At 38.4% G+C, this 144179-nt stretch overlaps 9 protein-coding genes across 15 annotated transcripts; 6 read left to right on the top strand and 3 right to left on the bottom strand.

Annotated features, from left to right (window-relative positions):
* Positions 1 to 24118: 24118 nt before the first annotated feature.
* LOC122670456 (extensin-2) lies at positions 24119 to 25363 on the bottom strand. The gene has a single exon (XM_043867339.1). It carries the CDS (start codon positions 25282 to 25284, stop codon positions 24364 to 24366), a length of 921 nt encoding a protein of 306 aa, XP_043723274.1. The 5' UTR covers positions 25285 to 25363; the 3' UTR covers positions 24119 to 24363.
* Positions 25364 to 34069: 8706 nt separating this feature from the next.
* LOC122668346 (peroxisomal nicotinamide adenine dinucleotide carrier-like) lies at positions 34070 to 45514 on the top strand. The gene is made up of 11 exons (XM_043864932.1): positions 34070 to 34358; positions 34485 to 34562; positions 34673 to 34747; positions 36672 to 36802; positions 37572 to 37626; positions 39776 to 39886; positions 40244 to 40312; positions 40396 to 40503; positions 40606 to 40674; positions 44658 to 44712; positions 45134 to 45514. The coding sequence occupies exons 1-11, from the start codon at positions 34278 to 34280 to the stop codon at positions 45331 to 45333; spliced, it is 1032 nt and encodes a 343-aa protein (XP_043720867.1). The 5' UTR covers positions 34070 to 34277; the 3' UTR covers positions 45334 to 45514.
* A 2345-nt stretch (positions 45515 to 47859) lies between these two features.
* Positions 47860 to 50692, top strand: LOC122668355 (50S ribosomal protein L4, chloroplastic). 2 transcript variants are annotated; one of them, XM_043864945.1, is made up of 2 exons: positions 47860 to 48803; positions 50468 to 50692. In XM_043864945.1, the coding sequence occupies exons 1-2, from the start codon at positions 47921 to 47923 to the stop codon at positions 50491 to 50493; spliced, it is 909 nt and encodes a 302-aa protein (XP_043720880.1). In that variant the 5' UTR covers positions 47860 to 47920; the 3' UTR covers positions 50494 to 50692. The 2 variants fall into 2 exon arrangements, with proteins under 2 accessions (XP_043720880.1, XP_043720875.1); XM_043864940.1 differs by having other exon boundaries at positions 50465 to 50692.
* Positions 50693 to 53621: 2929 nt separating this feature from the next.
* Positions 53622 to 54031, top strand: LOC122668391 (probable signal peptidase complex subunit 2). Its single transcript, XM_043864968.1, has 2 exons — positions 53622 to 53721; positions 53822 to 54031. The coding sequence occupies exons 1-2, from the start codon at positions 53623 to 53625 to the stop codon at positions 54029 to 54031; spliced, it is 309 nt and encodes a 102-aa protein (XP_043720903.1). The 5' UTR covers position 53622.
* A 69-nt stretch (positions 54032 to 54100) lies between these two features.
* LOC122668382 (probable signal peptidase complex subunit 2) lies at positions 54101 to 56358 on the top strand. The gene is made up of 3 exons (XM_043864961.1): positions 54101 to 54176; positions 55793 to 55935; positions 56156 to 56358. The coding sequence occupies exons 1-3, from the start codon at positions 54117 to 54119 to the stop codon at positions 56259 to 56261; spliced, it is 309 nt and encodes a 102-aa protein (XP_043720896.1). The 5' UTR covers positions 54101 to 54116; the 3' UTR covers positions 56262 to 56358.
* Positions 56359 to 59118: 2760 nt separating this feature from the next.
* LOC122668298 (phosphomethylpyrimidine synthase, chloroplastic) lies at positions 59119 to 91804 on the bottom strand. 5 transcript variants are annotated; one of them, XM_043864907.1, is made up of 14 exons: positions 90872 to 91804; positions 89196 to 89261; positions 88968 to 89102; positions 88776 to 88841; positions 88393 to 88578; positions 88200 to 88286; positions 87989 to 88102; positions 87746 to 87870; positions 87554 to 87662; positions 65522 to 65826; positions 65263 to 65390; positions 62489 to 63315; positions 60604 to 61289; positions 59119 to 59611 (listed from the first exon to the last, which is right to left on the bottom strand). In XM_043864907.1, the coding sequence occupies exons 1-13, from the start codon at positions 91763 to 91765 to the stop codon at positions 60606 to 60608; spliced, it is 3726 nt and encodes a 1241-aa protein (XP_043720842.1). In that variant the 5' UTR covers positions 91766 to 91804; the 3' UTR covers positions 59119 to 59611; positions 60604 to 60605. The 5 variants fall into 5 exon arrangements, 3 of the variants coding, with proteins under 3 accessions (XP_043720842.1, XP_043720830.1, XP_043720822.1); XM_043864887.1 differs by lacking the exons at positions 59119 to 59611; positions 60604 to 61289; positions 62489 to 63315; positions 65263 to 65390; positions 65522 to 65826 and adding exons at positions 73215 to 73500; positions 78299 to 78422; positions 78505 to 78828; positions 81203 to 81328; XR_006333909.1 differs by lacking the exons at positions 87554 to 87662; positions 87746 to 87870; positions 87989 to 88102; ... (4 more) ...; positions 89196 to 89261; positions 90872 to 91804 and having other exon boundaries at positions 59119 to 59332; positions 59518 to 59604; positions 60596 to 61289; positions 65522 to 65883.
* A 7240-nt stretch (positions 91805 to 99044) lies between these two features.
* On the top strand, positions 99045 to 105994 carry LOC122668328. Of its 2 annotated transcripts, XM_043864923.1 has the most exons (5): positions 99045 to 99564; positions 99677 to 99792; positions 104254 to 104494; positions 104596 to 104818; positions 104882 to 105994. In XM_043864923.1, exons 1-5 carry the CDS (start codon positions 99169 to 99171, stop codon positions 105958 to 105960), a joined length of 2055 nt encoding a protein of 684 aa, XP_043720858.1. In that variant the 5' UTR covers positions 99045 to 99168; the 3' UTR covers positions 105961 to 105994. The 2 variants fall into 2 exon arrangements, with proteins under 2 accessions (XP_043720858.1, XP_043720851.1); XM_043864916.1 differs by having other exon boundaries at positions 104596 to 105994.
* Positions 105995 to 107267: 1273 nt separating this feature from the next.
* On the bottom strand, positions 107268 to 111629 carry LOC122668372 (60S ribosomal protein L19-3-like). The gene is made up of 5 exons (XM_043864953.1): positions 111457 to 111629; positions 108822 to 108944; positions 108114 to 108427; positions 107711 to 107757; positions 107268 to 107601 (listed from the first exon to the last, which is right to left on the bottom strand). The coding sequence occupies exons 1-5, from the start codon at positions 111566 to 111568 to the stop codon at positions 107577 to 107579; spliced, it is 621 nt and encodes a 206-aa protein (XP_043720888.1). The 5' UTR covers positions 111569 to 111629; the 3' UTR covers positions 107268 to 107576.
* A 10747-nt stretch (positions 111630 to 122376) lies between these two features.
* LOC122666660 (coronatine-insensitive protein 1-like) lies at positions 122377 to 139874 on the top strand. Its single transcript, XM_043862702.1, has 3 exons — positions 122377 to 122957; positions 138193 to 138664; positions 138762 to 139874. Exons 1-3 carry the CDS (start codon positions 122473 to 122475, stop codon positions 139578 to 139580), a joined length of 1776 nt encoding a protein of 591 aa, XP_043718637.1. The 5' UTR covers positions 122377 to 122472; the 3' UTR covers positions 139581 to 139874.
* Positions 139875 to 144179: the final 4305 nt, after the last annotated feature.

Genomic DNA, 144179 nt, shown 5'->3' with positions numbered 1-144179 from the left:
ACATCCAGGGATACACGCATCCAAACACGTACTAATGCATCCTGAAGGATCTAAATTCCTCTTCTATTTAAGTGTACGATTGAATGCCTAACTTTTTTTTTTTTATTATTATTTATAAGATTTGCTACTTTCTAGATATTAAATGGAAAAAATATCTCCGCAATGTATAGTTTTTTTTTTTTTTTTGGTAAACCGCAATGTACAGTTGATGTACGCTTTTTCATAGGGGTTTTTATTTATTTTCTCTCTCCTCCGTGATCATTATGCATGGCCCCCTATTGACAATCCCATCGTACTCGCTGCCGTTGATGTAGTAGGAGAGATTCCTTCTACATTGGCTGAATGGACAACCCTCTCAATATTTAATATGGGAAATAGTTTTTTGTCTGAGAGTGTGGCCTACGTCAGCACTCGATCCCATGTGTCTCTCTCTCCTCCTCCTCAAAACAAAGGGGCAAAGGTGTCTTTTTATATGGAAAGGAGAGAAATTATCCTGTCACATGGCACAATTACATGGTTGATCAAATAAGCTTATCTAGGTTGGTCATGAAATGGCAATTTTACCTAGTGATAACTGTGTGAACTTCAATGGAATCTTCTACATTTTCTTTTCTTTTCTTTTCTTTTTTTTATGGAAAGAAAACTCAAATACTAAAAAAATAAAAGAGTTTCAACATCTGGTTTTTATAGAAGACAAGAGCTTATCAACTTTCGCTTTAACTATCCATTTATGGGCAATAGAGATTTCTTCCCTAGATCTCTTAACAAAACATATAGAATTAAAACATTACATCAATTGACACACATCTTATTACAAGTTAAATAGTTCCCAAGGTCAGCCTTTCATATTTTCATGCATTAGTCAATCTACCACTTTTTGACAATCCGTCCAAACTCCAAACTACAAACTACTACATGCACCGATGCACCCACCCTTGTTCTATTGCTCCTTGCCACCTTTGGTATACTTGTCGTATCACTGATTCTTGAGAATTCCCTACAAAACTATCCTTCATATAGGCGGCAATAAAGTGAGAGTGAAACAACAACATGGAAGCCCATCTAGGAAGGAGAGAGATAGACTCATAGGATTTCTGGCATAGGCCACACTGTCATGGGCTCGACTCTCTTGATCAAATTTGTGCCATTAAAAGGCTTTCTTCCCTTCCCCTCCCTTCTTGGTAGTTGTATTAGCCTTCTCTATGTAGCTCTAGTTGGCCTATGGGCCCTTAGATTAGAATAGACCAAAAAATAAAAAAAGACAGAATTTAAACGATGGGAATCCCTAAAATACAAAAATCCAATCCTCAATCGAAACAAAATAAGAAAAAATAGTAAAATATAGTTTCAAATTTAAAAGAAGGAAGAAAGTTCTCTGTACTGTACGGGAGTGTGGCCTATGCCAGCACTCCCATGAGTCTATCTCTCTCTTCCCCATATGAAAAAACACCTTTGCCCCTTGTTTTGAGGAGGAAAGAGATAGACACCATGGGAGTGCTGGTGTAGCCCACACTCCCGTACAGAAACACAATGACAATAAAAGCAAACGTGAGTGCAATGATCAAATAAGCATATCCGTGTGATGGCATGAAGGAAAAAGCACAGAAACCACAAAAGGTTCTATCTAGAAAAGATCGCAATAGAAGAGGGTACTAAACAACAGTACTACTAATTAAAGGTTCTCTCTCCCTTCCCATCTAATAATATCCATCAATCCTTATCTCAACACTATTTTATGTCTCGACGTTTAGTATCAAATGAAGTGTATTTGTCCGATTTGAAAAGGGAGCTCTAAAACAGAGAAACTTCGTAGAGATTTAACCAACGTGGCTCATTTTCATAGAGCTCAATTAATTTCCTTGTTTAAGAATTTTCAAAACTTATTCCAACCTCAGCTTTGCTCATCAAGGATTCCATCTCATCTCAATTTTCCTGTCCCAACAGTTTGTTTTGTCCAAATCTTCTCTATCTTCTCTGCTCTTCTTCTTCTTCTTCTTCTTTTTCTTCTTCTTCATTACCTATCTAAACACACCCTCATATCATATAATTGATCATTTTTCGTTTGATGATAGTATATATCATTCCTATTTCTGTACATCTTGCCTTAAAAACTATTCATTAACGAAGATCAAATTAAGATTGTGAACCTTTTTTATCAATCAGACACTGATCCCAGACCCATGAACCAGCCGCCACTGCTAGTGTGCAACCTCGCTTCGTTCGTTTGTAGCAGTGACCATAATGGAATCCTGGAACAAACTACTGGTAGATCATTATCTGAATAGTAAAAATCATCAGATTTCGAAAGAGTGAATTATCCCCAGAAAGAGAAATTAATGCTTGCTGCCAAGATCTGCTGCAGTGGATAGAGAGCTAAGGACACCACGAAAATCACTGCCAGTTGCTATTGTATTGTGTGCTGCTTTTGCAGAGAAGGGGAGAATGTGAACAACAGAAGAAGAAGAAATGATTGTGAAAATCACACTAGTATAAAAGTTTTTTTTTTTTTTTTTTAAATATTATTTGGTCTTGCTCAAACAGGTAGAAAATGAACAAGAGAGTAGAGAGGTTAGGTTGAGGAGATAAGAAGGAAGGTGAAATAACTATGTTACTCTTCCTTTAGTTTCTCTATAACATTTTATTGGAGGGTAAACATGTCTTGTACTCTTGTGTGAATTTATGGAAATCACTTATGATTTAACAAGAAGACTTCACCATTTAGTTGCAAGGGAGAATAAGGGAAGAGAAGTTAAATTTTTTGAACCTAAAAATGTAATCATTATTCAACATGATTCTATAACTACTAAAACTTTTTATCATCATTTAATAATGATTACTTTTTAGATGTAATTTTTATTTGGATTTGATTGCACAATTAAATTGATATTTAATAATCAAATATGAAATTGATTTGGTGTTAAATAACATAATCTTGTATAGTAATGATTACAAAATTTCTTTATTAGGTTTGAAAATTTTCACTTCCCTTCGGTTTATTTTTCCTTACAACCACACTGAGCATAAGTTGTCTCAAAATTTTCATAGTCCATCAACTTATAAATCTAATATAATTCTTCATGTCAAAAACTTTTACCTTACATTTTCAAGGGTCAAAACAAAGTTACCCACAAAATACCAAAGACTAGTAGTCTACTGACTTCCATAGTCTCATATCTCCAGGTGCAATAATGGACTGGATTGAATGTTTCCAAACTAAACAATGTTACCATGGTTTGGTTTGGATAGGAAACATTAGCTCTCTTGTTACTTAATTCAGCAGATTAAGTGACCATCCTAAAGCCTTGCGCAATAATACAATATGGAATTCTTTCTTACTAATTGTACCATATGGAAGGGTGATGGGACAATTCCATTCCACCTCATATGCCCTAGATTGGCCCTACATCAAATTTCAGACTCAAATTCAACTACATCCCCTCCATGTACAGTCATGCACCCTCTTGTTAGTATTGGATTTACCTAATGTTTTATTTTGCCACATGCCTACCTCTGTTCAGGATAAAACTTGACATGTAAGCAAGGGGACATTAAAACTACTCCATAAAATTTTAGCCTCATCCAAACAACCACATGCCAGAACCAAGTGCCCCCTGTTCATAGATTCGATAGTGAACTCAGTAACCACGGACTTCCACAAAAATTTACCAACCCCCCCCCCTCCTCTTTATAACCAACTCAATAAACATAAATCTCTTGAAAAAATCAGGAAGGGAAAAATAATTTACTATAACAGAATACTTATATGAACAAATCCAATTTAGTTCCTCGAAACGTTATCATTAACCATAATTTCATTGGTGGAAATGTTGACTTTTAGGTCAATCAAAAACCACAAAATGAAGTGGCCAAACAATGGTTGTGGACTGGAAGCAAGTGGGCATACAAGTGGGGAGGCTGTCATGCGAAAAATATAGGATCACAAATTAAAGTTTGTAAAGACCAAAACCATCCAAATACTATGCTTTCAAAATATTCAAGGAATGTACAGACAAGTTGGATAAAATAATTCAAATAATTTTAGTTCAAGTGCCAGCTAGAACAGCTGGTAAAGTCATGGCCTGTTGTGGTTATATTCTGGGACTGAATGGAATGATAGCTACACTCACACCCTAAGGGGTTTGGTTGGGGCAAAAGTTATAAGCACAAAAAGGAAACAGTTCCCATCAGCACAGTTCAATTTGGAACCGATCACATCACCATACACTTCATTTCAAAGCTTCCATCAGATGGCTGATGTATTAGATTTAGTTTGGTCACAAGATTCAGATCCCTAAATACATCCAATTTTGACTCGGTTGATGGTCATACAGAACCCCACTTTTTAGAAACTTGAAATAGAAGGAATAGGGTGAATTTGGATTTGGGTGCTGGAAACTAACCTCTTTCAAAAACAAGCCTACGAACTTTAAAAGCTAATATCTTATGGATGCTTAGGAAAATGCTTACTCTTTATCACCACAATGTGCACCAACCAGATCTGAGTCTGCCCTGACTGAGATCTACATTAGAAGGCAGCAATTACCAGACAAATGTTTCAAGCATCACCCAACTCAAACTGGTGCATTTGAATCAAGTGGCAACAATGGAACATGGTGGGCATGAACCATCAACTCACCATTTTATCAAATCCAAAGTTGTATAAACTAAAGAAATATGTGGGACATGGAGAGAAGAGGGGGGAAAAGGGATCAAATGGGGATTAAGTTCAATCTGAACCTTGTTCAGAACCCAAAAACCTGTTACTTATAAAGTTTTCAGTTCTGAGCTAATCCATGAATAATAATGTTTCAAAATTCTATTCATCCCTTCCTTGCGGAAAACTGCAATGGAAAATGATATAGCTCATATTAACTCCACAACAACCGAGTCCATAGCACTACGGCTGCACTAACGATCAATAAACTGCCGTAAGCAAGAGGCTCAAACAGAAAAATCTAGGCCCACAGTATTAGCATCCAATGTGATTCATAGACTGAATTTTATTTTTTAGCGGCCAAAACTGAAATCTTTGTAGTCTATAAAAATGTTTATTGTTACCCATACAACCCCCTCTATATATCTCCACCATCCATCCACAGCATTAATGCCTCATCTCTAAGCAAGATTTCCTCCCATTCTGCTCAACTTTTGCTCCCAATACCACACCACCAAACTCTGGCTCACTAAACAAAGTACAGTTTGTAATGCATATAACCCTCCCCCTCCCCCCACAATTAAGAAGATGAGACTGGAAAAAATACTTGTCTCACATGACACGGTGATTAATGTAAAACACGTAAGATACACCTCGTGTTTTCCACTGGACTGACAACATGACTACTTAGCAAACATCTTAGCTATTGCATGAAGAATGACGATGTCACCAAGATTGATATATGCTGCAATCCCAAGCTATTTCCATGAAATAAAATGAGGCAGACCTTTAGGATTTATTTGTTGGAAATAGTTGACACATGCCCTGTCTACAATTTGACTAGACTTCCTCAATCACAGTAAAACCCAGAGCAAACAAGCATCTCAGACATGGCACACTATGCAACTCATTTTTATTTTTATAATACATTAAAAATATTTTCCAAAAAATAAAGGGTAATAGCACACATAATACATCCTACTACTGATCTTTTGATAAGGATACAGATGAGATTTAAACATAAAACAAAAAGATTCTGCACTACTAACAGGCTCCATTTGCTTTTTTACATCAAAATACTGAAGATATTCAGAGTAAAATTAATTGCAAATGATAGGTGTCACACTTATCAAATATCTAAATATGCATTTGGTTGATAATCATGACTTTTTCTGTTAAATGGCTAAACTAGCTATAGAGCCTCTAAGTGTACTTTTACACAAATCTAAATATGAGAATGGGATGGACAATGTTCATAAAGAAGTGTAAGACAATCGCCACCCCACCCCCACCCCGAAAAAAATAATAATAAAACGGGGGGAAATTGTGATGCTGCTGCATTTTCCCAAAACCCAGACCACATCCACACCCCAAGCCTACAACTCCTCCTGTCCCTACCACAAGTTTTCCACTGATTACCCAGTTCAGTCACCCACTCCAATCCCAATTCTGCACAGCCTCTTGCTTCAAAGTTGGAACTCAGTCTAAGTGAATTTATTATGTATATGGCGTGTTATGGCTGAACAATCATTGTGGAGTGATTTCTTTAAAGCAAAATTTTTTAGAAATATGCATGTGGCCTTGGCAGAACAGAGTAGGCGGGGATCAAAGTCGTGGAGAGTGCCCTGGCATATAAGGACTTTATGTTGGCCAGATCCAGGTGGCTTGTCGGATCAGGCAATATTTGTTTTTGGCTTGACAATTGGCTAGGGGTTGGCCCTCTTATAAACTATGTGGATAATGAGCTTCGGGTAGACCTATCTTTGAGTGTTAGATGTTGTAGATGAAAGAGGTCTGTGGAATCAGGAGGTATTAGACCATATTGACTCGACAGAGGTGAGGAACAGCATTATCAATACTAACTATACTTTCTCCAATTTGAATCATAAATTGATCTGGACTCCTTCCAATGATGGTCGTTTCTCCACCAAATCTGCCTGGAATGAGGTGAGACAACAGTCGACTGTTGTTCCCTATGCAAAGTGGATTTGGAACCGCTTCCTACCCACAAAGATAGCTTTCTTCACCTGGCAAGTGCTCAATGGAAAGATTGCCATGGATGAATCCTTAATGTCCATTGGTATACCTCTGGCATCCAAATGTCTATTTTGCGGGAATCCAAGAAGAGACACGACAAACCACTGTCTGATAGCAGGAGGAACGGCGTCCAAGGTATGCATTTATTTTTCCAAGTTATTTGATGTGATGTTGATTCCCTCACAAGAGGTGAGAGCCCGAATTCTAGTTTGGCAAAATTTTGCAAGCTTTAAAAGCTTGGGCGGCTTTATAGCTGGTGTTCTACCGTCCCTCATTGTTTGGTAGCTTTGCCGGGAGAAAAACAATAGGAGACACGGAGAGGCTTATCGTACTACGGGTACAATTATTTTTAAAATAAAAGGGTGGATTAGAGGCATTCCACATCCTGCCAAATTTAAGTTTTCGGCCACTTCAAGAGAAGCTTTGATTCTAGACTGCTTTGGCTTACAAACTCCCTTGCTGAAGCGAAAACCCCCCCATTCCAGTGTATTGGTACCCCCCTTTTGGCACGGTCTAACAAAATGTTGATGGTGCTTGCAAAGATAACCCAGGATTACGTGGTGAAGGAGTTGCTAGAAACCAGGAGTGGGTCGTGTTGTTTGCTTTTTCTAACTTCTATGGGGAATGCACAAATTCTATAGCTGAATTAAGGGCCTTGTGGGATGGGCTGAAATTATGTGTTGAATTCAGCTTGAAGGATTTGGTGGTTAACTCTGATTCGACTATGACGGTTAGAATGATCAATCAGGGAAAGTGTAATCTCTGGAAGGGGTGGTATTGGTTTCAGGAAATCATGAAGTTGTGTCATTCTTCTCGGCCCTCCGTCACGTTTACGTACAGGGAAGGAAACCGAGCGGCAGATTGGCTGGCAAAGTTAGCTTGCGAAACAAACTCAAATAAAGTTTTTCATTCTAGTGAAGAGCCTCCAGGGGAGCTTCGACGGATTCTTTGGGAAGACAAACCCAGCCTTCCGGTCCTCAGAAAGTAGGTTTTCTTGCTGTTTCTTTTTTGTTTCCAAATTCCTTTTGTTATGGTTGGGGTGTATGAGTGTTTAACAGAGTTTGCTCCTTTGGGTTGGGGTAAGGTGGCTATGTGCCCCCCTGTAATTATTTCTATTTTCCACTTTCATTAATAAAAGTTTAGGGGCTTCCCAAGGTCCCAGATAATATTCGGGTTTAAAAAAAAAATCTACTAGAATATTGACATGAAGCACATACCAAGCCTAAGGCCTCATCTATCTCAGATCCATGAGGAAGCAAACATGCAATTCAAGTTTGTTGCAGGTACTGAAGCAGTCCAAGCCCAAGCAAATGAGAATCAAATTGAAAGGGAAATAGAGTTAAGTTAGTAGGAGATACCAATCCCTACAGACATCCCTTTCAGCTGAGTTAAGATTACAACATTAGATCAATCAGTGGAAATTAAAAACCAGGATCAACCCACATGGATTCCCATCCACCCAGACAATAAGATCAAGAGACAAGGGGGTTTAGATCTGGCAAAATTTTGGAAAATACCTTCCAATTTAAATTTTTTTTATGTTATTTAGGGGGAAATTGTTGCTTGTTCAATCATGCATGGCCACCAACGGAAGACACCACCCCCCATCATATGCCTAGACTCTTTCCCTCAATCTCCAACATACGCTTCATAGTCATGCACAATATTTAAAATAAAAAAAAAAAAAGACTAATGGAAAAATACAGTACAAATTTTTTAACTGAAGTTGCTTTCCAGGGAAAAATGCTGTTGAAACAAAGGCCACACATCTTATGACGACAAAGAACTCTATAGACAAACGTTTGTTGACCTTAGGATCCAACAGAATTAAAAAACAAATAGGATCACAAGGTCATTCACTTCAAATATTCAATAGGACGGTAGATGAGATAAAACACAAGGTTCCATCAAAATCCCAAAACTAACCATATCAAGATAAATGAAATGAGATCCTCAGTCCCTTTAGCAGACCTATGTTCAAGCTTTTACAGCCTTTATTTCATACATGGGCCCAAGGATATATGGACCAACCCATCTATCTCTGAATAATTAATGCAACATAGAGTTCCAAAACCCTGATGTAGGATGTATTGGACCCACCAAAGTGATAAAAATCCAAATATAAAAGAGCAGTTGCAATTCTGTAAAATCTGAGAACAGTTTAGGACCCTATTGGAAGGAACAAAGGACTTGGGACAGCGGTAAATAAATTTAAGTGAAAAGGACTTTTCAGTAATTGCAAAGTAGAGTGGGGATAACTTAGAAACAAATTAAGAAAGAATGGACTTTTGTGTAGTACTGTAATTAACAGGAATCTGGCCTTTTTTGCAATTAGGAAGAATCAGTCTTCTTCAACCTTCGACAAATGACAACATTGTAGAGAGGCTGCTCTTGCAAATGATACAGCTCCTCACCCAAGCCTCTATATCAGTTAAGGATTTAGGATTAAGATCTCAACCCCCAAACCTCTTGAATGCACAACCAATAACGGATCCAATAATCAACAAAAAAGAATTAAAAAACTCTCTGAGACTGTTCTGGGCGGAATGAACGTAGCAGCCTTGAGATGGGTTCAAATCTCACAAACCCCAACTTCGTTCAACCCCAAACTTGAGGCTGAGTCGCCCTAGGTAGGAAAAGCATTCCCAAAGTTTCAAGCCCAAAGGATTAGAAACCAGGGAGTTCTAACTGATTCTTCCAAATCCTAAGGTACCGCTAAAAGCAGGAAGGAAATAGCAGTAATAAATTGAGAAGTAATAATAGATAAATGAGAGAACAAGATAACAAAAATTTAAAGAATAATTTATATTTGGAAAAGAAGAACCTGAGAAGAAGGAATAAGAATAAGCAATAAAAGACAGTAGAGGAGAGGAGAGTTGGAAGAGGACACCTGGAAAGAAGGGAGTCGAACATCAGTTGAGCTGGGATTAAATGGAGGGAGAGAACCACTACACGACCAGCAACCAGGAATTAAAAAAAAAAAAATTCTATTCATTTCAATCTCTATAATCGATGGATAAAAGCATATGAATAGACTCAAAGCAATTCCTACATGAAATCTGAAACAGAGTTTAACCAGACTCAACTTCCTATTCCTACGATAGCCAACAACAGCTATTAAATAATAATAAGATGAAATCACAAAAGTAACCCCAATAATTAAATATTAAAAAAGACCCTAAATATTGCTAGTGGACCAAAAGCCAAGTTTGGAACTGGTTGTTCTCGATCTTCATCTCCTAACTGTGTCACACCGCTACAGCCATAGAAGTGCAACTTCATCAATAATCCACCAATTCCTAGGCATTAATTGCTAAATTAAACAATCGCCAATATTAAACTTCATCGAAACCAAGAGTCTCAGCAACTATCATATGCAGTTACTACAACCCACCAAGTGAATCAACTGAGATGCTTCTAAGACTATTTAACTTTCAATCAGGCCAACCTCAAAATCCAACCTAACCTTGACTTTATCAATAATACACTTAATGAAGTGGAATGCATCCCTAAGTTTGCTCCTCGATTTCCTCTAAATCCATCATAAGATGGCTTATAAAAAAACACCCCCATAGAACAAAGAACAAACTCATTAAATGGCTCCACTTCACAGGTCCCCCATCTACATGAAGAGAGCGCCAACGTTGATGGAAAAAATTGGCACGCATCAAAATTCTTCAACAGTAACCCACCTGAAAGCTCAAATTGTAGAATAGCTTTGGGATCATCGAACTTGTGTAGAAAGGAACATTATTAATAGATTCAGGAAATACTAAATACCTTGGTATTACATCCGGTACTTGAACGGTAACTAAAAAATTAGAGTAAATGCAGGATAGGTTAAGGCTCAATACGTGGGAAATCTAGTATAAAGCTTCACAAATCTTATTCTTAAGCATGAAAAAATGAAGCAATATCGTGTGTCTTAACAATTATGGATCACAGCAACTAATTGGTGCCTTGTGGACAAGTACACCCTCCATCCCCTCTTTTTGGTTGTGTAAAGAATCCCCGAACCTGTAACCAGTGCCTGGCAAAGAGAAGAGAGAAGATAGAAAGAAACAAAGGGAGAAGAAGAGAGAACATGGGAGAAAGGGTTGTGCGATAGAATATTGATGAGCACATTTATGTGTGAAATCTTAGGGCATAAAGCATACATTTTACCACATTGGGCAAAGTTACTTGGTGCTTTCATATGCGTTTCAGGTTTTTGGGCTATTTATTGCTATTCTGGACTATCAGAGGCCACATCTCCAAATTTACACGTAAAGCTACCCAATATTTTTGCATGGCTATAAAGGACTAAATTTGGAGCAAGTTGGACATGACGGAACGCAAGTACGCATTCGTTTAGGCCTCAATGCAGTGAATTATTCTTTTCAGCCCAAGAAATGATAATGGGCCAGAAATGAGCCGAAACGCAAGCCCGGGCCAGTTTGAATTTTTTGAAGATTTATATTTGGCATCGAGGAAGGCGATTATGATCAAGGGTTGAGATCCTCTCAAGCATTTACCTCTTTTTGCATTGTTTGTACAATTGGAGGAGAGAGAAAAGCCAAATGGGACCCACACCTGTTCACATGTGACCAAGGGTAAGATGGGAATAATTCTCACTAAAGCTACCAAGGACAAAGGAGGAATTTCATATCTAAATTAGAAGTTTAGAGGGCTGCAAGCAAGGATCGGCCAAGATGAGAGAAATAGTAGGAGAGATAGGAGGAAAAAGAGATTAAAGAAAAAAAAAAAAAGAGGAGATAATCTCTCTCTCTTTCCTAACTTCTTCTTCTCTATCTCCCACTCACGACTCTTTCCCCTCTTTCCTGACTTCTTCTTCTCTCTCTCCCCTATTTTATCTCTCTTTCACTTTTATTTATATTTTATTTGTTTTTTTTCTATTATCTTTTTCTCTCTTATCCCATCACAAGCCCACGATTCCCATCTCTCTCTCCCACTTCCTCTTAAACTCTCTCTCCCTATCTCCTCTTACCCATCTCCCACTCACGACTCTCACTCCCCCTTTCCTAACTTATTATTTTCTCTCTCTCCCCCCTTCTCTAATTAGATTTTTACATTCTCTCTATCTCTTTTCTCTTATCTTCTATTTTATTTTTTATTTTTTGTTCCCACCTTATCTCCTCTCCACGATTTTTAGAGGGAGAGAAGCCCCAAATTCGTTGGAAGCCTCCCTCCCCCTCTTCTCCCCTTTCCCCTATAAATACCCCCTCTTTTCTTGTAAAATAATTCATTCAATTAGTGAAATTTTCTTTTCGTTTCCTATTTTTGGCTTTAGTTCTTAGTTTTGATTTCATAAATTAGTTCTTTCAAGTTCTTAGTTTGCCTTTATAAGATTAGTTTAATGGTTGTAATTTTTTATTTCATAAATTAGTTCCTTTAAGTTCTTAGTTTTGCTTTCATAAGAGTAGTTTAATGGTTGTAGTAGGTTTAGTTTATGCTTCAATGTCTTCAATATAATTGTAATAGTTTTAGTTTTAAGCTTCCTAATCTAAGCTCCTATGTTGATGACAAGACTTGGAGATTTAGAGGAGGAAGTCATGGTACGTTCATGCAAGTATTCATTCAAGGTTCTTCAATTAATCCGGTTCAAGCATATCTAGGTTTGCATTCTCTAAACTCTCAATCTCATTCTCTCCTTCTCCCTATATTTCTTTTATTTCTCTTATGGGTTACTTTGTTCGTGTGGTTATTTTGTTTATGTGGATGTGGATATGTGGCTGCATTTCTATTACTTCCAACTTGCGTTAGTATAGGATTTTATTTTTAATTACTCTCAATTTGCGTTAGTTTGATATGCTAGATGTTCATGTGTTAGGACGCCAACTTAATCCCGTAGATGCGTAATTTGTTAGATCCGTTAATTTAATTACCCTTAATTTAGTAATTTAATTAATTTGATTCACTTCGCATTATTTTTAAGATTAGTTAAATAGAGTGGCGTATATCTCCTCGTGTTCAACCCGTAGCTACGATTGACCCGTACGTTTGCGGTTTTATTTTAACTCAAACAAATATCACATCCACCATACCAGTCAACATATATTTATATTAAAGCCAAAACAGAATTACAAAAGGAATATAACTCTTACCTAATTAAGCCTAAAGCCTAAAACAAGAAACTTACTTAGACTAGGAAACTAACAATTAAAGGCATAACATAATAAAGGAAACCACGATAGGGGACTCCCCCTATTGTGTTACATATCTCTTAACACTCCCCCTCAAGCTGGAGTATACACATATCAAAAGAAAGCTCCAGCTTGGGCCAACAAGAACAAATATGAAAGGTAGCACCAGTCTTAAACACAAGTAGTCATAGACACTAGCGAGCTCAAAGCAGTACTCCAATCAATAAATCCATCAACAATAGCAGCCCAAACAAACCCAATCAGCAACACGTCAACACCATAAGCTCTTCTCAAGGAAGTCAACAAAATGCAGCACACAACGGCTACATCAAACGTCCTTCCCAATGAAGGCAACAAAATTTAAGTAATAACCTGCTCAAACAAAGACAGATAAAGTGCAACTCCAATGGCTACACAAAATTCCATAAAAGTGCAACTCCAATGGCTACACAAAATCTCATAAAAGTGCAACTCTAGTGGCTACACAAAAGTCCATAAGTGCAGCTCCAGCAGCTACACAAAAATCCATAAAAGTGCAGCCCTAGTGGCCATACAAAAGTCCATAAAAGTGCAGCTCCAATGGCTACACAAAAGTCCATCTCGAGGAAGGCACTCTAACAAACAATCAAACTCACTCCTGATCTCCAAATCTCAGATAAAATTGCTTACAATAGACATCTTCAATCTCCCCCTCAAGTGTAGCATTACACGTGAACAAATAACGATCAATAATCAGCATCTCAAAGGACGGACATCTCAACAGATCTTATAAGCAAGAGCACCAGCAAATAAGATCCCAATAAATAAATCTTCAATCACCCCCATACGGTAACAAATAAAATCCCAGTAATAATTTCCCACCTCCCCATCCTGGTAAAATGCTAGGCAAACACAATCATCTCTCCATACAAAAACACAAGCCCAATGGCAATTCTGTAATTAATCCAGCAATCTTTGGTTGAGTCCAAGAAAATATACCAAAAATGTAATCCAGGGTTCCAAAACCTGGTTCGGATCATTTTTGGATCCACCCAATCAACAAAACGGGAGGTATTAAAAGGTAATGGCAGTTTCGTAAATAATCAGAATTTTTTAAGGGGTCTTTGGTAAATAAGAAAGTAATGGGTTATGGAGGGAATTAAATTTATAGATGGGGGACATACTTGGAAGGAGCAAACTCTTAATGGCAAGATGTAAATAACATGAGAAGGATGGGTAATAATTAAAGGTAGGGTAATAGCATTAAATACCAACAACAAAGAAGGCCTCGTAGAAGGATACTTCAGTAAAACAAATAGAGAGGGTGGGGGCAAACTTGGAAAATAGCCACTAAAACACGATGGAACCTAAAAAATAGGGTTTAACCGAGAAGTAGACTACCGTCTTCGTCCTCAAACCCCAAATAGGGGTGGTAATAAGGGATCGATAAAACCTGAAGAAAAGAGGAATTGCGAGATGGCAGCCATCTTTCTTCCTCAGCAGGAAACTCAGCCGTGAAACCAGGGAAAGGAGAAGGCGGAACAGAAGATGAGTCTTCAACTTCTCTTCAACGCTGCAATTTTAAAGCACTAACCAGCAAAAAATCGATCGACCAGAAATCACTAGCCGACAGCAGAGAACAAGAGCCCATCCAACAACTAAGCCAACCAACACTCAGCAACACAAAAACCAGAAAATTAGAGATCTTCCTCATGACAAGCCAAGACAAACCGAGCAAAAATAGGGCAGATCCTGAACTCCAGCCCCTCAATCACTGTCAAATCGAGAAAAAGAGATTGCACCTTCAACGAAAGCGGCTTCTTCAGAAGCAACTACAGCCCAGAACCAAGTTCTTCATTAATCGATCAACAAATCAGTATTTAGTTTGCAACTCATCTCAGCGGAAGAACAGAAAATCTGATGTAGAGTTTTCAGAATCGAATAAATCTTCAACAGAGATATTCAAACATAAACGATGGAACCAGCAATAGCCAACCAGAGTAAAAACTTTAGCAGATAATTGCTGAGAATCCCAAATAAACAATAGCAGAAAAATAATTCAGCACCAGCAGTATACGAAACTCATAAAAATTCAGTACATGAAACCCTAGTTCTTCTTCTTCTCTGAACTAGGGTTTTCTTCTTCAAAACAGAAAAACCAAACCGACTCTCAAAACGGCAATCATGAAGAGGAACAAGTACTGATTACAACAGCTCTGATACCATGCAAAGAATCCCAGAACCTGTAACCAGTGCATGGCAAAGAGAACAAAGAAGATAGAAAGAGACTAAGGGAGAAGAAGTGAGAACATGGGAGAAAAGGGTTGTGTGATAGAATATCACATCTACCGTACCAGCCAACATATATTTATATTCAGCCAAAACAGAATTACAAAAGGAATATAACTCTTACCTAATTAAGCCTAAAGCCTAAAACAAGAAACTTACTTAGACTAAGAAACTAACAATTTAAGACATAAAATAATAAAGGAAACCACGATAGGGGGACTCCCCCTATTGTGTTACATATCTCTTAACAGGTTGTTAACAACTAATTGAGCTTTGTTGATAAGAAAAGGAAGTAAATCACTAGAAAACAACAAAAGCTTCTGGTAGTAGAACACAATTTTAGTTAGTTCCCTTGCTGCATTCTAAAATTTTTCCACACTAACCTTCTGCAAAATCCATTAGTCTTCCCCTAGAATCCCCGAATTAGTCTCAAGCCGGACCACCTAAAACACAATCACAATTAACGGCACTGTTAATGGTTCTCTGCACCGGTTCTGCTACTCTCAATAACCAATCACTCATCCACAATATCTCCCATTACTTATAACCCTAGCTTTAACCTAATTTCCATATTCCAGACCCCACAAAAACTAAATTTTCAGGGCCTCCAATGAATTCCGTTCTTCTAAAGCTTCTTTATCATTTATTGAACATATTACTTTGATCCCAAATTAAACCCTAGTCTTCCCATACCTTTTCTTATTGAACCCTTTTTTCATTATAGTAAAACCTAGATGAATTTTGAACAAATACTGAATTCTCCATTGTTGGCCTGATGTAAGAAAATTCATATGCACAAGCTTACCAAGCGGATTTCTATATTGGTTCCCCCACAAAAAAAATTTGTCCCACATCTGATAAGCAATGGAACAAAGAAGAAACAAGACTCTCTAATGTGACATGGGGTTCTGAAAAAACCGGTTTAGATCGCATATTGGCCCACTAAAACAATTAAAATCCAAATACAAGGAAGTGGTGGCAATTCTGTAAATAATATGACGTCTTCAAAGGAGGGTGTCACTTTTGTAAATAAGCAGAATCTTAAATTTTAGGTAGATAAAAGAGAAAGAATAAGAAAGGAATTATAATTAAAGTTAAGGACAAGCTAGACATTAAGAGAAAGTAAGGGCATAATGTAAATAAAGTAAGAAGGAAAGGGGTAATTTGGGAAATCAAAAATAAAGGTTATAAAACAACCACGATTTGAGGACCTGAGATGGTCTTCAACCTCACGATGGAGGAGACGGAGAAACAGACTTGGTTCAGGCAGGTGATCCCTTCCATTCGGACACCACCTTGAGATTTCAGGTAATGTTTCACAACTTGTAATCCTCTTGACTGCTTCGAGGGTTCACCCGAAACAACAGGTGAAGGGAGGGTTTAATTTCTGAAATCAGAACCTTGCGGTAAGTTATGAATCACCCTGGTTTGCTGGTTGGTTCTGAAGATTGAAGGGAATTCCGGGGTCATTCTTTGGGGTTTGGGATCACACATGAAGGGGCAGAGCTTAAACCCAGAATATCAGATCAAACCAACCCATGAATGGTGTATTGTAATCAATTTTGTTCAACCCAACAATGCCACGAGTTGCATGAAAAATAAAGAGAACAGCAGCAAAGAAATATAAGTAATAAGGATGATATCAGAAAAGCTTTAAGAAAGATCAAACCTGGAGAAATAAGATAGGGCAAGAGAATCGATGCGAAAGAGTGACAGAGGGAAGACTCGAAAGAGCTCTCAGTAGCTTACAAAAACCAACAATTTCATTCCAATCTCAAAACTGTCTCATCGTTTGGTATATGCATGTATATAAAGACAATAAGGTCTCCCAATTGGAGTTTAAAACTGAAAACAAGTTTGAATGCAACGAAAACTCTATCTCCTACTTGTTATTAATGACTCTAACAAGATACAGATAAAAGAAAAATAAATTACATAATTATCTCTAATTAACCTTACGCCTAACTGCATCACTCTCCTTTTACCTTATATATAAGAAGACAGCATCAACATTTTAAGATTTCCTTTTAAGCTGAAAATATCACAGGCATAGATCTTATATCATACCTGTCAGGCTCCCATGCAATTATCCAATTTTAGGATATCTTTGGGATTACATAAACGATCTCATGAAAAAATGGACATGCAAGCCAAATGCACCAAGGCAAACCTTGTGGTGCAGATAAACCACAGAAGTGCGCTTATCTTAGTGAAAATAAGCCTTGGATTGGGTTACATATGTGTTGGGCCTTCAGTCAAATGGGTAATCTTTGTAATAAGCCACTATAATGAGCCTAAATCATGCGTAGGAGGTAGTAATACAGGATTTACTCTTTAATTTCCAGATCCAGTCCCCTTCCCCTTCTTCCTTTTCCTTGTTTGTTCCTTTCGTTGTTCTTCCTCTGTTCCTAGTCTATTCTTCATCGAGTCACATTATTCCCACTAAACTGTCACAACAGTAGAAAGAATCGATCTCTCTCAGTTGTTGTCCTTTCAGCTTCAAATCTGGGAGGTTAATACAGTACCTAGGGCGACCAAAGCCTTAGGTGCTTGTGCCAAAAACTACTTCTTGTTGCAAGAAATCCTATAGCAACAAGATCAATTTTGTTGCTACTGTCTTCCCTAGTTTCAGCAAGACTATTGACCTAGGATTTACTAAATTTTGGGGATTATCATGGGTTGAACAAAAGAGGTAGACGGTTGCGAATTTTGTCCAATAATTTCATGGAATTTGGATTTGGAACCGAAGTAGAAGAGCTCAATTGAATTCTTGATTGGATTCTGTGCGTATTGTGGAGACTCTTTAAGGTTGAAGATGATATCTTCTATTATTTACAACTAGGACCCTTAATTGATGATATAACCAAAAGTGCCCTTCTCTAATAAATTGACTTGTTACTACCAGCTACTTTACACAAATATTGAGAAACAGAAGAACATCTTAAATGTGTTCAAGTGTTTCAGAAACACAACTGTAAGTTGATAAAAACACACACACACACAACTACTGTTGTCCCAATCTCTATTCTCTCTCATCTCTCCCATGACCCCAGCCCCGTCATGCAACTCCCCATCCACCACACCCTTGTCCCCACCCCTGACCCAAGGTCCACCCCTGCAACTCCCCACCCACTGCATCTCGTCCCGTTCAAGAGCCTGTGGTGTGTAGGCAGTTCAATAGCTTTTGAAGCGAGCCAACATGCAAGCAGAGAGAAGGGAAATTGATGATTTTGCCTACTTTGAGTACAGCTAGCAGGTAGCTTCTAAAAAAATAAGAATTTGTTTGAAAATAAGAAGACAAGAAGCCAAGAAATACTAAACCTCACCCCAAGAACCAGAAGCACTTCTCGCCAACAACTAGCTAAAGGGGGACAGAAGGACAGACAAATTAGACTCGAGAAGATACGTCGAAGGCATATTAGAGACTGACTGAACCTATGTTGAGTAAGCGGGAGTGACTTCGTTCCTACTGAACTAGGTTATGTTGGTTACTTCAACACGTAGTTCAACCTAAAGTCAAATCCTTCACATCACTGTCAGTTGTGCTACCGGAGGCTCTGGGGAAGTCAGAATAGGAGAGCACACATCATGGGATGGGCGTATTACTTAGATGCTTTCAGCAGTTATCCGCTCCGCGCTTGGCTACCCAGTGTTTACCGTGGGCAAGATCACTGGTACACCAAAGGTGCATCCTTCCTGGTCCTCTTGTAGTAGGGAAAGGTACTCCGGATCATAGAAAAGTCTCTCATGCCTCAACTGTCCCTCTATTTGTTCTAAAATCATTATAGTCTTTTTATGGAGATTATTGGGAATGGGAATGGTCCTAGAGTCCCTCTTCACAATAACACTAGTCCTCCAATTGTCTACCTTCTACAAACCCCACCCTCTCGTCTGCAACTGCCGCCCCACCTCCCTTTTGCAACCTATGCCCCCCACTGGTGTAGGCCTAAAAGGACTACAAGCCAAGATCGATTCTGGTTTTCAGGTTAAAGAAAGAGGGCTAATGATGAGGGTTTTCTGCACAGAAAAGGGGCTGTAAATGAAAGGGAGGATGCACGGCAGATTAGGGATAGCTTGAATGACTTACTTGAAGATGGTCTGCTGTAATGGCTGATGGAGGCTTGAGGCTGAAGATGATAAATAAGAAAAGATAAATTAGACAACTAAAAGATATCTTTGGCAGCCTAGAGTCCCACTAGTTGCCCAACAGTCGGAGTCCCACCGTGGTCATGATCAAAGGAGTCCCACCTTGATGTCACTTGAGTCTCACAAGCAAAAATTTTCATAAGAGAGTAGACCAAGTCTTTTTTGAATAATTCTGGAATGCCAAAACAGCCTTCCATGATTTGAATTTATTGGGGAGGAAGAAGTTCCAAAAACCCCTTAGATAAGATACATGTAAGTAATTAATGGATTGCTGGTATTCCCAACCCATTACATAGAAAACATCCCCCCATGCATCTAGGACCAATAAACAAAAACCTAGGAATTAGAAACAAGAAAAATAATAAATCTGCTTAGGAATATGAAAAAACACTTAACTACCTAGATATATGAAAATAAGCTATTACTAAGCCTAATCCCGTATGACTTCCTTGTACCCACATTTTAGGCCCATTAAACTGGCCCATCACAAAAAAAACACATAAAATCAAAGGCCCAATGTATACATAACCCCACCCAAGGCTTATTTCTAATAAAATAATTCATTATGTGACTTATCTGCATCACCCACCGCCTCCTCTTCCTATATCCCACCTTACTACTCCCTTCCTGCATCAATCCTTTGTCGTGATGCATAACATATTTCGACCACATCCTCCTAGTTCTTCTCTTCATCTTTGATGCATTTCTCCCAAGAGATGAAACCATCTCTGGATCCACCTCCCGTCATTAACAAACAAAACCCACATTCCCCCCTCTTCCTCATCTTCTCCACCTTCCCCATGGTTTTAGTGCACAGTATTGGATCGGGTATCAGTCACCCGCAAAACCGATACGAGATACGGTATCAGCACGGATGTATCAGGCGATACGATATCAATACCTCAAACCATGACCTTCCCCTTCTCCTTCGCTTCCACAGACATTCAACTGATCTGAAACTCCTGAATCTTGGCCTTCATCACCGACAAAAGAGTCAAAAACTTCTCTAAGTGATTGGATTTCAAGGGTTTGGGTTTCAGAGGGAGGAGGATAAAGGCCATGATTCAAGAGTATAGTAAAGCCCCTTCTGCGAGAGATTTAATCTGAAGTAAGTGAGAACATTGATTTTACAATTTTAATTAATTTAGGGTTCCCCCACTATCTTCCTTCTTCAATCTTTTCCTTTGTATAATAATCAAGCATTAGAAATGACTCAATAAGTATGGTACTGAGCCAGACATTGAGCATGTGGCAGTGTAGTAGACATGCTTGGATGTGTAGGACTATTGAATGAATCTTTTTATATATTGTGTTTGAACCACATCGATTTTGTGCCATCGTTTGAAGGACTCTGCTTATGGTCTATGAGAGGGGATCAGAGTGTGAAGTCTGTGGAGGACTAGTTTCTATGACGTGGTTGGCTTCAATGAGATGGTGGAGAAGGTGAAGGAATAGATGGAGTATGTGTTCGTTTCAAATGTCTATATTCAGACTGGTTTGATAGATTTACATGCAAAAACTGTTGATTTGCATTCTGCCAAGCAAGTTTTTGATGAAATTGTGGTAAGGGATCCAGTTTCTTACAACTATCTAGAGAGGTGCAATAGGGGGAGATGAGTTGAGGACTGGCTCCGCTCATCGCATACTAAATAGGGCTTTGGGAATAAGAGAATACTAGCCCAAGGGTTGCCTATCTAAAATCTAAATCTGGGGAGGTTTTAGCTACACAGAAATTGTTCGATGAAATGACTAGGAGAACAATTACATGAAAAATGTTCATTAACTAGGAGAAAATTTGTTTCATGGAATTCCATAGTTTCTTCCTATGCACATAATGGTTATCTTCATGAAGCGGTGTATATTCGAAATGATGCAAGCTGAGAAATTTCCGCCAAATAAGACACCTCTGGTGACTTCTATCTATATGTGACAAGCTGGGGGACTTGAAGAAGGGTTTGAGAGTTAAAAAATTAATTGATCAAAACAAGATGTGCATTAATATTATTGTTCGTTACCAACCACGTTTATGTTTAGTTTATGATATAGAAAAAAAATTCTCAGCGGTGTTTCTTTTCTACAACAACTCAGCCTTATCCCAACTAAATGGGGTCGGCTACATAGATCCTTGCCCTCTAATCAGCTCTGTTAGAGATCATACTTGATACAAGGCCTAAGCTATGCATGTCTTTCCTCACCACTTCTCCTAGAGACATTTTAGGTATGCCCCTGGCTATTTCAGCTCCTTCAATCTGAATCAAATCACTCCTCCATATGGGAGCATCCAAACGTCTCTATTGAACAAGGCCATGCCACCTCAAACGACTATCTCATATCTTATCATGAATCAGATTCCCAAATCAGCTCTAATATGATCATTCCTCTACTTTATCCTTCCTAATTTTGCCGCACGTCCATCTCAACATCCTCATTCCAGCTACACTGAGTTTATCTATATGATGTTTCTTGAGTCTTAATTGCCCAACATTCCACACTATAAATTATAGCCGGTCGTATAACTGTCTTATAAAATTTACCTTTTTAAGTATTAAATGAATATGTCGATCACACAACACTCCGGACGCACCTCTCCACTTCACCCATGTTATTTTAATTTTTTATAAAACATCATCCTCTTTATCACCTTTATTTATGATTGATCTCAAATACTTAAAATTATCACTTTGTGGAATCTCTCTCTCTCACTCATCAATTTTCACCACCTCATTATCTGTCCTAGTGTAACTAAATTTCCACACCATATACTCAGTCTTCGTTATACTTATCTTAAAACCTTTTGATTCCAAGGATGATCTCCATAGCTCCAACTTTGCATTAATCCCTGCTTTTGTCTCATCCACCAAAATAATATCATCAACAAAAAGCATACACCAAGGAACCTCATCTTGAATGTCCATGGTTAAACCATCCATAGTAAGCGCAAACAAATAGGGGCTTAAAGTTGATCCTTGATGTAATCCAATTGAAATTGGGACTTCACTACCTCGATCCCCCACAGTTCTTACAATAGTCACCATATCGTTATACCTATCTTTAATTATGTCCACATATTTAGTTGAAACACTTCTCTTCTCTAGTACTTGCCGGATTAACTCTCTATGGACTTTGTCATAAGCTTTTTCTAGGTCAATAAAGACCATATGGGGATCCTTCTTCCTATCTCTAAATCTTTCTATTAGTTTCCCATGTAAATAGCTTTTGTCGTGGATCTTCCTGACACAAAACCAAACTGGTTTTCCGTAATAGTAGTTTCTAGTCATAGGCGAGTTTCAATAACTCTCTCCTATAATTTCATAGTATGACTTATTAGTTTTATACCTCAATAGTTATTTTCTTTTCTTCAGAACCAAAAAAAAAAAATTTAAATACTTCTGCCTCAAAAATAGTTTTTTAGAATAGAAACATTGCCAAACAGACCTAGACTTCATGACAACAACTTACCCAAACCTTTACCCATTGCTCCAAGAATTGGTTTCTAGCTTTCTCTTCTGTTGTTCTGATCTTCCTTTCATAATTCTGTTGTTCTCTTCTTTTCTCCATTAATTACACCTTCTGCAAGTTCTGCTTTGGGATTTTCTCCTTCAATATCCCCTGGGCCCATTACCCACAGGCTTAACTTGGGTATTTTCATCCCTTGCCTGCATCACTTGGCTAGTAAAGAATAGCTTTCCTCATCTACATGCACCAATTACCTGACCAAAAAACCTGTTTCTTTTGTTACTATTCTTATTCTTGTAATGCCTGATCCATCCATGTCATCCTACACAAATTAACAGGTTTTACAGAATTTTGAAAAGCAAGGCCAACTTGAGACTCCTAGCACGTTGTCATCTAACAACATGATGGAGGGCCACCCAGCTGGCTGACAATTTTTCCAACTTATATATCAAATTGTCTTCAACTAAAAAATCGTTCAACAATTGAGTCATCTTTGAATTGTTCCACTTAAAGGATTGGGGTAAAAAAAAAACAATGAAACTGGACTCCAACAATCCCCAGACAATGAACTAATCAAGTACTGAGGCCAAATATCAATTGGGTGAGCACATGCAAAGACACCCTTCGAGCAATTGATGACAGAGTGACTGAGATGCCCATGTCCCACAAAATAAATAATAAGCTATAATGGATTAAACCAATGAACCCAAAAATTTAACTTGAGTTTTTGTATTCACGGGTTAACATAAGAAAGCATGTGTAGTTATGCTAACCCAATCCATGCAAGAAGATGCATGCTTAGACCTATGGTCTGTAAACAAACACCACATATTTTTACTACCAGATCTCCCCTAGGCAAGGAATTCTGTATCACTTGTCCCAGGCCATGAAACACTACAATCCACTTTCTTATTTGAAGTCTCCCTTTAGAATCCTTCCAACTCGTGCACATCCTTTTTAGTTAGAATCCAATTAAGTTGCTAAAGGAATGTCTTTTATCATCAAGTCCCTGTCGGGTTAGAAGTGAAGTGAAGTGAAGTGAAGCAAAATTAGAACAAAGAAAATGGCAATCTCTGCTGACAGTAATAGTGTCATTCACTCAATAGCATGCTAAATATGGTAAAAAAATCCATCCACCCAACTTATGGTTTCTATATCCACTCCATACCGCTTTAAAACACATCTGTACACCTATACTCTTTCACTATGTTTGTGCTGATTCCTGCATGTGATCTTCAACTACTACTACTATCAGATCTACATCAACACTGTATTCAAAATTCAAATGCATAAAAGGATTTCAAGTAGAAAATTACAATGCAAAAGGAACTCAAAAGACATACAATGTAAGAAAGCACAAAATGAACGTGACACTGTGAAATAAAACAGTAGTAGATGCCTCGCATTTCCTCACAAAGCAAGAAATTTAACATTTTCCCGAACGGGAGGGTACTCGTCCAATAGATATTATAACTAACCTGTCCAAGCAACAATTAGAAACAGCAAAGATAAAACCACAAAAGCAACACCAACCATATATACATTTATATATAAAACTGTGCAACATACCCCAATATCGACTTTGGCAGTCGACTTTGCCATCTCAGAAGAGGCCAAACCCTAAAAACAGAGAGGAGGAACCCAAAATGATTAAATAAATCAGTAATCACCGCGATAATCACTGTAATCGTCTCTGGCAGCCAAGTTGCTCTCGACCCTCTCTGCAATCCTGTCCTCCTCGTACTTCAACCCTTCTTCCAAAGCAAGCCCTCCCAAGGCACCCGCAACAGCTCCGACGGCCAAACCCGTACCCACTCCCATCTTGCTCCCTTTGGGCTTCTGATCGTACGATGGCGCTGAGGGCCCACTTGGCCCACCATAACTAGAGACTGAAACGCGATCGAAGAACGGCCGAGGAGGAGGCGGCGGCGGGGGCTGAGAATAGTATCCCGAGTAATAACCAGAATACGGATCGGAGTAACTACCATAGGAGTACTGAGGCGGCGGAGACGGAGCAGGAGGCGGAAGAGGCGAACAGTAGGGAGAGGGAGAGTATCCCCTGTAATCGCGCGAAGAAGGAGGAGGAGGGGCACTGGAGTAATAATAGCTCGGAGGAGGTGTAGTATGGAAATCGGGCAACGGCGGAGACGGAGGCGGAGCAGGGCGGTCACGGATGGCGAGCTTCAGCCGGATCTTGCCTTGAGGACGACCGGAAGGACGACGGAGTTCAAGGGTTCTGATACGATTGGGATCCTCAGACTCGGAGATGTCCTTGAGAGGGAAACGGAGGGTTCCAACGAGGGGCTTGGGGGTTTCAGAGGGTTTGGAGTGGAAGATTTCGAGGATGAGGAGAGAGTCTTGGAGGGGAAGGTTAATGGGGAGGGTGAAGCGTTCGTTCCAGACGGGACGAGTTGATCCCGACTCATCAGGTTTGGTGGCGACTCGACGTTCGGGGTCGACCCAGAAGATAGCGTAGGGTTTGAGGTCGCCATGGCACCAATTGACATTCTTGAGATGTTTTGCAGAAACAATAGTGATGTCGAGGTCCAGCAGCTTCGATGGAGGGCGAGTGTTCGCCATTTTAACTGTTTCAGGAGCGACGGGACACGAAGAGGGGCAAAGCGAGAGCAGTGAGGGAAGGTATGAGGAAAAACGAAGCAGGAATTTATTCCAGGTGTCGATCAGGTGGTACAAAGGTCCATGTAGGTATGAAATAGAAAGAAAGATTATAATTCCCGCACATTGGATCTCCACTGCTGGTGAATCAGGTGACTGTCCAAATAGAACAAAACGTGATTGACATGTATACCGATAAAAAAAATTTATTCTAATCCGAAGGTTGGTAAACCTCCCACATCGTTTTTAAGTTCTCATTCCTGCCCTTTTAAACGTGATGAGCGAATGGATCAACTTTCACCGTTTCCCCCACCCCCGCGTGACGTACGCGGTACGCTACTTGTGTTGCAAATTGCAAGACAAATTGATTGATAACGGAGGTATTTCCGTAATTTGATTTTCTTTCTATAAAATAAGAAAATTCATAATGGTGAAAAGAAAACTCGAGGGACGTTTATAGTGTGTTTGGTTGCCTTTTTTTAGCGAGGAAGAAAATATACAAAGTATTCCTCTATCAACTGACTCTACGCATTTACCTCGGAACTTAAAAGTTTTAACTGGTGTAACAATAGACTCTGTTATAGTAATGTGTTGAACATTGTTCGGTCAACCCTCAATAATATATACACCAAACCCTATCTTAATCATAATGTAAATTTTTCTATCTAGTAATATAATATTTTCTTTTCTCAAAAAATATATATATATATATATATATACAAAATACAAAAAAGATAAAATAAAGACCTAATTTCCCTTCATCGACCCCTTTATTGACACGCATGTGTATGTGCTTAATTTTAGATATGTCTACAGTTTTTTTCTAGAGAAGTGATTGTGACCTCTAGTCCTGGATGACCCAATCAATTGCATATGAGACCATGTTATTTTCCACTCCTTGGTTTTGGATACCGTATATCCATATCTTATGTTTATCATGCACTTTATCTGCTTTATGCATCTTGATTTCCTTTGTTTGGCGTTGGGCATGCATAAATGAATAGCCTTCTTTCTACAAAAAAAAAAAAAAAAGAGATGAAGTGAGAATTTCTTCAACTATGGGATTTTATCCTTTGATTAGAATGAAAAATATATTTTCAATATAATACGATAGAGTTGAGAAATAGCAATGACATTCATTTTTTCATGACTTCAATCACTTCACAAAGTCAAATAATCTTAACCCCTTTACCCTTATTTATGAACTAAGTTAGGGATTCACCCATTTATGGGTTTACCAACCCTCATGGAAGACCTAGAGGGGGGGGGTTTTTTGGTGTTTTTTTTTGGGTTTTTGGGGGTTTTTAAAAAAAAATTATTAACCCCTTTTCAAAACCCCAAAACCCAAACCCATGAGTTCTTTCCATATGTATTTTAATGGAGAAAAGACCCATGTTGGGGTGTGTTAAGGGGGGTTGTAGGTGGGTTTTTTCCTCACAAGAGACCCCAAAAACCCCTAAGAACCCCATTTTAGCCCAAGACTTGGGGTGCAAAACCATTTCAATGGCAGAACAAAGAAGTCGCACGTGGGGAAGATTGCGCCAAAGTCCGGGAGGGGGGGGGGGGGGGGGGGGGGGGGGGCCACGTCTCTAGAACCTAGTTGCTGGGGGAAAGTCCGAGGGGGGGGGGGGGGGGGGGGGGGGGGGGGGGGGGGGGGGGGGGGGGGGGGAAAAGTCATAGGAGAAACTGACAAAAGGCACATGATATAGCCTTCCTTGCATGTGCCGGTCCCCTATTTTAGCCTTGTTTGATAACTTATGGGGCCCAACTCTTCTAGCCCTAAGGCACTAATCTCTCCCCACGTTGTACACTCTCTTTAGGTTGACCGACCTCGGCTCAGGGCGTATTAGTATGTGGGACAAGCAGTACTTGGCATCGAACGCCGATTTGAAGAGCTCCGTGCTGCGATTGACCGAGAATCAAGGTGAGTGAGTTAAGCAAACGCCTTAATTTATGGAATGTTTGTGTGTCGTGTCTTGCGAATGTCATTCATGCATGTGTGCTATAATATATAATTATTAGTAAGATATAGGACGATATAAATGTTTAGATGTTGATAGGACTTTACATTCTTGTCTTGCGATATTATTTATTTTTTGCACTATGGTGCGAATGGTGTTGGTTTAGTTATGGGACTCGGTGCGGTTGCAGGCCGGACCCGAGGATTCCATAATATGGACTCACTCATGGCATGTAGATCTAGGGCTTGGACGGGATCCAAGTGCCGGTGGGCTGGGCTTGAGATTGCCGTATTTGAAATTGCATTAGAGTTGTCCATTGCATTAGGTGGAAACGGGATGGTGACCGACCGACCGCCTTCGGTATTCACATCTCGTACTTGTATACGTACGTATGGGCTAGAGGGGCGAGAGGATAGCGGCCGATTTTCGGTATCTATGGACTCGGCCTCGGCCTATGCACATGCGTACCTCACTCATACAATAGGTGAATGCTCGGCTAGGATAAATGTTTACCCAAGATACTATGACCCTTACCGGCATGGGGTTAGGTGTCGGTCAAACCGTGGGTTCCGACCAGCTATTCGGTATACCCACCCGGAAATTCAGGAGCCAACCGTATTTTGGGCCGAACACCGACGGATTTGACTCGGGTTGATATCTCTTGGTGGAGATCGCACACTCCGACTGTTTGTCATCCTGTATACCATCCGTTATGGTACCGATGTCGGGATGCTACCTATGTTGCTATAGTATTCTTAGTTGTGTGTTAGGTGGATAACAATAAAACTATCATCATCATTCATTCATGTAGCATGATTGTAATTGTATGTGATGAACGGTCTACCTTGGTGGTATGGGACACCTTGTATCCGTCCATCATGTATGGTTTGCATCCAACCCCATTCATTATTATTATTATGCTTGTGTGGCTTAGCCACTCATTGTCTCGTTAGCTCACTCCTCGAGAAACATATTTTTAGTTGATGGTAATTCGGGCATGCGCATGGAGTTAAGACTCTGATGAAGGTCATGAAGAGTGGTGGACTTGAGTATGAGGATCATGGACCGAGTGCTATCGGAGATGTGTTCCACCTTGGTGTGGCCATCTTTTGTTACACTTTGATAAACTATTTTCGATTAGGTGTATTCTTTTATTCCTTTGATAAGTGTATTTATTATAAGATAATACATAGATCCGATTGAACCCATTGATATGAAGGTAAATTTGAATAGACAATATTTTATATGCTATCACCTAGCTTCGCTAACTCCGATGTTATTAATATTAATCCTTTCCTTTTACCTATTATTTGTCGTTGTGAATGAGTTAGTCTGAATCGTGATTCGTGGTTAGAGAGCGATTGGTACGCTCCATTGCATTCCGTGGTTGGATGGGGTGTGACATATACATGGGAGGCGAAAATGAATGGCACACTCCCATAAATGATGGAAGTTTTGCCCCTAATGGGCAGACGGCTTCATTGGGCAGCGGGTGTGACCCTATATCCCACGCAGGAACACTCCTTTGAATTAATGATAACAATCATTTTTCACGAGTACAATCATATCACAAAGTCAAATCACTAGCAATGAAAAGTTAATTTTTCGAAACAAATTAATCCTAAAAATATTTATATTGATATAATCAAAATCAAATATAAATTCATTCTTTTTATTTGGTTGCCTAATTATTCTTCAATTTGTGAGAGGAAGATGGAAAAAATGATATATATGATTAGCTTTCTATTAATTTTTCATTTCTTATGTTTTCTCACTAAACAACTGGCATAAGATTATTTTATTAATAAGCAAATATTTTCTTCTTACATTCCCCTTTATTGGTTGTCTAGAGGGTGGATACTTTCTTTTTTTATAATTATAACCAAGTATTCATGTCTAGTGATTTTAGTTTTCATAATGTTCATACATGACATGTATGAAACCTTTCACTTTTTGTTTCCTTTTTGTATTTTCTTATCACAATGAAACATCAATATTTCATTGTCCCACGGTGAGACAAAATCTCCTCACAATAACAGCGTATTTCAATCCAATGTTTAAATTTGGTCGTGTACGAAATCTTTCATCGTTTTTTCTTTCTTTTCTCCTTAGTATTATATTATTACAACAAATATCACTATCAAATCAAGTTCATTGACTTGTTGCTTCAAAGAAATTTTCCTCTTCTTTTGCTTATAATTTGTTTAGTCAATAGCCCCTAAAGTTCATTGGTGTGTTGGTTTGGTTTAGCGACTATTTTACCATTTGGAGAGCTATGACTAAATCTCGTCCTACTTGATAGTTCCTTTTAAAGAGGAATTTAACTATCCCAAACTGTTGTTTCTGGCGGAACTCCATTAAAAGTGTAGATTATTTATTCTTCACATGTCGTTTTTCCAACTCTATTCAGAAAGTTATCCTTAATAAGTGTTGGTCATATCCTAAAGTTATCCTTCATTTTTGACAAAAAAACGAGGGTGGATCTTAAAAGAGTCAATGGCAAATCCACTTGTGACACTCTTGGTATGTTGCCTTTTAGTATCGTGATTCACATGTATACTGTGAAAGAAATAAGAGGAGATGGTCCTCCTTGATGTGTTCTATTGAGTAGATTTGTGAAGTCGGCCATTACCTTTGAGATTAGGAGCAAGCTTTTGCCCATTTGTATAGCGAGCATAAACACTTTAAGGAACATGTACCTTGCCTCTTCTTGGGATATTCCTCTTATTCCCCCTGGCTTTTGATGTATCATCCCTTGTTTTATGTATCTTCTCCCCTCCTCCCCCCCCCTATGAGTTTTGATATATCCTCATTTTGTTTAGACGTTTTTTTTCTATGGTCTTCTCTGCATCTCCCTATTGGTTGTTTTCGTCCTTTCTAACTTTTGATGGTTGTTTTGTTCATTTTTTAAAGGGGGGTGCGCCCCTTGATTAGTCTGTTTGGCTTTGTATATATTTTTTTCCTCTTAGTATATTTCCATTCACCAAAAATAAATATTAGACTGGATTTTCTTTCACCCATTGAGAAAAGAGACCCTCTTCAACTACAAGGTCTAACCCTTTTTTTCAACCAATAAAATGTATTTCGGACCTTTGTCAATGAGAAGAAGCATGATTTGGAGTATTGCGCACCTTTAGCGACGGACGAAGCCTATCGAAATGAAAGGAAAATATCCTGATTGTTTCAAGGGAATTTCACTTTATTTTGTGGGTGGGAAGTTAATGAACTCACTGTTTTTTTTTTTTTTTTCTTTTTTTTTGGGTAAAGAACTCGCTGTTTCAAGAGTCCAATCATAATATCAAATCAGTTGGATGCAAAGATTCTCTCTTCATCATATGTGACAAAAAAAATTGTCGAAGAAAATATACCATTTTAATCTCTATGTAACCAAGTCTAATTACATTTAGTTGTCACCATCTTATGTGGACCGCAAATGACAAGGTAAAATTATGAAAGTGGCAGCATTTCATCATTTTTATGGTACATCAACATTTTTCGTTACCAATTATACCCACTACAAAACAAACAATGGGTGACCTTTGTTGGACGAAGGAGGGCAATTCTGACATGGGTCCAATATGATTATAGGCTAAGTGTAACCAACCATGGTTACATTGTACAACATCATTTTCTTTGATTTTGAACAAATATGGTGATGAACTCACCAGTAAAGAATCTGATTAGGTAGTGGGCATCTGTATTTGGTCTATTTTATAGTTAAATTATTAATATTTTGGAGCAAATTGTCTAAGCAAGTGAAATATGGGAGCACACCAATTTGGAGGAACTTCAACGCTTCATGTATAGGGAGGAGAGAGGATGGAGAGGAACTATGTACTTCGTGATAGGACTAGTCTCTTTATTGTTAGTATGTAATTTAAAAGTGTAATTATATTTAGAGAAAAAGATCTCTGTCCGGGAGTGTGGCCAATGCCAGCATTCCCATGAGTCTATCTCTCTCCTCCCCATGTGAAAAGACACCTCTGCCCCCTTGTTTTAAGCAGAAGAGGGATAGGCACATGAGAGTGCTGGCATAGGCCACACTCTTAGACAGAAAACTGCTTCCCTTATATTAAGGATATTGGTGCATTTTGTTGTCACCAAATAGGTGAACTAAAATTCCAAGAAGTTGTAATTTTACCTTTTTGCACATTGTCTTATTTGCAAGAGTTATTTGATATAGGGATAATTTTGTCGTTTCATATGGGCAATGACAACTTTTGCAAATGACATAATAATAAGTCACTTTCAACTTATTTTGAAAACCCTTATTTATCCATGACTAAAATAATTTTTGCGCGTAAAACACGGAGCAAAAAAATAAAGTTACAATCTTGTTGTAATCTATCTTAATTACAACAAAATATCCCCTAAAGATATTATGCATGAAACGATGGAAAGTAATGTTTCCAAAATTCACAAGACAAAACGAATCATCCATATTCACATTTTATTAATCTAAGCAACTATTCATACTTAGAGTTAGGAGAATGTACAGTAACATCTAAGCTATTGGTACATATGCATGGGCATACAAAGGACGTGTACCAATAAAAACAGATATTTGACTAAATGAAACTCTAAAACTTGATATGTGGTTAATCTAGATCATGTTCTCTCTATCCAATGGTTGGAATTGACATAACATATATTCATGTGACAAAACAGATACCTTATGAAATTAAGAAAATACAAACTTGTGCAACAATAATAATTCGCCTTATATGAATTACTTATAACTTGATTTTATAATATTTATCCTAGAGGTTGACATATCAATGTATTTCAAGTCGCTGAATTTTAAATCTTTAGATTTGAAAAACCAATTGAAATTCAAATCCCACAATCCAAATGCATCATGATTTTGATAATTTGATTTAATTTGGAAAGCGAATGAAATATAACAAACATCCACGAGTTGGATTGGTTTGGGATGAGTGGGTAATTGAAACCACCAATCTCATAACGTCGAATGCAAATGTAGCCAATTAGATTATAGTTATAAGACTTCTACTAAAGAAAAGGATTGTAGTTAGCAGACATATATTATACATTGAGATGACTGCTTTGCCACGTGGATAACTCAATATTACGGGTGCAATAGGGCCATGTTGTGTCAAGCTTTTGAAAACCCAGGCACAATTAGGGTCTCCAAGGCTCAACACAAGCCCGACCCTATTAGACCCAAAATGGACCATGCTTGGCCCCAAGGAGAGAGGAACCCATGACCTCTTAATTGTAAAGTGTTGGTCCTTGCCAACAAAGCTATACCCTCGTGGTTAATAACCAAGTTTGAAAATATCTATCATCTCTTCCTCTTATTTATATATTTTTAATCTCTTCTTACAATTTATTTTTTCCAAAGAGAAATAATAGTGTCATTTCACATGTAGATTCGAAAATGTGTATGCCAATGACATCTTTTGATAATGACAATAATGATATATCACTTTCAATTATTTTTTGAAAATCTTTTTCATTCATCTATCTTAAACTACTTTTGGGAATAAGAAAATGACAATCAAATGAAAGGATCAAGTTCTAAATACACGTATAAAGATGTCATTTAACTATTTTTTTTTTCCTTTTAAATATTGCTATGTGGTGAAAATGCCATTATAATTTAAGAGAAAGTAGTAGACTGCTTACTTGTTTGCCCTTCTAGTATAAAACTTCTTTTGATAAACGTAAAACCCTTTAATTTAACATGTATACTTTAAAGAAATCGTGCAAGGTATTGATAGCTTTTGTGAAAAAACATGTACAATGATATATCACTATCAAATTATTTTGAAAATCCATCTTAATTTAAAGAATTTCTAGGAATAATACAAGAGGTAATCAAAATAAAATTACAACAAGATGCACCCTTCATTAAAATGATTTCCAAATGCGCTTTGAAGAGTTTTTATTTGTTCCCCTGCATATGCTTGATTCAAAATATTAGAGTTGCTTCATGAGTCATGACTCTTTCACTTAGGTAAATCTAGGGTTCAAAGGAGATTCTTTCCCTAAATGTGATGTAGGATTTGTTTTTTGCCTTCAAAATGAAATTACAACTTTTACCCTAAACTCTAAAGAAAAAACAAAACCTCCGATAGAGCATGCTTTGTGGTTTTTGCCATTGTTTTTCTCTGCATTGGGGAGTCAAAACCTAGATCGAACTAGTGAAAACAGACTGAATCAAGCTAAACATATCGGATCAAATTTGCATTGGGGTATTGTGAAACCAAACCCAAATGGGACTGCACCGAATATGAAAAACCAAACCGAAACGAAATCAATATAAATCCTATACCAAAGCAGAAATCATAAAAATTCTATTGTTCTTATAAATATGTGTATATTTACATGGTTAACCAAAACCAAATCGAATTGAACTAGATATCAAACCAATAAGTGAAACTGAAATCAAATCAAAACCGAACCGAAACAAATCAAATCGACCCATCGACATCACTACCTCTATCAGAAAAAGGGAAGAATATGATTTACGATTCCAAAAAAAAAAAGAATATGATTTACGATGTCATTTTCTACCAGAAATCCGAAATGGTGGTTTTTTATTGGACCACGGATCTTTGACCGTGGACCCAGGTATCATACCAGATGGTTGACGGGGATATTCCATCGTGAGTCATGAGGACAGAATAATTTCGGTAATTTTTGTCTTCACAAAGGGTAATTTGGTCCGGTACGGGTCACTACAATCAATGATACAATAGTGTACAAGCAACAACGTCGTTTAATTTGTTTAATTGTTTCTCGAAGGGAAGACCAAAATCAAAACTACTCATCTCCGATAGAGAACGACATGAAATTAGATCACTACAGCCAAACTCTGAGATATTCATGCACGTTTTTTGATCCAGCCCGTCTCTTTCCCTCTCTCCATGTCTCTCTTTTTTCCTGTTCTTGTTATTCATCTTCCTCTTTCTCAATCGATCGATTAGCCCGAGCTTCTACTTCGTTTTTCCTTTATTTTTCTTAGGAAAGATGTCAGATGCTTTAATCAATGGATTGGCTGGAGCTGGAGGGGGAATCATCGCTCAGCTCCTCACATATCCCTTACAAACTGTATTTTCTGCTCCTTTTTTAGTATATTTTGTTTGGGTTCTTCTTTCTTCTGATTTACTAATTGTCGCATTTTTTCTGGTTTTATTTTTGACAAAAAAAATACTTTTTTTGGTTGCTCCAACCTAGGTTAATACTCGTCAACAGACCGAACGAGATCCAAAGAAGTCGAACGGGAAACTCGGAACAATTGAACAAATATGTCAGGTTCTGTTATATTTTCAACTATTACCTTTACTGAATAAATTTTTTTTTTTGGTGGTAAATATCTATATTGATATGCATATTTCTTTTGGATTTAATTTAATGGGTTGCAGGTTGCTAAACAAGAGGGATGGGGGCGTTTATATGGAGGCCTGACGCCATCGTTGGTTGGAACTGCTGCATCACAAGTAAGCATTATACTCCTTTTCCCATTGCAATTTTATGAGTGCAATTTGTTAACTTGAAGCCGACTGTTTTATGAGTTGTCACTCTCAGTGTACTTGGGTTCATATGGAATGGGTTTTGATGTTGGGGTCATGCTCTTTCAAACCCAGTCGTTAAAATATGAGAAATGAACGAAAATGCAGAATTTTTAATATATAAATCAACATTGAGGACTCATTACTGTAAATTTAATTACTAATTCTTCCATGCATTGTAGTATTTAAATGGGGCTACCTCACAGTCTCATACACCTGATGGATTTCAATTAGTTATGAATAGTTATTTTGATATGAGAAGGACACTTTATTGAAAATTAGAACTGTTAGCAAAAGATTCTTGACTAAAAACAGACTCTGGTAGACTCGAGCAATGCTTGTTCTAACCAGAAAGGACACTGACTCTCGTTTATGAATAAACATTGAAATGGCCAACCGACTTTGTGGTAGACTCGAGCAATGTTTGTTCTAACCAGAAAAGACAGACTCAAAATGGTCTTTCAGGAAACCGCAGAATTGTATGGGTGGTTGGTATATGCTAACGCTTAAGTAGTTTTGTGGGGTACCACTAACCAGTTTGGGGGGCGCGGGGGGGGGGGGTGGGGTTGAAAATGTAAATAACTTTTGTGTACCATCAGAGTCTATACTTAGACATAGAGAACTCAGAGAAGGGAAGAAGGCTTTTAGTCCTTGGGCAAAATAACTTATGAAAAGAAATCTTATGATCACAAAAAAAGATGTTTCTTTTCCATGGCTTTGATTTGCATGTTCTTTGAACATTAATGCACTACACATCATATACATGGACCATGGAGTTTTGTACTCCATTTTTATTAGTGAAACTTTTCTGTATGCTAACATTGGATTATATTATTATCGTACATTCGTACATTTTATATCAGTATCTAGCTTATTAAGTTATACTTTTCTTTCTTCTTTAATTTGAACGAACAGCTCTTAGGAAGTCCCTTAAGATTTTATTGACTTGAATGTAAAAGGTTCACCTTATTATGGTCTAAGAACCGCATGAAAAATATTGAACCTTTTAAACTATTGTGAAAATATAAATCCTAAGTGTGTTTGTATGGCACTCTTTTTCTTTTGAAAAAATTAAAGGGGATTTTCTTATTGACACCCTTAAGGTGTAAAATATTTTGTAACCTTATTTTTTTTTGCCCTTCTAGTTTAATTCACTTTTTTCTTTGAGTGAGAATAAAACTTGCCATTTCACATGTGTACTTGAAAAGCATGTAGGATGATGACAACTCTTGAAAATGACATAATGGTAATTCACTTTTTAAATAATTTTGAAAACTCTCTTCTACTCAACCTAAAAAACTTTTCGGAATAAGACAAGGTGCAATCAGAAGAAGGTTACATGTTCTAAATACTCCTATAGAGGTGTCATTCAGACAATATATTCTAGTTGCAAGGTAGACATTGAGGAGAGCAGGCGGGCAACTCTTCACCCAAACAATGCAGGTCCCCCGTATTTCCTCGTCTCTCTGTTCTTTTCACTGATTTTCTGAGTGACCTGATATTCTTTGATCTTAAATTCAATGTCAAATCTGGTCGTTCTCAATACTATCTTTGGCAGGAACTAAATGCATACTTATTCTCATGGCTATTCCTTCTCCCTTTCAACTCTTACGACTTACAGTGTTAAGTAATTTTTTAATATTTATTATATTCTGCTTGGTCTGTACCCTGTTCCTGACATTGCAGTACGACCCAATACTAATTTTCTAACAATAAAACTCGATTTGAATACTTCATCTACAACAAAGTGGCTTTACGATAGGGAACTAGTGCTGAATGAGCATAATTTTGTAGACTTTGTTCATTCAGAGTTTAATTTTTTGGCTCATTTCATCACTTTATATTGGTACAGGGTGTTTACTACTATTTCTATCAAATATTCAGGAACAAGGCAGAAGCTTCTGCACTTGATCGCTTTAAGAAAGGGACCGGTGATGGATCAGTTGGAATATTGTCGTCGCTTGTGGTGGCTGCGTTATCTGGGTGATTTTCCAATACACAATCTTCATAGAAATTATTTGTCTTGGAATCCTTCATTTGTTCTCATGTCATTAGATGTTTTCATGTTTTCAAATCTCCAGTACCAAACCTATTCCTTCCTATTAACCTTTGGATTTATTTATTCTCTGGTTCAAATTTATTTTGCTACACTTTAGTTATCATGGAATTCCTGTGCACACTGCAAACCTGCAGAGTCGACACTATCTTATTGCTCTCACTTGGCACCTCAACTTCTCATAAATTAATTAGTTCAAAACTAATGCAACTGGTGGCTATACTATCAAACATATAGGCACCTTCAACCAGCTGCTCAAAGTAATGATGTAGAATGGAGATTATAGTTGTACATTGAGAGCTTTTCTACTGTTGTAGAAGACACATGTGCCTATTCTCCTTGATATTGGTCTAACATGATTGGGACTATAGATATTATTAACTTTAAAGAAACCTTTGAGAGAGAGAGAGAGAGAGAGAGAGAGAGAGCGTCCCAGTGCACGAGGCTCCTGCTACTGAATAGGTGTAAATAGATTCCCCTTAACCAGGGCATTCTGCTATTTGTTTGTTGGTTAAAGTACTGCCTGTTGTAGCGTTTCTTTTTTTTTCACTAAATGCTAATTATTTTCTTGCTCAGTGACTTCTTGAACCAGAGATATTTAGTAAATACTTAATTTAAAGCTTTGAGCTTCGATTCCTCTTCATCTCATCATGTGGGTTCCTTCTTACAGTATTGCTTGATATCATCTTTTTGCAGGTGCATGAATGTGCTGTTGACCAACCCAATATGGGTAGTTGTTACTCGAATGCAGGTAAAAAACTAGTTGATTTGTAACCCATTCTCCTTTATAGCTTTAATCTTCAGGTTTGATTAGAACTGTTTTTTTTTTCCCATTTTGAAGCTCATTGCTACCTTGCTTATTTTTTAAACATTGTCATATAAGTTATTGGATTCATTTGTATAAGTTATTAGATTCACTTGGTATACTTAAAAATCAATTTTAATGATTAACATTGCCAATGATTTAGTACCAGATTATTGGTTTGGTTACAACATGAAGTCGCCTTCTGTTTCATGGTCGAACCATGTCTACAGCAAGGTTCTCCAAGCTTATTTACTCAACTGGGAATAGGTTAAGTTTTTTCAAGGGGTGTTTTAGAATACTATGAATAGGTTCAGTTACAACAAAGCAACTTTTCCACCCTCCAGGTAAACCATTCAACCTAAGGCAATTTTTGGTTGGATTTCTACTTAAATTTCAATTTCAAATTGATTTCTTAATATAAGTCAACAAGTAGTTTTTTGGTCAAGAAATTGAAATTGTTTGGTTGCATTAATTGAAAATATTTCAAGAATAAGAAATTCATTTGGTAGTTCCAATTTCAAGAATAGATTCTTTCTATTTATGGTCTTCTTCTTCTTCCTTCACTCCTGCATCTCCCTCCCCCTCCCCCACCCCCGCCCCCCCCTTTATCCAGAACCCACCAACACGAACAACCAAACTTGTATGTTGGGTCCTAAAATGGTTGGCGTGAAGAGGGAGTAGTCACGGCAAGAAGCTGTTGCACTTCGGCCAATCAGTAGGCCTCTTCTGCCATTGCACAAACATCGTGCCTAGCAACAGCATGGTCATGATTTCCATGCCAGGCCAACTGCTGTGACTATCTTAAGCTTGCTATTGGTGGATGAGGACCCCAAATACGACCCATCGATGGAGAACAAGCCATCCAAGCTGCCAACCTCATTGCTCACCTTCATGACCTCAAGACCATTGGGGATGGCATTGGGCATCCCTGATTGAATGTTAGAAATTGGACCTGCTTGCCCCATTATGGCACCATTGATGACGGTGGAGATATGAGTACAAAACCCTGGTAATAAGCGGTGTCGAGGCTCTCAGTGATGGTTGAGAGGTCGAGACTGGTCATGCCCATCATCCCATTGATGTAGATGCTGAAGTAGAGAATATTGATGGTTGTGCTCACAATGTCGGAGAAGTGGAGTCTGATCAAGTATTGTTATTCAACATTTGGGTTTAGGGTTTGCAGGGGCAGCAGAGAGGGCGGGGGGTGCGAGGGCCACTATGGCAGGGGGCGACAGGAGCAGGGGTTACCAGGGGTTGCTCAAAGCGGGTGGGTGGGGGGTTTTGCAGAGGAGGGTGGGGGTTGCGTAGAGGGGGTGGGGTGGGGGTGCAGGGGGCTGCGAGAGGAGGCATCGCTTAGGGGGAGTAGTGGCATGGTTATGGAAGGGTGGGGTGGTGGTGGCTTACAGAGCTGTCTTCTCCGTTTGTAACCAAAACAAGATAGATAGAAAGAGAGTAGAGATTAGGTTTGCATGAAATAGATTGAGATTAAGTTGAATAAAAATTGTGAAATAACTCCCTCGCTATTTCAAGATTTCTGTTCAACTTGATTTCAATTTCTCTGAAATTGGGTGCAAGAATCATACCAAACAGCCTGAGATCGAAATAGCTCCCTAAAATTGAAATAGAAATCCAACCAAAGAAAGCCTTAAGCTGTTAGAGAAATTATGTGAATATAAATGAAGCCGAGTTTCTGTTTTGAAATGACTGACACATGGCAGTTAAAAAATTTGTCCTCATATACTCAGATAATCCTTGTCGCAGTTAGCAAGTTGGAGCCTATAAGCCCATACCATTTGGCAAAAGGAGCCATTTTTTCCAAGAGTTGATTATTTGTAATGAAACAATAAATATGCAAGTACTGTATTTGTAGAGTAGATGGGCAATGGCTCTGTAAGGGAACAGTATGTATGGCTAATCAAGAGGTTACCAATTTTTTGCATGATCTGGATCCACATATGAGACGTTCATGTGGCTCAAAACATCCTGTCTCTGTATACTTCAAAGCCAATGATGTGATAACAAGAATATTTCTTTATTACTAATTATAATCATCCTGATTTGATTTATTAGCTTTATTTGTGCTTTTGCTTTGCAGACTCACACAAAATCCTCAACAGAACAAAAGCCTTCTGAGAGTTCTTCAGTTATGCCAGATGAAGCAATTCTTGCTGCAGTGGAGCCTCCTCCCTATGGGACTAGCCATGCTGTACGTAAAATATAAGCTCAGTGACAATTCCATTATAAAATTGGTGGTTGCATATGAAAATCATTGCTTCTTGCATGCCACAAAAATTATGTTTGTGAATAATATTCAATCTATTACTTTTAAAGATATTTTATATTCTTATTATTATCCAAAAGACCATTATTGGTAGTCAGAAACTCAGTTTTTTCCCTTGAATGCTGAAGTTTTGTGGCAATCTACAGTGATAAAGAGAGATGACTATCATGAAATTTAGTTTCTGATTATATCTGTGGCTTACAACAAAACCTGGAAAATGAGAAAAAATAACTGAATATCTGACACATAGGTTTAGGACTAAATGGTTTCTATTTTGTACAGGTGCAAGAGCTCTACAATGAAGCTGGTGTTTTGGGTTTCTGGAAGGGCGTTTTTCCAACACTCATGATGGTAAGAACTAAGAAGTAGCCCTTCTTAGCACTAATATATGATGGGCACTGAAAGGTGCCAAATGTGTCTGGTGGTGTTTTCAGGTTAGCAATCCCTCGATACAGTTCATGTTGTATGAGACCTTATTAAAGAAGCTAAAGGCCAGGCGTGCCTCAAGGAACAAGGGAAATAATGGGATAACTGCTTTAGAGGTGGGTTGTTCACTCGAAGTCTCAGAAGTGAGAACCACCTCCTTTTCCAGCTATATGGTTGACGGACTGTTTAATCTTCCTTTTGTTCAATGACTTTACCAGATTTTTCTTCTTGGAGCTATTGCTAAACTTGGAGCAACTGTGGTGACTTATCCAGTCCTTGTGGTGAAGGTAATTGACATCCAGCTTGTAGAAATGTGGTTAAGAAGCCTGCAAAGCAACCAAAACATGACCTTTGACTAGGAGTTGCTAATCAGCTCACCCTGGATCTAGATTTGGGTCGATGCATGCTGACTGAGAATTGGTTATTCATTAAGTCAAGCCACCCAACTAAATGGAGTTGGCTACATGGATCCTGGCCCTCCATTCAGCTCTATTCGAGTTCATACTTGATACAAGGCCTAAGTTATGCTTGTCTTTCTTCACAATTTCTCCTAGGGCCATTTTAGGTTTGCCTCTGGCTCTTTTAGTTCCTTCAATCTGAATCAAATCACTCCTCCATATTGGATCATCCAAAGGTCTCTGTTGAACATGGCCATGCCACCTCAAACGACTTTCTCGTAGCTTATCATGTATTGGAGCTACTCCCAAATCAGCTCTAATATGATCATTCCTTGCTTTATCCTTCCTAGTTTTGCCACTCATCCATCTCAATGTCCTCATCTCCGCTACACTGAGTTTATTTATATGATGCATCTTAACTGTCCAACATTCCACACCATATATCATAGCTGGTCATATGACTCTCCTATAAACTTTTCCTTGTAAGTTATGAAGGAATACGTCAATCACACAACACTCCGGACGCACCTCTCCACTTCATCCATCCTATTTTAATTCTCTGTGAAACATCATCTTCTATATCACTTTCTTTATTTATGATTGATCCAAGATACCTAAAATAATCACTTTGTGAAATCTCCCTCTCATCAATTTTCAGCACTTCATTATCCGTCTTTGTGTAACTAAATTTACACGCCATATGCTCCGACTTCGTTCTACTTATCTTAAATCCTTCTATGAAGATGATTGATATCTGCTGACTTGACTATGTTTACCATAAAAAAAGTGAGGAAATAACCTAAGATGTTTTATTATTGTGAGGGCAACTATTCATTGTTCAAATTAGAAAAAACATACTTATTCGAACCACTTCTTTGAAAAAAATACTGTACTTTTATCTCTTCTCTCCATAATCTTATATAATGGGATTTTTTTGAACAGTGACCAAAGTACTAATTGCAGTGATTCTGTGGGTATTTGATCCTTTCTCTGTGTTACCTTCACCCTCCTCTCTGGGGGCCTTTGCACTCTTTCTTTCTTAATCTGTGTTTCTGTGGCTGGGGTCTGGTTGAGCTGATCTCATGGTTGAGGTCGGTTTGGGACTCTGGAGTCTGGACAATTGGACTACCAACCATAAGGGGTGGATTTGTCTGGTCTTGTACTCTGATCATTTCAGAGCCAATAACAATGATGCAACCAAGGGTTCAATAACCCTGATGTAGGTCGCTTTGGGCCCAGCAACGTGAATAAATTCCAAATATGAAGAAACAGTGGCAGTCTTGTAATTTTCTGGACAATTAGGACATTTTTGGGCAAGAAACAAGGTCAAAGATGCAAAAGTAATAAAAAAATTTGAAGGGAAGGGCTAATGTAGAAGTTCAGAATGGGGAATAATAGAAAAAATACTAAGAATGTGAGGGCTTAAGTATAAAGAAACAGAAAAGAGTCGTTCGTAAATAAGAACAGTATTTTTCTTCATGATGAAAGCTGAAACCAGCGGTGAACTCAATCGATTTCAGGTGAGAGTTCTCCCATTTGTGAACTCCAATCAAAACGAAATTTCAGGCTTATGATCCTAAGCCATTGACCTCTAAATCCCAACCAAGCATAACCCAAATCAACAACCAGGAATGAATTAAAAATTTACTGACGTTAGAACTGGTGGAATCTACGGGACCAGGTTTGAGTGCAGGTCAATATCTCACATTAGGGAGGTTTGACGGGGATGGGACTCTAGGGTTTGGATCATTCTAGGACAACAATCTAACCCAAAGTTTAGACCAATTCGATTAAAGATGGAGGGTCAGTATTCAGTAATCAATTTTGTTCAAGCTAACAGTACCACAAGTTGTAGAAAAATAATGGAAGGCGGTAACGAGAAATAACAAAATCACAGGGAATGTATGAAAGAAAAAAGGAAGTATAAAAGAAGAAGAATCTAAGAGAAGAGAAGACCAGCTTTTCCATTGCCTCAGTGGTTTAGTGATTATATTCTTTATCATGAGGTCAAAGGATCAAGGCTTGGTAGTGGGATGTTACAATGAGAAGCGAAGATCATCGCGTGAGGGAAGGTTTCAGAACTGAATCGAACTAAGGAAAGGAGAAGATAGCACCAGTCGAACCAAACTGTTCAGCTCTCACAGCAGCATATGACTTAGATAAATTCCATTCCAATCTGTTAATCTCAATGGAACACATATCTATGTACTATATATAAGGAAAATTAAAAAAGACTCCTAATTGGATTAAAACTGAAACTGAAAAAGATCTTCCCTATGTTTATCTAACTCCAGCAAGATAAAATAAAAAAAATGCAAATTACATAAATAACCCAAATGATGAGGGACATCACAGCAGGATTTAGGACATATCAGAGGAGACGCCGACGTACATAACATATCACTTCATTATGGCTAGATGACCAACCTTATGTGTAGTTCGTATTATTTTGTTGTATTTTTATTTGGGGCCAGAATTGTTATGTACTAATGTTTTTTTTAAGGGAGTTATTGCTGGAAAGGTAGTTATTAGGGAGTAGTTATTACTGGAAAAGTACTTATTAGGAAGTTATTTCCTTCTTTTTTCATTTTGGGTTTAAATAGATTGTATTTGGAGATGGAGGAAAAGAAGGAAGAAATGAAAGCATGAGTGGTTCTATGCAATTCTTGGAGTGAATCCAAGATGCTGTGAAGCCAAGATGAACTTTTTTCTTCTTCTTCTATCCACTCCTCTCTCACTCTATATCTACAGCAAATCATCCCTGTTTGATCTCCCAAATCCTTTGTTGTTTATTCCATCATATTTCTCCCAGCCTGCATTTTCATCTCCGAAGAGCATTCCACTTGTTCTTTCAACTACAGCAGCCCGTAAACCCCAATAACTCATGTTTGTGTCTAGAATAAGACTGGTTTGTGCTTTGATGTGGTTTTCCAAACCTGTCTTACATCACCTAATTAACCTTGCAAATAACTTCATCAGCTTCTTCTTATTTAAGGACTCCTTTCTGTTTATTTATACTAAAGCCCTCACATTCTTGTTATGTTTTTGATATTATCCCCATTCTTTCTGAATTTCCAAATTAACCCTTTCCTTCAAAACTTTTATTACTTTTGCATCCTTGGACCTTGTTTCTTGCCTAGGGAGGTCCTAAACCTGTCCAGAAAATTGCGAGATTGCTACTGTTTCTTCATATTTGGAATATATTCACGTTAGTGGGCCCAAAGCGGCCTACATCAGGGTTTTTGGACCCTAGGTTGCATCAGTTGGTATCATTGTTCTACAGTGGATGTCTGGTCCTCTACTCTGATAATTTTGGAGTCAATATGATTGATGGCCGATGGAGCATCTTGTTCTAAGGTGACCATTAGAGACTCTCAGGACCGGAGAACTTCAGATCTCATTGTATGAAATTAATGTGCTACGATGAGCTAGAGGGACACCTGTTAAATGAGACACATTTAATGACTAATATAGCATTTCACTAAGGCATAAAGTGTCGCTGATTAGGTCACTTGGACCACCAACTGAATTAGATGGTCCAGCGATCCAGCCACTCTTTCCTATAATCATTGGTAATTTGTCTATTGGACATTAAATCTCCCTTTGAAAGTTGGCTGATGCAAGCTCATGCATCTATTTGTGATTGGATGGTGTCATTGTTAAGTTCACTCTTAGACTGCCGCTAGCCACAGCTCCATTTGTAAAAAGCATTGGTTGATGTACAATACATCAATCAGGAGATAAACTGTTAAAAAGTTTGCTGATCCAAAGTTAGTTTATTTGCAATTGGATGTTTCTGAATTTTGTGGCTATTATTTAAAATTTTTGCTGTGATATGTCTTCGTTCTCCAATCATTCTATTGCTTTTGCAGGCAAGGCTTCAGGCTAAACAAGTTTCTGGAGTAGACAAAAGACATCATTATAAAGGTCAGAAACAATAGTATGGTTATCTTCTTGTATGTGAAGAAATTATGAGAATATAGGCTTTACCTGGGTGACCTTCAAAGAGGTCCTGAAATCGAACGTCATCTCCTATTTTGTGGTGTACATGATGGGTGCTGTTTGTTAAAAAAGGAGGTATCTTCCTGCAAAATTTTCCTGCTTGGATGATCATAGCCATCCAACATGTAGAAGTCTCCATTCACAATTATTTATTCTAGAAGAGAAATTAATCCTTAACACATATAAATGAAGATTGATAAAAGACAATTTAGATTTGCATAGAGTTACTGAGATGGTGAAATGATCTGTGCCAACATCCGGCGAAAAACCATCATTTAAATCTTCTTGAACTCATAGTGATACAACTTCTTGTCCTTCCCCCCCTACAACTTGTTGACAATTGCAGGCACACTTGATGCAATCACGAAGATGATCCAATATGAAGGCTTGTCCGGGTTTTATAAGGGGATGAGCACAAAAATTATACAGAGTGTGGTTGCTGCTGCATTCCTGTTCACGGTTAAGGAAGAACTTGTGAAGGGGGTCCGTCTGCTGGTGAAAAAGGATGCGAAACTGATTAATGTAGTGAGATCTGTGCCCCCATGATATTTGTTGTTCACTTTGTTCTTTTCTTTCTTTGTATTAGTTTGTCATTTATTTGACATTCTTAGTGCCCATTGCTGGGCAGAAACTGTAAATTGGAGATGAAATGCCAATGTTGGCATTCTTGTACCTTACAATAAATGGAAATTAAAAAAAAAAATCTTCAAAAAGGTGGAAACTGTTACAAAGAAACATTCGCAGTTTATAATGGGAACAAAAAAGCAATTTTGTTTGAGGAACGGTTTCCTGGATGGTCCATGTAGGAAGCATTCTTGTATTGCAATGACATTTGCGACGTGGCAGGTTGGAGGTACCATTGAGGCCCATGTAGGAAGCATTCAATCTTTTTTCTTTTTTTTTTTGTCTATGTTAACCAAACAAAGATAATTAGCTATAATCCTATGCATCCTCGCCCTATGAGCTAACCTCCTAGCTATTGAGATTACATATGAATCCTTTTAACATTAGAGATACATCCATATTAAAGTAAAGGGAGAATGTTCTTTGTGCCGCAGCGTAGGCTGCACCCAGGCACATGGGCAACCTGTGCAGGGGGCAGGGTGGTCATTGCACCCACCCCCATGTGCCTTGGCCCAGCCTGCATTGTGGTACAGAGAACAACGCCTCAATTAAACAAGGAAATGGTTAACAAATTATGAAATAAATCCAAAGTCCAACCAGTTTGATTACCTTGCATAATCCACCTGACAAGATCAACAGTATCTACCCGTACTTCTATTCTACAAACCCTTTTGCCACTGCTTGCTGCAGACCTTGCTGCAGGATGCCTTTGGCTTTTGGTGCCAATTGGTCTCCTGCATAACCACAATTCATGTAGACAACAACAAAATGTAATTCAAATAAACAAACAGCTGCCCAATTCACAATACTAGTTATTAAGTCATAGCATCCATCGCACATAAACGTGATTCATATATGGCAAGGCAAGATAATCTGAAAGAGGCATATAGCAAGGAACAATCTGAATGAGTTGCAGGATCAATAGAGCATGAAAGGTAGGGATGTAAATGGATATTCGTAAATCCGTATTCGATCAACATTCCTATCCGTTTAGGAGAATCCGAATCCGTCCGAAACTAATCGGATACGAATATGATAATCCCCCTATCCGATCGATTATTATCCGATTCGTTTAGCAGTCCGATGGTAATAAAATATCTAAAATATAACTCTGTGTTTGTCTATCCTTTTAGGTTACCTTATTGGATTTTGTTATCTTATTTTTATAAATTTATAAGATAAGATAATGTGATTCTTTTTCTAGATTTGCAATTGGTTTATATATATTGCTTTATGCAATGTGATACATAGAATTACATATCTATTAAAAAATCAAAAGTAAAAAACGTAAGAGAATAAACGACTAAGAAGAGTAGAAAAAAGGGTAGTTACTAAACTCTCAAGTCTCAACCCAAACCCTCATCATAAAAACGGTAAATATGTCAATGGATAGTCAAAAAATCGTATTCGATCTGTATTCATATCCATTTAGGAGAACCTGTATTAAAAAAATCACTATCCGAAAATTATCCGAATCCGTCCGAATATAATCGGATACGAATATGATAATGCTACTATCCGACCGAATTCGATCCGTTTACATCCCTAATGAAAGGTTAGCCACCCATTTATTGATAAACTGAATAACAATTAAGGTTGCTTACCCAAAAAATAAAAGAAAAAAAGAAAAAAAGAATAGTAATTAAGGGAGAAGGGATGACATTCTGAAATACACATTCGTTTCAACAAATCCAAATAAAATACATAGTAATGACAAAATACAAAAAGCCCTAGTCTTATCGGCTTTGAAGAGGGAAGGGGAGCAAACCAAAGACTCAAAAAGATCAAAAGCAATGAAGCCTGGAAGTATTCCATGTGCATTCTCACAGACCTAGTCGCCCAAATATGTATAGAAAAATTGCGTGACAAAAAAATTTGCCACAAAGATTTTTCCACTTTACACGGGGGGCAAATAGGATCAACATTATCAACAAAAGTAATTGTATCCTGAGGTTTTTTTTTGCTTATTGGATTCAGTAAAACGTGATCCCTGAAAATTTATATTGTTTAATCCAAAAGAATCAACCAACCCCAAGAGAGAGGACGAGACATGACCATTGAGATTTGGCATTCCCTCGAATTGAGCTCCTCTCCAGGGTACCCAACATGCGTAGGGGCATCCAGCGGTTGGACTGTGCTGCACATATCCTTAAGCGTGCGCCAATGGAGAAGTATAAACACCAAATAGAGCCATTATGTAGATCAACCAGAATAATAGCTATGATTCGACTATAAGTAACAGCAGAAATAACATTAACACTTCATCTAACTAAGCACCATGAATTTGTAATGCAACAATGGAGTGGACGATCCGGATCCGAGTCCAAAGTCCAACCTTACGAGATCCGGATTCACCCCGTGCTTCGCATAAGTAGCGGTCACTGATCCCAGAGGTCCAAAGCGAATCCACCGAGTTACTCCCACACTCACTCACTCCTGAGGTGAGTACCTCTCGCGCCTCCCCAACGGATAGTGGATAACGCTTGCAGATATCAACACTCACCAAGCAATGGCGACCTCTTCGACAACCCACTTGGTATCTTTCTTCTCTTCCTCTATCTTTCTCACTTCTCCCAACCAAAACCCTAAATTCCTCTCTATCTCAGACCCCAATTCTCTGAAAGCCGTAAGGCCACTATCTCACTCCAGACCCTCAATCACAGAGTTTGCTAAGACCCTAGTAATTCGTTCCGAAGTTGCGACCCTTCCGGTAATCTCATTTGATGGCGAGAAGATCGGAGAAACGTATCTCGACCTCAAATCGGCTCCACTGGAGACCGCCCGTGCCGTTGTCCATAGAGGGATCATCACTGATCTACAGAACAAGCGAAGAGGAACTGCTTCGACTCTAACGAGAGGAGAAGTCCGTGGAGGTGGAAAGAAACCATACCCGCAGAAGAAGACTGGCCGCGCAAGGCGAGGATCCCAGCGAACTCCACTCCGGCCAGGTGGAGGTGTTATTTTTGGTCCCAAGCCGAGAGATTGGAGCGTCAAAATTAATCGGAAGGAGAAGAGATTGGCGATATCCACTGCTTTGTCAAGCGCAGCGGTGAATATGATAGTTGTAGAGGATTTCTCCGATAAATTTGACAAGCCCAAAACCAAGGAATTTATTGCAGCAATGAAGAGATGGGGGGTCGATCCCAAGGAGAAGTCGATGTTCTTGTTTATGGAAGTGTCGGACAATGTGAAGTTGTCGAGTCGAAATATTGGGACATTGAGATTGCTGACGCCTAGGACCCTGAACCTGTTTGATATCTTGAACTCTGATAAGCTAGTGCTTACAAAGCCGGCCATTGAGTATCTGAACAGAATGTATGGGATTGATTACGAGGGAGGTGAAGCCGAGGATGAGGACGAAGAAGAACAGGAGGAAGACGAAGAAATTGAAGGTTAGTTCAGTTACTCTATGTAGGGTTTGATTTTTTTTGGAAGTTCAGTAATTAACTAATTACTAACTGCTACCAATTTTCTTTAGCTTCCTAATTTTATTAAGTTAAAGTAAATTGGTTCCCTAAGATGTGATACGGTTAGAAGTTCAGATCTTTGAGTATTACTTTGACCTAAAAAAGAATTCCTTGGGCATAATTAGGTGCATACATGCACTCACATTGTTACATATGGAAAGGATTATGGTATTTGGATACTGTGTTCTGTGTGGAACTGCGTCTAGAGACACATGCACATTTATGTAGAATGCAACTGTAAGTGGTAATGGTGGAAAAGCTCAGGCATGCAATGAAAGATTTTTAATGGCTAAACAACTGTTATACTTTTGTCTTCTGCGTATATGATCTCTCTATCTTTGTCTCTGTATGACTGTCTTTTGGTTTTGGGAATGGACACTTCTGTCAGGAACACATTATCAACTTTGAAAAGAATAGAAGGGAAAGATCTGGAGTATGATGATTGTTTAGCCATTAACATTCTTTCTTTGCATGCCTGAGCTTTTCCACCATTACCAAATACAGTTGCATTCTACAGAAATTTACATGTATCTCAATGCAGTTCCACACAGAACATTTATCATGATGAGATGGTTTACAACATGTATACATTGTCCGATTTTTCCTGATCCCAGGTGCCAAATCAATTGAAAATATGAAATATACAGTCATACACACTCAGCTGTAGACCATTTGGCTGCTAGAAGATTAAGGTATTGTCTTACTGAAAAATTCAAGGATATAGAAGGGGGCTCCCAATTAGAGTCCTGCTGAAACTTAAGGAGAGAAGGTTTTGTGAAATGTCAAGATGCAGACTCTCCCACTAGAATGACTACTCCCTCTCTTCTGAGTTTGCAAGCATGCTAGTGGGTTGGTATATTTTATTTTATTGTGTCGTACGTAGGCAAGCAGGTTGGAAGTTACATGTTGATTGGTTAAGATGGGCCATGAACTCAGTTCTGTCATATGTTCATATATAGAAACCATAGATATGGACCTAGAGAGAGTAGAATTGGTGAACAGAATTCTCATTACACCCTCAAGTAGTTGGAATGGGACATAGAGTTTGGTTCGAGGTATGACCTCTACAAACCTCACCAACATAAGAAGCTGTCATAACTCAAACTCTGTTGTTGTTTTGATCAAGTAAGTCGTTCCCTTTTTAATGACAGGCTTAGCAACTGGGGACATTCATCCTTGTCCCACACATGATATCTTCCATTTGGATAAATTATGGTGCATGTGGATTTCAAACGCAGGTCTCTGCCTGCAATGTACATAGACTCTCACTCTGCTAGTTCTGTAGATCTGTTAATCCCTGTTCAACACTTGCTATTGACCATGGCAACGAAATAACTTAAGCTTTACTTAAGCTGTCTCGTCCGGAATATAAATCATAAACATGAAAAAGAATGTACAATCTACTTGCAAAATTTCCTTATTTCGTGTGGCTCTGTGTAATACCTCAGAATATCCTCATAAGCAATAAATTAATAGTTATGCTTCATGACAGAAGCCTGTGAGTGTGTGTGTGTGTATTGACATACCTTTTCTTTTGCTTCTACTTTTTTTTTTTTTTTCTGAATTTGAATTGCGGATGAATGAGGCAGATGAAAGTTCCAAGGTGGCAGAGTGACGATGTACATTTCCCTGATGACCTTCTTCCTTAAAGTCTTCTACTACATCCATCTGATTCAGTGATTGATAGAGGGATTTCCGGCTGTATCATGATCAGCAGCCATTTTTATGTTTCAGGCTGTAACGATTCTACATTACAAGTTGATTTTGTTGTTGTCTTTGTTCATTTCCTTTGTAATTTTAGCTCATTACTCCTACATTGTGTGTTTATCTGTACCATCTAACATGTTATATCTTACGAGTACCTAGTCGGGCAATCACATTTTCCAACTTTTGTCCAAGTAAATGCTAGTAGGTTGGTATATTTTATTTTACATCCTACAAACAAATATCTAATTTTTTTGTTTTCAAACATGTAACCATGTAAAGTATTCCAAAATGAAAACAAATGGAGTCCATTTTCATTTCCCACTCATTGAATTCCGTTTCATAGTTCCATGGTGGGACTTGGGAAAACAGAAGACCCATTTAGCTTTTCCTACTATAATGATCTTTGAAGGTCTCCAATATTGTTGTTAATCTTTTATGGAAGGTCCTGAATTCATGACATGCAAGCGGATTCCTTGGGCTTTTGGGTAAAATGGAAGAATGAGGAACTATGTTTTTCTGTTTTCCCCTGAAAAGGAAATAGAAAAGATGTAAATCATATATGGGGATGGTTATATCCCATTCAATCATTGACTACTAAAACATGGACATCTAAGAAAAATTTCTCTAATCAAGAATAAGCTTTGCTAGAGGAAAAGTGCCACTGTGCTACGTTATCTTGATGGCCAACATAATTATGCATTTATGCCATGTGACTAGATGATGTGGTGATTCATAACCTTTGATATAAAGCAAGGTTTGAGGAATCAGATCTGGATTGGATGAAATGTCTAAATTTGAATCGGAAGCTCTTGATCCCAATTTGAGCTGATTTTTTTATGCCTTTTATTGAATCAATGGTTAATCATGTTTGATCTTCATTTTTTTGGTCATAGTTTTCCACTTTTAATCTGTGTATTAATATATTAGTATATATTTTTTTGGTAAAGAATATATTAATATTAATAGAAGGCCAAATGTTCTCTGCCCTGGGGGTGTATGCTGCGCCCAGACACATGGGGTGGGTGAAATGACCACCCTGCCCCCATGAATTGCCAGCCCATGTGTCTGGGGCCAGGCTGTTGCACAGAGAATATCAGCCCGTAATAGAAAATCAATAAAATTGTGTAAGCTGTGTATGTGAGAGGGTGGGAGTTTCGAGGCATTAAATATGGATGGGGGTGTACGACTTTTCCAACTCTTTGTGAGAGGGGACATGACCGTGCATGCTTGTACGGCCGTGTATGAAATCTTTGTTAGGAATTCTTTAGTTCTTTTTTCTGAAAATTAAAAGATTCTAGGAATTATGATTCTGATCGAAAATGTCTAATTCGAGTTGATGAGTGAAATCTTTGACCACATAAAAATCTATAAATTTTAGGAATTCTTTGCTTCTTTTTTCTCACCTCCCATTAGGACACTTACCTTAACAAGAGTCTTTGACCATAAAAGTGAAGCCTTCTATAAATTTTAGAAAATTAAAAGATTCTAGGAATTATGATTCTGATCGAAAATGTCTAATTCTACTGATCTGACTTCCGATTTTTAAGGTGGCAGGAACGATCTCAATATCTCACACCAGATTCTACTCTTGAACCTTGTTTTAAAGAGCAACATATGGCTTGGACGTGGGTAACTCATTCCATCAAATCCCCCACCCCCATGCTGTATTGGAATTTCAAAGGTTTTTTATCTTGCCATTTAGCCAACTTCATTTATGCTGAAACTCGACATTTGGGGTACGGTACATTAGTACCTTTGTGTTTCTCTCTCTCTTTGCCTTACATGAAATGCCCTTGTTGCCTTCCAAAGTTGATGCCATCTAGCATACATCATATGCGTTTTTTCTATGCCGTCTCCTGCTTAGAGAACTCTCTCCTAAAAAATAAAATAAACGCAAATATGAATCTAACTACTTCCCCTAGAGCAGAGTTTTAATAAGTGGGAATTGGATTGGTGAATCGGCCATAACCAATCCCAATTTACACCAATCCGACATGACTGACTCACACCCAAAAACCTTAAAAATTCCTTGTTTTTAGATGTAAGGACTAGAGATGGAAATGATTCGAATTCGGTCGGATAGTGGCATTATCATATTCGTATTCGTTTATATTCGGACGGATTCGGATAATATCCTAGCGGTTTTCTGACGGATTCAATAATTTTTGAATGGTGATTTTTTGAATATGGAATCTCCTAAATGGATTTGAACGCGAATCGAATATGAATTTTCGACTATCCGTTAACATCTTTACCATTTTTATGATGAAGGTTAGGGTTGAGACTTGAGAGTTCAACAACTACCCTTTTTTACTCTTCTTAGTCTTTGATTTTCTTATATGGATATGTGATTCCATGTATCACATTGCATAAAACAATATATATCAACCAATAAAAATATAGAAAAAGAATTACATTATCTTAACTTATAAAATTGTAAAAACAAGATAACAAAATCCCGTAAGGTAACTTAAAAAGGATAGATGGACACAGAGATATATTTCAGATATTTTATTACCGTTGATTGCTAAACAAATCGGATAATAATCGGTCGAATAGGAGATTATCATATTCATATCCGATTAGTTTCGAACGGATTCGATTCTCCTAAACAGACATTAACCAGATCGGATACAGATTTTCAATATCCGCTTACATCTCTAGTAAGGACCGATTCTAATGTTCTTGAACACCGATTTAGGTGGAATCAGAATCGCCAATGACCGATTCCATGTTTTAAAACCTGCCTTAGCCTCAAGATGATTTAGGTCCGAATCGGCTCTCCAGGTAGTAGTTGTCAGTTAGCAGTTTACCACAATCCCACGCTGGCCTCATGGAAAGAATTTGGCGCCGATGAGAAAACGGAGTTATAAATTTTGTAACGGTAGAGCTCAACTCATACATTCATATTTAACTGCAGAGGCAGAGGCAGAGTGCTCTCAATCTCATCATTCTCATCTCTCCTGTCTTTACATATTTTCAGGTTCGGTCCTTTCGGACAATTGCGGTAGTGTGCAGGAAATTAAAGAAGGGAGAGATGGCAGGCGTCGGCAGCTGTCCCAGCAAAAATACTAAAAAGGCAAATCTGATGAATCCTCCTTCGATCAAACACATTCTCGACGAATCCGTCTCTGAGGTGACAACTACCGACTAATAAATGTCTCACTCTGTTCTCCTCTATCGATCGAATTTTTCTTTCCTTGATTAATTAATGGCGTTTCGAATTATTCCTGCAGATTGTCACCAGTCATGGATATGTGGAAGACATGAGCAGGAGGACTATAAGATTGTTTATAGGAGCCATCATCATAATCATCGCTCTCGCCGCTCAGTTCTACCCGAAGAAATTCCCTGAAAACAGAGATTTTCTGATCGGATGCATCGTTTTATATCCTTTCTTCCTTGTTTTCCTTATTTCCGTCTGCTTCCCCAGTCGTGTTCCATAGAAAAGGCCACGCTGTTCTCTAGATGTCGACTCCCAGATGATGTTTGATCTTTGACTCTGGTAAGTATATTTTCTTCATTGGAATAATGCAGCTGATCATATACATGAACGGACAGGACGCCATCCTATTCACTTATCCCCTCGCTGTAAGTTATCCTAATTACATTTGCGATTGAATCATTCATTCATTGTTGCTTAGAAGCCTCATATTGTTGATTTTATTGAAGATTATAAATTGAAATTTGTTCTTGTTATGTTTGGTTGTTCTATTAGACGAGGTTTATCCTGAGTGGCTGAGATACAATTGGAAGCAGTAGAGTCTTTGTAGTTGTTTCATAACAGATATGCTTTTTTTTTTTTTCTTCTGAAAATTGTAAGTTAGGAGTGATGTTATGTGAGATGAAGACTTTTAATGGAAAGGAAAGGGAAGGCAAATGGTGCTTGGATCAAGGTAGTGAGGATAGTCTCGATGACTTGTGATTTAGAAAAAGGGTGGTCCTGAAAACTGCAGAATAAAGAAACAAGATTAATTTAGCCAAACTCTCATTCGGTTGAGACAATGCTTCTATGAGTCTCAGTTAGTTCGGTATAGTATCGGTGGATGGTTGAGTTTTTCTACTCGTACTCCTCTGATGTTCACATTTTATGAGAGGTGATAAGAGGAACTAGTTCAGAGTGTAGCTGTAATCAGTTTGCAGCTTAGGTTTTGGTATATAACACAAGGGAGAGGGAAATGAACGTAGTCCAATTACCTTAGCATCATATGTACATCATAGAGAAAGAAAGAGAACCGACAAAAGTGCACATCATTAGTAAAATAGTAGGAGGGAAAAACTGTGCGGGCATGCACCCACCCTTTTCCCATACTAAAAACTTGACAGGAATTTTTGTGTTGTCAAGGATCTTTCTTGCATACCCCATTGAATGAATTGAACCTGGTACCATAACCGTTTCCTGTGATAGTTTTCCTAGAACGGCATTCTTGTATTGGTTGAATATCAATGGTGGATAGGTTATGAAGAATCTCCTTTTTTTTTGTGTGGTAAATGTATAAGAGGAATCTGGGCTCTTAGCAGCTTTTTAAGTGAATAAGTAAAGGGAGGAGATTGAGGGTTCTGTGAGCAAGCGGCAAAGAGGAACACAACAATGAGTTGCAGCAAAACAGTATCCGACATTGGAGGGCAGCGATGCCATTTTATATGAAGAGGAGAGAGATAGACACAAAGGTGCTAGGGTAATCTACACCAAATGTTCAAAGAACCTTTACCCATAAATAATACATTACACCCTCCATAAAAAAACTGTATTAATATATGTTAGGAGAAAAGTTCTTTGTGGGGGAGTGTACTGCCTGCACCCATACATAGTGGGGGGTGAAATGACCGCCCCGCCCCTCCATGATGCTTCTGCGTGCGATCTCATTGGCCCCCGTGCTCACGCAGGGGCCATGCTCCCCCTATATGTTATTTGATAACAAACTGTTTTACGATTAAAAATTATTGCACTTGGTTCCAAATATAGCTTTTAGTAATTGGAGAGGTTTCTGTTTGTTAGGACTCAGTAGAACTCATCCTTAAAAGCTAAACTTTGGAGAGGGTGCTGGAGTCCTTATAAGTTTTAGGGAGATGGTTCCCATCACTGCCTAAGTGCAGTTTTGGATGAATAAATGAACCCTCTTTGCATGGTGCAGTATATTCTTGATGTATATGGTACCGGAGTTCATTTTGAAACTTTGGATTTTCACCTTGTTTATTTTCTACAGGATTCCTTCAACAGCACTGGGCTGGTTGTTTCTTCTAAAATGCTAAGATTCTCCGAGATGTACATGCTGTCAGTAGCGAGTGCAGACCAGAAATCCATCTCCGCTAAGAAACCAGTTCAGCTCACCAAGAGCATCACTCAGTGGTATCATTCTCTCCTCTCTTTCTCTCTCTCTCATTCATTGACACTCAATAAAAAAATGTGATTTGCATCGGCAGATTTATACCATTGTACGGTTCATGTATTGGTGTCAGTAAGATTCAATGGCCAAGATTTCAAATGCTTATACATGAGATTGCCCCACTTTTGGTTTCCATCTTAAATTGTAGTCGGTAAATGTGTAGTTTTGTATATAACATTGCAGGTTCACCAAGGATGGAATTTTTGTGGAAGGTCTGTTCTGGAAAGATGTGGATGGACTAATCACTGATTATACAAGAGTACAAGCCCAAGGAAAAACTATGCTGTAGACAGGGTAGGTGAAAAGGCAACTTGGACAAGATCTTAGCAGCAAAGCAACTGCTGAGAGTTGTAGAACTTTACCATTTTGAGAAATGAATTGATACATGATCTTGAGTTGAATTGAATCAAAACTGATGGCACTTTATTCATAAAAAATAAATCCCTAAATAAGTAAATATGCATCTTAAACGGGAACTGCTGTTCCGGTTGGTTACTTATTGGTCTTTTGTTTATGGAATTATTAGGAACCTGTCCGATAATCATCCTGCCTGTCTCATTTAACAATTGGTTAAAAAATCAGCTCTATGAGATGTCCCATGTAGTAATGGGATTGGTTGGTTCTAGGTTTTAGTGGGTCCTTAATTGACACCCTTAGACAAATATGGCTAATCTAAACCATGTAACTAGTATCTATCCAATGGACAGAAATACCACGTCATCATAAATGACACAATGAGGATGGCACCTTGTCAAGCTATCAAAGTAAGCCGCTCAAAAGATGAGCAAGCACAATGTTGATCTCCTAGCAGCAAGTAGAAGACTGGGAATTTCTTACCATCACCAACAGGAGGTTGGTAAAATCTGTACAATCAAATGGCAAGGACACATTCACACAAATGCAAAAGAAAGGACCCATTCTCGTCACTGCAGTATCACCGGTTCCATACTCAAACCAAGGTAAAGGATCAAGTTATCAGCCAATATGTGAGATATAAGCCATTTTAATTGGATCTTTTGGAATTAAAGGGACAAGCAAAGCCTAGTGAATTCTTACATGGGAGCTGACCGGTCATGCCATCCTTTGAACAAGCTAAGTAGCCAATAAAAGTCCAGAGAGAGGCATTGGTCTGAATGCAGCTTTCAATTTCGCTGGGGCTGAACAGTCTTTTCGTGCCCAAAGACATTAGTTTGTGTTTACGTACACGAACCATACGTGGTTGGTTAGTTTTCTTTTTCCCTTAGGAAAGATAAAAAGTTTTTTTAAGCCTGTTCCACTGGAAATTTCTATCACGTGAAAGGATGACTTGGCAATTTTGATTGTCGGATATGTAGGGAGTGGTTTGGATTAACAAGGTGTCAAGTTTCAAACTCAAATTCCCCCAATGTATGTCCATGCAGTCCTCTATTCATCAACCGCTTATGTTATGTTTTCTCTCCAAACGGGGCTGTCTAGTAATTCTGGCTCCATTAAAAAAAAAAATTCATCATTCAAGAATCTTTTGTTTTTTTTTTTTTTGATAGGTAAGGGGGGATTAGGATGTGAACCAAGAGACTTGAGCTCAAGACCTCCCGGTAGCAATGGGCCTTTACGCACCACTAGCTACCAAGTGCACTAGGCACTTTACCACAAGAATCATTTTATACTTGCTCTGAAATGTTTGGTTCTAATAGATTGGACTGCAACTCAATTTATCCATTGGCTGTTGCAATTTTTAAAAAGTATGGCAATGAATGACACAAGCAAGGATGAGATTTTCATCCTCGGCTGAGCAACCTCAAAATTCTGCAAATAGGTTGTTTGGTTTGCAAAACACACATGTTTCCATTAAATAATGGAAAGGGTGAAGCTTCATCCTCTGAGCAGTCAAAATGCCATCTTCCAACGTTTGAAACACAACCAAGAAAACTTGATAACTGAAAGTTGAAACCTTGGAAGACTGAACACAACAGAAGTCCTAGGATCAAAAAGCAATATTGCATAAGGTTGCCGGTTCATAACATCCATTGCAGAAATTTACACATCAGTAAGACGAAAACATTGAACTTATACGAGTGACGTCTCAAAAGTCCTACAGTTTCAGTTGTAAGTTTACAAACTTGAAAAGCTTAAAACCTAATGGGTGAGGGTTCCCCGCAACACCAGTGCAGGGAGAAATTTACACATCACACCAAAGGCAATGCAGTATGCAGAGAATGGTATCATCCACATGGAGCAGAACAGGAGAGTGTATGTGTAAGAGTGGACCTCATACTTCATTATGTGAGAGGGTGCGCGGTGGAGTCTGTCTGCACTCCAACATCATATGATTCTTTTTCCCAATGTTAATATAGTAAATAATATTTGCTCATTTCGACAAAAAAAAAAATATTGTTCAAGTTTTTCCAAGTACATGTTAACATATGGAAGAAAGTTTTCTGGTCTGCCGACCAGGTAACAGACGCCTCCAGACCACGGATTCAGAATATTTCTCTCCCCCACTCCTCCCCCCCTGTTTTTTCTCTATCTTTTTTCCCCTAAAATTGGATAGAGCGCTGACCACCAAACCCCTACCCTTTTACATATATTGTGAATCCAATTAAAGTTTCCCATGTAAGACTATGCATCTCAAAAGGTATAGCCTATCTTCTTGAAATAAACCTACAAGATTGTGGGTAAGAAATGAAATTCTCCGTACCAAAAAAATTTTAAAAAAATGAAATGAAATTCTCAAAAACTAAAGGAATCTTAATGAACATAAAAGAAAAGAAAGATAGAAAATCGAATAATTAGCATATGTAGATGCTAGTCGGATTCTTTACTTTGTTAATTTTCAAGGCTTATGGAGTTTCTATTGTTTGAGACCCATAAATACTGTCATACTTTAGAATAAGAATAATAACCTGCCTACACCGCATGGTTCCCTATTGTAACAGATAAAAGACAAAAGAAAATGCTTCAACAAAAAATAGCCGTAAGAAGTTTCAGAGACAGAGAGGGGTTAAAAGAAAGAGTGAATATTCAGAGTTTGAAAGACGAAAAAAATGGAACTAGGAAATTACTAGTTTTGAGAAGGTTGAGGATAAATCTGGGAAGAACTTATAGAAAAAAAGCCAACACGACATTCATGTGTTCGTAATTACTGTAAATTAATCATAGGGGGGATTACTTCCCAGCTCTGAGGAAGATAACCTGATCATGATGCCAAACCTGCCCCGCATGGATCAGCTGGCCAGAACCATGGATGGCAGACCCCTCCCTGAGTAAGCACAGAAAACAATGGCAACAAAAAATGCACTCCCTACGCAGGAATTATCCTGTTCAGGTTCGAAGGGACTTTCTCAGCCAGCCCTGCCCACATCCAGGCCAAAAAAGCCAGGACTGAAGCAGATACAGGCACCCCCGGTGCATTTATTATGTCAACGGAAGAACTTAAAAGAAGAACAGAAAATTGATAACACACACCGAGCGTTTTATTACTGAAACATTCTAAGACAAATAGGACAAAAGGAAGATATTGTCTGATTTGTCTCCATTTATTTAACAAGCTAAAGCTATTTGCTCACCTAGAGCCCAAAATGAACTGTAATCACCAGGGCTAGCAAGCTGATCATCTGCCAAGGCTCCAGCTATAACCCAAGTTGCCTTTTGAAAATTTTCCTGTGAGAATGTTCAAGTATTTAGAAAAAAAGAAAGTGAATATGTCGATCCCTGCAATATTTGAGAGACTAAAATGTCTGTGGTTGTGTGACAATGTCGAAAGATGAATCCACTATTTGACTTGAAGTTCAGGTGTTGGATACAGAAAATTTTGTATAGAACTATAAATAAATCTAACTATAACAGAACTGTGCATGAAGTCATAGTTTACTTCCTTTTCTTAGTGAAAGTGCAATTGTGTGAAATATGCATAGGGTGTGAGTGAATCAACATAAAAATTACGATAGATAGAAGAGAGAATCAACAAAAGACACTTGATTGGATGTAGAAAAATCACGACAACGAGAGAGCAGTTGAGAAAAGATAAAAGTTAAAATTGTCTGATTAGGAGTCCCACGTGCACTTGCAAGCATCTGTGTCCTTAGAGAAGACAAAAACTTCAAGACATTAGAGCTTAACTACCAGAAGTTTCTATCAAAAAGAACTTCTGATAAGCTTCAGCCATATATTAGAGAAATTAAAAAGAAGTATAGAAATCCCATAGGCAAGGGCACAGTTGTTGAGAGAGAAACGAAACAAGAGATAGGAACTGTGGTTCAATAAATACATTTATTCATCAATAAAAATGATAACAATGGCATTAGAGAGTATAATAAGAATCACATATAGAATAACAAAAATAATGTGCCAAGAAATGTCTTCAAATTTGATGCAAGGGAAACCCTAAAAAGCATTGCATATCTTGTCTTTTTCCAAAAAAAATCAGGGTGCAAAGGTGCTCAAAAAAATGGGCATCAAACAATTCAGCAGTTTGGTTTCTAATATCAAACACCAGATTAATAAGTATACTGTATTGTAATCAACTAGCTACTGCATTTGACTGAAATGTAACTGCAATAAGATTTTTCTCCAATAATAGAATATTTAACTATCATTTGTCATAAAGGAAAATGTAGATGTCATTCATGTAATGAAAAATTACTAGCTCTGACCTTCATCTCTCCAACGATCCAGCAACATAACTTGCAGGTAAGTAGATCTCTCCACCAACTTCACCATGTTGCTCTCCACTTACGGTTTTTCTAGCAGCCAAAAACTCAGCACTCATTGCATCCATTCCACTTTTCACAGCCTCCTCAGCACTTCCATAACCATGCTCTTCAGCATACTTACGTACATCTTCAGTTATCTTCATTGAACAGAACTTCGGTCCACACATAGAGCAGAAATGAGCAACTTTGGCACCTTCTGCTGGCAAGGTCTCATCATGAAAAGCCATGGCTGTCATGGGATCCAGTGACAATGCAAACTGGTCCATCCATCTAAACTCAAATCTTGCCTTACTCAGTGCATCATCCCAGGCCTGTGCATGTGGGTGACCTTTAGCTAAATCAGCTGCATGTGCAGCTATCTTATAAGCTATAACACCAGCCTTCACATCATCCCGATTTGGCAACCCAAGGTGTTCCTTTGGTGTTACATAACAGAGAAGTGCAGTCCCAAGGGCCCCAATGTTAGCAGCACCGATGGCTGAAGTGATATGATCATATCCAGGTGCAATATCAGTGGTTAATGGGCCTAGTGTGTAGAAAGGAGCCTCATTGCACCACTCCAGCTGTTTTTCCATGTTTTCAGGAATTTTGTGCATTGGAATGTGTCCTGGTCCTTCATTCATTACCTAATACAGCCACACAAAAAAAAAAGATTTTTTCTAAGATTCACAAGAAACTGAAATGAAATGTATCAAATTTACTGAAACTTCACTAAGAATATCGGTTTTGGCAAAGTTGTGAAATGGGGGCTAAATCCGAAATTTCGAACCTTGCTTTGAAATCTAAATTACTACAGAAACTGCTACATAGATTCCCCACAAAGATATGTAAGTTCAATCAAACCATATGCACATTAAATGATTATGTGTTCCTCATCACTAAGAGAGTAACTGAAGTAATATTGCGAAGGAAGGGTGGTCCAAGTAGTGAGGTAAGAGCCATATACACATCATTTATTTCTCAGTTTCTCTCTTGCATTTAAGAAATTAATCAAAATCACTCTCTCTTTCGTTTTTCTTTACTGTCTCAGCAGTCATACAACCTATAGGTGGCTGTGTTCCTGAACTCTCTGGCCAGCTGCACATAACTTTTGGGTAAATTCAAACCTACGGAAAGCCACTGTTGATAATCTGCTGAAACAATAAATTAAATTTCACTCATTTATCTGTACCAATTACAGTAGCAGAGTGAACTAGGTAGTTTCTGATTTGACCGAGTATAATCATTATCATGGGAAGACAATTCAAAACCGTATTCATGCACTTGAAAGTCAAGAAATACTAGAAGAGCATGTCAGCATAATTTGTTGTTCCTAGGAGAATTAAGAGGCTAGGAGTTACAAGTTGAGTTTTGTAAACTACTAGTTCAATGGATTTAGGGGGCAATAGGTTGGATTCAGGATTTCAAATAAATATGAAAATAATGCGAATATTCTTTTGAGTGGGGAACTTGTTTGTTTCATCAAGATGACCTCAGCTCACCACACTTCTTACAGGGTTTAATATCTCCTTTCAGGGATATAATTTGCTGTCACACTGGACTTTGGCAAGCTATATCCTTAATTCAGTGAAGATAACTGCTATAGAGAATTCTTAACATTAATTCATGAAGCCCCCTTTTCCCCTAAAATACAAATAATTGAAGTTTCTGATATGGTCTATGTCAAAAAGGCAATTAAATTTAACTTACAGAAAACTTTTATTGGAAACCTTCAAGAATGCAGGATATGAGCAGGAGCAGGATTATATTGCACAGACCTCTCAAAGAAAAACAATCTGTGGTGCATGTGTGTGTGTGTGTTAAGCACAAAGAATCATGTAATTACCTGAACATCCTTTTCCCATGCTCTACGTGTCAGTTCCCCTTGAGTCAAAAGCTCAGCAAACTGTGCAGAGTCATTGGCATCATAAATTGAACCAGGCCTCAGGCCATCACCAATCGATAGTGCCACATCATATTGATTACAAATGTCAAGGATGTCATCCCAATGCTCATATGCAAAGTTCTCCTTGTGATAAGTCAGGCACCACTTTGCATGAATTGATCCCCCGCGAGATACAATTCCAGTCATGCGCTTTGCCGTCAATGGGATGTAGCGAAGGAGAACTCCTGCATGAATGGTAAAGTAATCCACACCCTGCTCAGCTTGTTCAATCAAGATTTCTCTAAATATTTCCCAGCTGAGATTCTCTGCGATTCCATTCACTTTCTCAAGTGCTTGGTAGATGGGTACAGTCCCTACTGGTACTGCAGAATTACGTAAGATCCATTCACGGGTCTCATGGATATGACGGCCTGTAGAGAGATCCATGATAGTGTCAGCACCCCACATCGTTGCCCATTGAAGTTTGTTAACCTCATCCTCAATGGAGCTCACAACAGCTGAATTTCCAATATTTGCATTAACTTTCACTAAGAAATTTCTTCCAACTACCATAGGCTCCAACTCCAAGTGCTTCTTGTTGGAAGGAATGATTGCTCGCCCACGTGCAACCTCTGATCTCACAAATTCTGGGTCGAGTTTCTCACGAGTAGCACAGTACAACATCTCTTCTGTTATAATTCCCTGCTTAGCATAGAACATCTGAGTGTATCTTGGTCCACCTAACTTTTCCCGCCTGTCAACCCAGTCTACGCGTATTTTTGGAAGGCCTGTTTAAAAGCACCAACAGTATGAACTAATTTAACTATACAGTAAGAACTAATTACAAAGGTAATCAAAAGGTCTAAACTCAAGGAACAAGCAGATCAAGATGCACAAGGAGGAAAGAGGGTCATATAATTTAAATAATCTCGATGAAACAAAAGCAGTGCAGATACTAAATAGAGCTTACTTTTCTGACAGGATCAACCTCAATGTAATAAAATTACTGTATAAAAAACAATAAACCAACATAGGCATTTATATTAAAAAAGAAAAATAAAAGGCGAAAATAGAACAGAAAAATGAAACATAAACAATTAGTCATAAGATAACAAATACAAAGAAATCAAAGTGTTTCCAAAGTCAAGAAAGCTGTTTCCTCTGGTAAGGACTTGTGTCAGAGTCTATGCCAGGCTTGCCAGCATTGGATAAGAAAAAGGCGCAGGCATTGCACAGCTATACATCCTCCAGAAACAAAGTCTTCTAACATATATTAGAAAAAGAGGAAAAGAGTGGTTTATTAATATGGGCTTCGCATTTCACCTCTTCTCTATATTGAAAACAATAATTACAACACACACACTCTATGTGTTTGTGTGCGTGAATTCAGCCAAATATGTTGAATTCCTTTGAGCTCCATCTGTTTAAATGTAAAATGTAGATAAATAAAGTAAAATTTGAACAAAAATGAAATGAAAACTAACTCAAAAAATTGCCAAATATACTAACCAGAATTTTCAACCAATTCCTTAGATTCATGTAGAAAATGGGAAACAGAATATTTTATTTACTTCTCAACTGCTTCTAAAACGTAACGATTTTCTGTTAAATTATTTTCCTTTTCTTCTTAAATTATTTTATTTTATTTTTACAACTGTTTACATCAAACCAAATGGTTAGTCTTCGGCTTTTAAGGGAAAAAGAACTTTTCTTTTTATGTCTATTAAGGGATTATTATTTCATTGTTCATCGATAAATTATGCCCATTAACATTTTCTTAGAATAATTTTTTACTATCTAAGAGAGTTTAATCTAAAAGATTGGATGTATTGTAAACCAAAAATACCAGGATGCAGCCTGGAAGCTTTTGAATTCTTCTTGGAACTTCAAATTAGCACTAGACCTAGTGACATTTAATAAGTACATAGGTGACATTCATGTGATAAAGGATCTTGCTCACCTCCTACTGGTCAAGTTCCAGGCTAAAACAAGTAGGGGAAGTGCCTTAAAAGTGCATTCAGAGTTTCATAAAATTTCAAGAATGCGATCCATTTCATCATAATGAGATTTAATAGCAGTTTTGTAATTTTTTTTGTGACTTTAAACTCCCTTCTAACTTTTCAGGCACTTCCTCCTAGCTCTTTTGGGCTGGAATTTGACCACTGGGACATGTGGACCCACTCATACAACCACATGACAACAGTAAGGTTGCTCCATTGCGGCCTAGTGGTCGCAGGTTCGAATTGGGAAACAGCCTCTCCGCAAAGTGGGGGTAAGGCTGTGCACATTATGACCCTCACCGAGACCCAGTGGCGGGAGGCTCGTAAATTGGGTACAACCTTTTTTTTTTATACAGCCACATGGCAGGTTGTGAAGCATAATGTCATTTTAAACATCACTGATGTTTATCTTTTCTCTTCTTTGAAAAGGCTTTCAGTCCACATTCCATAATAAGATGAGACAAAATTTGAAAATCTGAAACATTTCCATGAGAAAAATGCTTCATCTTCCATACAAGTGAAATCAATGCTTAATAACCAAAGATCAAATTATTGAACTTACAAATAGAGAAAGCACACAAGATCAAATAGTGTAAAGCAAAATTTCAAAAATGAAAATGAAGATTATGTGCAACAATCGATATAAAAAATTACATAAAAGATAAGAAAGAACATTGAGTAATTAACTGTAAAGATCAAAGTCAGTGCAAATGCTAAGAAGCTTAATATGCATACCAACACGTGGATCGACATTTTGGGGGCCACTTGTGTCATATGTATCGAAGTATTGTTCCTCTCCAGCCAGGTGTACCCGTCGAAATGGAACCTTAAGCGCATACCCAGATTGCTCATGAACAACTTCCCTAAAAAGCAAATAGAGAACATCAAAATATCGTAAATACTTGCCTAAATATATGTAAGCAGTAAATCAATACACTAAAAAGGATTCAGCAAACATAATAGATAAAGGAGGCAGGAGGTGTCCAGAACATACCTGCATTCTTTTGAACTCTTTGGAAAGCATTGATCAAAGGATGGCAGCGGAAGAAAATCAGGGGCAGCAGGATTAATTGTGTGTTTCCTCTGTTTGGTCTTTTCAGCGTCGGTGGTTGGGGGATCAAAAGTTAATGTGGCTCTAGGAATAGACCTCATGGAAGTGGGACAGACCTCCTTTTCCCACGCATTTGAAACAGATCCAGCAATGTCAAATCCAGGGATGAAAGCAGTATTCAGCAACTTTGGAGAAGGGTTGCCTTTCTTGCAGACAACAGATGCCAAGGAAATATGTATGGATGCCATCTCTGGAAAAATAACCATACAAGTATAAGAAAGTTGTGTTAGAAAACATATCAGCAACAATGAATCATATTCTCTGTTCTTCCATTGATAATGGGAAAATGTAAATGCAGTAATTCTTAAGGGAAGGTAACAAGAACAAAAAAATTGTGCATGCGAACAAACCCATCAGGCAACAGCAAAGTGTGAATGCTTGGACTTCAAGCATAGGTAGCAAGTTGCTACTAGATTTTATTTAATCAGTAGAGAAGCAACCCATATTATCATAAAGCATTCTACAGGCACATAAAAAATTCCATGTAAAAAATTAAACAAACAATTCATTCAATGCTATTCAATGATCATCTTTCGAATTTCCACCTTTCAGTTACTCGTTTGTTTCAAAAGATTGTAGATGATTCCGCTTCTATTTTGACGAGATTTTAGGATTTTCCGTAGCTAGCAGAACTGAAAATGCAGTTTTTGATGAACCTTGAGAAAGTATTAATCAAATTCCACTGCCTAACAAATAAAAATCAGACATTCTATTCAGTCCTCTATTTGTGCATGCAACAAAATGGCAGAACAAAGCAGGGAATGCATGGCTTAGTCCCACTGAATCTCCTTTAAAAAAAATGAGTTTTCTGACCATTTTACCCTTGTCCATACCGTGCCAACGTTACGATATCGATATCGGTATCAGTGACTAGCAAAACCGGTATGTATTGCCCGTATCGAGTGATACGATACCGATACTTAGAACCATAATCTGTTCGAAGAAGAACGATAAGAATAAAATGTTGAATAAAAAATTAATTAAATAGAAAAATTGAAAAAAAACAAATGGAGTAAAAAACGGGAGAGAAGAGAAGCGGGAGGGTGTTTTTATTTTTTACTATTTTAATGACTAAAATAATAAAAAATAGATGAATAATGGTGAGTTAAATAGATTGACAGGTTACTGGGTGAAAAAGAAGGGTAATCTGGGTATTAAAAAACATGAGGGTAGAAGGAGATGTAAAAGTGTAAAAGCAGGATAGTAGTATCGTAAAAGAAGTTTAAGATAGGGTGGGTAGTGGTAGTAATTGCCCCAAAAAATTTTGACCGGAATTTGATCACCGTATTCCATACCAAAAAAACAAAAAAAGAAGAAGAAGAGAGATTATCTTTTGATGAACAAAGGTTACAGTGTCCGAGCCCATCGAAATGTTTTATAAACTGATCAGATTTCAGATCTAAGAAATCTCCTACACGCGCATCATTGCAAACAAGTTCGGGACTTAAAAACGCATATGGACCAGGTGCTGCGACAAACTGTCCATTGTGACGGGTATTAAAGAAAAGTCAAGAAAACTGATCAAATCAAAAGCCACACTTCATCTCATGCACACTTGTTGATCAAGAAATTCAATTCCAACAACAACAACAACAACATGACAGTTTGATAAATCACCTTAAACAGTACTCTGTTGCAGAGTTTTGGAGTATCGAAGCAAAACAGAAGCCGAAGAAAGGATGAAGCACTAAAAACAATTTCCCGATAACCACAACAAACAGACAGATCGAGAGAGAGAGAGAGAGAGTCTACGAACCTGAGAACTACTACTAGTCCTTTCTTACCGTTTCGTCCGAGGCTCCGAGCTCTCCGTCACGGCCGCAGAAGTAGCAGAAGTGACTAGTCAGTTACAGATTACGTGGATATTTATAGATGGACTAAGGAAACAACGCCTCGGACACCAAAAAAAGTAAAGTTATCTAGGAGATATTTGTTTTTTTTTGGGTTTTTTACAAATGCCCCCCTAAAAATCTCAATTTGTTCAAATGCCTTTTTATAACTTTTCAAATTGCAAATTCCCCTTACTTTCAAAACAGCGGAGCACTTTGTTCCAGTCTCCATTTGTTCAAATGCCTTTTTATAACTTTTCAAATAGCAAATTCCCCTTACTTTCAAAACAGTGGAGCACTTTGTTCCAGTCTGTTAATTTAGGACGTTAGACGTTAGTTTCAAGGAATCTAATGATCAAAATGCCCTTCTGATAAAAAGTAAAAACCCACCAAAATTAAAGAATAAATGACCAAATTGCCCTCATCTTCTTCCCCCAAATAGTTTAGGATTTGAAACTGAAAACTTGTTTAGGGTTTGAAACAGGAAAAATGAGAGTTTTTTTTGTTATTTGTTTCATTTTTGTTTTTTTTTGTGTTTTCCTTTAATCTGCTTTGATCATGGAGGTTTTAGAGGTTTAAAGAGAAGAGATTCCATTTCAGGTTTCCTAGTTTCTAGATACTGGGTAATAAAAAGCTTAAAATTGAATCCCCATTTTTTTCTGTATGTTGAGCAGTGCTGGAAGTCAGTTTTGTCAATCTTAACTTCTCTGTTACATGGCGGTTTCATGGGTTCAATGGTTTTTGTAGGCTCCCAAATATTGCAGATGACTTTGAATTCGAAATCATACTCTCTCTCTCTCTCTCTCTCTCGTTTCTCTTTGTTTTCCATTTTTTGTTACTGAGGGGAACAATAAGTTTTCAAGAATCTGACAGACGAAGCAATGCTTAGAAAGAGATCTAGATCGATGACCAGTAAGCAAGCTCTCATTGTGATTCTAACCATTGATTGATAAGGGGCATGTGAATTGGACATTTATCAATTTTTAAAGTGACTCATCAAGCGGTTTATTTTTATTATTATTATTATTTTTTTGTAATTGTTCAAATATTGACCAAAATGACTTGTTGACAACATGGTTTCTCCTGCTAGGGATGTCAATTTGGATGCAATTTTCTATTTCGTTGGGGATTGAATGGTCTTTTCGCACAAAAATGAATTAGTTTGTGTCTAAGAGCAGGAACCACGCAACCGTTTAGGATTCTTTTTCCCTAATAATAACTAATTTGTAATTAATCATTTTTCTTTGGTAGAAAAGTTGTAACGATCATAACTACTATATGTTTCAACCAAAAAAATATCATAACTATTATATGCTATGATCAATTACAATTTACAACTCAATTATTATTGATAACTAACAAGAAACAACAAAAAATTAACTGACCAATAAACAATCGCTTTCGATATAGGCTTTGAGGGCCAATAGAGTTATCGGTCGGTTTCACTCTAACCTAATAATTACCTAAGGCCTAGGTCAGCCCGATAAAAATAGATCAGACCAACCAATTAAAAAGCCTAGTTTCTCCACCTTGATAAAAAGAAATTCCTTCTATTATCAATTTAAAAGAAAAATAAAAAAAAAGAGATGACAGAGAAAAATCCTTCACCATCAATGATACCGATAGGACACGTAACAAGAAGACAGTGTACGTGAAGAGTTATTACTCTAAATATAGGAGGCCTTACGAGAACCATTTGCGTATGCCTGCAGTTATCTGCATGGAATTCAAAAATAGAGTGGATTCCATGTGGATGGTTTGTAGGCGTACGAGAACCTGAGCCAGAGTTTTATGTATTGGGAGAAGATCTAGATTCATTTGAGATGCAATCACTTAATAAATTGTGGCGATAAACAGAATCTAGCCATTGAGGTGTTATAATTCCTCTTGGCCATTTGTTATATTAAGTTTCAAATGCCCTTGACTATTTTAAGAGTTCAGTCCAACTACCATGACCCATGGATTAAGAAATTCTCTTCTTATTCCTTGTCTTTTGCATTGTCCTTTTCTTCAACCCTTCCCCACCCCTTCTACGGACGGCTATACTGACGAGGCTGCAAAGCAACAAGTGTGCAAGCTTTCAACTCCAATAATTGGAGATTCCAATCCAAATATTATTATGCACCTAAAGTACGGTCCACCAATTGAAGTGGATATTTTGTTTCTATTCGAAAATATCAAACGGGGCATATAGTGACCACTCTTTGTTTAGATTTACAAGGACAAGAGAGTATTAGTGGCGAACAAGGGTAAATTACAATCACCTCCTGATTTTCAATCAAAACTCAGATCATCTTTTAATTTTTTGCAAAAATTCAAATTAGTCCCTTACAGTAACAGTGTTAGTCTGCTGTTAGTTATTGATATGAAAGGACTACTTTACCCTTGTACTAAAACATTAAAATCAAATTTACATTACTATCCTTCACCCTTGAACCCAGATTTCCAAATGCAAAAACACCTGCAATATTCTAAGGAAAACGATCTCTCTTCATGAAGAGACTTCGACCAAAGGAATCTTCTCCTCCAACTACTCGCTGCAAATTGCACTCGACAATCGCAGGGGACACCAGTGCTGTTTGATACCTACACTATCTAGAAGTTTCCAGCCAGTTGAGGAGAATGCACACCACACCTTCCTATGTCGCGCTCGAATGGGGGGTTTTAGGAAAGGGGTTTCAGAAGTGAGTGGAGCAACGGGGGGTTTTGAGAAAAATAGGAGAGAGCGAGAAAAAGCAGGATAGAAAAATGTTGGGGGTTTTAATTTGTGCTGGAATTCGTTTTTAATCTATTGTACCATGTGAATCACTCCAAACTCCAATAAGCACCGATACCATCATCGATTCAATTTACCAAAAACAGAAAGAAAAAAAAAAACAGCAAAGGCAACTTCATCACCTCCTCCACTACCGTTCTTGGAACAATCTCTACCTGGGTATTTTTAATTTCTCCTGCACAACCGTTCTTGGAACAATCTCTCTGGGTATTTTTAATTTCTCCTTTGCTTGATTATTGCTCTTTTAAATGATAAAATCTGATTCTCAAGTTGAAGATGCAAGTCTCGAACTCCTGTTTAGGCATCAATGGAGTCCCGCGTCCAGAAGTGACGTGCCTGCTCTGGTTCGCCATTATCGTCTACCCAAACCAGATGGGTAGTTGCAGGTGTGAGGAAGAGGATGAATTTGGGTTTTTAGTTACAAGTGTAAAATCATAAATCAACACTGATCAAGGGTAGTTTAGGGAATATCACCCAAAAAAAAAAAAAAAAGGAAGGTGTCCCAAGGGGTCAGCTTGGTTGGCAAAAGTCCAATTCCTAAAATAAAAGGTCATGAGTTCAAACCACCGTGGAGCCTATCTTGGTAATATAATATATAAGGTCCTGATAAAAAATAATAATAAAATAAAAAATAGTTTAGAGATTTAAATTTATTTAAACATCATCACTTAACTGGATAAAACTGACATTAGGGACTAATTTGTCATATTGGGGTTTAAATCAGGGGGTGATCTGAGTTTCAATTGAAAATCAAGGGGTGATCTGTAATTTATCCGTTAAAATAATTATCACCTCCAATTCGCAGGCATCTCCAATTCCTTCAATTCCTCTAATAGGGGGAGTGGACCCCACCTTGGGCAGTGTTTTCGGACAAATGGTAAGGTGGTCATCTCCACCCCCATGGCGCCATGTGAGGAATTGGAGAATTGAAGAGGGCAGCGAATTGGAAAGAATAACGATTCTATGAGTGCCACTCACATTAAGTTTTGGTTCATATGTCAAATGAAGCCAAGTATATTTGGAAACTTTATTCCTTAACATCATTATCTAATCAAATGGCCAAATCAAAGAAGTCAAAACCATTTCTACAAAGCTTCATATAGTCAAGTGGTAGTTTACCACCCAACAAAAAAATTAAGAATTAAAAATTGCCAAATGGGAACCTGTATCCTTTTTGCCTTATGTAAATTTAAAAATAAATAAATGTAGAGACAAAGAACTCTTCTGCCTGGCATAGAGGGAGGTGAAACAACTGCCCCACCCTGTGTTTGCAAAAAATCCAGCTCTTGTTTACACTCCCCTGCATGGTGCTATTGGTTCCCACACTGACGCAAGGGCCACGCTGCCAAACAAAGAACCCTCTTCCATAAAGAAATAGACAGCACAAATAGTTTTAGATTAAAATAAATTCTTAATTAGGTCAACCATGATTCCTTCTTAATTGGCACACATATTTGTGCCAATGTGGAAGGATGACATGGCAAATCTGCCTACTGAATGCTTAGGAAATGACATGGATTTGCCGTGTGTCAAAATTTCTGACCCAATTTCAATCATTTATCCTCTCATATATGTAAAAATCCCCTTAGTAATCCGTGCTCCCTTTCGATAGTCCAAAAAATTTTAATGCTTCATTGTGACATTTGGCAAGCACCTTTTGGGCTTAGAGTTGATATATAAGATTCAACCCATTCAGTAACAACTTGAAATTCTTCTTTGATCTACTTTTTCTTCTTTCCCCCCCCCCCCCCCAATCTCACCTAATACAGAAAAGCTTTCTTGGATCTCAAATAACTGCTGCAATTGGAATGGAATACCTTAATCTGAGTTTATCCCAGCCCTGAGAGTTTCAAAGGTTGCGTCAACTCAAAGCTCTTTCCAACCTCCAACTCAAAATCTACAGCCATTAATGGTACAATTACTCCTCTCTTCAAACTCAAGTTTCTTCATTACCTCGATTTGACATTCAACAATTTCCAGTTCTCCATCCCATTCCTCCTGTTTTGGGACCGTACAGATTCAAACAAACCCCCCCCCCCCCCCAAAAAAAATTTCCTCCCCTTGAATTATATAACATGTCATCTCTTAAAACAATCTCTGATTCCTAAATTTCTTGGAGACCTTGGAACGACCGATCACAGATTCAATCTGTGAAATTTCAACCTTCCAATACTTTCATTTGAGAAGCAACAGAATCAGTGAAAGTTTGCCCGATTGCATCAGTCAGCTTTCTGATCTTGAGGTCTTCTATATTGGCTACAACTCTATCCAAGGGAGTGTCTCTTCACTAATTTCTTGGTTCCAGAACTCCAGCCCAGTTGCAATAGTTCTAAGCTCGAGTGGACTAAGTATTTCATTAAAAAAAAATTGTGAAAAGTAGACAAATACCCATTTCTTCTTCTAGTTGGCAAGTAAAAAAAAGATGAGCAAAAGCAAATTGCACCACAACCCCAAGGGGGCAGCAGCTCAGTTGCTAAGGACCAAAACCTCTCAATTAAGAGGCCATTAGTTCAACTCTCCTACCAAACCCCCCCTCCCCTCAAAAAAAAAAAGAAAAGAAAAGAAAAGTGCATCACACAAGTTCTTACGTTTCGTTTATTACATCACATGTTTGCCTAATCATAGTTTGTATTAAAAATCGAATATACATTTCATAAAAAAAATCCACTCAGTAAAACAACAGCCAAATATACTACAGATTTCAGCAGCCAACTTGCGTGTATAAACATATATGCAGTCATTCTTTCAAATTGAAGACAGTGAATCCCCTTTGATGGCTCCTGGGGTACTAGCACTTCAGCTTGGATCCACAGCTGCATACAGCTCTGGCATCTAGCCTCGAGCCAATGAATTAGGCGATGTCCTGAACAACATTGAAGTAAAATTGGCCAATAGGAAAAAGGAACATATAGAGAGACCAATGTGTGCACCATCAAACAGTGCCTGAAGCACATGATCTAGATTTAGAGAGTTGTAAGTTGGAGTTCACTGATCAATAAGAGGCTTGTGGTGATAGTGATGATGTGAAAGGGCACCAAATCAAGCTATAGCTTAATGGCTGACAAGGATTACTTCAACATGTCAGATGTTTTGTATGTCGCTGAAAAGGGGTAGAAGATGCCGCACTTGCTATCCAGAGGTCACCTGCAGCGGGATACAAGACTCTTGTTTGCCTCTAATAAAAATAGTCAACTCTGCAGGCGCAACCACAAGCTTCAACCACTCTTGTAACTCTTCACCTTCCACTTTCTCTTTCTCTTCACATGGGGTAATCATCAGAATAACAGAAAGATCAGAACAGACTCAGAAACTGAACAAGGTTTTCAAAACCACCCAGGAGCAGCAAACTCCCCTTGAATATGGGAACTTCTCCAGGGGCTTAGCCAAAGCTGTATTTGTATTTCTATGTAATAAAGCACAACATGGTTATATAATATTGAGTATGATACAATAAGCATAAAGAACAAATAAAAAATTGGGAGAGGGTTCTCTGAGCAAGCAAGGTACTCTACACCCTCTTTTCATATTGATTATTTAAATCATTATTTCTCTTTCTTAAAAAGAAAACAATATAGTAATCCATGTGAGGAGGCACGGTGTATACCTTAGGCTTAGAGAGCCTTTTCCCTAAAAAATTGATATCATATAGTTCAAGAGTTCTCTGTGGGGGGAGTGTGGGGGCCAATGGAAGTGTATGTGGCGGCATCCACAGGGCAGTCATTACTGCCTTTCATGGGGGGGCGGGGCGGCCATTTTGCCCCCCTCTGTGTCTGGGTGCAAAGCACACACTGCCCCACAGAGAACTTTCTCTGAAAAGAAATTGCTGTCATTGGCATGGCCATAAGCCTAAGTAACACCTAACACAGGAAACAACACTGTTATAAATAAATCTACATTAACTTGGAACCAGGGCTATTGCATCACAGTTCCTAACTGAGAACATAACACATACCAGGTGAAACATTGGGTAGTCCTGCTCCTGCCACTACCAAAAGTATGGGAACAAAACTCTATGTTAAAACCAAAAAGCAAAATCTTTTCTATCTGAACCACCCAACCCATGCAAACTGGAAAACCTCCAACACCATATAACTCTTAGACCTCCTATAAAGAGACAACCTTCTCCATTTGAATGTTTTGCTTGTTTGCCAGACGGTCCAAAAAAGATCAATAAGTCAGTCAAGGGCATTAGAGTATGCTAGTTATTGGCTCAGCAATCCTTTCTGTGGACCCACATGTGAGACACTTAGGATGATTAATAATCCATACCAATTGGAATAGACCAGCAAAATTAACTACAGTTGTTCAGAACCCCACCCCCCAAAAAAAATCGTTATTGCAAGTCCAAATATTTATGACAGTCATAATCATGGACCAGACTCTTACCAAAAAACAAAAAATATCATGGACCAGACCAAGCTAAGCATGCACTCCCTCCCCTCTCTCCCCCCCCCCCCCCACCCAACACACACACACACACAAAAAAAAGAGGAAAAAAAGCTTAAGAAAGAAGAGTCGTGACCTGCTTTATGGACCACAAGACTTATCCTTTTTATTTCTGCCTTTTTCAATTCTACTGCAGTTCTTTTACAATTGAATTCTTAAAAGAGGACCACCAACCTTACCCTTCTCCTCTTGACTTCTGTCTTATATGGCTTTACAAAGGAATGTTAGGAGTTAATGGGAATTTTTAAGGCTGCATTTGTTTTGCTGTAAAATATTTTACAGGATTATGTTGAAAACCAATACAAATTTGTATAAAGGATTAGAAAAGGGAAATGCTTTATACAACCCCAAAAAAAAAAGGAAAGCAACATCCATTTCAAAATTAAGGATGTCGTTTTCCCAAAAATAGTTATGGTATCTTGATTATTAGTACTCTTGCCACCCATGGAGGACTCCACCCCCATCATATGGCTAGATTCTCTCACTCAATCATTTCATATGTTTACCAGTCATATCAACAACAAAAAAAGGCCAAATAGCGGAAAAATATACAACAAAATCTATAAATGTGAGAAAACCAAAGATCTATAACCAGTACCTGCAAGTAGAAAGAGAAGAGAAAGGATGGTGACCGAGAGGAAGGTAAAGCTGTGCTATAGATTCAAAATAGTCTCCCGCCAGTAATTAACTTTATTTATATTAACTAAGATTACAAAGTAGAAATAAAATAAACTACTTAGACTTCTTAGCTAGCTGTTATCTAATCCTAACCACACTCGGAATCTGAAAATACTAGGAAACCAACACTAATTACAATAGGAAAACCACTCATAACACTAACACACACATTAACAGACACACATACGCTAACAATAAATAATAATTATTTCCCCATAAATTATGACGAAACAAACACAGCATAAAACACGGGGTAAGCTCCTTATAGAGGGGCAAGATTAATAAAACAAAGGGCCATACTATGACATGGCCAGCTTATGTGATACAGTCGAAGGCCAACTTAGCTTGGCAGTGGCAACTTGCTAATGGTTTTGATCCATCCCAAGTTCCCAACACTCATTTCACTACTAGGAGTCTAGGACTATAGGATGAGCATAGGGGTGACTCATTGCTTGTATTGTACTATTGTTGACTCTTACATGTCATTCTTTGTAACAAACAATGTTTGATATGTGATTTATGAAATGGTTTAAGAGTTGATGTTATTTCATTCCTAATGCTTATTTAAGTTGCTTTACTTGAATTCTGTGTTCTAGTACTAAAGATTGTGTAGAATAGACCACATTAGACTATTAGAGAATGCATACACCGAAGACTAGCAACTTAAGGTCTGAAGTCAAACTACCATTTTGGACGTAATTTTTTAAAACCCAAGGGTTCCACTATGATTAGAGGGCCTAGAATAGGGTGTCCTACAAGTTTCCTTACCTAATTTGGCCCCCGAAACCCAACATCAAAATTCCGAGAAATAAATACCAAGTTTCGGCCGCACAACATGTATGGGGCTTTACCCATTGTTTTTTCAATAGCCCCAAACAAAAATTTACTTTATTAAATGATTTTTAGAGCACAACACATGAAGAAGCCAGACTTATCTGAAACCAACCCATGCTAAGGTGATTCCACGAAAGTCCGAAGACTACCATGTCATAAACACTGCTCAGCTTGAGGTCATCCTGGTTGCACATTAGCCGGATCCCTACTCCTATGTCCAATAAACTTGAATTTAGTGTCTTTTTTGACATCCAAACCATTAGACCTGGCAGTTGACTAGTCGGTCGATCCAGTGACCCGCCACCATAGGGATGAAACTTGGGTTGGGCCAGCCCGTGGCCTGATCAGCCTGAAAAACCTGGCCCGACATAGGCCCAAAATATTTAGGGCCAAGCCCAGCCCTAGCCAATATAAGTTAGGGTCAGGCTGGGTGACATCAACCCAGCCCAATGCCCAGCCCGGCCTGAGCCAAACTATATATAGCCTAGGCCCGATATAACATGAAAATAAATTGCTATCTTAAGCCTTCCAATCATTTTTCTTCCTTTATTCCTCTCTACTCCATAGATCACATTGAATTGTTGCATGACTAGTCAAAGTTGGGCCTCTTTCTCGATACCCATATCCATCTACTAGTTATTTATATTAGAGATATGTATCTAGGGCAAAAAGGCTTTTAAGTGGCCCCCTAGGGAAGGGTTTCCTACAGTGCCCTAGTATCATTATGCCACATGGATAGATGATGTGGCAAATCTGATCGTTGGATAGAGAAGACGTGGTCTAGATTAGCCACATGTCAAAATTTCATACTCATACAATCAAATACCCTCCATGTATCCGTATGCATCCCCATGTATATCTGTGCACGCCTACGATACTCCGGCCAATATTGTGCACTCTCCCACAATCCTAAATCTTTCAAAACAAAATTTTGCCACTTGGAAAACTCCATTTGGCCGAAATTTGATCTGTGAGCGGGGGTCTTGGATTCTACCTGCCTACAAAATTGGGCCACATCTGACCTGCCATGTTGCAAATATTTGGGCCATGCAGGAAGCTCTTCCTCGGTGGACTGTTCAGGAACCAAGAGCTCATATCCAACATTAAAGTAACAATTTTTTTTTTATTGATTATATTTTACTAGTTAAATGATTTTCGGAAGAGCAAAGATGGGTAGGCTATTAAGTTCTTCCATTAATCCAAAGTGTCATGATTTCAAATCTTATATAACTTATAATTACTTAATTTAATAAGAAAAATACAACATGCATGTAAATATTGTCGGGAAAGGCCAGCCCGAGCCCAGCCCAGCCCTAGGCCGAAAATGTTATAGTGTGCTGGGCTAGAGTCAGGTTTTTTCTTTGCCCCAGCCCGACCCACTTACATTCCTATGCCATCAGCACTCAAAACCGCATAAAGGCCAGGTTTCAAAATATTTGAACTATTACAGTTCAGTGGAAGTGTTTGCGGTAAAAGTTACTCCATTTGTGGTGGATGACAGCACTTATTATATATCCAAGTATAAGGAAGGATAAAGGCATGAGCTTTGAGAAAGTTCTCTTTGTGCAATGTAGTGCTTAACTAGATAGAAACACTCCCCCTCTCCCCCTCTTTCTCTCCATGAGCCATGAGTTTTGTACATTGGGTCCAATCAATGGAGTTTTTCTATTTCTAGTACAATGCCCGACCTTAAAAAGTGATAATTCAGTCCTTGGGATCTAGTTTTTTCAGGTAAGTCTGTATTAGTGAAAACTTGTCTATCCCAAAAAGGAGTAGACTTTTAGCCCATTGATGCTCTATCAATTTTCCTTTTTTCGAAAGTTAGGCTCTGTATTTGTTTAGATATTTCAGTGTTCAATATTTTACTCTATTGCTCACCTCTTGGTGCTTCCAGTTGAAATGTCTAGATAAATAAGATGGTGAGACAAAGGTTTTGGATGGAGGGGGTTTGAATATCACACTGCTGGTTACTTGATTCCATCAGTCTAGCACTATAGGTAGTACATGTAACATAAAATATGATAAAAGTGTGATCAGAACTTTAGCATTAAAAATTTCTTAGGAATAAAATATCAAAGTGATCCATTTACCACTTACCTTCCAAATGGGCACCGAGACCCTCTAATACAGTAGGATTTGAACGCACAATAGAAAGTGCTATGTCAAGTGCAGATTGCAATAGTGCTTTCACCTCTCTGTGAACTAGATCAACAAGGTGACCCTGGAATATTAAGTCTTGAATCAGTCTTCCGTAGATTAAGCAGGAGGAATGTAAACACTGAAACAAGTAAAAAAAAAAGGACCTGATCCCTTCCCCAAGGTAAAGATCCCCCAGATTCATCAAGCCCACCACCAGATAGTGTAGCCAATGATACAGGGCCTATGGTCTGATTAAGACCATACTCAGCTACTGCTTTATATGCCATGTCTGTTGCACGCCTTATATCATCAAGTGCACCAGTTGATACACAACCTGAATAAACAACTTCTTCTGCTGCACGACCTCCAAGAAGTGTGACTAGGCGACCACGTAGCTCATCAATGAAGAGCAAATATCTGTCTTCGTTGGTGGGTGGAATATATGTGAAGCCCAGTGCTCCTCCTGATCTTGGCAATATACTTAATTTCTAATGACATGAGAAACAAGTAATCCATAATAGCATCAAATTCCCCACTCAAACAGGCTACGCAATTAGTTTTATGTCATGTCTTTGATCCACATAGAGGATATTGCCACCAGGATTACACATTACAAAAACCCAATTTAGTTCAGGATTTCTTTCCAGCAAACATCGAATGAATCTTTAAACAATAAAAAAGAATACAATGGATTTGACTGATTATAACTGATTATCAGCTAAATTTTAAGTGATCCCCGAAGATGGATAAATCTAATTGAGAGGTCCCAAAATCAAAGAAAGCATACAAAAGCATGAAATTCTGCTCAATAGCAATATCTTTCTGCAGGTGTGCTGGAGTATGGCTGAGGACACGAGGAGAGATTTTTTCCTCCCCACTCCCTGTCAGGATTTGTCTCTTAAACCTGTAGTTGACAGCATTCAGGGGCGGCAAAAGTCCACTTGACCCACAAAAGATTCACTACCAGGTAGCATTTGGGTTTATTTTCTGCATCTACTATAGTTGGATTAGATTCAGCATGACTGTGCAAGCCTACCGGGTTGCTAATGACCTTAGATAGCTTTGATGCTTTTTTTTTATTAAAATAAATCCAAGTTATAAAACCAATTTACATTAATATAAGGGATACAACTTGCAGTGGGTTTTGGTAAACCCTTAGCCTAAAACAGGGGGACATACGTGAAAATTTTTTAGATCAATCCTGGCCCAACCTAAATTTTGAGATAAATTTTGTAGTGAGATTAGTTCAGGTTGTCCCAAAGTCCAAAGGCTGTAAAAGCACCTATAAAAAATGTCTACGAGAATTGAACTAAAGATCTCTGAGGTAACCTAGGGTTCCAAAACCCTGATGTAGAGGTCGCTTTGGGTCCACCAAAGTGAATAAACTCCAAATATGAAGGAACAGTGGCTTGTAAGTCTGAAAACAGTTCAGCACCGTATAGGTAAAATAACATGTGGAAGGACAAAACTGAATTTAAAACTTTGAAGTGGACTTTTCTGGAAATTAAAATAAGGATGGTGATGAAATAGAACACATTTAGAAAAGGGACTTTACTGTAAAATCTTTCTAGCAGAGGCTTATCTGCAATTACAAACAGTGCCTTCTTCTACCTTAGATGGAAGCAAACCAGTGATAGGTAGGTTCTGTGAATGATCCAACCTCTCAAGCAAGGATCCAACAAACCATGAGAAAAATTAGGAAAAAAATCATAATCGAAAGCTCTATCAGAATTAACAAAGGTATAATGGAGGGATTCAGACTGGAAGAAGATAAATATCAGAATTAAAAAAGGTTTAATGGATGGATTCAGACCTGAAAAATGAAGGATTAGAAGAAGAAAACCCAGCTTGGGAGGGAGGACATAACACCAGTTGACCTGGTCTCATGCTCTAAGCCTGTCACAGCAACCACTTAATCCAACTCAAAATTTCATTCATTCAAGCCCAACCCAATCCCATCATGGGTTACAATCTTATAAAATAAAGAAGCAAAAACTCCTAAACAAACTCTAAAACTGAAAATAGAGTTCAAATTTAATTTGTACTCTCACTCTACATAGCTAACACAGAGATAAAGTAAAAAATGGAAATTGACAAAAATAACCCTACCTAACCCTACGTGTGTAACTGCGTCAATCTCTGTCAATCCATGCAACACATTTACCACCAAATAAAGTTCTCTTTCAGTTTTTGTTTGTTATTCAGCTAGAAATACACAGAAAACATGAGACAAGTGTCAATGTTATGGTTGACTCAGTGATTCTAGTTAATCTTTATGGGATGAAATATAGCAGCCCAGCTTGATCTATTGCTATTGGACTTGGTTTGTTCGGAGAGATCTGCATATGGTCAAAGGCAACCAATATATGATAAGTGCCAATAAAAGATAAAGGGAACAACTGCCTAGATCTAGTGGGGATTTAGAGTGGTGGATATTGGTTAGGATTAGCACTCTTTCCTTTTCCCTTTCTTTTTCTTTTTCCTTCTTTGGTACAAGAGAGTTTCACTTTTTATTTTAAACTTTAGAACAGCTTTTCTGATGGGCTGGGTGAGGGTTGACCTTCTCAACCTGTTTGATAGTTGGATTGGGATTGGATCAGGTGCACTGTCATTTCCCCTGCACTAAAACCAACCCATGCCACTTATAATTTCATTTACAACATCAGACTCAGATTTTTAAGATTCTCAGTTTTGGAAAGCTTGCAGATGCAGTACAAGGCCATCTATTAGGACCTTCCTTTGACCCTAGTTTCAGCCACATTGGTTTAATGGTTTGTGAGATATCTCTCTCACCATATTCTGCCATATTTTCTCAGTTATGGTTTACTAACAGTCTCCAGTTACCATAACATTATAGTTTACCTCCACACGTGGCTGTCCAGGGAGAAGATTTGCTACAGCAGTTCCAACAACTGCATGACCAGCTTCATGTCGAGCAACTACAGCCTTCTCATTTCCTTGCAACTTTGTGTGTTTCTTTTCAATACCCTAAAAGAGAAATGTTCCCCTTCAGTTCTTTTAAATCATTCATGTAGCTAGGATAAATTGACATTAAAAATGGTGTTAAGACAACCGAATATATCTCAACATGAGAAAAAAAAAAAAGATTCAAGACAATCCATAATGTAATCAATAAATACAATATATAGTCAAAATTCTTCTTGTCCCTTCACAACCAACACATTAACAGGAGATAATTTAGTCCAAGGGGAAAAATAGAAATTCGTATGAATCACACCAGATGTACTTATTACCAAAGCTTACAACATCAAGATGAAACCCCACATCCTCATATGGAGGCAGAGTGGTCTGAAAAGTAGTGATCTAAAACAACCAGAACCTATTCCCATACAATCCTTCTAAAACTCTGCCTCAGTCACTGGTAAGTCCAATACCAATAACCAAACCTCTTTCTCCAAATTGACCTGTAATCTAGGAATTGCTTAAAATCTTCTCAAGAACACCCCCACGTGAGCTGCTTGGTGACCATGTCAGAAGATGCTTAATTTGCCATCTGCATATTCATTTTTCCTAAATCCCTCTACAGATTTGTTCATGGATCCTGACACTATTATGCTTTTCTATGTTTATGTATCATATATATTACAGCATGACCCCCCTTCAATAAACACTTTTCCTAAGCTCTCTGCATCTCCATCGGTAACTTGCAGCGCCTGCAAAATATTCAGGCAGGAACCAGCCAACCGATGTCAGCAGTCATATAAATCCGGTAAGTAATCAGAAACATAGATTTCTTCGCTAGCTGAGGATTTGAATTAGATTCATATTTTTTCACAACTATGCAGCAACTCAAGCTTCATCCGATTGCAACCATCAGACTAAAACCGCTATAAGAATTGGCAAGGAGTCCAAAGAGTGAAATCAATCCAAGCCTTCACTTACCATTTAAATTTTAGAACCATGAACAAAGGTTTCACCACTAAATAATTCTCTTCATTTAAAATAGAAGATATAAGACTATCATCATCATGACTGAAGTTTAATTATTTAATCACATTTGATGCCTTATCTAGTCTACTTCATGCAGGAGCATTGCAATGAGTGGTTTGGATATACTCCTCGGAGAATTGGATTGGGGCGTTAGAATCATGAGCGATTCTCCTTCCTTATTGTTGTTTTCTGGAGGTAACAACTACCTGGTGACTTTGGGGTTGGTTTTCTAGCTTTCTACATTATTCTGTTCCATTATTACTGATACTTTTTTATTTTCTCCATTAAAATCATCTTGTTTAAGTTCTGGTTTGGGATTATGTTCGTTAACTTTCTGATGTAGTACAAGACCTCAGTTTAACTCCAAGGCAGGCCCATATTTGGGCACATATGATGAGTATAATTAAGCCCACTGGTCCAGCTATTTTCTGCCCCAAAATATCTATCGAACAGCAGTGTTTAGGAGGAGATTCTGGCAGATTTTTGTGGGCCACATAGGGCCCTGCATGGAGAATAATGTAGAAAACCTAAGACCTGTAACCAGTAACTTGAGAGAGAAGAGAAGAGAATGAGAGAATAATAACTTGTTGTATTCATTGATAGGTAAGCCCCTCTATTTATAATAGAGGAGAAATTACAAAGTGACTAAACTAGGCGATGTGGGACTAAAACCCACATAGCCGACATAAACTTAATAATATAAGAAGAATAAAATTATCCCAAAAAGACTAGAATACCCCCATGGTATTCTGGATTACATATTCCAACACTCCCCCTCAAGCTGGATTATACAAATAAGTAAAGAAAGAAGAACCAGCTTGAACTAAATAAAAAAAGAACTCCATAATAATGCTAACACTCCCCCTCAAGTTGGCGCATACAAGGTACTAATGCCCAACTTGAACAAAATGGTAAAAAACTAAGGTGCAGCAGAATCCAACTTGACATATGAATGCAGCTCCCAAATAAACCTTCAAGAACTTGGAAAAATATATCTTCAAAACTTGGACAGACTTGATCAGTAAACCGGGACTGGAATGTCTTCCAAAAAAGGCAGCTTTCAACGATCTTCAATAGCTATCCAGTGATGAATCTCAGATTGTCATAGTGACATAGAATCTTGAAGTGAAATAACTAGAGCAACAAGCAGCGAAAACAAACTGAATCAGGCAGCAAAAAAAAAACTGTATCAACCCAACTAAAAGTCCTCAAATAGGCAACAACCAAATATCTTCAATACTCTTCAATACTTCAATCTCCCCCTTACGGCAAACTCAACCCAATAACAAAGGATACCCAATAGCAATGGTGGAAAACACTGATCTTCTATGTTTTGCCACAAATGTTCCTGCAAGTTCTGCTTCTGCAATGTCTGCAAGTGTACTGTACATAATCTCCCGCTCACGTGTAGTAATACACGTGGACAAATAATGGAGATGATGTAAGGTTTAATGGCAAAAATGTAACTTTTCAGAATTTTCCAAAGGTGCAATAGGTAATTAAAAAGGAAGGAATGGCAAAATTGTAATTTACCAAAAGTTTCCAAAGGTGTTACGGGTAAATACCAAAGGTATGGGATATAAAGGGAATTAGAATTATTGAAAGGGAACGGTGTTGGAAAAAAAAGGATGGCATGGCTGTAATTTGGTGGAAATCCACTTTTAAATACAATCCAAGCCAAAGGGCAAACTGGTAATAAACCAGAATTTTCAAGGTTCAATTGGGTAGTCAAATAGGGGAATGTATTAAAAAGTAATGGCAGTTCCGTAAATAACCAAAATTTTGCAAGGGGTTATTTGGTAGATAAAAAGGCAATGGGACATGATGGGAAAAATTATTGTAAGGGGACAAACTAGGAAGGGCTGTAAAATATAGGCTAAGTGGAATAAAAAGAGAAAGGAGGGGGTAATATAGTAAATAAACAAGAGCTGTCCTTCTTAGCAAATAAGAATAATAGTCTTCTTCAACCTTCGATAGTTTGCTGGAACAAGGAGGGCGGTAGAGCCAAATCTGCTTTCAGCCATGAGAACTCAGCAATAGGAGTTTCGATGGGAGCTGTTACTTTGGGAAGAGGTCGAAAACTTGAATACCTTCAGGAAAGAGATTGAACTCCAGCCACATACGAGATAAACAAGAGATTGCCAAACAGAGGCAAAGAAACCCATCGAAACCAGCAATGTTTGCAGTAGAAACAAAATCCACGCAACTCCAAATAGAAGGTCGAAGATTAAATAAAAATCCTGCAACTCCAATCTGGCGGAAGGACTCAGAACCAGATATGATTTCCAACTGGTTTCTCACAACTAAAGAGGATTACACTTTAAAAGGGGACGCAGCGGTAGATATTTTTTCAGTTGAAGGATGGTGGAAGAACAGCTTCAATCAAACCAGCAGCAACCAATCGAACCAGTACGTTGATAACAACAAACCAACCAGTAAGCCAATAGCATCAAACTAGCAAAAAATAACAAATCAGGATCTGAAAAATCGACTTCAAACGATAGCCCCAACTAGCAATCGACAACAGCAAATCAGAAACAGAAAACGTAAATTCAGATTGGGTTTTCCTGAGGGTTTTGAATCTTTGCCAGCAACCAGCAAAGACAGTGGAAACCTAAAATGGGATGCACGCCTTCAAACGGGAGCACTCTCACCAGATATAAGAGCAGCGGCAGTAGGGGATGCGCACCATCAAAACACAGTTGTGAAAAATCTTCATCGAAACCATACGAAACCCTAGTTCTCCTTCTTTTATGAACTAGGGTTTCTCCATAAATCGGAGAAACTTGGAACGACTCTCAAATCGGCAATCTTGGAGAGAATCAGTTACTGGTTGCCTAGCTCTGATACCATGTAGAAAACCTAAGACCTGTAACCAGTAACTTGAGAGAGAAGAGAAGAGAATGAGAGAATAATAACTTGTTGTATTCATTGATAGGTAAGCCCCTCTATTTATAATAGAGGAGAAATTACAAAGTGACTAAACTAGGCGATGTGGGATTAAAACCCACATAGCCAACATAAACTTAATAATATAAGAAGAATAAAATTATCCCAAAAAGACTAGAATACCCCCATGGTATTCTGGATTACATATTCCAACACTCCCCCTCAAGCTGGATTATACAAATAAGTAAAGAAAGAAGAACCAGCTTGAACTAAATAAAAAAAAAACTCCATAATAATGCTAACAAATAATCAGTGGGAGATTTTCCAGATCTGGTGGGGCCCTTTCTGGCCATTTCGTGGGGTCATTCTGAAATAAGGATACTGCCTTGCATGGAAGAGAGATATTTAGAAGATCTTTGTGGCTCTTTTACAGCTATCGCATGGGCCTCACTTGGACAGCTGGCATGGAGGAGTGGCTGCTGAGATTTTTCAACTCACTTAGTTTCTATTCTGTTATTTTCTATTTCTTTTTAATTACTAGTTAGTTAGTAGTTGCTATTTTCAGTTTTCAATTTTAGAAAGAAGATTTCTATCATTGTAATAGCATTTTAGGAGTCACTATTATTGTCCAGCACTCTCCCAAGCATGGACAAGTTCAGTTTTGTAATCTGATTTCTAACTTATTATAAATTATTATAGAAGAAAAGGGAGACACCCCCATCAGTATTAGTGATTGAAAAAAAAAATTGATCTTTGTGAGTAGTGCTCCTATGGTGAAGTAGTAGCAGCCCTGTTGTTGACTTGCGGTGAAGCCCTCTTCCTAAAAACCAATAGTTAGACCAGATATTTTGAGCACTAGTACAGCAGGTCACACTCTGACCATCTTTTAAGCCCCAACCAACTGCTGGATTTTGAGTTTTATTAAGCACTCATAATCCTGCCCTATTGTATTATATCTGAGATTACTATTGATTCTGTCCTATCACAGCAATCCTATCCTGTGGGCTGCATCTGAACCTACTCTTTGGTAAATCAGATTGCATCCATTTCCTTTGGGCTCATTACCCACAGGCATAATAGGAGATTTTCATTCCCTTGCCTGCAACTCTACTCTTAGCCAGAAGCACAAATATATGGTCTCAAGAACCTGTTTACATGGCTTCTATGGAACTTCGTCATACCATCAGCAGGTTTTTCATTCCAGGAAATGGACTGATTAGCATATACTTGTACCCAGAGAAGTGCCCAGGCACATACCAAAACATGTTCAAAAACAAGAACATGTTCCAAGCACAGTTGGAATGATAGGAACATGTTCTGCCGCATAGAGCCTTGTCTTCTTCATGGCATTCTACCAACGATTTCTCACTAACTCAGTCGATATCGTTTTTGGCCTTCCACTCATCCAAATCATTCAATTTCCACCACTTCATCAATGGTCATGTGGCGCCTTAATCAACTCTATTTGGTTTCCTTACTGTTTGATAAGGCCGAAGTTCTTCTTATAGTTACTAATAAGATGCAACCCCTTCCTGATTTTGACTTATTGGTTTTTCCACGCATCCATCTCAAGTTTGTAACAAGGTCATGGAATTTGTGCTTATCCTTTTCAAGTTCTTTTTGGTTGCCACATGCTACTCCATAAAGAAATCACTCCTTCAAGTATGTGACATGGCATTTCAGAAGAACATCTCTACTTTAGACACTAATCTTTTATTCCATGTGCATCATCCTCCCACTTGGTGCTCTTTTATGGAGAACTGAACCAAGATAACAGAAGTGGTAGCTTAGAGTTCTAGATATCAGTCCTATCGAACAAAAACAACAACAACAAACTCAGCCTTATCCCAAGTTAATGGGGTCGGCTACATGGATCCAATCAAACAAAGTAGGTAAAAACTGCGAAGTGAAAGAGAAGAATGCGAAAATGATATGAGAATTGAAAAGTGAAAAATGACAAATGAAAAAGGAAAATACAAGAAAAGTGAAAGAGGAAAGAGGCACAGCAAGTCAGGAGAATCTCAGCTAAATAGGATCAGTCCTATCGAATACCCCATCTAAATGCACCTCCCTGCACTCCATATACTTCCAAGTGGATCCAACTTATTCATAACCTCAAAAATCATGTTCAACTCATGTAAATACAAAACTGAATGTGGATGAAGGCATCTGCCTGTGCATGTGTGAAACTTCTGATAGCAAGATCACCACTGATAACTATTTTGGAGTAAGGAAAGATCCACACACCATGTACATCACACATGATAAATAGGTGTCAGCTAAACAAGGTCTAAATGAAACATTCAATAAGGATAGAATCAGAACATAGGGATGCAATCACAGGCATGAAAGAGGGAAGAAAGAGATGGTTACAGCTATAGAACGCTCCACTGCTTGTATAAAATCAATTTTCTCCACAACAACTTTGTTTGATCTTCCAGCCAACAGAGCAGCTTCATTCACCAAATTTGCAAGGTCTGCCCTGTGCAATGTCCAAAATCAACAAATCAATCACATGAGGAAAATAATAACCCTGAACAAGGCCAGAGAAATAGAGTCCCATACCCTGTGACACCAGTTGTCATAGAAGCAATTTCACTAAGGTCCACATCTTCCCCTAAAGGAAGCTCCTTCTTGGAAACATGAACTCTTAAAATGGCTTCCCTTCCACGCCTATCAGGGGTTTCCACCTAAAAGAGAGAAAATTAGTGCGATTATTCTCCAAGATAACCATTACACTATTGGAATATTAAGTCATATTAGATTGTAAGAGTCAACCCAAACATCCAGCAGAAGCAGAAAACAAACCATGACAACACGATCAAATCTCCCAGGACGACAAAGTGCAGGGTCCAAGACATCTGATCGATTAGTTGCCCCAAGAACAATCACTGCAGAGCTGCTGTCAAACCCATCCATCTCCTGCAGCACAATTTGAATACCACAATTATGATGTCTGTATATTGCAAAGAGCCCAAGAAAATTCAGAAATAAAACATTGGGTTCCCTGGTATCATACAGTAAGCAACTGATTCAGGGTCTGCTCTCGCTCATCATTGCTGACCATGCGGAATCGGCCATCACGACTTTTTGCAACTGCATCAATCTGCAAAGAATAAAAAATGTTGCAAAGAAAATGTACAAACATCAAGGAGAGGAAAATATGAATTCCCAACACAAAGAACTTGTTGAATACTTGCACTGTCACAAACCTCATCAATGAATATTATTGAGGGTGCCTCCTTCTTTGCCCTTGCAAAGAGATCCCTGACACGGGATGCTCCCATCCCAACATACAGTTCCACAAACTCACTTGCAGAACAACTAATGAAGGGGACCTCCGCTTCCCCAGCTACAGCCTTTGCCAAAAGAGTCTTACCTGTCCCAGGAAGACCCACCTGTAATATATCATCAAGTATCACATTCCAAAACTTTGAATACGAAATTTGAGGTTCTCCATGGAGACCATGAGGATGTAGACCAAGTACCAACAATTGAAGGTACACATGGTGAACTAATATGCTGAACTGGGCCACCTAATAGTCTACCAAATGTATAAGTCAGATTTCTCATGCAGGAGGCAGTGAGAACTCACCAGGAGAACCCCTCGAGGAGGGCGAGCACCAAGTCGTAAATACCTGTCTGGATTCCTAAGAAATTCCTGACCAGCAAATATCAGCATATAAACACCATTTCCTGTATTGGAGTAACAAATACTTCGGTCCTCCCTGAACAATAAATCAAAAGTAGTACAAGAATCAGAATCTACAAATGAAGTCAAGCATACCACAATTTCTTCTAGCTCCTCCTTAGCCTCATCAACCCCTGCAACATCAGCAAAGGTAACAATTTCCCCTTGTTCAGACACTTTTACTCCACCTGAACCCCCTGACTTGCGGCTCCTCAGCTGACCAGCCATATGCTGTAAACATAACATTAAAACACACTCAGCATTATAATGCAGCATTAATTTCAGATTCTCAGGATATGAGAAAAAGAAGGGTTCCCATCAAACCTGAGAAAATCTTACAGGGAACCGATTGAGAAGCCCTGCAAGTACAGCAACATAGAAAATAGCAATCTGTAAAAAGGATGAGCCAAGTTAGCTATAGACATAAACTATAGAAACCTGAACACAACAGCTTGCTCAATTGGTTGGTGCCTCGCCAGTAGAGTGCAGGCTCCCAAGAGGTCATGAGTTCGACTCTCCTGTCTTCACCTTGTGCCATAAGGCACACCCTTCCCCCCCCCCCCCCCTCCTCTCATGTAGTAGTTAGAGTCCCATTGGGCAGTTAGCTAGAATAGAACCCCAAACACCACCCCCCAAATATATATATAGATAGATAGATATAGGAACCTCCATTAATATTCACAATAGGTTTCCAATCAAAAAAATAGAAGAGCTTCTGTCACACCTGAAAAGTCAGTGGTGAGCACTTATTAAGTTGTTCACTAGTTCATTCTTTAATTAGTGTTTTGTCTATAGCTGTGGAGAAGATGAAGCAGTGTACTACAGATTTTGAGTTTATGAGCTCATCGACCAAGTTAATTAAAAAAGAATCTCAACACAGCTCTACTAAGCCTTATCCCAATTACTTGGGATCGGCTAGTCATCTCACGTCATTCCACTCTATTGAAGCTGTGGGACTATGCTTCCTAAATCCTGCACAGTGGATTCCAACCAAAGGCCTGTCGTAAGATTGAAGAACAACAATACAAATTCAGCTAAGAGGCCTAGTTCCTCTCAGCATATTCCTTGTCCTTGATACCTTCCAATTCTATTGTGATTACCATCAATAAATTACCACTGAAACCTCAAATTTCCTTAAGTTTCTCCTTTGAAATTTTAGGGTTGCCATGTCAGACACCATGTACCCATGTTGAACACCAAAAACATGTCCATGTCAACATGATTAAAAATGGGCATTGGTGATAGAAACAGGAAACACATTTGAGAAGCATACTGTTCGGACTTCCAATGTTAACACTTACCATAAGCTATTTAAGATATGGCAGAGTCACTCATTGTATTCGCTAGGAGCATGTGTTAACAGGAATTTGTAGAGCACCTCCATGTTGTAATTCTGGCTCCACAATCCTGGTGAAAAATTCTTAATGTGGATCTAATTTTAGGTACTTAGGTTCAATCATAAATTAAAGAAAGAGAAATAAAGAATGATGTTGAACAAAAAATTAGAGCAGGGTGGGATGGTGGATGAAGTGCAGAGGTGGTCCGGAGTGTTCTGCAATCGACGTATTCCTTAAAAACTCAAAAGCAAATTTTATAGGAAAGTTATACAACCAGTTGAAAGAACTACTCATAAACCAGATGTAGAAGTTTAAAAAGTGGTAAGGAGCCCACTGCTCTTTCCTGTGGGTTTGGAAACCCCTCATTATGAAATCAAGGCAATCTGATAAAAACTCAAGGGTTGCCATGGTTTATATAATTGGGCGGAGCATGGATGGTCCATGAGCAGTGAGTCTCCATCACAAACATATTTTTAATCTTTACAAAATATTCCAAGTTGATCTGTGTAACATGAATATAAAGGTAACCAAGCTCCTAATATATCAGAGCAAGCAAGAAGAAGTTAAGATTGCCCCTTCACTCTAGGCTTCTTTCAATCTAACTTCCTTATTTAGAAAATTCCTTGCCTTGCAAAACCTGTCAATGATAACACGCCATCTTACCAAGGCAGGGTTGAAGAATCCACCCGAGCGCTTATCTGGAGACCCAAACTCTACGTCGTTCTCAAGCATTTTCTCGTACGGAGTCTTTATATCTTTCGGCCGAGTGGTTGTGTAGACAATCCGCTTAGCGGGGGCTACACTTCGTATCAAAGCCTCTGTTTCCTGTAATTTACTGATGACACCCACTTCACTCTCCGCACTTCCAGGTTCGGACTTCAATCTAAACATGATATGAACTCCATCAACTTCCACTTTCTGGACCTGGTTAATATTGATTTTGCTCAAGAAGTCGCTATAAGGTACGCTCACAAAAGTCGTCGTGTTCCTCGGTTCCGACCACGTCAAAGGAATCCCTGGTCGTAGCAATCTCATCACAAACATAGCAATCCCCAGTTGCAGAAGCAATATCCCTATCTTCTGCGCCGGAATAATCGGTTGCCACTGCCACTTCCCCACCTTCCACCATCCGCTCTTCCCAGGCTTCTTCTCACGACGAGGCGGCGGTGTAGAAGATGAAGCAGGGGCTGGCTTACTACCTCCTTTGTTTTCACTCGGCTTCCCTACGCTCTTCTCACTCGAACTTTTCTTCGAATCGCTATCCTGTTCACAAGAGCTATTCACCCGAATTCTTCTCTTTCTCCATCTCCGGCTGTTCAAGAAGCTCCCCCAAGCATCCAATCTTCCAATATATCTGGAAGCCCTAGGTTGCCTGTAGGCACTATTAACAGAGAATGAACTCGGTTTCCCTTTCCCATCAAAACAAGGCTGTTTCAGAAGAAGAACCCTTGATCCACCACACCAGAAGTTCAATCGCGCAGTTTCTTTTACATAAAAATTCGAACTCGTCGAGATTTTCCGAAGGGCTATGGGTTTCAACGATTCAATGGCCGGCATTTCGTATACCCGGCTGTGCTACAATGAAGAGAGAATCTGTATGCCCAAACAATTTATATCTCTGTTTTTTAACGGGAAATTACCAGCGCCACCTCTTGACATTTGCCAATATTTTAAAGCACACCCACTAACTACCATAATATCAATCGTTATCCATTATTGGACGGTGTTAACTTCTGAAATCCTTTTGACCAAAATATCCTTTACACTTAAACACAACCAGAATACCTAATGCCTCTTCTCCGCCTCGTTCTTCTTCTTCTTCCTCCTCTACAATCCTCAACATTACCACACATCCTCTCTGCTCTCTGCATCTATCCCCGTCACCTTCTAGTTGCTAACTTGCTATTCGCCACTACCGTCACGGTGTCACCTACTGCCCCGCTTTATAGATCCCTCTCCAGGTCAAGAACATCCACAAGGTCTTTGATGAGATATGTTGAATATGTTGTTCCACCCAGATCCAAAATCAAATCCAATTCAAACCCTCGTTGATACAACAATCTATGGAGGAAAAAAACAAGAAGACATTATTAAGTCAACAAGTTAATGGTTTTTCGGGGAAACCATATAAAAATTCAAGTGATAGATCAGGATAATTTGGGAAAAGACACAAGAAACTGTTAAAGATACCTTTCGTTTTCTTCATTAGAAAAAATCAAATCAAAAAAGAAAGATCAGTATAGAAAGATTGTGTAAGAAATTGAAAGTGAGATCTGTTAGGGGGATGAGAAATTAAAAGACAAGAAAATATTGGGTGGTGGTAGAACCCAAGATGCAGTTTATAAATTTTTTTAAATTTCTGACCCCAGAGAAGCAATTGCAATTGAAGCCCAATATTCAGCGCAAGAACAACTGCGAGAGGAACAAAGAGATATATGGCTTTGATTTGCACAGGTGGGGTTGCGGTTGGGGGGGTTGGGGAAGGAATAGACGTAGAGGGAGACGGGAGGGTGGTGCGGTTGGGTTGCAGTGGGGTTGCAGAAGAGGAAGAAGAAGGAGGGGAAGATGGGACAGTGATAGAAATATAGAATGGTTCCCATTAAGTTTTTTTTAAGGAAGAAGAAGTGTTTGTGGGTAGTTTAATTGAAATGGTGAGTTAGGTACTTCACCTACTAAGAAGGGCAGAATTATCTTTTAAAAAATATTATGTAACTGACAATCTTGACATTACCATTTGACAATTCCTAACTAACGGTAAGGGGTTTGTGTGAAATTAATTTGATAAAATAAAGGGTGAAGTTGATATTATAGTAATTAATGGGTGTGCTTTAGAACATGGGCAAACATCATGGGACGGTGTTAATAATTTCCCTTTTCTAATCGGTCGTTGCCCAACGATTCTCAATGGCCGGCATTTCGTATACACGGTAAAACAGAGAACGATAGGAGGGTACAAGAATTCTGTGAATTCTCAGTGCTGATAGTTATAAATTATAACTGGTAACTTCGACCGTTTGATCAGCCTCTGTTTATTTGATCATTTGTCAGAATCAAATCAGATGGTTAGATAATTAGATTAGATGTCTCACTACCAAAAATAATTAGATTAGAACCAACAATTGTCTAGCTCAGTTGGTGAGCCGTGATGCCCTTCATGCCCATGCTCACAAGGAGATCTCGAGTTTGAGTCTCCTGGCTGGTACCTTATCCCCTCCCTGGTTCAATCCCCCCGGCCCCCTCCTCCTCTATACAAAACATATATAAAACTCCCTATTCCCCCCCCCCCAAAAAAAAAATATAGATTAGATGTCTTGTGACTGGTGCAATGATTTTTGGAGACGATGATTCGCATGGGAAGTGATCGTGTGAGTTTCGATCCCGACAACGAAGATCGATGCCACTAATTTAGAATCTTATTAGTGAGAAACGGAGAACCAGAGGATAACACTTGCTCTGCACTAGGATCAATAAATCTCCACGTGTGGATCGTGTCACCTTTGCAGCATGGCCCTTGCATTGCACATCAGTGTGGCGTAAATGAAGGGCGTACCCAGTGCACGAGGCTCTCGTCACTGCGGGGTTTAGGGAGAGTCATAATGTACACAGTCTTACCCCTGCTTTCGCAGAAAGGCTGTTTCCAGACTCAAACCCATGATCACTTGGTCACGCCTGCCCTCAATGCTGCGTAAATCACAACGCATATAGGAGGCATCAATATGGATAAGGTTTTGTATTTTATGAGGGGCATAACAGTTATTTCTACCTAGGCTGTGTCAAGTTACAGGTGTGGAAACCATGCTACCGGCAGTGTTCTTTTTCCATAAATTATAGGCAGAGTTTTCTTATCAAAGAATCATTTCGATTCGAATTGGAACCGATTTGTTCCTATTCATACAATCTATTTTGGAATCAATCATAAAATATTTTTAAATCTTTATTTTTTTTTCCCTCTTTTAATTAATAAATAGTAAAAATAACAATCAATAAAATTACCGCTTGTAGCAAGATCTATATAAGTCTTTTAAATTAAGAAAAAGAAAAAACCAAGTCTTTTAAATTAAGAAAAAAGAAAAAAAAGAATTGAATTTTTTGCTTCTTCTTTTCTATTCCATTTTTAGATTCAAATTGAATGATAATCGACCAAGGCCAATTTCATGCTTAATTTTGGATTTTTATACTTTGAATTGAAGAATAAAAAAAATAAATTATTAATCTCAGAATAAAGATAGATCCAAGTTTTCCTCCACCCACGGTGAATGGGATCCCATTCACTGTGGAGCGAGAAAAGACGGAAAAAGATATCAGGAGGGTATTTTGGAACATATAAAATCTTTAGGAGAGGTTTATGGTAAAGATGGAGGGAAACTTAGTCCATAAGATATGCCAATAAAACCCATGATCCCATTTTTATTCTTTTAAAACAAACCAAAGGTCCAGATCCACATTAACACAGAAGAATGGCCTCAAACACCTCATCTTGAGCTTGTGTCTTGGACCATTGGATTTGTTTTCTGACAGAGTTCTATGCCTTGTCTGTTAAATACGTGTAAAATTAAAAAGGCCAAATATTCTCTCTGTCGGGGGCGTAGGCTGCGCCAAGATACATGAAGGTGGGCAAAATGACCACTCTGCCTCCCTAAATCCATGTGTCTGGGCGCAGGTGCGCTGCAGCACAGAGAACATCAACCCAATTTAAAATATATATAAATGTAAATATAAGAAAAAATCTTCACATGTGGTCTAGGTATAGTCATGGGTGGTTGTCTACTTCTGGAGACAAGTCATCAATCATAAAACATATACTGAAAAAGCAAAAGGTTTTTGTGACAAAAAAGTAAGATAAAGTTTTCTTCTACCCACGGAGAAGAGATTCCATTGGTGATGTGACCTTGTTATTGATTGAGCCCCTGTGTCATTATCAGTTCTGATGTCGTTTTTAATTCTAACTCCTTATCTACGTCCTTTACCTGTGGAGAAGAGAGAATCTCCTCCGCATTTCAATATTAACTCTCACTTCTATGTATAAATGCTCTTTTCCACGCTAATCAAAGGGTATAGATCTCCATGTTGATGCGATTCGTTCTTCAACAAAATTAGATCCTAAAGACTTGTGGAAGACCACTACTAACAAATAAAAAATGGATGAAAATGAAGGCATTTCGGAGCTAGAGAACTAAGGATGTAAACGGATCGAATTCGGTTGAATAGTGGTATTATCATATTTATATTCGATTATATTCGGATTGATTTGGATAATATTCTATTAGTTTTTGGATGGCTTCGGATAATATCCTATCCTTTGACATTTTTACCATTTTGTTGATGAGGGTTAGGATTGAGACTTGCGAGTTCAGCAACTACCCTCTCTTCTACTTTTCTTAGTCTTTGATTTTTTTATATTTTCTACTTTTGATTTTATCTTGTATTTATTTTAATATATATGTGATTTCATGTATCACAATGCATAAAACAATATATATAAACCAATAAAAAATCTAGAAAAAAATCATATTATTTTAACTTATAAAATAAAAAAAAATAAAAATAAAAATTAATCGAATAGATAAACACAACGATATATTTTATACATTTTATTACCGTTAGATTACTAAACGAATCGTATAATAATCGATCGAAAATGGGGATTATCTTATTCGTATCCGATTATTTTTCAAATGGGTTTGGATTCTCCTAAACGGATACGAACGCAGATTGAATACGGATTTTTGAATATCCTTTGACATCCTTATAGACAGCATATATCCCTACAAGATTCCGTTAGAGTTCAATTCACAAATTATGTCCTCGACTTCAACTGCTTCACTCTTTGTCATGATGCATAGAAGGACCCAATGTTAAACCTTTTAGTCACGTGAATTTTTTTTCCTTGTCTATTGACAATTTTATTATTTTCATCCATCATTTTAAAAATAAAGTGAGTATGGTCGCGACATGCCCTCACTCGACAGTAAAATAATATGTGAGGTCTTGGCTGCACCTAGAATTATGGAAAGCCCGGTATCATTACTAACCACAAACTAAGTGGCAAAATAGGAACCCTACTTCAATTAATTTTAGTATATATAGATAAAATATTAATTTTAATACGATATTAATTTTTCACTACATTTGATATTTTTTAATTAGTTTTTTTAAAGAGTATATGATTTAGTCCATGTTTATTGCATTACTCATATGTTAAGGCGTTCTAGATTGTCCAAATATCTGTCACGTGTCAGTTTAATTAGAATTCAAATTTTATGGACAGATAGACCCTATGGTCTCCTATCACATATTAAAGTCAGAAAACAGAGTTTGCCAAATGACAAAATAGAGCTTTGATAAATCAAAACTATGATAGAGTGCATAATAGTGGTTGGAGTATACTACACATACCTGGACACACATGGGGATAGATAGGAAGATATTTGATTGAATTATACTGGTATTTGACATGTAAGTAATCCCTACTAAGTCCTCTCTATCCAATAGTCGGAATAGCCATATCATTTACCCACACAATGAGGTGCATCACATGGGAAGGCATTCCTAGATGGATTGCTCAAAGATCATTTTACCTACATATATACATAATGTTAATCAGTTTGTTTTTTTTAAAGCAACTAGACAAGAAAGAAGAGTTACGAAAGTATTCCCCTTCAAAAACTCAAACTTCTTTCACCTTCAGCCTTAATTTCGTAGCCTGGTGTAACCCAGTTATCAAACCAAAAACTTCAGGTTCCAAAAAGTGTCTTGGACGCATAGACCCAACAGCAATAAAAATAAATTTGCCCTGTAAATTTCTTACTTTTACAAAGGTGCTCCCAACGTAACTAGAACACCCTTTATTTTCCCCATCCTTCCACTAAAAGCGAAGAATTTTTTACCTACAGCTGAAAGCAAGTTGTCTCAAGAAAGTTTTGCACAGACTTTCTCCACTAAGCCTGAAAAAGATTCATAACTTGGATGGATCTTTATCCTCTCAATTACACTGCCCGTACTTGACTCAAGTACATCTAACAGAGGAGGCAGAAATGACTATCCTACCCCCTGCCCGAACACACTGCCTGAGGTAAGGTCCACCTCCCTCTATTAGATGTACTTGATGGTCAAGTATGGGCAGTGTAATTGAGAGGATAAAAATTCTAACTTGGACTTCCAAACAAGGTTGGGAGACTAAGGTACTTCCCATGGGCTTGGACCTCTTTAAATCCCATCAATCCCAAGAATTATGATTTAAGAGAAGACTTAGTATTTGGACTAAAACCAATGTTCGACTTGTTGTAATTAACTTGTTGACTTGAAACACTAGAGTAGTCATGTAAAAAATTAAGCATAGGTCTACTTTCTAACAAATCAGCCTTAACACAATCATGTGCAAAAACCATATGAGAGATCTTTAGAGTACCTCTATTAATGGAGATCCACGGGAGGATTAAGGTTTTCAGGTTGAAGCACATAACATGAGCATGCAACACCCAAGCGGCATGCCTATCCCTCTCCCTTTAAACAATACCAGTTGTGGATTTTTATAGTTCGCATAAGAAAAAGTTAGAGGCATTGTTCTTTGTGCCGCAGCATAGGCTGCACCTAGGCACATGGGGGTGGGCACAATGATCACCCTGCCCCCTGCATAGACTGCCCATGTGCCTGGGCGCCGCCTGCACTGTGGCACAGGGAACACTCTCCCAAAAAGTTATTACGAACTGCTAGAGAGGCATCTCCCTTGAAAAAGAGAGAAAGAATGCATGGATGTGAATGCCTGCATGCGCACATATTTTCACTAGGACCAAACAACCCTTAAGTTACTTACATTTTTCTTAAGCCACTTTACATGGGTGAACTTGTTATTGTTAGGATCCATGACGAGCTGTTAAATCTGAAATTCTTCTGAGTTATATTATATGATATAGAATCCTCCCTGTGAGTTAAGTCTTCAAAATATTGATGTTAATGAGAGCACACACATTGGCATCATAGGGATGGGATTTTTGCTTTTCATGGGAGCTCGACGGTCATTTTACTCCCTATATGTTTGGGCATGGGCTCTTCCATAGAGAACTTATCTCCTTATGAATAATTATAAATATTCAATAAAAAAGAGAGGGGGATTGCTGTCAAGTCACATGTCCCTTGCGTCCATAAACAGGGAGGGTAAAACGACCACCTCACCTCATGAGGATGCCTATGTGTATGTGTGTGTGCATACATGCGGGTGTCTGCTCCCATTGGCAACCACGCCACGCGACCAGGCAGCCTACTTTTACCTAAAAACCAAAGTTAAGAATCGTATACAAGAGGAATTAGGAATTCTGTAGTGCTACGGGTGCTAAGATAATACGGTAGAGCAAGTCTCAAAAAATGGTTCTGTCAATATCAGGTATCGTTACATCCGTTGACATGCTAATTTTATTGCTCCAATCTGGGTTATCCACTCAGATCCAACGGCCAAGGGTTCTCGATTAAACGATTTCGTGTACGTCAGCGCTGGCGTGGGAACTATTGCAATGACGTGGTAACCATGTTGGAAGTCGGTTGCCACAGGGGAGAGCGACGTGGGACAAATGCAACTACAGCCGGATCTAAAATGCTCTATAGGCGAATTTTATAGCTCCTTTTAAGTCCGGAGAACGTCTCTACCCACAAATAATATCTCGTCCGAACTCAATTTTATTTCATTTGCAGCGACGATTTATTAATTGGAGGCAGCTTTCGTTCCCCTCCGACCTCACCTTGTGCTTTGAGGAATCGAAAAGATTTTCGATTCCTGTGGTTCTATTGATTGATTTTCCTTTGGGTTTGTCCCAATTGAGGCTTTTAGCACTCCTGATCTCCTCTCTGGTTCGATATTAGGAAGTTTTAGAAGGTTTTTGTAGAACGGATCTGTTGTTGACGAGCAAGAAGATTAAGGTCTTCAGAGTTGAGATTGATTGGATTGGATTTAATTATCGTCGTTTGCAATGGTAAACTCGAAGAAAGAAGGTTTAATTGACGAGAACCAAATCGAGGGATCGGATTCTACAGACAATGTTTCTGAGGAATCTGCTGTTGGTGTTTCGTCGATGGAAACCGAATCCTCTTGTGTTGGTTCTACTGGCTCTTCGTTGGAGAGTAGGAGAAGCTCAGGAAATGAACGGGAGCTTACGGAGATGCTTAGAGGTATCTTCGGAGATGAAGGTGATGAAGATCTGTTGCTACAGAGTACCGGTCGAGAAAACGGCATTATACAGTGGCTTCAGGCCTTGGATGCACAGGTTATGGGAGGCTGCCGTGCCGATGAAAGGTTGAAGCCGTTGATGAAGCGAAACGTTTCGAGTGGTGTTACGGATGATAGCTTGCTGGCCCATATCAGTCAGGTTTGTTACTGTGTTCTTGCTTAACCATCGCGTTTTCAATAGTAGTAAGAGATTTGTGCGTAATTATCTTTTTTGCTCCCTTATTGATTTGATGATTCTTAATTTATGACAGCATTTTGAGGCATCAGAAGTTGGTATGCTGGCGAGGTGTTTGTGCATTCCTCTCGTTACCATTCGTGTAGGGAAGGTTGTCAAGCAAGGAACACTTCTGTGTCCAACTACCATAAGGTGATTGCAGCCATTTTTAACTCGGTTACCACCGCAATTCAGATATGCTCCTCAATATATTCATGTTCGATTTGTTCTGAGGACACTGGATGGCGATTTTATTTTTAGAAAAATTATTGTCCCTGCGTGTTTGTTATGTATTTTATGTTATTGAAGTTGAAAATGTAAATGTTAAGTTATGTGCTTTCTTCAGTACGTCCTTTCTTTCTGTCTTTCTCTGCTTTTGTTCTTTGATAATTTTTTATTCTACTCATACGTTTTACTTAAAATACTTAGCAAATCATAATGTACATATTTCTACTGTATTTTCATATATTGAGCTGCTTTGGTGTCAATAAACATATTTACGTCTAACAATACACATTATGCTTTATGCTAGTGTAGTTATTTTTAATTTGTGAGTGGTCTCCTATGGTTTTTATTATTCAAGGATTTTTATGTGATGTCTGGGCATGAATTTGATACTGTCATAAAAAGTTAATTTTTTTCAATTACTTTTTGATCTTTATACAATATTCTTTTTTTTTTTGGGGGGGGGGGGGAGGAGTTTGTTGAATCGTGTGTGTTCTATTTTTAGGATCAAAAGATATTTGTGGCTGTTACTTCAACATTTCAAGATAAAACATTCTGAATTTATTTATAATATAGGCAAGGAGTACTTTTGCAGTATCACTTTTTGTGTTATCCAGTCATTTATGATGGATAATTGGTCAAGTATTCTCTCCATCAAGGTCAGTTAGCCATATGCCCCAATTGCTAGTGAATTCATACTTTCCTCCAACTTGTTGATTAGCAAGTTAATCTGCATTATTCTATGTATAGAGTAAGTTGCTAATGCTAGCTTTTTCGCTTCTTTGCAAGTCTGATTGATTAATTCTATAAATGTTATATTGCACCATGGTACCATATAATCGCTGGGATGTGAAGCCTAAGATATGCAATGTGCTTACACATTTATATTATGTGTTACATTGCATCTAATAGCATTCAAGTTTTTTACTGATCTGATGGTTACCTTATTTAGTCATGCTTACCTAGTTTGTGCGTCCTCCTTAGGTTTTTCATGACATTAGCTCATGCATCATTGGTCTATTATTTACCCATTTATTTTTCCACTTTCTACAATGGCTATTAGACGATGGGGGAAAGAGTGGTGTATGTAAGTGTCTGTGTGTTCAGGTGACCTTTTGGAGTGGTGGGGGGGGGAGGCGGGGGAGGAGGGGGAAATGAATGATCAACGTGTGAAAGGATTTCCATGGAGTTCATCTTTTCATAGTACATGAATACTATGTGATAGTTGAAATGGCTAGCATAAACTGTTTAATTAGCTCGAAGGAGCTGGCCACCTTACAAGTTCCATAACATTGTCCTGAATATTGGGTATAAATATCTGATGTTTCTTATAGTGGGTACTGTAGTTATTTTGTTATTGTACTTAGTTGCTCCCTTTATCAAAGGTATTGGCCATTTCTTTATTCCAGTACTTCCTTTGAGGGGCTTCCGTTATACTGCCCTTTACATTATTTTCATGATTTTGTACAGCTTGACATTCTCTTGACGTGTTTTGCGTGCTGGGTTCTATCTGGCCTGTTCTAAAACCACTCCATCTTTAAATGAGAATATGATTTGGCTAAGAGGTGCATAATGAACATGAGGTAGCACCATTAAGGTTGGTCTTATAATTAAGTATCACTTGATTTAGTTCTCAATCAAACAGTGCAGCAACCATTTTTCTTGATCTTGGAATTTTTTAGATGTGGAAAAACAAGTATTCATTCATAACTGGAAGCCTCAGATGCTTATGGTGCCGCTTCATATATTTACTTCTTTAGCATTGTGATTTTTGTTTTTCATCTAATGTTTAATTCAGTCTGATGCACATTTTCTGTTCAGTTGAACATTCCATTTGATATCTTGCTTGAAGAAATATTATATTTTTTTATTGATGAAACCGACTTATTTGATTAAAGCATTGTCAACCAGTTTTCTTGAGTTCGCTATTGGATATAAACTGGCTGGAAAATATGTCCTGTATTTGTTGGTTATTACAGAAGTTGCAGGGTTTTATGTTTCAGCTTATTAATGGTGGCAGTGTTCATCCTTCCAAATAAATATATCTTTTTATTTGTAGGTAAAGTGGGCGTTTGTGATGTTCTATTATGATCTCTGAATTAAGAGGAAGTGAAGGTAGTTTCATGTCCCTATATTGTATAGTTCCCTTATCATCTCCGGATGGTGTTTCTTATGTGAGAGATCGAGTTGAACTGATTGTATTTTGGGACTGGATTTTGTACTCATATACAAGCTTTAGAACCTTGAACTATGCTTTAGTTGTTCCTCTCTTTGTTATTGACAACAGCTTTGTCTTTGATTAACTTTCTTTATTGAATGTAAATGTGGTTTTGAGGTTTTGTTATTGGTGCTATCTTCTTGTTGTCTCCATCATTGCTATGTTATTATTATTTCTAGATCTAAATTGGTGTTTTCATATTTGCAGGGAATTCATTCTGTAGAAGTCTTATTTGGTTTGTTTGAATTTATTTATTTCTATATGACTTGATTAAGAAATGTGTAGATATGCTAACTGGGGTAGGGTGATGGTTTAGGAATGGTACTTTAATATGTGTCAATGTCTTCTGTGACATACGCCAAAAAAATTAGAGAAGAAAGCTATTTAAGACCCTACTCTGTCAAAAGATCATGAAGAAAATAATCTTCACAAACATGTGCTGAAGTGTGTTGCCAATCAACTCATAGTTGAAATACTTAAATGGCGTTGATATCCTGTTTTCCACGACTCCAACCAAGTGGGGTGAGCAAATAACACTCCTGCGAATTCTTCACCCGACATATATAGAGAATTGGAATTGAACCTGCCAACCTGGTTATAAAGAACTAAGATTGTATTTATTGATTCAGTTAATCTTGTTTGAAACAAATCACATTGTGCTTCATGTATTAATTCATGACTGCTATTTACATGCCCAAATTACCAAAATCATGCTATAGCTATACGACTATTTTGTTGTTAATAAGAAAAATTCATGGGGAAGGCACTTAAATATGGTTGAATCACATTATGCTAGAAGTTCTGTGTTACAATCCAGTCATGGAGCTCCATTGGTAGTATTAGTTAAACAGGCATTGGGATTTTCCCTCACCTTCTTGTTTAGTAATAGCATTAGGATTCTATAGTTGTTATGTAGATAGTATCTTTTAGGTTTTAATTTATTGTAATAGTATTCCCGAATTAGTTATCCTAGCTTGCCTTGTTAAAATGACTAACAAAGATATTCTTTCATCAATATAATTGGGTCATGTTTGACTATGTCATAGGCTCCATCTATTAAACAAAATTTCAATTGTTTTTTTTGCTCCTGTATAAATCCCGAGTATTTATGTTATCTAGGTATATTATGTGTCGTCGTAGTCATACATAATGTGACATTTCTGATTTCTCTCCTGCAATATGCATTTGATTGCTTACCTTGTTATACAATTTATATTAGTGTTATAGATCAATAGACATGCCAATTCTACATGGTACTGGTTGAGTGTGAGCATTAGTTTTGGTGCTTGACAGCATATTTGAGATTGGGCCTAATTGTAGCTCCTATTCAGGCCTAAAATGTGACATCCCAGGAGGGGTCCTTTCTCCTCCCTCCTCCCCCCCGCGGCTTTGGGGGAGGTGGGCGTTGAAGGAGTGGTGAGGCAGTGAAAATTTTCTCCTATCATTTTCCGCGGGGGGTGGTAAGGCAGTGAAAACTTCAGCTGCTTATCTTGAACCACATGATTTACTTAATGAGGAATTACACACAATACGAAAAACGTTGTTCTGGCCTGCTACATATTTCAATGATAGACTGCAGGAAACTCATCCCAGACCCAGACACCAGTTCCATTGTTGTTTGTGCAACTGTTACTGCCACCTTTTAGAGCTGCTAATAAGTTGAATTGGTTGTGACAAATAACATTATAAAATTGAGTGATTACGATGCCTGTGCGCATTTAGCAGTGTTGAGAGGTATATGAGTATAACAACTTAATCGAATGGCCTAACAGTTTCATTAATCTCTAATAATGTTGAAACCTATTTTCATGCCTGATTCAATAATCACTAATGTTGTTGAAACCTGTAATGTCAAACTGAAGTAATGACCCTAGATACTTACCAGACAATACCGTATTTGGCCTTATCCATCTATCAGGACGTTATTTTACCAAAAAACAAATCTATCAGGATGTTAACATGTGTGACACATTGTTTGTTTTGTTCAACTTAAAAGTACTGAACATCTACATGCATTTGTTTGTTGACAGAATAAAATCTCCCTTGTTACTCGTTTAGTGTTATACATACAATTATTATTATTTCTTTTTGTTGTATTCGCTGTTATATGATGCTTCATTCAGTCATTATTTAATGTTTTTAAACTGTGTTCCTTTTCTACCTTCACACAGGGGAAATCTCTATCTCACCCTTTTGCCGACATCTGATTTGCGCATTTCATTTGCTGGGGATGATGGCTTCACAGAGAAAGTTGCTACATTGAGTAGCAATTCTGAAAGCTCAGTGGCAATAGAAGAAATCTCAGCGGACAATTCTGGTCGTTCTTTCCTAATAAAGCTACCGGATGGGAAAGTCTCATACTTCTGGTATTCAGAGAAATCAAAGCTCCTTGGCATGGAACTGCTAGAAAAGGTATGATCAGCACTTTAATGGTCAAGTCCAGGATGTGTATTTGTAGAATTTTGATACAGTGGGACTACAGTAGGACCTGATTTTCCTTTTCTATGCAATAGATGAAGGATATTGTTAGGAGGAAGCCTTCTCTTGCTCAGCTAACTGGAATCAGTGAATCACGACTTGACTGCTTTGCAACTCATCTCCGTGCTTATCTGATTGGATCAACTGTGAGCAATACTCAAGCAAATACAGATGTCTCTTCATCTTCGGTGGTTACTGTGTCCAACCCTCCGGAGTTGGACCAGAGCATCCAACTTTTACCTGCATCTACGATGCCATACTGTGCACGATTCATCAGTAGTCAAGCAGAAACGACTCATGCCCTCTATCAAAGCAGCTTCAGCCCAAGATCTAATTCTTTCCAGGATGGGTTGCCAAGGAGCTTGTCCCTTGCTAAAAGCATGTCTAGGGAAAATATTGTACGGCAAGGAGATGGTCATCTTTCAATTGAGAACCTATCTGTTGCTTCCACATTTGCTGCGCAAGCATGTACTACGATCCACACCGAAAGGGATAATATTCTGGAGGTCAGCAAATCCCAACCCCTCTTGCCATTAGGCTTCTTGCGATCTCTTGGGAGATCTGATTCTTTACCCTCAGTAGGTCCATTTTCATCGCAAATTCCTGCCATTGGTGCTCCAAATTATTCCCCCTACTACTGCTGGTGCCCAACCGGCACATCAACCCTGCAATGCTCTTCAACACTTCCACAGCTGCCAAAACCATTAAGTGATTCTTTGTCTCTGCCGACTTTGTCTTTTTTATCATCTGATACGAGTTCCCCCATCCCCCTGTTCCCACCAGAGAGTTCTATTGATGTCCTAGATGTTAAATCATTGGATTTCCCTGTTCTCCTGCCCGACCCAATGTTTCAGTTTCCTCTTCCAGTTTCTTCGATCATCTCTGCAGTGAGCTCGCAACAGATTCCAACTTTCACCCCCTTAATGTGTGACTCTATTGTGCACATTCCGATGATCGATGTTTGCTCATCAGGTCAAGGCTACTTGGTCAGTGCAGGGCCTGCTATTTCAACAACTATACCATCTTTGCACCCAAATTTTATGAGCCCCTTAATCCCAGAAACAGAGTCGGTGGTGGAGAAGGGTGCGAGGGAAACTCTGCGGCTGCTCATAAGTTCATCTCAGACAAATTCACAGCTCATGGGTGTGCTGCCTGTTGTTTTAAACAGCACGGAAGAAAAACATGGTAACCTTGGGGCAGGAAGCAGGGGTTTTTATAGTGGAATGATTGATGTTGGTGCTATCAAAAGCAGCGTTGGGGCTGTGGGATTACCGTCCTGGCAAAAGATACAGTTCAGGGATGATGATTTGGGGAATCTATTATCACAGGGTGCAGAAGGCCCTGATAAGTCTTGCTGTTCAGATGAAACAGGAGGGGCCAACGAGTCATTGGAAAGTTAGGAAGTGTTAAATTTTGCATCTTTTTTTTTTTTTTTGGTGTTGTCTGTTCTTTTGATGTAGGTGGTGCCCCCAAGGGCATTGTACCCAAGGAGAAGTGTAGATATGTAATGTCGATGTAATTCAGACATTCTGAAGTAAATTTCATTGAAAATCTTGTCATTCATGCTAGTTTAGTGATTGGAGAATCCACTTCACAAATTTTCTGAAACAGAGTCCTCTCTGGCCAAATCGACCTGTAGGTGGATATGCAATGGTGACAATTTTGTTCACCTATATGAGTTCCTGAGGATTTGATTTGATCAAGCGGGTTAGGAAAGATGGTTGGACAACTTTGTTATATCGATTGATTGAAACCCCAACCCCCACCAAAATAAAAGAAGCAAAAAATCCCTTCTCTCTCTTAATAAGTGTATGAATTAAGAGAGAATTTTCAAATCATTAGTAAGAACTTACAATGGGCATGGTTCTCACCTTTCACCTAGTCGTCTTTGATGATGAGATCCACGGTGTTGTAAAGAAAATGAATAAAGGAACCGAGTCTAGATGGCCTTTCTGCTGGGCTCTTGTCAACATTTTTGGTGGATAGCAGGATCAGATGTCATTCAAGTTGTGCAGAACTACTTCTGGAAGGAGATATGCCTAACTTTGATTAATAAAACTGTAATTGGCTTAAAGTCCACCAACCGCGTAAATGAGTTTTTTATTTTTTGGGTAGAAACAGTGTAAATGAGTTTCATTTAATTAGTGCAATGTAATGTATAAAGTTATCCAAAATCCTGGCAGAAAGATTATAACTTACTCCATTTACTTATTCTAGGCTATATTTGCAACAGGTCGGCTGATGGAAGACAAAAAAGCCCTAGTCCAGGATGTAGTGAGTTTGCTCAAAAGAAGGGAGAGACGGTTTAGAAACCTCGAGGGTAATCCCCATTTAACTTTACATCCTTTCATTTCATATCCGACCAAACGAAACTCCATCGTTCCAGTGCAGAATTCTTGAGTCGATGTTTGTTTCCTTTGAAATGAAAACTATCTTGAGATAACTAGTAGCCTAGTAGGCTTGCCGGCCCTATGATTTTAATTCATGGTAATTATCCTCTCCAATTCCTTAAAAGTGTAACAGACAGTACTAAGTGGAAATGTCGACACCTGGCAGCTACTGCATCCAACGATGGACATGGCTACTGACCTACTGTAGTCTTAAGGGCATATTTGGCCAAGTTTCTCCATCTGCTGCCTAACCTAAGGAGCAAGCATACTCTTTTAATGCTTGCAATCGAAGGTTATATAGTATGCACAGTTTACCATGGCTTGCAATATCACATTTATGAAATTCCAAAACAAAAGTAATTGTGGTCTTGAAAATTTGTTGATACTAAAATTACTTAGCCACATATTTAACATATTAATTCATTACTTTCACTGCTAAAGCAGTAAATCATCTGTCAAAATCAAAACCAAACAGAAAACTAAGATCAGTATCACAATCTGGATGACTTTTTTTCTCTGTATGCCAGGGGAAGAAAGAAAAAGAACCTACAACCATAAGGCCCAATCCGCAAGCTAAAGGCTATTTCTTCATAATTGTTGATAAATACTCTCCCTGAACATTCATCTCATTTTTTGGCCTTCTTAGTTCCCCTATAAAAAAGAGAACATGTAAATCACATTAGCCTTTATTCCTTAATCTCACCTACTTCAAGCAAAACAATAGAAAGACAGATTTAAAGAAACTTAAAATGTTTCTTACTCTGATGGTTGAGGAACTGATGCTGCCGGTGCTCGCTCTACTGGGCCCTGTTAGACATGGGTCAACATTACAAGCTTAGAGTTTAATACAAATTCAGATTCAATAGAATGTTAATGTTAGCTACGATATGGTATAGGGTTTGAACAATGATCCACGATAAGCTCAGCATGTTATTGACCGAGTTATGCAGGTAGCTCTTTAGTCATGACAAATCATATACAACATGCATATAGCATTTGATTTGCCAAGCATTAGTGGGCAATTGGATTAACCGGACACATTCCTCCTCCTTTTGGAAACACTTGGAAATCAATCCCTTTCAACATGATTTTCTTGAAAGGAAACGTCTCCATAGCTTTCAGTTCGTTTTCCTGTTTGTTAGAAGGCTGTTCATGGTGCTCACCTGGGCAAATCGCTCCTCCCTCCTGGCAAGCTTTCTTTCCCTGCTAGCCTTGTTCTTAGCCCTCTTTGCCTCAAACTGGTCAGACAGAGTCTTCTCTCTTGCTCTTTCAGCTTTGGACTTGTGAATACTTTCCATCAGCACCCTTTTGTTCTTAAAGACATTACCTTTAACTTTCATATACATGTCGTGGTACATGTGCTTGTCAATTTTCTTTGATTCTCTATATTTGCGCAACAAGCGCCTCAAGACCCGCATCCTCCTCATCCAGAGAATCTTGGTAGGAAGCCTTGCTTCTCTGGTACCCTTACGTTTACCTGCAAACATTTAAAGTGCAGTTTTAAGATCCATGTCACCAATGGACTCAAACAGTTCCTGGATAGTTAGGCCTGTTAACTTCATACAAATCCAGCTTTTAAGGCATATTTCAAAATGTCATACAACTTGGCAAGGCCCAGATTAGTCTGTTACTTGCGAGTTGCAATTCACCCAAGTTAAAAGTAACTAGGCAATACAAAGGAACAAACTGACCAATAGTACTCTACATTCTTAAAAATTGAACAGTTTTGGCTTATTGCTTCTTGAAAAATGAATGGTTTGATGACTTTGGTCAAACAAACAACCACTGTTGCACAATTTACATAGATGGAAGAGAAAAAAATCCTCCAAAAATGATTTCATCAAAGAGAATCCAACTGAAAGCAAGCATACCATATCCAGAGTGGCGTCCCTTCCTTTTAGCCTCCTTCATTCTTCGTGCACGAGATCGAGAGTGGATCTTTGTTGGCTTCCTTATTATGAACCCATCCTTGACCAACTTTCTAATGTTTTGCCCTGCAACCAGGTCATACAACCAGAAATGTCATGAACACAATTGCAAGTTCAAGAGATGGATGCAATGTTCTTTACTGAGACAGAGACCTTGTTAACTGAGACAACTGAAATAGAAATGCAAAATAGCAGGGACAGTCAGTACCAGAAACAATGAGCAATCACCAACTGCATAAGTCATAAAAAGGAAAAAATGCATAGCCTGATGAAAAGTCACAAACGAGACACATTTCTAAGGATTACAATGCAAAACAATTGGATGAGCAGGTGAAGGAAATGTTAGTAAGGTTGCAAGTTTTACAGGTTTGAGTACTGGAATACAGTTGGGTTTGACAACTAAAGCACACTGGTTCTAGTGTTTCAACCAAAGCAAAACCCATGCTGAATTTTAAATTTCAACAGGCCTTCGCATTCCAACTAATCCAGAAGAGAGCGGGAATCAGTGATTCCTGACTCTCCTGTGAACTTCCCCTTCCATGTAACAAAATAGACCACTTTGTCCAAAATCCATTTTAATTTTTCATTATCCACAGTGATGCGTGCACAGATATGGGTGGAGAGAAAATAGGGGGGGAAAAAAGAGAGAAAATAGTGGGGTTTTTGGGCTTTACAGATGAAGTCAGACGTCTTGGCTTGGGTGAGGAAGCCTACCTCATCTCTTTTAGAAAGAACTTTCGAATTTCAGGACTCCTTCCATTCATCACACGTAAACTATTTAAGGAATACAATTCAGTTGAGATAAAAAATAAAAAAAAGGGGGGGGGGGGCATACCCAGTGCACGAGGCTCCTACCACTGTAGGGTCATAATGTACGTAGCCTTACCCCTGCTTTTGCAGAGAGGCCGTTTCCAGCCTCACCACTTGGTCACAATGGAGCAACCTTACCGTTGCACCAAGGCCCACCCTCAAATTACACACTTCCCACTCCTACAACTCTCTCTACAACTCATCCCACTACTAATAACTCAATATAACTAACAACAACTAACCACAATTCCATGATACAATGTACACAAGCCACACATACGCACTGTCAAGGATGTACTCCTCACCCATGAAAGCCGATGCCCATATCAATCCATCCCCCTAAAATCGGTCTTGTCCTCAAGACCATTCGTTGGAAATTGAATCGACATGACATCTAGATCCTTCCATGTTGCTTCACCCAATGGTCTTCTCTTGGCTTAATTGAGGAAGCCATGACCTCGTTTCTCAAAAGAGAAAATGTAGGGAATCCGTCAATGGTGTCATGCCTGAGCTCTGATACCAGATGATTTGTACATCGATATGGGTGGAGAGAAAATAGGAGGGGGGAAAAAGAGAAAATAAGGCTAGAGATAGAAGAGATATGAGAGAAAATAGGGGGTTTTGGGCTTTACAGAAAAAACCGGACGTTTTGGCTAGGGTGAGGAAGCCTACCTCAACTCTTTTAGAGATAATTTTCAAATTTCAGGACTCCTTCCATTCATCATACGTAAACTATTTAAGGAATACAATTCAGTTGAGATACCTACTACTAATTACCCACTTCCCACTCCTACAACTTCTCAATGATACATGTGTGCATGGGAATGTTGGGTGTTGCATGGGTTATTATGTTGTTAGTATGTATGGATTGTTCATCATGGGAGGTGCTGAGTCCGCATGTGAGTTGATTGTTCTTTTTAAGTAGCTGGGTTGGGAGTTATTAATGTAGAGTAGTGGCTAGAAGTCATTTGTGAATGCCTACGAGTTACTATAAAAGTGGGATAATTAGTGGGTAGTTATTCTTGGATGTATGCTTATTTAAATGCAGCTTATGTAACAAAGAGAAGTCTTTTGAATCCTATCCAATTACTCAATCGGATAAAGAGGTCATGGTCTCCTCCATTATACCAATAACTTCTTGTTATTCTCTTCCTGGCGAAAAAATAGGTACTTCCAAGGGAAGCAATCCCTTATACTTATCACACTTTTAAATTTCTCCCGGAAACATCATATCAAGCACCTCCGCTTTTTTCCCCCCAAACCTTATCTACCTTGATTTTGATAAGCTTGAACAACTGAATCGTCGACATGTTTCATCCAAAAAGACTAACTGGATCATCTAAACAACTTTGAAATTCAGGCCCTGTTTGTAAACCGTGAACCCAAAAAAAAATTCCCAAGATCCAAATCCTACTCTTTTTTTGAAAGGGATAAAAAATCAAAAGCAATCCAAACCCTCCTCTTTCTTCCTTCAAAGGAAGCAATAAACAAACTGAAAAACACCAGACCAGATCGAAATATATTAACTTGTGTTCTACAGAGTAAGAACATTATCAAATTTCCGTCTAATGTAAGTTACTTGGGTCAAAACTTCTCCAAGGGCTAAATGCAACTATAATTCAGGAAAAAAAAAAAAAAAACGATCTAACGAAATCTACTGCACCTAAGAAGCATAGCTTCCGTAACCGCAATCACTACGACAAAAAAAAGGAAATTTATGAGAAATCGATCCAAGCAAGAAAATGATAGAAGAGAGAGAAAGTCGTACTGGAGTTGGCCATGGAGATCTCGTTGCCTTCATTGGGGTCGAGCCAAACCTTCCCTCTCCCGCACTTGAGGACGCTCGCAGCAAGCCGTTTCTGCAGCTTCAGTGACACCATTTTCCCTCACTCCCTTTCTCTTCCTGTTGCTCGTGCCGCTGCTATATCCCAAACGAGAAGGAAAACATATAACAGAGATCAATTTATATTAGGGGAATATAGATACGGTGTTACAGTGATAAGTACCACTTTATCCTTGGAGCTCACTTTCTTCACCGTCCGATCATTGAAACGTGTATCGATTTCGGACTTCAGATTCTCTCTTCTCTTTTTAGGTTAAGTCAGCCTTTTATATAGGCAATGTTTGGTTTGCATTCTCAAACAAAGAGGGAGAAGGGCAGAAGGGATGGTCTAGAACATTTTCTTGTTTGGTTGCTTCACCAAAAAATTCTTGTTTAGCGGGGGTACCATTATTATGTTCAGGGAGAAATAAGGTTCCTTGGTCATGTGCGGTACGCTGTCTCTGCGTCCAGATATAAGGGGTAAAATGATTCTCACACCCTTATGTAAAGATAGAATTTTCAGGGGTCACAATAGTCATTTTGCCCATTCTATGTCTCTGTGCACGGGCAGCCTATTGCACCCGCTCAAGAAGCATTCTTTTTATTTAAATCAAATGTGATCGGTTTCAAAAATTAAAGTTTGGAAATCCCTAAGAATTAAATTTAAATTGAAAAAGATGAGAGATAAATACATTAACTAATCATTGATTTCATCAAAGTTTATGTCTTATTATGTTTTTTTTTTCCAAAATATTTTTCCTAATCTTTTTTGAGAAAATTACATGATTAGCTACTTTTGGGTTTTCATTTACAAAACTGTCCACTCTATGATTGAGTTAACAAAAATAAACAAAAACAAGTTAAGGTTTACAAAACTGGACAAAATAGTGCCTCTCACTCCTAAAATTACTTTTTTAGACATTTTTACCCTTGCCATTGTCTTCTCGCCCAGGCATCCTCCGTTCCCTGCAACCCACTTCTGTCCCCGCCCCTTCCTTCCTTTTCCTATGATTACCCAGGATGTCTGGGCGAGAAGGCAATGGCAGGGGTAAAAATATCTAAAAAAAGTAAGTGAGGGAGCGAGAGACACTATTTTGTACCATTTTGTAAACCTTAACTTCTTTTTGTCTATTTTTGTTAACTCAAACATACGGTGGACAGTTTTGTAAATGAAAATCCAAAAGTAGCCAATCATGTAATTTTCCCATCTTTGTTTTTTGGGTCCATCCTACTCAAGGGCCCATAGGCCAATTAAAAGCTAAGGGAGAAGGCTAAGACAAGCCCACAATCTACAACTAGGGGAGGAGAGGGGGGAGAGAGGTGCCTTTTTGGCACAATATGCAATCCAGGATAATCAATCCGTTGACCTTTTTCAATAGTTATTGAAGTTGGTATTTTTTTTCCCATGATTTTCTCAAAAAATATAACCAAGTGGCCAATATTCCCTCACTTTGGTAATCTTACATAATTTTATTTTTTTTCTTTAACTTTCTCAAGAAATGCAACCAAATTAACAACATTTTTGAAAATTTTCTTTTCTATAATTAATAGAAAAGCAAGCAAATGCAACAACTCCATATTGATGTGTGCAAATGGACTAAAGAATACCCATTGACTTAGAACACTTTTAATATAAATCCCTTGTGCTAGAGAAAAATTACTGTGAGTAGGAGACCTTGAGGTCTACTTGTCCATAAAATCGAGGCCCAATCGTACAACCGCATGGATAACCTTTGATCCATATGTGAATATTATAAACTTTTGAAAATAAACTTAATCTTGACATATCATTTTGTTTTAGAAACACTTTTGGAAACAATTTAGATCCACTATTTACTTTAAAAAAAATTAGAAAGCAAGTTCGATAACTATCCAGATGACACGATGTTAGATGTCATTTAGTTCGACACCAAATCACAATTTTATCACTAAGGTTGCGTGTAAAATATTTTTACTATCGATATAAAATTGCATAAGGCTAATTGATTTTAATATTGCTATTCATGAATGTGAGTTCATTGAGTTGCCTTTCTCAAGACCTAAGTTTTCCCTAAAAATGAAATTTAAATTAATGAGTTTCAGTTTCAAAATTGTGTGCAAGAAATAAAACTGAGTTTGGAAATGCTAGATGGTTCACATCCTCTCTTATTTTCAGTCTTTGTTCACTAGTTCACACCCCACTGGTATTATTTCTTTTTTGAAGTGCATTCCTACTAGAATTGTTTAGGGATCAGAATAATATACTTTGTAAGTCTATGTTTGACTATGAAATTAAATAAGAACTGTTGTCTTTCAAATTGAGGCTTATAAAGCCCCTAATCTTGATTGACTACCTAGAAAATTCTTTCAATCTCATTGGTCTACTAATGGACATTTTTAGTTATAGGCTCCGTTTGTTTTGACTACCTAGAAAATTCTTTCAATCTCATCTCACCATGCATATGTGCACGGTGAGATGAGATCTGCTGCTTCACTATCAATGGAGAATAGGATTATAGCCGCTCACATCACTCTCAGATTTTAGAGAATGAATTATCACTACAAATTTATAGCGAAACCTACATGGACACACATTACCGAAATACCCATGTAGCCCTTTGGACCATATGGTCTTTTAACAGCCATTTGGAAACAAGACATTGTAACCCTAACAGAATATGGTCCTTGATCCTGTGTGCCATCTCTAGAAAGTCTGATTATAAGATGGGATGGATTTGTGTTGGTTAATAAATCAAATGGGCTAGTATTAGTAACCTCTTACCAGGCCCAAGCCCATCTAAACTTGCCTAATTATGTGCCCCTTGTAGCATATTTGAGCTGGGCTCAAAGTAATGTCCTGTAGTAACCTAAGATAGGCTATAGTTAGACATTTTCCCTTCTGCCCAGATATGAAACCAATTAAATATCAATTAGTGAGTTTAAGAGCTAAGATGCATAATTAGGATAAGACAAAGGAAAGAGTTGAGATTTGGAAATTAATTAAATGCTACATTTGGCTTAATATATATATATATATATATATATATATATATATATATATCCCTATTATTTTTTTCCCCAGTGGAAATAAATAAATAGATGGTGAGCCATATGCAGTAGGACCACTTTTGAAAAGGAGAGCTATGAAGGTCACATAAAAATCAAACCAAAGGATAAGACTAACAGCAAGAAAGGGACATTGATTATGATGGAACTCTGTGATTAACCATATAAATTTCATGCAACAATTCACTAATTTGAAATATTCTCACACACACACCAAAAAAAAAAAAAAAAAATTCCTTGTAAATGGTACCATCAATTGAATGTCATTATTAAATTTCGTCCTCTATTATTGAATGTCCAAAATACCCTATCTCAATCCAATAAAAGGATCAAATCTTATGAATGAAGAGATTATCTAATCTCCACGAGTGAAAGAAAACTCTATGCTCACACAATTTATAGACAAAAGTTGAAAGGGAAAACAATTAATATACGAGGAAAAAAATCCCACGAAGCAAACGTTCATACCACTTTTATACGCGCTCACCCATTTTATTGTAACACCCTCTTTGAAATTCCCATATACCCTATATTGTCAGGTTTCCGTTATACCCCTTCAATAACACTCCAAACTGAAAACGGGCATCAAAGGTAACCCTCTCCCATAATATATATACATATATGAAATAAAAGTCAGCATTACAGTAGACAATTGACAAAGACATATTAAGTGATGAATCTATTATTAATTAATTCACAATGTGATCAAGTTGTAGAACCTGAGCTCATTATTTTATCTAAAGATCTAAACCAAAGATTTCAAAACAATGATTTTTGCTAGGAATCATAGCTTGGTCGGTCTGTTTCATTTGTTTTTTTATTTTTTTATTTTTAATATATATGTAAAGGTCAAACAAATAGAAAGAACCAATAAAGGAGGACCATGAATTAATCACTCTAATTTATAATATATAGGGGAATCTACTAGATATAGTAATCAAAGAATGCTAATAGGTTTTCCTTATCAACACCATGTGTGTGGGTTACTCTTTTTGTTGAGGTTTTGGTGTCTTGACTTCTGATGAAGGACTGCTGTGCAGAGCCTCCGGAGGCCGAGGATGATAGACTGTTGATGGGTATTTCGGTAAATTTTTTATATAGGGTTTCACTATAAATCTATAGTGAGAGTTCTTTCTCCATAATTGAAAATCTGAGAGAAGTGTGAGGAATGAGCGACTGTAACCTTATTCTCCATTGATAGTGAAACAGGTCTCATCTCACCGTGGACGTAAATTATCTTGCTGAATCACGTAAATCTTTATGCACATTGTGTGATTGTATTTACGATTTCCATTCTTCTCTGCATCATGTTAGGTTTTACATTTTTTGACATTTTTAACTTAAAATCTTAAGATACCCATTTAGCCCTATAAATTGCTAAGACCCATCCATGTATTTGCTATATATACTTATGATCAATTCTTATATATAAAGGGCCAGACAGGTATGAATGATATGATATTAATTAAACCCACCCCCACCATCCATATATACTGGCATCTATCAACACCAAATTAAAAGGTCCCAAAATTTAAGAGTTTGAGAGTAAGTATTTATTTAATAAGAATAAGGATTCATGGGTTTAATTAGTGTTGTTTGGTTCACTTTCTTAATTAATAATTTCTTATCTTTCAGCCAAGGATTTAAAATTCAATTATGAACAGTTGTTGTAAGATCATTTTCGTCTCAAATGTCAAATCAAGAATGGCATAGTTATTAAGTTGAAAGCTTAATTATTATTATTGTTTGGTGGAGAATCCATCTCCTAGTTTGAGTCAAGGCCCATTCAATAATGTAAACCAACGGCATCATGACATCAACCAGATTTCTAAACAGCCCTTCTAGATTCTCTCTCTCTCTCTCTCTCTCTCTCTCTCTCACAAACTAATATTTGTTTTCTTATGAATCTGAAAAAAGGGCATTACAAAGTGAGAGGGTGACATGTAAACCAAACAAATAAAACCACCATAACTGGAAAGCAATTTGGAAGTTGCAGAGTAATGTGGAAGCATAGTTTGGAGACATATGGTGTTTATTTTGTTACCAAGAAGAGGAAACAGGTAGACAATGTGCTTTATTCTGTGTTTTATCATGTTTGTAATAACTGAATATGTGGTGCAAGTCTACTACTGAGCATTGGGGAGTAGATTTGAAATGGTATCTATTACTTCAAATTCAATTTGGAGTCAATTGCCTCTACTTACAATATAGATCTGAAAGTTTTTTTTTTTTAAAGGCAAATGATATATGGAATGCAATCGTAGTTGAATCATGATCCATATATGACACATTATTAAAAGGAAAGCCAAGAGATTCCTGTTTGGACTCTGGTCAAGGCCAATGAGAATGTGTTCAGAAGAATCAACATACATGGAGTTTATGATTTCATTGGGGGTGTAATGGTAATTTTGCGCACTCTTGTGTTAAGGCGCAGGGCGGATCACATGACCAATTAGTATTCTTTTTCCCAAAATGGTAATAAGAAAAATTGTCTTTGAGCCAGCGGCATAGGTTATGCCATCAATTTTTCTCTCTCCCACCCCTCAACAGAAAAATTAAAAATTAAAAAATCATTACCATCTTACACTTGAAACCAAAAGAAATTTACATGACTAACCGTTCGGGTAATATTTTAAAGAACAAGGTTATCTTAACCATCAGGAAAGTGTATGTTAGGAATCTTGGGACACTTGCTTCTCTTCACATAGACATGAAATAACCTAGCTACTCCTTGGGGGAAAAGGTAATTGATCCAAACCGAAATATACATTTAATACAGTAGCACCCTCTCTCCTTTTGACAAGGATTTAGTTATCCAATATGATATTGATTTGGATCGACTCATATTGGTTTGGGCTCGATAAATTTACCTAAGAATAATTTTTATGGAAAAAATATCTCTACTTGGTGGTGTTTCTTATGCCTTCTCACAAGACATTGTCAAATGATGCCTCTACCCCCTCAGTAGATACTCAAGTGTGCTCTTCCATTGGTCTAGACTCTTGTATATAGAGATCATGCGACCAAATAGAGAGATCTCTTGTCCTATTTTTTTTATACCTTTTTATCATTGGTTCGCATCGATGGATTGGTATTGAATTGACTAGAATAGATATCGGCTGATACCCGATATGAATCGGGACTCGATCCGATACCGATTACTATAACCAAGCGTGATGCGTCCCAAGTATGAAACCATGAAAAGACCTCTCTATGAGAGACCATTCCACCGCTTAGTGTGTTTCCTTTTGACAGTTGTTCAGATAACATTCACCCTTTAAAATTCAACTTAAAAATAATGATCTATGATTATAACTTATAAGTGGTCTCCAGAATTCCAGATTAGTGGGGTTGTGTGGTTACGGTATTTAAACAATATTGATGAAAGAAAATGATACCCCTTGGACTGTCAAAGATCCATTTGGGTGTTGCCACTTGTAAGGTTTTGCATCTTTTGGTAATCTGATCATCACAGATATATTATTAATGTGAGAGACATGATGATGTCCAATAACATTATAATCTGTGGAACCTCAATTAGCCATTTGGTTGGTCGATGTTGTTCTTCTTTGCCTCACTTTCTCTACTCATATTTAGGTGTTAGGACCCACAAAGATTTTTAATATGGATACAATTAATCTTAAGTGAGAAAGAAAGCTATCCATCCGGTACTCTCGAAGGGTGTGACGATCATTTTATGTATTCCTGTATTAGAGCAGAGGGATATCATATACACGCAATTAAGTGACATTCTTTTTCCTTATACATGTGTAGGACCTTTTGGGAAATTCCGTGGTACCATATATGTCGAAATCAAACTCTTATATCGAATGTGACGCGTGATTAATATTCAGCCCCAAATCTCATCATATCCATGTGTAGGACCCGTTGTAAATTTCGTGGGGTGACATGTAGGCCAAAACCAAACCCTGATATGGACTTTGATGTGCTCTTAGTTTATTAGAGTTTATCTTATTTATTTGATGAAATTTATCTAAGTTCGTTCCTTGAACCCCAAGAAAATTTATAAAAGTGATTTACCACGATCTAGGTTTAGGGAGGCATTTTAAGATAATCACTTGTTAGGTTAATTGGCATAAAAGTTAACACTATATATAGAGTGTGCCCCAGTCTAAGACAGTACTAGACCTGCATGAAATTGTGTAACGTACATGTACTTATCCGTATAGCCGTGCTCCTACTAGATTCTTCACCCAAAAGTTGTAGTAATATTAAAAAATAAATAAATTGGAAACAAAGAAGAATTTTCGAACTTTGTGGGGACCGTAATTAATACTCCATCCTACATGTATTTAATTAAATTGATTCTCAATCTTAATAACATATTCATATTGAAAATGAGGAAGGATTCATTTTGATAATGTTTGATCTTAATCAGTTTTATATTTATATTAAAATTAAGTTTAAATTACAGCTCCAAATCATATCTCACTTATATATTTAAGTTCCATTATTTAATTGTGGATACAATTATGTTTATATTTCCAACTAACCGATGATTAAGAACCATTAGGATTTTGGATTTAATATGGACACTAATATAGATCATATTCCCATCCAATTATAGACTTGGTATTCTTACTATTATACTGCTATTTGGACCGAGTTTTCCACCACCCACGGGGGTGGGAGAATATTTTGAGAAGATACTATAACCCTAGGATGGTGGGTGAACCATACTCTATGGGTGGAAGAAAATTTCCTCCTTGTTATTTTGTAATTAAAGTTAGGTCTATAAGGGCGTTTATTGTGTTTCAAGTTTGACCCACCACGGAATAGACTCATGTTGTGTTCGGTATGCATTCTAAGATCTGTTATGTGGGTGGTGGAAAAAGAGATGAGACAGAGATAGATAATAGGAAGAGATACTAGAGAAGGGAGAGATATATGTTTAGATTTAGAGACGAAGTTTTGAGTGAGGATGTCTATGTAACTTCACAATCACTTCATAATAATCATGTAACCTCCTCAAATAGGGTTGTCAAGACTAACCATGGATTTAGGTCATCTGTAGCATGACAGGGAGTGTAGCGCACCATCCGATGGCCCGCAATGTTCGGGCACGTAGCCCAACACATAGGCGGGGTGTTGGGCCACGTGCCCAAGTACTGTGGGCCGTTGGATGTGCACTAGACTCCCTATCGCACTATAGAGGAGCCCAACGCACTAACCGTTACATTAGAATACAGGTAACTCACTACCGTGGTGGTTATAATCTCACTTACACCAGCGGTGTGTTGGGCTGCATGCCCGAGCATTGCGGGACGTTGGATGATACACTACAATCCCTGTCGCACTACAGAGAAACCCAACGCACCAACCGTTACATTACGATACAAGTAACTCACTACCGTGGTGGTTATAATCTCACTTACACCATTACTATTAAATTACATATAACTACTCCACATTATTCTCCACTCTACGCAACTACTAACAACTGATCACACTACCCCCATCTACATAACTCACCTACAAAATCATACCAAAAACAGTTGTAGCACCAACGGTATACTATACGCTCTAATAGAGATGATGGAAATGGAAAATTTTCCCACTCTCAAATACCTTAATTGCAACAAACCCAAGATATAGATGGATAGGTAGATAAATGGAGATCCGTCTTTCAGGCTTTGTTTGAATGAAGCCTGTAATTGTCGTATAAGAAAGCATTTTGGCATTAACGACGAATGTTATCAATAAGTGGGACCTAGTTAATGTGTGTTGTTGGTAATATGATAGACAAGTGGCACATCGCCTTACGTGACGTGTCATGACGAGTGACTACCAAGACCGACACCAGCCGAGAGAGCTCCCGTTTCAATCGTATTTCGCAAAGCAAGCTCCTCAAGATTTCATGATCCACGGCAAATATATGGGGATTTTTTGTTTTTGTTTTGTAAAATGTACGTGCACTTTTATAATAGAAAAAAAAAAATGATATTTAATATCATTTTAGGAGGAAAGTCGATCCCATGACCTCTTGATACCTGTGTCACCAACTGGCAAGGGCATTAGTTGTGTTGACGAGTACACACACACCCCTCATCAGGGATGATTATTCACCGTAGGATTTGGGCGAGATCTCAACCGTTAGGTCAAGACGTTATACATGACGTCGTCTCTCTCGAATCTCTTCAATTAATTTATTTAAAAGAAAAAGAGAAATATATTATCGGAAAGTCAGAGATATTCTTACAATAAATTCCACGTCATTAATCTATACTAGTGGACCCTACTACTACGAATGATGCTGTGGTGTTGCCCACTGTTGTGATACAGCTGTCGTCTTTAAGCTCCGCTTGATCATAACTGCCGGCCAACCAGTGGGGGAAGTAGAAAAAACAGCCAATTGGGGGGGGGGGGGGGGAATAATAATAGATGGGATTTGAAAGTGTGCCCTGTCCCAAAAGATGCTTTCTCCTTCCACTTGATCGGGGGTTATTTATACTACTGCTATGAATGCGCGTGCCTATCCCGCAGTTCCGCACTCCGCAGCAGGGGATTTCTGCGTAGAAAATAAAAATGGAATCTTAATTCGAATGATGCCGTTCATAAGAAAAAGTCAAATATTTAGACTAAAGAGTAAAGATAATATAGATAAGGGTGCGTTACCATCACGCTTATTATGGTATTATGGGACCCATTACAGAGTGGATTGATTCTCGACCGTTCTTTGCCCTAGAAGCTCTCGCTTTGGCACCACTAATCTAATCCCTCAACAAATATAAATAATTAATTAAAATGGGAATAAAGATTTTTTATTTTAGAGAAAAAATTAAATAAATAAATAAAAATCATCACATCTCCTGGCCAAAAGAAGTGGAGCCAACATGGACAAGAATCCAAAACCTTTGAAGGGACCACTTCTTTGTTTAAAGGGGTGAGGCAAAGCTGTAGATTGGATCGGTTACAAGTTTCAATATCTGCCGTTGACTGTTGATCTCGATCCGAGGTTTTGAAACTTCTGGAAATCCATTGATGGTAGATGACTAGATTCGATGGGTGGCAGAGCCGTTGGCTCTGTTTTCCTTTCTGTGTCTTAAAGAAGCATTACCTGGGGGAAAGTATGGCCCTGAGGTTGCTTTAATGGTGGATCCATTCGATCTGGTCAGTTGCTGCTGCTGCTGTTGTGGATTTACTGTTATTTTCAGCTGTTAAGGGTGTGTGGAGGTACCTGTAGCTTTCGGTAACTAGATTCGTAGCTTCATTTAATGGCTGATCGATCGGTTGCCATGTTAGAAGCTTTTTCTATGGTTGTAAAACCTACTGCAGATTGGCTCATAGTTCATACTCTGTTTGATCAGTTAGGGTTACGTGTTGGATAGTTGTGCATCTGTGGTGTTACGGAAGCTTTTACTTTTTTGGTTGAATACGGAAGCTTTTACTGTGTTTACGCGTCTATCGGCCTATAAGCGTTTGATGTACTGCTGGGCGATTTTTACTTCGAAAAATGGAGATTTGAAGCTCTTCAACTGAAACATTGACATAGATGCTGCAGGATCCGGTCAGTTTTTGGCATTTCCGATTGATTGGTTCTTTGTCGTTGCTGATTTAAAGTGTTTTTTTTTAAAATTTATTTTAAATTTGTTTTATTTTAGTTAAGGGATTGTTTTCTAAACTAATTTCTTTCTTTATAGAGGGGAAAACAACTGTCTTTTGTTCTATTTTCTGCTACTAAACCATGTTAGTACCGTAATAAATTTCAGGGCTTAACTAGTCGGTTTGAAGATTGTCACAGTTATTTTTGCGGTTTGTTTAAATTTGCAAATTTTCTGCTAAAAAAGCTTGCCTTTTAAAGTTAGATTTCCATTTTCTTTTATTTTCAATTTTCTTTTGGGAGTTCCTCTTTCCCGCAAGACCGCATCGCATCCCCTTTGGAGCAAGGTTTAAGCTATGGCGAACCGAAACCTAAACAGAATGATGAGCTTTGGCATATCTGATGTGGCTCTGGAGCGCGTTATGGCCTACATCCATGATCCTCGTGACCGTGATGCTGTTTCTCTGGTTTGCCGTAAATGGTATGAGATCGATGCTTTGACACGGAAGCATATTACTATAGCTCTTTGTTACACAACAAGCCCAGAGCGTCTCACACGAAGGTTTCGGGGTCTCGAGTCACTGAAACTGAAGGGAAAACCTAGGGCTGCGATGTTTAATCTCATTCCTGAAGATTGGGGAGGATATGTTGGTCCATGGATCAAAGAAATCGCTGAGTCTTTTAATTGTTTAAAGTCACTTCATTTCCGGCGAATGATTGTTACGGACGCGGATCTGGAGCTTCTTGCTCGATCTCGCGGTCATACGCTCCAGGTGCTCAAACTTGATAAGTGTTCTGGATTTTCTACGGATGGCCTTCTGCATATTGCACGCCACTGCAGGTCCTTTTTCTCCCCAAGCTTGAGTCTTTTCTAATTCTTGGTTTAGATTATAATCCTCCTCCTACTTACCTCACTCATCTTCAAGGGCTTGCTCAGTATTTTTTTGTTCTTTTTTTAAAGTTTGTTTTAGGAATAGATGCTTCTGAATTCAAGAAACACTGGGAGCAACTGTTACGAGGTCTTCGTAACACTGGATGTGTCTATTTCATGGATTTGTTAGTTCTGTTGAGGAACTCCCCCCTCCCTTCTGTTTTAAATATAAGCCGTCCTGTGTAGAAATTAACTGTGACTGAAGGAGTAACAGGTTAAATAATCTTCAAGCAGAAGAAAGAAAATTTAATTAGTTAAACGCTTTGGATAATGCGTTATTTTATTTTACCCTCAGATATTTGAAGAGACCTGCTCTTGAGTTTCTTGAATTATTTGAGCTGAACTTTCTTTGAATTATTTTTATAAATATTTTACTTGAAAAGGGGTTCTTTTCTTCTCTTATTTTTTTTACGAAAGTATAATTATTTCTTCTTTGAATTATTTGAGAAAGAAATAAATTGGCACTGCTCTTATTCTTAACACAAAAAAGGAGGAAAAAAGAGGAGAAACTGCTCAGTACTTTCTAACCATGTAGCTAATGTCTAGAGTGTAACTTTAGATGGATGGTAGATACTCTACGAAGGCTGTCTCAGGCAATCATGGATGATGAAAAAACATTTCTGGCTAATAATACATTACCAATCTCTTGCCTTAAAGAGAGAAAATGCTGATCTGACTAAAGTTTAGTTTGCGTCTTTTTGCTGAAGTAGTTGAATCGTGAATTGGGACTTGTGTGGCTTGACCCCATTTAATTGGGATCAGGCTTATTTGAGCTGAGGTGTATTGTTTTACCTCCCCCTTCTCCCTTCTCTCTGTATGCTTTTACATTTTGCAATATTCTTTGTTTCGAATTTTATTTCTATATCAGGACTGATAACATTTATTTACTGCGTGAAACTTGGAAATAAAGACTTGGTTCTCTTTATGGACCTGAGCCTTGGATTGGAAGGGCTTTCTGGTGATCTTAATGGTATTAACTAAAAGATTTCATGATTTCCTGTTGAACAATTATTTGGAGATCTGGGTTTTCTTGTCTCTGGCTTTGATAAATTATGAACCATTGCTTTTGACAGTGTGTCGCTATACCAATGGAAGGTTCCATAACAATCCAATGCTTTGCATCTGACTAGTTGAGTATGGATTGCTTCTCTTAAAAGCTTTTTACAGGGTAGAGATTCAAGGAGTTTCATATTAATTTGGACAGAAATTCATAACAGTTTTTGGAGGTGAACTATGGTTGTTATTTAGTTCTATAATCTTTCCCCTTTTCTCCTGAATCGTTTAGTTGCTGGGGGGATGTATAGGGTTTAAAAAATCTTATCGGAATGGCCAATTCCACTCGGAATCGACTGAGGTCAATCCCGATTAACTCCAATTCTTCGCTCACTGTGTCTGACCAAGGTAAGGCCGAGTCCAGCTGATTCCGAATGAGACTGGCCAATTATAGCCGATTCCTGGCTGATCCCCGACAATTCGAATTGGAATCAATGGAGACCAATCCCATACCCGATTCCGAGTTTTTAAATCTTGGGGTGCATGCCTGTCTGCCCTTCTGAAGTTCTTGGTCATGCTTGACAAGCCATGATACCAGGATAACTTAACATGTTTACTGTGCATCTGTTAAGACTATATGAGACAAATACTGACACTAGATACTGTTTTGAAACTTGCATGCTTTATTTTTGTATCATATTAGTTTTCTCTTCACTCCAAGCAATACTTTTTTTTTGGCTGAGGAAATATCTGAAAATGTGTACATCCTATCATGCTTTTCCATAAGAAAGTTTGTATGTATTAGAATTTCTATAAAAATTTGCAGGACTGAAAGATATAATAATTAGGGAAAATTTCTTGTACCCCGCCTAGTACTTGCGCGAATGTCATGCCACCCCCATGATTTGAAAAAACTACAGCCGTTCCCTGGAACTAATGGTGTTAACCTAAACTTAAAAAAGAAAAAGAAACGAAAAGATCCTTTTAACCCTGTTATATCCCTTCATATAATCCATCTAATTGACGATTCTACCCTCTTCTTCTTCCTCCTCTTCCTCCTTTTCTTCTTAGAACACCACTAAACCACCGTCCACCCATCCTTTGCAAAACCTGGAGATGTTTATCCAATGGAGATTCTTCTTTCTCCTTGAATTCCGGTGGTGTGCTTTGAACGGATGGGAGGCCTTGAGACTCTTTAGATGGCGTCTGGTGCCGGTGTTGTTGACTCTTTTGCTGCCTCTGCTGATTTTCATCACTGTAGTTCCTCCCAATCTTATGTAACCCAAGTTGGAGAGCGGAGGTGAAATGGGACACTCGTTGTGCAGTGGTGATGAATCCAGAGTCGGCAAAAGACACTAAAGATGACACCAGAACATGTTGAAAACCCTAAAAACTTCCGGTAATCCTCATTTTTTTCTTCTTCATCCATGAGATTCTTTGCAACTATTCTTTGCAATGGTCTTCTCTCTCTCTCTCTTTTTCCTCTTTTTTGGGGTGGGGGGTATAAGAAGAAGAAAGATCCATTCTCTGCAACATGCTGAAACATGTTGCCCTTAAAACTTCCGGTAATCCTCTTTTTTTCTTCTTCATGTTAGGTTTTAGAGGAGAAAGAGAAGAGAGGAGAAAAGCTCCAAGGGAGGCAAAGTTCAAACACGATTTGGTGTAATCTGTTATGTCTCTCAACTTGAGACAAACAACCTTATATGGAGAAGAATATTTAATTACACTCAGGCCCTTAGCTTAATACAAATAGCACATAAAATACATAAGTAAGTGTCTAAGTACAAATATACCCCTGAAACTAAGTACTCTTAACACTCCCCCTCAAGCTGGGTGGTATATGTCATACATACCCAGCTTGTCTAACATAAAACTGAAGTGATGAGAACTAAGTCCTTTGGTGAATATGTCTGCCACTTGTTTAGTTGTCTTCACAAAAGGGGTACAAATAGTCTTAGACTCTATTTTCTCCTTGATGAAGTGCCTGTCAACCTCAACAAGCTTTGTCCGGTCATGTTGGACCGGATTATGTGCAATACTTATGGCTGCCTTGTTGTCACAAAGATAGACTCATAGGTTCTCGTGCCTCAAACCCCAATTCTTGGACAAGTTTCTTCAACCACAAGATTTCACACACACCATGAGCCATGGCCCTAAATTCTCGTTCAAAGATTGACCTAGCTACCACAAGTTGCTTCTTGCTTCTCCAGGTGACTAAGTTTCCCCCAACAAATGTACAGTATCCGGAGGTGGACCTTCTATCAGAAATAGACCCGGCCCAATTTGCATCTGTATATACTTCAATTCTCAAGTTACCATTCCTAGAAAAGAGAAGACCCTTTCCAGGACATGACTTCAAATACCTGAGGATCCTGTAAACTGCATCAAGATGTCCCACCTTGGGTCCATGCATAAACTGACTCACCACTCCCACAACATAGGTAATGTCAGGTCTGATGAGGGAAAGGTAGATTAACTTGCCTACTAATCTCTGGTATTTTTCAGCATCCACAAGCGGTTCACCACAATCTTCCCCTAGTCTGTGATTCTGCTCAATGGGGGAGGAGACTGGTTTACATCCCAAGTAGCCTGTCTCTGTAAGGAGATCAAGAACAAACTTCCTTTGACAAACATTGATCCCTTGCTTGGATCTAGAAACCTCAATCCCCAGGAAATACTTCAATGGACCGACGTCCTTGATCTCAAACTGTCGAGACAAGTAAAGTTTAAGCTTTGAGATTTCGGCTTCACTATTTCCCATGACCACAATGTCATCAACATAAACAATGAGAGCCGTAATAGTGCTGTCCTTCCTTTGTATAAACAATGTGTGATCAGCTTGACTTTGAGTATATCCGTTTTGCAGGAGAGCTTGTCTAAATCTCTCAAACCAAGCCTTAGGAGACTGTTTGAGTCCATAAAGAGCCTTCCTAAGACGACACACTTTCCCACTGTTACCAGTATGCTTGAATCTAGGAGGAGGATGCATATACACTTCTTCTTCTAGGTCACCATGTAAGAATGCATTATTCACATCCAGTTGGTACAAAGGCCAATCAAGATTTGTTGCCATTGAGAGAAGTACCCGGATGGAGTTGTGCTTGGCCACTGGAGCAAAGTTTTCCTGAAAGTCAATGCCATACACCTGTGTATAACCCTTAGCGACAAGTCTTGCCTTATATCTCTCCACGGTACCATCAGACTTGAACTTGACTGTGAATACCCATCTGCACCCAACAGGGACTCTTCCTTTAGGGAGCTCAACAAGGTCTCAAGTATGATTCTTCTAAAGTGCCAACATCTCTGTGTTCATTGCTTCTCTCCATTTTAGATCTGCCATAGCCTCTACTACATTCTTGGGAATAGATATGGAGGAGATAGCCACAGAGAAGGCTATACCTGTAAGGGAAATAGAATCATAGGAAACAAACTTGGCAATGGGATTAGTACATGCCCGAGTTCCCTTACGGTGGGCAATAGGAAGGTCCAAGTTTGAGGATATAGGAGTAGAAGAAGGTATACCTGTCTCGATGGATGGAGACTCAGGATGAGGTGATGAAGAAGGATTTTGGCAGGTCTTCTTTATAGGCAGCCATGAAGCAGGATTTCTCCTTTCCTTCATATACACCAGTAGCTCCCCTTGTTCTCTGTTCCCCTGTACACAAGGATGCTCCCCCTCAACTACATTCTCTCTACAAGGCTCCCCCTCAACAGAACTTCTTTTTCCCTTGTCAATCTGAAAAGGTGAAATAGGAACAGGATAGGAGATAGGAAGTGAGACAGACTCGGGAACCTCTGCACCTGCAATACCACCACCAAGCGATCAATACTCCCCCTGAAGAGGTGACTGAAAAAAAGGTATGGTTTCAAAGAAACGGACATCTCTGGAGAGAAGCCACCGACGAGTGGGAGGATGATAGCATTTATATCCTTTGGAGGTGGAGGAATACCCGAGAAAGATGCACTTCAGAGCCTTAGGATCTAATTTAGTGCGGGCAGATTTGCTAACATGTACATAACAAATACAACCAAACACCTTTGGAGGGAGAGAGAATGAAGAAGACCGTGAGGGTAGGACATCAAGAGGAACTTGAAATTGTAAGACACTAGACGGCATGCGATTAATAAGAAAGACAACAGTGAGTAGGGCATCAGACCAAAAAGTTTTGGGAACATGCATGGTAAACCAAAGGAACCTAGCCACTTCAAGAAGGTGGCGATTTTTTCTTTCAGCCTCCCCACTTTGTTGTGGGGTATCAACACAGGCCACCTGATGAATAATGCCATGGTCAGAAAAAAAGGTTTCCAAACCACTATACATATACTCCCCACCTTTGTTAGAACGAATAATTTGGATCCGGGTTTGAAATTGGGTATACACTAACTCATAGAAATTTGTAAATGCAACATGGACATCACTTTTATGTTTCAACAAGTACACCCAAGTAACCCGAGAATAATCATCAATAAAAGAGACAAAGTAGCGGAAGCCACGCAAAGAGGTAACAGGGGAAGGCCCCCAAACAGCAGTATGTATAAGATGAAAAGGTGAAGTAGATCTATTACCATTGGATGTATAAACTGTTTTACAACTTTTGGCAAATAGACAAGGTTCACAATGAAAAACATGAGAGACTGGAAAGGAAGTAAACAATTGAGGTAACTGTTTCCTCATAACAGAAAAAGAAAGGTGTCCCAACCGACGATGCCAAAGCAAAATATCCTCTTGAGTACGTCCACCTTCTAACCCACAAACATAGGATTGAGGTTGTACAACAGAGGAAGCACCAGTTTCCAAAACATATAAGCCATTAGCTTCATAACCACTGCCAATCACCTTCCTTGTCACCAAATCCTGAAAAAGACAATGGGTAGGAAAGAAGGTGACAAAGCAATTCAAAGATTTAGTTAATTGGCTAACGGTAAGAAGGTTAGTAGCAAAGTTGGGAACATGAAAAACAGACTTCAGGGGTAAGCAAGGTGTAACCTGGATATCTCCCTTACCAGAGATGGAAGAGAATGTACCATCGGCAATTTTTACCTTATCTTTCCCAGAACAAACAGAGTAGGAATTATACAAATTGGGACCTACCAAATATGATCCGTGGCGCCGAGTCAATAACCCAAGGTGTGATGCCGGAGGAGGAAGAGGCCTCGTAGTGCAAGAGAAGTAGGAGCTGCAGTGAACTGTCCGTGGGCTACAACCCGGCGTAAGGCAAGAATGTCACCGGGAAAGAGAGGATGAATCGCTTCAATGACCCCAACATGAGCCTTAGGCCCCTTCTTCCGCTGTCCCTTCAGTCCCCCAGTGGAACCAGGTGGGGGCTTCCCATGGAGATCCCAACAGAAGTCCTTCGTATGTCCAGTTTTACCACAATGGTCACATAAGAATCGGCTCTTCGAAGACCCCTTAGCAGCCCCCTTATCAGCTCCCTTAGTGGAGTCCTGAGGGATGGAAGAAACAAGAGCAGGGCGCTCAATAGTGGTGTTGATACTAGTCTCCATGGCACCCCTACGGGTTTCCTCACTCTGTAGATATCCACACACCTCCTCCAGTGAGGGAAGACTAGGTCGGCCAAGGATTTGTACCCTTAGAGGCTCAAATTCAGGATTCAGGCCACCAAGAAGAAATAGTACCCTCTCCTTCTCAAACAACCTGTGTACCTTTACTTCATCATCAGGACACAACTGAAGGTCTCTATAGTGATCATACTCCTCCCACAGGCCCACAATAAGACAATAGTAGTCAGAGATGCTTCTATCACCCTGGCGTAGGCTAACAATCTGTTGGAGAAGTTGGTACACCTTTGTAGAGTCTCCAACACGATCAAAGATACGGGCTACACTGTTCCAAATATCTTTGGCAGTCTCTTTACCCATAAACCTCCGTCCAATCTCGGGCTTCATTGAGAAAAGAAGCCAGGCCATCACCAGTGAGTTCTCAGTGTCCCATTTGGAATACCCTTGCTCGGTAGGAAGAGGTGCCTTGATGCTGCCATTTATGTACCCCATCTTTCCCTTACACCTAAGGATCAGTTTCATGGATCGAGACCAATCTAGGTAATTGGTATTGTCCAACTTGACAATGGGAAGCTGCATATTAGTGTTCTCATATGAAGGGACAGAGGATGATGCAGCAAGTGGGTCTACAGACAAAGGCAAGGCTGTTTCCTCATTTTTGTCACCCATATTTAACTCAAATCAAATGCTTAATAAGTCCAAACAACAGTATTTCAACCACGCCCACTGCTCCTTGAACACAGCAGTAAAAACAGGCAAAAACAGAGACCAGAAAAACTGAAAAAAGGCTTGTAAAACCCAAACGAAGCAGCAAACAGCAGCGGAGCAACAAGGGTAAGTCTTCCTTACCCAAAAACGATGCTGTATGGCCCAAAGGAAGCAGCAAACAAAGCTCACACTAAGAGCTGGACCACTCCAAGAGATCAGTCTGGCGGAACTGGGAGAAAAACTATCTGGCCGAAACTCAGATTCTCTCCTCTGATGCTACCAGCAGACTTGAGAGGATCAAATGATAGGGAAGAAGACTTCCAAACGATGCTAGGGCATTTGGTTGCTCCCTATTTGGTTGTCAAACAAGGAAGGAGAAGCTTGGTGAAGATACCCCAAGGTTTCCTTCGCAAACCAGCAAGAACAAGGGGATTGCAGCTCACTCCAGCCTTCCACACAACCTTCAAACTCCAAGAAGAAAGTGCTCTGATACCATGTTAGGTTTTAGAGGAGAAAGAGAAGAGAGGAGAAAAGCTCCGAGGGAGCCAAAGTTCAAACACGATTTGGTGTAATCTGTTATGTCTCTCAACTTGAGACAAACAACCTTATATTGAGAAGAATATCTAATTACACTCAGGCCCTTAGCCTAATACAAATAGCACATAAAATACATAAGTAAGTGTCTAAGTACAAATATACCCCTGAAACTAAGTACTCTTTGCACTTCATCCATGAGATTCTCTGCAACTATTCTTTGCAATGGTCTTCTCTCTCTCTTCTTCCTCTTTTTTGGGGTGGGGGGTATAAGAAGAAGAAAAATCCATTCTCTGCAACATGCTGAAACATTGATCTTCACAGGGTCCCTGAGGGAGACAGCACCTACAAGAGCTTGATTAACGGAAGCTCCCTTCTGAAGCATATGGGCATTAAAATCGAAGCCTGTATCCATCTCGGGGCTTTCACCTATTTTCAGCCTCTCGTCTTCCTTGGCGACATGAGCCGCAAAGATGGAGGAGGAAGAAGATGTAAAGGGTCGTTGTGCTATGGGAAATTAGAGAGGCATGGGATTCCTCCTCCAGGGGTTAATCATCGAGCAAGTTGGTAATATGGATATGCTTGCATGGTTAGATATCGAGCAGCTTTGAACCAATGAACCCAAGTTTGCAGAACTCATCCTTCTCTCTCTCTCTGTCGATCAATTACTCTAGCCAGAATAAGAAGAAGAAGAAGCAGAGTGAGAGAGAAGGGGGTTTGGGTTAGATATTTAAATCCTGCTGCCAGAGATTCATTTGTGTATCAATCTTAACTCCTCTGCTAAAAATGGAAACTTGGAAGAACCTCTCTGTCAGTCTACACTAGGAAGTACAATGAATGCAATCCGTGTATGTCAAACCCAGTTCATTTTCTAAGGAATTTTCAAGAAGAAGAAAAAAATAAGAAGGGGGAAAACATTGAATGTCCTATATTAAGTTTCTGATTATACCGATAAGATGGAGGAAAAATAAGAAAACAGGAATTGGATTTCAGCTGAAACTAGGAGAACAGAGGTCGCCGGTATGTCTTCGTTTGAGAAGAAAGGGTTTGCAAATTGTATCCCCTGCGATTTGGGGATTTTACATAAAGAGTAAAATGGTAAGTTTGCCCTTCTTCATGGGTAGTTTGGCCATTTAGTAAAATTTAACCTGACGATGTCATCACTTAACAGGAATCAACTAATGGAGTGGACCAACCTGATATTACTGCATACAAGTGGGGGTGGTACATGTAGTTTTTTCAAATCATAGGGGTGGCATGACATTCGCGCAAGTACTAGGGGGGTACATGGAATTCTCCCTAATAATTATAAATTATAGTAAGCTTATTCTGGCTTGCTGATGCCCATATGTTTCCGTGTCTTTATCATCCATCTCAGTTGGCATGACTACTTTTCTTATAATTTGGTTTTGTGTGTTTTTTTTTTTTGGGAGTGGGGGGGGGGTTTCTATCATCTATGAAGCAGGCTTTGTTATCATTTTCTTTACAGTAGGCCACATATGAAGTGTGGCTTTTGCTATTTTTATAGAATTGCATGCTCTATGAAAGAAAGGCCTGGCTACATCTCTTTTGAACCACCGGAGGCATGTGATTACACTGTAATAGAAAATTTTGCTTGTTATTAATTCTAGTTTCCCTGTTAAAGACCATCTATGTAGTGAAAGACTCATGGTGTCTTTGCTATTTCTTTGTAAAGCTCCATTTACAAGCCTTGCCAGGGAGGATTTAGTCATTTCTTCTCAGTGGGTATGTGTAGTTTCTGGTTTCAGATGATGTTTTGATATCTCTGGTCATTAAAGTATTTCACTCAGTGGAAGGAAGGGCTAAGAATCTATTCTTGTTATTCTATGCCTTATTTCCTTGATAATGCAGTGAGAAGTGAGAACCTGATTTTTAGTGGTTAAACCTACAATTCTTGACTAGGAATAATGGTAACCATGACTCAATTTCCCTTCCATTTATGGTTATGGAATTTGAAAAAAAAAATCGTGATATTTTAGTAGAACCCAAAGAAGAGAGATGAAAAAAAATAGGTCAAAGGAAGTTGGAACTCAATGAAATTTGAAAAGAAGCCCTAGAACAGGACCTCCTTAGCTTTGGCAGATAATATCGATTTCTTTCTTAGTTTTCTGATTGGTATTGGGTGGAATTTTTGGAGAAGAACGGGGTTTAGGCTATTGCAGGGTCTGGGAGGAGAAGATGTATGCAGCCTTACCCCCTGCTTCGCAGGAGAGGCCTTTGCAAGTTTTGAAGCTGCAACCAATAGGTTGCAATAGCATAACTTAACTGTTGCGCCAAGGCTCGCCCACTGTTCCCCTCCTCTCACCTCCACTGAGCCAAGAACTTTTAAAAGCCTGCTGTATGTGTGACTGGATCTGGCTCTTCAACTTTCCTTTTTTTCCCTTGTCTACCCTTCAGAACCATTTGGTTTTCAATGTTGGTATAACGTCTGTTTTGAGGTCCATCTAAGTACCTTTTCCTCTAGATGTCATTTCTTATGTAGTGGGTGTGGGGCATGGATTTATGTATTGGGTTATATCACATATATTGCCCAAGTCAACTTCGGATTGATGGAGCCCAATCCAAGGTCTGGTGGTGATCCCTCCTAGAATGGTTGACCAGGCCGGTAAACCTCCTGTTGTGCCCACACTCAACCAATCCTTTACCAGTTCGCCTCCGACAGCTCAAGATTGGATTTAGGATAGGCAGTGGCCGATCCAATGCATGAGTTCAAGAGTAGTGGTGGGTTCCTGGAAGCCTAAGGTTACTAGGTTTAGAAATCTTATGAAACCAGAATTGCAGTGATGGTTTAGAAACCAGATTAGGGAGAATTTCAATAAATTCAAATCAGCAATTTTTTTAGGCTTCAAAGTTCAAACTCTGGTTGAAGGTATATTTAGTAGGGACAAATAGAATACTAAAATCTCAGGTTAATCCAATGGTCTGATTCTGGGATTTGGGAGGTTCTTATTTCCTACTGAAGATAGGATTCTCAAGAACACAGTAACAAAACCAAAACTCAATCTCATAAAATAGGCAATCAAGATCAAATGTATTAGAACGACCAGTTATGCAGGAATATCAGTAATAGAAGTCCAAAATGAACCATAAAACAGATTTCAGAAATCATGTCAGAAATTCAGAATTCAGCAATTAGACTGACATTAAGATTCTGAGAAATCAATAGAAACATCGGATTTTGAAATCATGAATGTGTGCAGCATAGATTCCTCCAGCCAATAGTACTACTACTACTATAACTCAGCCTAAAATAAAGGAAAGTAGCTTAAAACAGGGTAGGACTCATAGAGTCCTAATCCAGCCCAATTAAAACAGTTTAATAGCAATTTTAAAAAAAAGAATATGACTCTAACTAGACGAACTAATAAAGTAAATCCCGTGTTCCTACCTCCAACTCATAATTGAGGCCCATTAAAGTGGCCTATAAGCCTATTACAAAGAGAAATCCATTGGACCAAAGGCTCAGCATTTATTAACCCAATCTAGGACTTATTTCACTAAAATACGCCCACTTCTGTGTTTTGTCTTCATTAAGTAGTTCCTGTTTCCTAATGTCATTGGTGATAATAAATTAGATTAGACGGGGTGGTGGAATGCTGAAACATGATGTCATGATTTGTGTTGTGGTTCTTCTTGTCCTTGTCTTATTTCATCCGCACCATGGGGTTGTTAAAGTGTTGTCTTTCAAACATGTCAAAAATACTTAAAAAAGATATTCTAAGAGCCTGAGTTTTAGAGAGAGTAAAATTGGAATGAAGGTTGGGTTATACTTGAGCGATGCATTGGCAAAAAAACAAAAAAAACCTTTGAATTTCTCCACTGGTAAAAAAAATAATAATAAAGAAATAAAGAAAAGCAGAATTTTATCAATAAATTCCATTTCTACTTCTGTTGTTGCATGCAGATTTCTCGGCTTTATTTTATTTCTAATTTAAAAAAAAAATTTGGGTGCTTATTTTATTTCTAAAAAATTTGTGTTCATTTTTTACTTTACTTTTGTTTTCCTTTCTTTGTTCTACACCAGATGAAGCTTGGGTTCTCATTCCCCCCATTTATGGTTGCAGAGCATCCTCTTCTTTGTCCCTTCTTGGATTGCTCTTGTCATCTTCTCCTTAGTTCCTCTATGCAGTTTTAATCTGGCAATCATCATAACTCTGGTCCAGCTTCACAGATATCACCAGAGGCTAGGATTGCACCATATGATGTTGAAGCGGAGAATAAAAAGGTTAAATAAATAAAGAGCGTACCCAGTGCATAAGGATCCCGTCATTGCGGGGTCTGAGGAGGGTCATAATGTACGCAGCCTTACCCCTGCTTTCACAGAGAGACTGTTTCCAGACTTGAACCTGTGACCACTTGGTCACAATGGAGCAATGTTTACCGTTGCACCAAGGCCCGCCCTATAAAAAAGTTAAAGAAGTAAACAAATAAAATTTTGGAGTCATACTCTGTTACTCCTAATACTCATTTCCTTTCTGCAGATCCTTTCAGGAATGTTGGGTTTGCCATACGTGTAGAATCCTTCTATGTGTCTCTTCCCAACCACTCTTAAGTCTAGGTGTGTGCTACTCGTCTCCTGAAGCCTAGACAGATCATGATGCTATTCTTGTTCTAGTCTTTTCACCTTATCCTTGGCTGAGAATTGGTCAACTTCTTTTTGAATATCCTACTTAATTTCAAACAAAAATTCTCTTTATATTTACCAAAAAATAAAAAAATAAAAAAATTCTCTTTATATGTACATTTTCCACCTTAATTTTTAACTTTTGCCCTTTTAATATGTGATAGTTTCATCTGGCGTGTACAATATAGAGCGCCTTCTTCTCATCATTAATTAAAGAATTTTAAAGAAGAAAGATGTAGTTTAGTGAGGGAGTTTTAGAACAAAAGCACTATTTTTTTTATTTTTTGGTTGTGGGTAAAGCACTATTTTGTTTTAAGAGGAGTTTTCCTTTTTTTTTTATCAGTAGAAAAGCATTTTATAGTGGATCTTCTTCTCTTCTTTTTCGTTATCCATGTAGTTAAACTTTTTTTTTTAAATGTTGGAAAAGATTATGGTTTAAGAGAAACAGTGTATCCTCCTCACAGTTTAATGACCCAACCTGAGTTTTCTCTTCTTTCCTGTTCTTCTTATCCCTAATTATCCTACTTTGTTTTTATGATTTTCTGCCACTGTTCAACCAATATTTCTGGTCAGTTTGTGCTCAATTTCTTGCAATTAAGTTATACAATTGTTTGTCTTGTCACTTAACAAATTACTGTATGCATTAAGAAGTCGGTTGGGTGGTAGGTTCGGTTTTCTGCAGTTATTCAGTTTATTGTTTACCACTTCATGATTCATTTCATTCCCAATTATATTAGCATTCTATCGACCATCTTTATAGCTTCTTATACAGTTGTCATATTTCACATCTTGCCTTCATTTGAATTCCATTACGATTTTGGGACCAGATTCAGAACCTCATGTTTCAGATCTAGAACGTAGCCTAGGTCCTTCCTGACTTGCTCTTATTATTTGGGAGCCCATTACCTGCTGTTTTGTGAACTGACCTTCGTCAAGTATATTATGGGGTGTTCCCTTATAAGTGGTATTTCTCTTGAAACAAACTTGACCATCAAATTTAATGATGTTTCTTTGTTCCACTATTTTGTATCATTACCTGCACTAATTTCCCTTCATTGCAAGTTGCAAGTGGAAGCGTGGTATGCACATACAATGTGTACTTAAGTCATGCGTTTATATTTTCGATGAAGTGTATGTCGTCATGATATTAAATTTCACCTTTGAGCTGAGTTCCAAATTTTCTTGAAATCTTGATTTTATTTTTCAAAAATTTGTCAAATTTCAAGGGTTTCAGACAGTCTGATGGAGAAAAAAAATGAAAAGTGCTCTCTTCCAATTTGACCACTCAGTAGCATATAATAAAGATCCATGTACCTGTACTTTGTGCAGAAATAGGAAAGTAGGTCGGTCTATCTTGCAGATAACTGCTTTGCTCAGATTAATTTGACCAGTCAAAGGAAAGAATTAGAAGCTATTACAAATGAATAAAGAATAAATCTTGGAAGCAGACATAGTAAGAAGGCAATGACCAAAAGATTTGTAGTGCATGGTAAACATAAACTCCATTTTGTCCCCACTTCACTTCACAACCTGGTACCGTAGTTCCTTCGCACCCTAAGATCAAATACAGTTGATTCACTCAGTAATCACACTCTATTTCGTGCCCCACCTTCATCTTTTTGTGGGTTCTAAGGAAACCAAGATATAAAGGATATAAAGGAACAAGAACCTTCAATGTTTTGGTTTATTAAGCCCAATAAACCAGAGCTTGGCCCTGATTTTTTCTGGGCTTGGTCTGGGATTTTCAGCCTGGGAGAATCCCAGCTTGTGGTCGGTTGTGGCCTGGGTTCAGCCCAGTCCAGTCCGGACCCAATTTACATAAGGTGCTTGTGCATTGCAATGGTGAAGCTTGTGGGCTGCCAATCCCAAGCCTGGGTTTGAATCTCACCTTCATAGCTGGGGTAAGCCTGGACAGATTCGGGTGTCGTTGAGATTCTTAGCCTGGGTTAGGGTTTGGGATAAGTGGCCTTGGGCTGGGCTTGGCTGGGTGTTTGTACTTTTGCTTTTTCCTGTGGGGGGGGGGGGGGGGGGGGGGGGGGGGATCTCACATTTTATAAAAGTGGGAGGGGGTTGGCTTGGGAAATCTTTTGGTGAGTCTTTCTGAAGAATGTTGGATTTTCTTTTATATGCACCATTACAAGTCTTGGTCATGGTTTTCTAGCTGTGGTTAGTCCTATGATATTTTTCTTTTGCTTATTTGTAATATATTCTATTTTTTTGACCAATTTATTAGGGATACTCCTTTTTTAAAAAAGAAAATAGGGATCTGGCATTTGGTAATCTTTTAATGAATCTTTCTGAAGAATGTTCTATTTTCCCCCCCAGTTCTATGCATCAGTTACTTTTTATTGAATATCCTGTATTTTGTATGCTGTAATAATTAGATAGTTGTGTAACTGCAATTGTGCATGATCTGATCAGACACGTTTTATGGTAGAATCTTGAGGCGGAACTGCTGTGCATGTTATATATTGGTTTACTGCACAAGAAGCTATTTTACTGTTCAAATCATTGATTATGATTGTCCATTTTATGCTTTCACTTTACAGTATGACTTGATGTTTTTGACATGTTTGAACTGGAAGGCACTACCACTAACTATAATGAGCTTCTGTGTGTGTGTGTGTGACTTACATGTTTGGATTCTATCAGTAGGTGTAAGCTTGAATATTGCTTGTTGATTTCTTCATTGACCTGTGTCATTTTTGTGAATGAACTATTCATTCATTTATGTAATTTTTTCAGATGTCTAAGAACATTGTTTTTGGAAGAGAGCTTTTTAGAGGAGAAAGATGGTCAATGGCTCCATGAGCTTGCTCTAAGCAACACAGTTCTCGAGACTTTAAACTTCTATATTACGGATCTCAATAAAGTCAGTATCCAAGACCTTGATTTAATAGCTAGAAACTGCCGCTCCTTGGTCTCTATAAAAGTCAGTGATTGTGAGATCTTGGAGCTAGTCAGTTTTTTCCATGCTGCGGCTGCATTAGAGGAGTTTGGTGGGGGTTCTTTCAATGATAACCCGTCGAAGTACTCTGTCATCTCATTCCCTCCTAGATTATGTCGCTTGGGTCTAAGCTACTTAGGGAGGAATGAGATGTCCATAATATTCCCATTTGCATCTCAACTCAAGAAGCTGGATCTCCTATATGTCATGCTTGATACAGAGGACCATTGTCAGTTGATTCAGCAATGCCCCAATTTAGAAATTCTCGAGGTATGACCTGGAAACTGTTTTTGTCCTTTCAGCATTTCTATTATTATCTTTTCTTGTATAGTTAATTGGGGAACTTTTGTCTATTCCTTGTGGGTAGGCAAGAAATGTCATTGGAGATAGAGGTTTAGAAGTTATTGCTCAGAGCTGCAAGAGATTAAAAAGGCTTAGAATTGAGCGCGGTGCAGATGAACCAGGAATGGAGGATGAACAAGGTATAGTTTCACAGAGAGGATTATCTGCTTTAGCACAGGGCTGCATTGAACTTGAATACCTGGCTGTTTATGTGTCCGATATAACCAATGCTTCCTTGGAATCCATTGGTACATTCTGCAAAAACCTCTCAGACTTCCGTTTAGTGTTGCTCGACCACGAAGAAAGGATCACAGATTTGCCACTCGACAATGGAGTCCAAGCTCTGTTGAGAGGTTGTGAGAAGCTTAGGAGGTTTGCCCTCTATCTACGAGCTGGAGGTTTGACCGATGTTGGTCTTGGTTATATAGGGCGGTACAGCCATAATGTGAGGTGGATGCTTCTGGGTTACGTGGGAGAATCTGATGGAGGTCTTTTGGAGTTCTCAAGAGGCTGTCCTAATCTGCAGAAGCTGGAAATAAGGGGTTGTTGCTTCAGTGAACGTGCATTGGCTCTTGCTGTAATGCAGCTGACCTCACTGAGATACTTGTGGGTGCAAGGTTATCGTGCATCTGCAACAGGTAGTGACCTCTTGGCCATGGTTCGCCCCTTCTGGAACATCGAATTAATTCCTCCTAGAGCAGTGGTTGTTACTGATGAACTTGGGAACGAAGTAGTCACTGAGCATCCACCCCACATTCTTGCTTACTACTCCCTTGTCGGGCAGAGAAATGACTATCCAGAAACTGTCATCCCACTGGAGCCATCTGCCATGATCAATTCATGAAACTGTGAATATCTTCTCCAGATTTTGCTCTTGCACCATTCACATGCACTTTAAGGTGCCCTGTCCATAGATCTTCTGTGTATTGTTTCCTATCCTTCAATAGCCCTCAATAGCCCTCTCTCCTGTAATAAGTTTGTGCTATACAGTACTCTGAAACAGCTTGCAGTCATGTGAAATACTGGCCACAATTCGTGCCCCCACCCCTGCCACTTCTCCTGGTCCTTCCTCTTTGCTGCTGTTGGTTGATTTGAGATATTTCTGTTTTTCAGTTGCAAGGAAAAATTCTGGAACTTACAAATTGATCTGAGAAGATTACAGTGGTTGCGTTTAACTTGCTTTTGTAGCTTTTGCATTTGCCTCGGGCTAGTGAAAGAAACATCAGCTGGTAGATGAGAGTGAGTGACTTTACATTTCTTGTTTTGTAGCCATGATCTTGAAACAGAAGCATCCATATGGAGTGAGCCATTTTTTGGATTATTGCGGGTAAAGAGTGGGGCAGGATTAAGTCAATGGTTACGGTGCATCTATGTGGAGTGTCTGCATCATGTTGACCCATATCTTACATTTTCATTCTTCGTCTTTAGCTGATCCTCCCCGTCCCCCTCTCTCGGTGGGATCGAATGAGGAAAGAACATGACATTTTTTTTAATCTTTCTAGAAGAGTATTCCAATCTGTTAATGGCAAATGAAGAATACTGAAAATCTTTGTTGAGTGAATGGAGTTGATTGTTGAAATATTCTCTTGTTCGATTCTCTTTCCATTTTGTTTTGGTTAGGTTGACCTGCTATGGGGAAAATTCACCTTTGTGTGAAAACCACAAATGGCGATTGACTGAACCACGACATTAGGTATTTTCCTGTTGCCCTTGATTTGTATTACAATCCTTTATGAGGGTCTTTGGCATGTTCAGACTTAGTGGCAACGATGCAACTTCAGTATAGCATGTTGGAGGTTTCCATTCTAAAAGCTTTTTGTGGTATCAGTTTCTTTGAAATAAAAAAGAAGGGGGTTGATGGAGAAGCTGTTGATGCTGTATTCAATCCACCTTCGTCTCCATTGAGATCTTAAGTTGGGTCCTAATAAGTGAACTGATCTTGCTTCCTGAAACCATGCTCATAGCGACTGCTATTGAAATTTCTTTGTGATTTTTTTGTTTTAGTTAAGGATTTCTTTGTGATTCAGATCTCATCTTTCTTATCAAAAAATGGGCTTCTCTCAATTACACGAAGCCAACAAACTATGATTTCCTGTGATAAAAAAATTAGGAAAAGCTGCTGCTGCCGCCTCAGCCTAGAATTTTCTTCACCATTGAAAGACCATGACATTAACCGTCATCAATCAGGAGATTTGGATAAGAAATTGTGATTTTTTTCATTCTCCATCACCGATCAGCAACTAATGCAAACTCTGTTGCAGTCTCCATGACCGCCTGAGCTTGACGATCTGGATTGGTAGACTGCCAGAGAAATTGTTGATATAGATGACCCAGACCTCCAACTCTGGAAATCTTTTGGGGATTTCCTCAGTTAGCTTACCAGAGAGGACATCGTTGGAGAAGTTGAGGTGGTTGAGAGATGTCATGTTTGCAATCTCAATGGTGGAGTTCAATACGGTGAGTGTGAGGTTGACAAGTGTACTTAAACATAACTATCGCTTCGCTGGAATCTGTCTTTCCATGTATGTCTTTGGTCGTTTCGTGTTGCAGTTGTCACAATGTTGGAAGATAAATCCCACCTTTTTTTTCTGACAGTAGACTTAACTCTTGAAGAGTCTCCTTCTTCCTGTCTAGTATTCACTCATTCTGTTGAAGAAGTCGGAAGACTGAACACTCATCTCGTGATGGACCATATTCTTTCAATAGCTATAATTTGTGACATCGAAGTGACATCGAAGAAAGGTGGACAAGTCACACACTGATTTTCTCTGTTCCTTAAAGTAGATATCATATTTGAACTTGTTAAGATTTTTTATGAGAAATCCACTCTGATACAAATACCAATTGTAGGATCGGTGACAATCAACTATGACATACACAATCGATTATTACTATGACATACATAACCGATTATTACTGAATATTTAAGGGGGAAAGAAGAGATGCGGGAAACTATCGTTAACCAGGGGAATGCCACTAACTTCGGTGGAGTGATCCAATGAACGTTTCAAAGAGGATCCCTACCAATGCTACTCTTGATCTCTCCTTCAATAATATAACCGGAGAATTTCCGAAACCCTGAACTTTACTTGATCAAAAGATGGAGTCATTTGTCAAGAACCCTGATCTCTCACTTTCCTCGAAACTTGTATAGCTTTGCCTTTGAAGCTTGAACCTTAAACTGAAAACTCTGGTTCATACTTCATGATTCAGCTCAGGCAATGCTCTCCGTTGCTCCACCAACTTAGTAATATCTTATCTGGGCTTCTTTGTTACTGGTCAAATAAATCATCAATCTACCAGCTCCATTAGAACAACTCAGTTCAGTTCCACTTTCACTTTCAAGTCCTCACATTCTTCTGTTAACCGTGCTTAGGGATTGACTATTGAAGCAGAAAGAAAAGGAAAACGATGATCCTAGGGTTTACAAACCCTTACAAGGTTTTAGTATGTTCTCCAAAATACCCTTCTGATACCCCCGACACACATGCATCTGAAGCCCCCTAATGTATGGATTCCCATTCACCAATTCATTGTGGTTTAAAGAAAACTCGTCTTTGTTAGACAATGTTGAGGAATTTTAGAAGGTTTTTATATATGTAATAGTGTAATACACTCCCTATCCAATTGGAGATGATTCAATTGAAATGTGAGTGTTTTTAAAAGAGTTTTAGAATTGTCGAGTTTGACCTACGGTGATTGATGGTGGGGGGGGGGGGGGGGGGGGGGGGGGGGGGGGGGGGGGGGGGGGGGGGGGGGGGGGGGGGGGGGGGGGGGGGGGGGGGGGGGGGGGGGGGGGGGTAACGGGATTAATATTCCAGACCTGATTTCTTCTCTTCTCTATTGTTTTATTCTCTTTTTTTTATTATTATTTTTCCAAAATATGCAGATATAAGTAATTCAATCTTCGTAATGACGGAACTTGAAAAAAGATGATACGTGACCATTAAATAAAGGAAACTTAAACTTGCATTACTGATGTAACAAGGACGACGAGTCTTATTAAAAAACTAAGACAAAAATCATATTTAGTGTAAACTTTTTATTCTTAGGGCATATGAATTAATTAACACACTCAAAATGATATCAGTAAATTGGTTAAGGTTTTTATGTATTATTATCAATATATGGTATAATTGCAAAAAATATAAGAATGAATAAGAATTGGGTTGGGTGCTTTATTTGTATTTCTGGCATCTTGATAGTTATTTTTAGGTGATAGGGGTTAAAGGGATAGCTTCTTATTATTTAAGGTTCATTAGAAAACTTTAGGTAGGCCTGTAATCGGATCGGATTCGGATCGGATATGGATCGGATGTGATCATATTTGAATATTTCTTGGCAGCGGATACCTCTAAACGGATTCGGATGCGGATCGAATTCGGATTTTCGATTATCTATTTACATCTCTACCTTGTGTAACCCGTACTTTCCTCCCCCTAGCAAATACAATTCACTCCCAATCCATATCTCTTAGATCATGATTCTCTTTTCCTCGTATTCTAGAACCTGTTGAAAAGTAAAAAAACCCTCAAGATCATTATTTATTTAATTTTTTATTAATAAATATTCGGATTTTTTTCCGGATATCTCTAAACGAATACGGATCGAATTCGAATTTTCAATTATCCATTTACAACCCTAACTTTAGGTTATCCTGAAGGGGAAAAAAAAAATTTGAACTTTGTGAGATAAATCTACCAATAATAGATTTCAAGATTTCTTTTCCAAATTTAATAGGCCAGGCCCATTATAGGTCCAGCTCCAATGTAGTTCAATTTCACGCACCCATTCTCTCTTGTGGCATAGTCAAGAGGTCAAAACTTTCGTCATCAGTTGTTTTTGCCTTGTAGGTTAGGGCCTTAGGAGTAACCCCGGTCCATGATAACAGCTAACAAGCCCAGCCCATTTTTAAGGCCCGAAGGGTCTAGGCCTAGCCACCTGGGCCTAGTGTTATTATAGAATTGGATTATTAAGAAACACAGTCATAGGCTTCAGTTGGTTGGGGCCTTAGCAATAGCAGTCATGGCCCAAGGAAAATCCTTACCTGCTTGAAGGTAAGAGTCCTAACAATAATAAACAGTGTAGTCCATTTAACTACTAGTAAAGAACTTTATCCATCTCTGATAGACGTATATAGAATCCTAACATGAGTAAATAACCCTATTGGTCCAGGCCAGTTTCGGTCAGGCCTAATCGTTCTCCCTCCCTCACTGTGACCGGCCTGTTTAAATAATCAGTCCTCATAGGTTAGCCATAGTCCTATTTACAAACGGTCATTTGGGTACCGGCCCGTTTAAGTAATCAGTCATCAGATCGGCTGGCAACCGAGTGAATCAATTTTCCAATATATTAAATTATGCCCTTTATACAGTGTATAATCTCTCTAACAACAACTAGGACTACAATCCCAAAAGAATGGTTCTTAATTAGTCTATGTGGC

Source organism: Telopea speciosissima, chromosome 1 (assembly GCF_018873765.1).
Source record: "Telopea speciosissima isolate NSW1024214 ecotype Mountain lineage chromosome 1, Tspe_v1, whole genome shotgun sequence".
Classification (NCBI taxonomy): domain Eukaryota; kingdom Viridiplantae; phylum Streptophyta; class Magnoliopsida; order Proteales; family Proteaceae; genus Telopea; species Telopea speciosissima.
Note: the sequence above shows the minus strand (reverse complement) of the source record. Positions and strands in the feature narration are given on the sequence as shown.

What these genes read in the sequence shown, in the direction of transcription:
- LOC122668391 (XM_043864968.1), top strand. Translation starts at nt 53,623, where the DNA reads ATGGCAGGCGTCGGCAGCTGTCCCAGCAAAAATACTAAAAAGGCAAAT. An exon ending in TCGACGAATCCGTCTCTGAG is followed by an intron (nt 53,722 to 53,821) that starts GTGACAACTACC and finishes TTATTCCTGCAG; the next exon opens with ATTGTCACCAGTCATGGATA.
- LOC122668346 (XM_043864932.1), top strand. Translation starts at nt 34,278, where the DNA reads ATGTCAGATGCTTTAATCAATGGATTGGCTGGAGCTGGAGGGGGAATC. An exon ending in GTGGTGGCTGCGTTATCTGG is followed by an intron (nt 36,803 to 37,571) that starts GTGATTTTCCAA and finishes ATCTTTTTGCAG; the next exon opens with GTGCATGAATGTGCTGTTGA. An exon ending in ATCCAGTCCTTGTGGTGAAG is followed by an intron (nt 40,675 to 44,657) that starts GTAATTGACATC and finishes TTGCTTTTGCAG; the next exon opens with GCAAGGCTTCAGGCTAAACA.
- LOC122666660 (XM_043862702.1), top strand. Translation starts at nt 122,473, where the DNA reads ATGGCGAACCGAAACCTAAACAGAATGATGAGCTTTGGCATATCTGAT. An exon ending in CATATTGCACGCCACTGCAG is followed by an intron (nt 122,958 to 138,192) that starts GTCCTTTTTCTC and finishes TAATTTTTTCAG; the next exon opens with ATGTCTAAGAACATTGTTTT. An exon ending in CCAATTTAGAAATTCTCGAG is followed by an intron (nt 138,665 to 138,761) that starts GTATGACCTGGA and finishes CCTTGTGGGTAG; the next exon opens with GCAAGAAATGTCATTGGAGA.
- LOC122668298 (XM_043864907.1), bottom strand. Translation starts at nt 91,765, where the DNA reads ATGCCGGCCATTGAATCGTTGAAACCCATAGCCCTTCGGAAAATCTCG. An exon ending in CCCTGAATCAGTTGCTTACT is followed by an intron (nt 88,103 to 88,199) that starts GTATGATACCAG and finishes ATTGTGCTGCAG; the next exon opens with GAGATGGATGGGTTTGACAG. An exon ending in ATGACAACTGGTGTCACAGG is followed by an intron (nt 87,663 to 87,745) that starts GTATGGGACTCT and finishes GACATTGCACAG; the next exon opens with GGCAGACCTTGCAAATTTGG.
- LOC122668328 (XM_043864916.1), top strand. Translation starts at nt 99,169, where the DNA reads ATGGTAAACTCGAAGAAAGAAGGTTTAATTGACGAGAACCAAATCGAG. An exon ending in TGCTGGCCCATATCAGTCAG is followed by an intron (nt 99,565 to 99,676) that starts GTTTGTTACTGT and finishes AATTTATGACAG; the next exon opens with CATTTTGAGGCATCAGAAGT. An exon ending in GCATGGAACTGCTAGAAAAG is followed by an intron (nt 104,495 to 104,595) that starts GTATGATCAGCA and finishes TCTATGCAATAG; the next exon opens with ATGAAGGATATTGTTAGGAG.
- LOC122668355 (XM_043864940.1), top strand. Translation starts at nt 47,921, where the DNA reads ATGGCGACCTCTTCGACAACCCACTTGGTATCTTTCTTCTCTTCCTCT. An exon ending in GGAAGACGAAGAAATTGAAG is followed by an intron (nt 48,804 to 50,464) that starts GTTAGTTCAGTT and finishes GGATGAATGAGG; the next exon opens with CAGATGAAAGTTCCAAGGTG.
- LOC122668372 (XM_043864953.1), bottom strand. Translation starts at nt 111,568, where the DNA reads ATGGTGTCACTGAAGCTGCAGAAACGGCTTGCTGCGAGCGTCCTCAAG. An exon ending in GATCTCCATGGCCAACTCCA is followed by an intron (nt 108,945 to 111,456) that starts GTACGACTTTCT and finishes ACCTGGTTGCAG; the next exon opens with GGCAAAACATTAGAAAGTTG. An exon ending in TCAGTTCCTCAACCATCAGA is followed by an intron (nt 107,602 to 107,710) that starts GTAAGAAACATT and finishes TCTTTTTTATAG; the next exon opens with GGGAACTAAGAAGGCCAAAA.
- LOC122668382 (XM_043864961.1), top strand. Translation starts at nt 54,117, where the DNA reads ATGCAGCTGATCATATACATGAACGGACAGGACGCCATCCTATTCACT. An exon ending in TATTCACTTATCCCCTCGCT is followed by an intron (nt 54,177 to 55,792) that starts GTAAGTTATCCT and finishes TATTTTCTACAG; the next exon opens with GATTCCTTCAACAGCACTGG. An exon ending in ACCAAGAGCATCACTCAGTG is followed by an intron (nt 55,936 to 56,155) that starts GTATCATTCTCT and finishes ATAACATTGCAG; the next exon opens with GTTCACCAAGGATGGAATTT.
- LOC122670456 (XM_043867339.1), bottom strand. Translation starts at nt 25,284, where the DNA reads ATGGCGAACACTCGCCCTCCATCGAAGCTGCTGGACCTCGACATCACT.